Source organism: Hyalella azteca, unplaced genomic scaffold (assembly GCF_000764305.2).
Source record: "Hyalella azteca isolate HAZT.00-mixed unplaced genomic scaffold, Hazt_2.0.2 contig16409, whole genome shotgun sequence".
NCBI classification, from domain to species: domain Eukaryota; kingdom Metazoa; phylum Arthropoda; class Malacostraca; order Amphipoda; family Hyalellidae; genus Hyalella; species Hyalella azteca.
This window is the reverse complement of record NW_025946233.1, coordinates 155,226-299,404: the sequence shown is the minus strand read 5'-3', so window position 1 is coordinate 299,404 and position 144,179 is coordinate 155,226. Positions and strand designations below refer to the sequence as shown.

General features: G+C 39.8%; 6 protein-coding genes across 8 annotated transcripts; 3 read left to right on the top strand and 3 right to left on the bottom strand.

Moving 5' to 3' along the window:
- The first annotated feature begins 5,572 nt into the window (after positions 1-5,572).
- LOC108668597 lies at positions 5,573-21,046 on the top strand. Of its 2 annotated transcripts, none has more exons than XM_018155839.2 (15): positions 5,573-6,659; positions 7,053-7,760; positions 7,997-8,136; positions 8,752-8,927; positions 9,514-9,724; positions 11,806-11,960; positions 12,286-12,354; positions 12,613-12,761; positions 13,047-13,246; positions 14,178-14,329; positions 14,575-14,805; positions 15,145-15,588; positions 15,761-16,234; positions 16,564-16,726; positions 16,968-21,046. In XM_018155839.2, exons 1-13 carry the CDS (start codon positions 5,695-5,697, stop codon positions 16,010-16,012), a joined length of 3,852 nt encoding a protein of 1,283 aa, XP_018011328.1. In that variant the 5' UTR covers positions 5,573-5,694; the 3' UTR covers positions 16,013-16,234; positions 16,564-16,726; positions 16,968-21,046. The 2 variants fall into 2 exon arrangements, with proteins under 2 accessions (XP_018011328.1, XP_018011327.1); XM_018155838.2 differs by having other exon boundaries at positions 12,271-12,354.
- A 922-nt stretch (positions 21,047-21,968) lies between these two features.
- On the top strand, positions 21,969-33,340 carry LOC108668602 (protein Star-like). Its single transcript, XM_018155844.2, has 7 exons — positions 21,969-22,692; positions 25,143-25,246; positions 25,351-25,508; positions 26,373-26,486; positions 29,304-29,498; positions 32,406-32,621; positions 33,047-33,340. Exons 1-7 carry the CDS (start codon positions 22,679-22,681, stop codon positions 33,245-33,247), a joined length of 1,002 nt encoding a protein of 333 aa, XP_018011333.1. The 5' UTR covers positions 21,969-22,678; the 3' UTR covers positions 33,248-33,340.
- Positions 33,341-36,392: 3,052 nt separating this feature from the next.
- LOC108668591 (checkpoint protein HUS1) lies at positions 36,393-44,150 on the top strand. Of its 2 annotated transcripts, none has more exons than XM_047884884.1 (7): positions 36,393-36,655; positions 38,844-39,047; positions 39,650-39,759; positions 40,072-40,281; positions 40,691-40,808; positions 41,619-41,726; positions 42,027-44,150. In XM_047884884.1, the coding sequence occupies exons 1-7, from the start codon at positions 36,604-36,606 to the stop codon at positions 42,113-42,115; spliced, it is 891 nt and encodes a 296-aa protein (XP_047740840.1). In that variant the 5' UTR covers positions 36,393-36,603; the 3' UTR covers positions 42,116-44,150. The 2 variants fall into 2 exon arrangements, with proteins under 2 accessions (XP_047740840.1, XP_018011321.1); XM_018155832.2 differs by having other exon boundaries at positions 40,072-40,239; positions 42,027-44,148.
- LOC108668590 lies at positions 42,771-78,502 on the bottom strand. Its single transcript, XM_018155831.2, has 10 exons — positions 78,354-78,502; positions 53,109-53,218; positions 48,776-49,010; positions 48,312-48,451; positions 46,833-47,916; positions 46,276-46,661; positions 45,931-46,077; positions 45,546-45,662; positions 44,811-45,081; positions 42,771-44,415 (listed from the first exon to the last, which is right to left on the bottom strand). Exons 2-10 carry the CDS (start codon positions 53,216-53,218, stop codon positions 44,068-44,070), a joined length of 2,838 nt encoding a protein of 945 aa, XP_018011320.1. The 5' UTR covers positions 78,354-78,502; the 3' UTR covers positions 42,771-44,067.
- A 20,844-nt stretch (positions 78,503-99,346) lies between these two features.
- Positions 99,347-110,645, bottom strand: LOC108668600 (RNA polymerase-associated protein RTF1 homolog). Its single transcript, XM_018155842.1, has 11 exons — positions 110,406-110,645; positions 109,247-109,471; positions 108,260-108,323; positions 107,107-107,770; positions 105,215-105,407; positions 104,440-104,718; positions 103,663-103,770; positions 103,099-103,254; positions 102,455-102,622; positions 102,078-102,210; positions 99,347-101,382 (listed from the first exon to the last, which is right to left on the bottom strand). The coding sequence occupies exons 1-11, from the start codon at positions 110,469-110,471 to the stop codon at positions 101,252-101,254; spliced, it is 2,187 nt and encodes a 728-aa protein (XP_018011331.1). The 5' UTR covers positions 110,472-110,645; the 3' UTR covers positions 99,347-101,251.
- A 4,484-nt stretch (positions 110,646-115,129) lies between these two features.
- Positions 115,130-125,175, bottom strand: LOC108668585. Its single transcript, XM_018155825.2, has 4 exons — positions 125,009-125,175; positions 116,666-116,980; positions 115,443-115,453; positions 115,130-115,210 (listed from the first exon to the last, which is right to left on the bottom strand). The coding sequence occupies exons 1-4, from the start codon at positions 125,019-125,021 to the stop codon at positions 115,130-115,132; spliced, it is 420 nt and encodes a 139-aa protein (XP_018011314.1). The 5' UTR covers positions 125,022-125,175.
- Positions 125,176-144,179: the final 19,004 nt, after the last annotated feature.

The following is a 144,179-nucleotide window of genomic DNA, read 5'->3' as shown; positions in this document are numbered from 1 at the left end:
CTTCGTATCTTCGTAAGGGCTCTCCGTATCCTCGTGAGGGCTCTTCGTATCTTCGTGAGGGCTCTCCGTATCTCCATGAGGGCTCTTCTTATAAACATGCGGGGAATTCGCATCAGCAGGATTCTTAAGGGGACTGACGCACGATAGCGTTGCAAGCAGCCTGCAGCTGACAGAAATAAGAGGCTGCTTTTGTTGTTGTGAATATTGCGGTAGGCAGTTTAAATGCAAACTAACACTCTATATGAACTAAGGTACAAAATATATGCTTCAATACTTCCGAGTCTCATTGAACGTGCATCTGTTCACGGAAAAATAACGAATAATAAAATTTTCTAGTAAACGATGCAAGCAAATCGCCTTATCTCAGGCACTGCTTACGCCAATTTGACTTGTAAAATAACTGCCGTAATTTTCGTCGCGTATCAGCAGGATGTAATCGATCTATAATGGCTACATCAAATACTTCACTCAGACTTGAATATGAATTGCATGCCCTCTGCTGCGTGCATGCGTGATGCGTGTACATGTGATAAGTGTACACGTGCTTCGTGTACATATGATAAGTGTACACGTGCTGCGTGTACGCGTGCTGCGTGTACACGTTCTGCGTGTACGTGTGATGCGTGTACACATGCTGCCTGTACACGTGCTGCGTGTACACGTGCTGCGGCTCGTTCACATGTACACTAACCCTGCTATTATCGTCACTAATATTTGCATCACCAGACTTATTATAGTAGTAAGCACCAGAAGAAAAAATACTGAGTCAAGCTGCTAACCATAAACCCAGTTCTTAATTTTATGGTCCAGTTGCCCATGTATATATTTCAGCTGTTTAACTAACAACGGAGCATACTTTTTCCAAGTATCCGAACCCTGGACTACACGAGGCTGCTCTTGGTTGAAATAATACTATTAATAGTTTTAATATTAAAAATTAAATAATAGTAATATTGAATAATGTTATATGTACAATAATGTTAAATGGTTAAATTAATAATAATAGTATTAATTCAACCATGAGGATGCTCACTTGGACCCAAGTGCCATTCTGTGCCCAGCTCTGCCACGCAGCGGTCCATGCAGGCACGTCGTTCCTGGGGGACTCGAGAATAGAATAGAAGTGTCGGCACTGAAGAAATAGGCCCATGGCCTGTTGCCGATTCTTGAATTTTTCGTGACTTGATTCACAGGGGATCCGGCCTTTGGAACCCGATCTTTCCATAACTGACGATTGATTGAGATAGCTGCTGGACTTATTGCCTGGTCCGTAAGTTGCTAGGCATTTTAAGACTGAACATATGCTCCTGCATAACTTCGTCTAGTCTGTTATTGAAGGGGTTCATACTAGGAGCGTCAACGATGCTATCAGGGAGGCTGTTCCACATGTCGGTGACTCGAAGCGAAAAGAAATATTGTCGCATTGATGCGTTACAACGCAGTTTTTTTAGTTTATAGCCGTGGCCCCTGGTGTTGGTTCTTGTTTCAAATTCTAGTAATACTTCTGTGACCTTGTATAAGCCATGAGTATACTGGTATGCTTCAATGAGTTCCCCCTTCGTAATCTCTCCTGCCGAACCAGCCTGTCAAGATCACCTTGCAACTGTACTTTTTGCGACGTATTCTTCACTGTATTATAAATTGTTGTGTCGTCGGTGTACATCGTGCAAACGCTAGACATAGCTTCGGACATATCGTTTATAAACGCAACGAATAAAATAGGCCCGAGAACGCTTCCTTGTGGCACTCCGCTTCGCACTGAAGCCCAGTCTGATACGGACCCATTAATACTGACCCGTTCTCGCCTCCCTGCTAGAAAATCTCTGATCTATTTGAGTACATTACTCTAAATTCCTAAAGACTTCAATTTACGCAACAGCCGCTCATGTGGGAGACTGTTAAATGCCTTGGCAAAATCGAGGTACACTGCATCTACTGGCTCCCTTTCGTCCAGCAGGCGGGTCCATTCGTTCAGAGTAGGCAAGAGATTAGTGGTGCAGGATCTCCCGGCAATAAAGCCATGTTGTCTGTCTGATAGGAGATTATTAGTAGTCAAATGATCTATCAATCGATCCCTCACAACAGATTCCATTACCTTGCAAACGACACTTGTCAAACTGACGGGGCGAAAGTTGCCAGGGCAGCATTTGTCACCTTTTTTGAATAACGGTGTCACTTGAGCTTCTTTCCAGTCAGCCGGCAAGATCCCTTCGTTCAAAGTTTTTCGAAAAAATGACGCCAAAGGGCTGGCTAGGGCAGTTGCTAACTCTTTGAGTAATCTGGGGTGGAAGCCGTCCGGTCCACATGCATGACTTGTTTGGATTTGCAGCGATAAGGCGCTTGAGAACCTCTTCTTCTTGTACCTCAAAACTTGTTAATTTGGAGCCGACTGGGCGCTCCTCAAAAGCTGGAATACTGTTCAAGTCCTCTTCATTGAATACGCTACTGAAAAAATGATTAAGTACGTTAGCCTTGCCCTCATCAGAGGATATCTTTCGTTGATCTACTGTCAAATCCGAAATACCGTCCTTCATCTTGCACTTCGAGCTAGCGTACAAAAAGAAGGCTTTCGGATTCTTTTTTGCATTTTTAGCAATACTTTTTTCGAGTGTTTTTACTGCGGTGCGACAGCTTTCTTTAGCTTGATTTCGAGATCTTGCGTATAGGTTCTAGTCAACATCGTCAGAACTGTAATCACTGGGCCACCCTGCCATGATAACAAATATTACCGGGAAGATTTTTCTACTGACCACACGGAGAAGTTTGACGAGTTAGAACAATGGCCTCTAGACTTACGCACCCTCCAACGATTCATAAACTGTAGCATCGGGCAGTGACTATAATGATCCTCAGTGATGTTTCTCAAACTGTCGGACTTATGGCTCTACTACATATGGTAGTACGCAAGAATTTTCCAGACAGAACGCGAGCATTTCCATGGTTTTAAAAATTTTTTAGTCGATGAGGTTTTCACTGCTGAGAAGTGTTTGCTGCCTACGGTCCATCTTTGAATTCAATCGCAGAATTGCGTGTATTTAGGAGCATAATACGGGATTTCCACGTGTACCCGATCGCAAAAAGTTGGAAACCACTTGTCACCCAAATCGTCTCCAACACAATATGAAAAGAAAGAATTACGTGGCTTTTTGATTGAAAATAATTTTTTAGCGATGTTTCATTTGAATCTAAAACGTTCAATCTTATGTCACTGCAGCGCAGAGGTTAGCTCCACTGTATGCGCAGTGATGACGGCGCCGATACGAGAGGAACTAACCGTGGGTTCGAGCCTTGCAAAGCTCAGCTATAATTTCTCGGTGTCGCTGATGGGTGGAGCTTGGTCGCCGTCAAAGGTGGTGCTTTCAGCATGGCCTTGGTTTGACGTCCCTAAACAAACTCTGTGTACTTGTTACCCGGGGGGGGGGTATTGAAGTCTGATATATTTCCCGTAAAGCTGAATCTCATGCATCGCAGTTCTTCTACAACATAGAAATATCAATTCAGAATCAACGGAGTTTAATATATTTTACCAATTGGTTTTCTTCATCAATAATTCCAACATTACATGCACATAAAAATCAACAATTCATAAAAATTTTCACCTCATGGACCCGAAAAATATTTTTTAGTATAAACTATTATGATGATATGTATTGTGTAGCGTCCGACTGTATGGCGTGTATGGCCCGCTTATCATCTTGAGTATACATATATAGGCTCCCGGTTCACTTCAGCTCTTGAACACGTTGTTTTAAATCATGTCTTGTGCTGCCCATGTCATAAACCGTGTCATTCTGTAAGACTTGAACGTATTTAGTAATGCAAGAAATTGTTGTCACTGCAATGACCAGATCTTAATCAACAAATTGTATTTGCATGAAATGCCTAATGTTCGTATGAATCCAGATAATATCAATCATTTTATTATTCAGGAAATAAATCGAAAAGAGAACAACAAATATCGTAAGGTAAAGAAATTGAGAATGAGGCCGCCTAAAGATTTAAACAAAAATACTTATAGACTGTAAAAAAAATCTGTAATACATTTAGATGTTCTGTGTCAGAGACTCGAATGATTGGGCTGCTGAGCAGTATAATTTTAATCAGAATGTATTTTGCCTTCGAACCGTTAGCTCCTGATGAGAATTGTTCATATTTCTTTCAATTCTTCCCTCCCTCAATTCAATTTCGATTTCCAGCCCTGCGATGTCGTCATATTTACCTCCTTCAATTGATTATATTTATCGCAAGTGTCATGGTATTTTTTCCTTAATGAGTTATTATAACTTAAAATACAGTTAAACTTCGCTACAATATGAGTGACATGAACTTTACCGACGCTCACAACTGTAGTGACATGAACGTTACCGACGCTCACAACTGTAGTGACATGAACGTTACCGACGCTCACAACTGTAGTGACATGTTCACGAGCTAAGCATCACCGTTAGGCTCTAATGATTATGTGTACCAAGTTTCATCAAGCTACGTTCAGTATTTTGCGAGATATTCCACGCTCACTGAATTTGGAATCACGGCCGCGAGACCGGCCGTGACAACTGTAGTGACATGAACGTTACCGACACTCACAACTGTAGTGACATGATCGTTACCGACGCTCACAACTGTAGTGACATGATCGTTACCGACACTCACAACTGTAGTGTCATGAACGTTACTGACGTTCACAACTGTAGTGACATGAACGTTACTGACACTCACAACTGTTGTGACATGAATGTTACTGACGCTCACAACTAGTGAAATCGACGGGAATGGTGCGCCAGTTTCTGGTCTGGGCGAGGACTCCGGGCGGTTAATAAGCAAAGCAGAATTGTAGCAGCGAATTGTGAGTTCGAGGCCACAACAAGCTGTGAATGTTGTGAATGTGAATCGGCGACAGGCCCACGGCCTAATAAACGCTGAAACCGCTGTTTATGCTATGTTCAAAAAACACGATAGGGTACGGTTAACGCATGAAATCGGAATCGATGAATTCTCATCACTTGCAATTTGCTCAGCAAGGGACTCAATTACGCAAATATATTCCAGTTGGGTTATAAACGCGCGTTTGTATTGGTTTTATGAGATTTCTATGTCAAGTGAGCATTATGCCGTGGCGATTTTTTAATGATTTCTTACAAATGGGAAATGAAATTCATGAAAGAGAGAGAGTAATTTTTGTGCTCGAAGAAGGGACTTTATTTGGGGACTCAAAAGGTTGGTATAATTTCCTCAAGTGAGCGTTTAATCTTGGGGGCATTCAAAGTAGGTGGTCAGTCTCTACTTTTTTTTAAGAAATACGTGGGAGGATTTTTACTATCAAGAACGTATGTTCACGTTAGCAGCATTTAACAATAAGAATATTTTTTATATACTCATATCATTCACATGCTATCATCACTTCATCTATAATTCAATATTTTGTATTTAAATATAATAAAGATTGGTTTATGAAAAAGGTTGACTCTATAGGGATATTTTAATCATATTGTTATGAAAATTGTTCAAAATTTAGGCAACAACAACCAATTGCGTTGATTGTGTCGCCATCTAGCGGCCCCATTTAGCAGAAACTTTAGTGTCTCTCGTGTGCAAAATCTGTGGTGTGTGCATCGATACTGGAAGTTATTAATACGGTTTTGGTGTTTGATTTAAAACAGAAACTGGTGTCAAACGATACTGCAATTCATTATCATGACGACTCGTGAAGATAGTGAGGTTGATCAATCCAATGAAAACCCTGTTGACACTCAGGGTAAGAACGCACGCATTGCCGCTCGTGAAGTTTGTGTTGAAGAGAGTGCTTCTGACGGTATTGCGTTGAAGTGTAAACATTGTGCATTGTGTAACGATGCCTCTCATAACGGCAACCAACCCAATGGAGTTTCTTCTTCTGGCTTGGAGTCTAAAAGCAAATGTGGGCATTGTTGTTCTGTTGAAGCAATTCCTGCATTACCTTGTTCTACCGATTCGTCTCATGATTTAAACCACTCGCTGGAAATTCATAAGGCAAATGGAGAAAAAGCAATGCAAAATGGATCAGGCTACTTGGTTCAAGACGAAGAGCTATCAGATGTGCACAATGGAATTGGAGTAGACCATTCACCCAGTCCTGTATACCTGACTAGCCCTTGCTCAGAAAATGTAAAACCCATAGTAGCCGATGTTTCAAGTGCATCATTTTTCTCATGTCCTGATGATCGTCTGGCTTCTCCTGGCTCGGATTCCATGGTCACTGCATGTGATGGAACTTCTTCAAGATCATGTTCTTCTCTGAGCTGCCCATCTTCAGGATCGTCAGCATCTTCTCTTATCTGCGCACTCTCACCAGACAGGGATTCTGTTGCTCCTACCTGTAGTTCACCTTCTGCAAACTCATTTGTGGAAGATCAACTCCTGGAATCTCTGGCTAATCAAATGAGTCTGACTGGAAATGGAATGGAAAATTCTTTGTTGAATTCAACCTTAGTTTCCCAACATGAAACTCCTGAAGCATTATGCCTGGACTCCCAACCAAACATCTCAATGCCTGCTTCATCTGATGTTTCTTCCTACTCACTTGATGACTCAATGGTTCAAGACATGAATGATCTTTCTTTGGCAGCATCCACTGTCCAACTTCAATCTGAATGCACTCAAGATTGTTCTGCATTTGACAGGTTAGTTTTACCATTCATTTAATTCTCTTATTTTTACTTCACTACTTTGATTTTGGATGTGACAACAATTATTAAAAAACATTAAATCATATTTTTTTCATGTTTAGTTGTTTGTCAATAACTTGAAACAAATTGCACCTATTGCTATTGGATGAGTTTGATTACTGATTTACATTGCAATCGTGTATATAAGTTTAAAATGAAAGCCAATATTTGTTGCAAAACTAAAAAGGTTTCAGCAATTTAGTTTTTATTCCAGTTATTTTAAATTCAGTTTTGTATATATATGCATTGTATAATATCATATGTTTTCAATATGTACAATTAATAACTATTGTAACATTATCAAATTTGCATATTTCCATCCATGTATTATGATTATCTGATTTTCAGCTTGTGTGACAATGTTGGAGTGCCTTCTCAATGGAAAGAGCTAAGCGCATCGATACGGCAACTCCATCAGACTGTGATCAACAGCACTGTAGTGGAAGCAGGAGGTTCCAGCTGCTCTGTTGCAGTTGGTGCTGAATGCTCATCAGGCTGCAGGAATTCTGACTCAGCTGCTCATCCTTTGCCTACTGTTCTATGTGACTCTGCTTGCCATGATTGCTTGACTGCAACTTCTTCTGAATGCACTCCTTGTAGCAAGTCAAATGGCTCTCTTACCAGGGAAGGTCAATTGGAGGACTCGGTATCTACATCATCCACTTCTGGCTCCACTTATACTTGTAAAGCATCATCTCTTGCTGTGGAGGGTGAATTGACAAGTTCTTCTGATGCTAATGCAGCCAACTCATTAACCACCCCTGATGAAGGTAGCAGTTCTAATGGGCAATCTAGTGATGCTCTGCTCAACTCTTCTGGTTCAACACTAGTTGGAGATAATTCAAGTGATGGAACTTTGGACCAATTGATGGCCATTAAAGATGGTGCAGCTCAAGTGGATGCTAGTTCTGCCAGTTCTGCTCCTCCCAGTGGTGATGGAAAATTCAAGACTCCTAACATCATTGATCTTGCAAACTTGCGTACCCATACAGTCAAGATTTCCAGTCCTGTTTTCCAAAGGCCTTCAATTGACAGAATTAAAAGCTTGGTGGAAGAGTAAGTAAAGCTCTCAATATTACCTTGTTTGATTGAATGAGTGGAAATTTTTTATCTACTGCAAAATGGCACAATTCGAGCAATTCTGTTTTAATTAATCTAAAACATAATGTTTAAAGTTTTAGTAAATTAACTCTAAGCCATGTATCTCTGCTGGTTTTCTTCTCTTATTAGAGTAGATTTTTGCACAAACCCGTGTTTTTTGTTGTGAATGAGGATTATGTACTGTTTCACAGTTTGATGGTGACTGACCCACATCAGCTGGTGCTGCGACTCTCTCAGCTGCTTCAAGAAATGTGTGAACTGCTCAAAGTCCGCCTTCTTGCTGAGGTGCTCAGTTCCCCAACTGTTGCTCAATCCCATAACTTTGCTAAGAGTAAGTACAAAAATCACCATGTGTTTTCTTCCTTTTCTATTATCAAGTTGGTTAAAATTTTACTGTTTTTTTGCTGCATTTATCCATTTTGTCCTTTGATAATTAATTTACACAGACCAACACTGTCTTGCGGCAATGAAATAGGTACCCATCAGAGTCTTCAGGATTATTGCAACTTGTGCACTAGTTTAATAAATGATGAATTGAACGGATATTCGAGGTGATGCCTACCTTCTGGGTCTAGGCTCCCCATGAGAACATTTTCTCTGACAGTTAAGAAGTAAGATATTTTCTCCTTTAAAAGTTATTATGCCACTATGACGAATAAAATTGGTCTCTCACTTTTGTCCATAGGTCTGTTTAAAATATTGCAAGGTTATCAGGTTTAGTGCAAATCAGTGGGAAGTGTAAGTTTTGTGTCCATTGAAATGTTGATGTTTCCCATCATTCTTGGTCACAGTTGAGCCCAAGATGTCTTAAGACAAAAAAAAGGCTTATTTTGCAGCATTTCTGTTTATTTGTGTATCAAGTTCTAGAATTGGTCTACTCTAATAACAATTGCCTCATTTTAATGGATAAGCAAGTATTATTATACAAGTGCAATGCCATGACCAGGCGTGTGCCAAGCATATCAACAAGTGGTCTGTGTGGTGGATGCTGTCCGCCCTGCTCTTCATGCTCTGGAGACACGTTTCTCTCTGAACTGGTTCTCCTTTGCGCTCCATGTCTTCAACATTACCATCCTCGAGGATAAAGATGTCACTGGTTACATCAATGTCTGCAAAGTGAAGGTCAGTTTCTTCAGCAATCTAGAAAGTCACAGATCTTAAGTTAGTTTAATTACAAAGTAAATCTACGGCAAATGTAGTGACAAAATTGAAGTGTATTGAGTGACCTCAATGATGATGAAATTAATGCAAATTTTGTATAGTATATGTTAATGGAATCTTCTTACATTTTAATACTAAATTAAGGACATTACCAGAACTTCCCATCAGTTAGTATGCATGTAGTTTCATTTTACCCCTTACATTTATCATTGCACATTTCAGTTCATATCTGCACTTTATATGTGTAGACTTCTAATTTATTGTGAAAAACTCACATTAAACCCTATTTATGACAAGATATTTTGAAAAAATTATAACCTTTCATTCAACTCTATTTCTTACTTTCGACCTGACATCCATGTTGAGATGTAGGTTCTAATTCAACATTTGTTTATTATTTCTAATTCAGACATGAGATTATGTTCTACTTCTAACATAAGACCACATTTATGCTTGCATGCAATTGCCATCCAGGAATTACACTCTGACTCTATGTAGAGTCAACAATACTACCCGTGAATTTGTTGCTAAAAGAGTAACCTTGCAGGTGTTGTCCTGCTCAAACGCGGCCACAGAAGATGGTGCTGGGGGCGAGGGCGACGTATCAGGCCTCGTGTGGTGGTCTTGGCTGGCCCGTGTTTGCCAGGAGGCAGGAGCTGCTGCCCGAGAAGGCCATGCAACGCGCGTCACGCCGCACAACAGACATAAGTTCAGACTCAAGGATGCTGCTGTTGGCGAGCTGCCTCTTCCTACTGATGGTAGGATCTTCGTCCTTATTAAGATTGCGTTTCAACCTCGTATTGTACATACTTTCATGTTTCATGTGTGTCCCTTTCAGGTTGTAGGCCTTTTGCTCTTGTTTACATTTGGATTCATACCCTGCTATTAGTAGGCCTCTTCTAACTGATCTACCGTAGGTACTTCCTTCTAATGTATATAAGTTTCCTGAATTGGATGTGTTTGAAATTCTTTAATAAATAAGTGGTATGGCTGCAAAGTTTTAGACTGATTAATCCTTTGACAAAGTTATAATTTTTCCAATTTTATTCCTTCCATGATAGTTGTAATTAAGCAGTTACCCTACTAAGTAATCAAGGCTTTGAAACTTTTGGTAGCAGTGCTACTAGCCTCCGCCTGGTGTGGTCTTCAGCACAGTGCTGTTGAGTGTCATTATATTTTATTAAAAGCTCCGAAATGTCAAAATGTCAAGAATTTTCTTGCAATTGAGGATAAAAGAAAATGAAAGAATTGGTTAAAGCTTTATGAATATGTCAGCTAGGTGCCTACAGGATTGACTTTTGAGGCAATAAATTCTATGTACAGTGCAACGTAAAGCATAGTCTCGATAGAGCATCTTTTTATTTGTCTGCAATAAGTAGTATCGTGCGGCCGTGCGGGTAGACAGTTTTCTGAGCTTCTCAAGGCCGTTTTCATATTCAAACTGTTTGTCTTTGTGTATTAAATTTTCTGTGGACCATTCCCCAATGTCAAATATAAAATTTATTATATCTTCATACTTAGATGGGTTTGCTGTTGAAGAAAGAACTCTTTTATTGTTATGTATCTTCAAAAATTTTCTTTTGTTGAAATATGTTTGAGCAAAATTTCTAGTTTGAGTTGAAGTAGGCAGTAGGCTGATCAAACGTCTGTTGAAGTTTTGAAACATTGAGACAATTATTGTTGCTAGAAGTCTCGCACCAATTGGCAGCGTTTCATTTGATGCACAACCAAACAAAACGGCACTAATGTCGCGAGTCTTGTTACACTTCTGCCTCACCTCATGTTTTGTAACTAATACGTAATGTATTAATTAATATATTTATCCAGAGATAAAATTATCAGGGAATTCTAGAATATATATATATATGTATATATAATGTTATAAACTGCAATGCAAAGAATTTGAATCTTGGAGAAGTTAGGAAAATTTGTAACAATTGTTTTCTTCAAGTTCCAAAATATTTATTCATAGACAAGGATCTATGCTACAGTGTTATTTTTGGCAAGATATTCACAACGACTTGTCAGCATTGATTTTTGTGCCCTCTGCCTTCATTCCAATCTGCTGCTTACTGATTAAGGGGACCGGCTAACCTAAAATTTTCAATCTTGGCGTTTTCCACTTTTTGGGCTCATCTTAAAGCTCACTTTTCAACGCATTCAACGGTACCAGAATCATCCCTGTGCGTCGAAAAATGATTTCGTAAAGTGATGATAGAGTCGATAGATATGGTCTTTACGAATCGAATGATACGTGTCTCGATGTTGTAGGATGATATTTGTGGGAGGAGATAGATTTTCTGAAGTACCCCTTTTTAGCCGTTTTCTATGAATTTCACGTTTTCTATCAATTTTTTCGAAAAATTCATAGAAGTAAAATGGTTTTATTTTTACATTTTACGTATGTATGTGAAGTTTCATGATAATCGGATAATAACTGAAGAAGTTTTTCCGGAGCTTAGCCGGTCCCCTTAATGGGGCTACATTTGATTTGAAAGAAGAAGTTGGATGAAATCTTCCAATCAAATTCATTTGAAAAAGCAGGAAGATAAAGTTTCCAAATCTGATTTATTTGATAAGGGCGATGGGATGAATGTAAAGGCGATGGGATAAAAGTACTCACTACTTGTATTCTTCAAAGATCCTCTTGTTCATCAACTTGTTGCTATGTAACGGAACCTGAGCAGAATTTTGATTTTTTATATTTGTCACAGATAATAGTTTTTTCAAGTGCCAAATAATCCAAAATTATGTTGTTGTGTCAAAATTATCATCAGTCAATGGTGATTGATGTAAAATATTTGTATCCTTTATTTGTATTTACCTTACCATGGCACAGGCGTGGTGGCTCCTCAGCCTGTGCAACATCCTGATGGAGGGTCTCAGTCGTTTGCATGCGAGTGTGAACACTGCAGCTCCTCCAAGCGCACTGCTGTTGTCACTCAGCCTTACTCGTCCCCCACAGCTGCACTGTCTGATGCTGCTAACAATGGAGTAAGATTTCCTGATGTGCAGCTAGTTTATGATCATGCTTTTAGTGTATAATACTTCTAGTATTTTGTGCCTGCTCTCTAGCATCCTATTTTCATATATCCTGAATTTTGTTAGGATCGGTATTTTGATGACACTTGACAAGTAAGGCATATAATTTATTAAGCGTTTTTGATGATGTATAATTACCGTAGCGTGTTTTTCCTTAATTTGAAAATTTTATGCAGCTGGTTTACAAGAAAGATAACGATTCCTTATGTACTAAGGTTTTGTGACAGGCGCTCGTCAGCTCTTCCTATTTTCATTAATGCAGGTTTCTCTCTCTCAGCTGTACCCGCACATTCATGGCCCCTCTGCATCTTCACCAAAGCGCCCACTTTTTGATAATCCATACGTTGTGAGTTGATTAATTTTTATCTAGGAATAAGGTGCAATATATTCATGAAGGCCAATTAATTACTCCATTTTTTATCTTTTAATTGCATAATATACTTAGGTTTGATCGAATATGAAGATTCTCTCCATGTTCCATATGTTTAACTGAATAATTTTCTATTAATTTTCAATGCTCAATCACAGCACATATTCAAATCTACTCATATTGCAGCATCACGAGCTCTTGTAGCATTACATTGTAATTTGTGGATTGTCACAGGGTAGCGATATGCTGAGCGAGCAGCTGATGAAGGAGTGGGAGCAGGCTTATGGTGACACGATCGCGCCCCCTGGTCCTGCCCCCTTCCCTCAGGCGTGTGTGGACAGTATGCACTGCTGCACGCCTGCTGCTAATGTCACTCATGTCAGGTAACTTTTTGAACATCAAGAATCTATTGAGCGAAACTTCTCCTCTATCAAGACTTCACCAATTTAGCCTTTTCAAATTTGATGCCTTGCGCTCGTGGCAAACACAGTTGCAATTTCCAGCTACTCCTATTCTATTGCAGAATAATGTACATTAAATATTGTTTAAGTGTATGGTATATAATTAGTAAAGTTTTTGTAAATAGCATATCGGGATCAAACTATCAGTGTATGTAATTTTCGTGAATGTATTTCAGTAAAATTACGCAATTTAATCTCGCTGCACAGTGAAGGAAGCACTCCCGCGGCGCCTGTCACGTCAAGTTGCAGCCCTGCGGCTGTGACGACCACAACCGCCCCACACGAGGCTCCCCCTGTTAAGCACGACAACAACTACTGCTGTGACCGCCACCACCCCACCTCTGCCTCGTCCTCAGCTCCTCCTGCTGCCAGGGCGCGCACCAAGGCCATGACTTGTAAACATGAAGGTCTGACTTGCCTTCATACTGTACCTTTATTGCTTTGTATGACGTGCATTAAGTTTGATCGAGGTAAAGCATATTAAGCATTAAACTGTATCATATTTTTGTGCATCAGTTCGTGTGTTGAAGTATAAACTTAACTGGTACTACTATCGTTGAATTTTGAACCGAGTGTCATGCCAATTTTTTTCTATATTACATTTTATAGGCAGTTTGAATTTGTGAATTTTTTTTTTATAATGAAGGCAAATTTTTTTTTTTTGCCCGGTGGTTGCAGTGAGACCCCAATTTCTTAATTTTTTTTTCCAAACAGCATCTTGTCATGCACGGATGCACAATCTCCAAGAAATCTTAAATTTTTAACCCAGAACCGTATCAGAATCTGATTGAAAATCATACAATGTACATATTATATTGAATTTTTGAGTAGTTGGAAATTATCTATCCTATGCAAAGCCATTTACACATGCTCTGCCTTCACACTTATTACTATGGTTTTCTCAAAGAAATTCAATTGCTGAGAAACCATTCTGGGTGTTTGTGTTTATTTAATCTAATTTTGTTGGTTTCGTCGCTAAAAAAATATCAAGTGCATTACTTTTTGGAGGTATTAACTCTACTCCAATGAATTTTAACCCTTTGGATGCTCTTTTTATCATAAGAGCTTTTTATTCGTTAACCAATCAGTTTGTTCATTTTATTTAGAGATTTTTTATTAACTCTAATTTTTTAGTACAACTGATTTTTGTGTTTCAACTTATGATTATAAGTAACAAAGGATATAACACATGCATAAAACATTTGTAGGACGCTAGAAATTCTCTTCGTTTTGTTGTTGAGGACATGTTTATCAATTAACGCTGAGCGTTCAGATTTATCAGCTCCTATGGTTCAAAAGATATCAACAGACTCTTGTAACGATTTATATGTGTTCTAGACGACTGCACTGGAGAGTCTCAGAGCGGCACGGCCGACGAGTGGAGCAGTGGTTGTAACAGCAGCAGTGGTGATGAGAGCGACGCCTCGTCCAGCGGTCACGTCGATAATCATTGCGATTGTTGTTACTACCACGGCGTGCATCACAAGCAGGTCAGATATTGTCCTAACGAAGAAGGTAATGTGTCTTATATGATCTAATGATATATCAAATGTCGTCTGGGTGACTGCTGCTGTCATTCAAATGAAATTCGTCAATAAAGTGAAAACAAAATGCTGCGGACAAAATCTGTTTTACAGTTTGAAGTTGAGTATTAGTTTGTGAAAATTTTTTGTTCTGAGAAATGCTGTATGGTGTTCATTTGTGGTAACGATAATATTGATCTATTTCTGGGCAGTCGGGAGGACGTCAAAAATACTCTGATCGACGTGACAGACTTCTTCGCATCCTAAATGAGAAGAAGATTGCTGGACAGAGCGTTGCAAAGCAACCCGAAGAATCTCAGCCTGCACGCCAGCCGCAGCAGCCCTATGTAGGGGACAAGGACATTGACACAATACTCAGCTACATTGATGGCAGCACTGCTCAAAAGAATAATAAGAAAAAACAGAAGCAACGAGTCAAAAAGGTATGTAAATAGTCATAGGTACCGTGTCTGCACTCAGTTTATGGTGGTTTGAGGCTCATCCCTCATATTATAACAACATTCAAATTATATTTAGTGAAAAGTTGTTATATTATGTGTATGGCGTTGGGTAACCTGGTGAAGTAAGTATTTTGATGTCCAAATTCACGTTGAGGCTATTTTGATTTCTGAAAAATGGTTACCAATGATAAGTTTGTTGTGACGTGTTTGGACCCACAAAACTGAGAATTGTTTTAAATATCTGAAGAATTTTATTTGTATATATATTAGTTAATATATTTGAATTATACAATATTGGTAACTGAAATAATATCATACCAGGTGGCCAGCAAATCCAAGAACGTTGCTCAGGCAAGAGCTGCAGATGATATGAGTGATTCCAATGATTGCACAACAACCGTGAGTGGAGGACGCCGCGCAGCTAACAGCAAGAGTGCCTCATCCAGCAAGAGTAATTATAGTAGCAGTTCAGGAGCTATGGTCAAGCTGCCTGCTAAAGTAGAAGTTAGGAACACTACTGATGCTGACCAGAAACAGCGAGTTGGCTCGGCGAGCAGAGCAAAAGCACCGCTTGAGGCGACTAGCTCATCTGATGGATGGCGAGATGGCATGTCTGAAGAAGAAGACAAGCAGGAGAGAAACAGGGTGGTTGTTCAGCCTGCTGCAAGTCTTGATGAGCTTGAAGACAAGGATGGTGCCATTGCTGAACTGAGACGCCGTGCCCACGAAGTTACCGTCACACTCATCAAACAAGACGATCAGCTGGTGAAGATACCCCACATTCTTAGAGAGCATTTTTTTTCATGTTAAGTGACTCAAATATCATAGAATAAATTCTTTTTCATCTTTGTCAAGATAATTTTGGGTTCATAGTTTCGATATTTACTTGTTTTTGATGCGTAAATTTGTTTTCTTACAGTTAAAAATTTTGTTGCAGATGAAGCATCAGGTTCTCCAGTCTAGAGGCTGCTCTACCTTAACCAAGTCACAGGAGATGCAGCAACAGTTTCAGCAACTACAACAGCAGCAGCAGCCACATCAGCAGCGATTCAACAGCGGGTCATCACACCCTTTACACGCAGCTGCAGCACCACCCGCTTTCTCTGCATTTGCAGCGCCTCAGCCAACCCTGGGAGGTTTTGGTTTTCCAGGCCTGAGGCATTCCAGGCCTTCATTCCTGGTGGCATAAGCTCCTTCTCTAGTGGTGAGGTGGCTACTGGTGGTGGAGGCCTAAGCAAACTCATCCAAGGCCTGGAAAAAGACGATTCCAACAAAGACAACAAGGATTTGCAGATGGTGACAATAAGGCGTGTCATGGACCCAGCAAGCTCTGAGCCCACAGTCACCATCACGCTTAAGGGAGAGCAGGCAAACCAGGAAAAGGTTTGATACAAGCTCGTTAACGGCCAAGGTGAGCCATCTTGAATAACCTGTGTCTACGCTAAGCCAAAAAAGCTGTAAATTTGTATTTGTTACTATCATACCATTCAAGCCTCCAACGCTTTTGAAAATTTATCATTCATTTTTCACTTTATTGAATTGCATTGTTTTTTTTTATTGAGCTTTTGTAATGATTTCTCTGTAGATTGTTTGTATTATGATCTTTTGTAGATTGTTTGTATTATGATCTACAATTTTGTTATATCGATTAATATTAATATTAGGATTTTGCTTCTGTTGTTAATGCCTAGCATTGTTCGATTGTCACTATGCATGTTCTAATCGCTGCATTTTTGTCAGCAATTGCTGGAAACAACAGCGCAGGTGGTGCAGGCTACACTGCTGTAGCAAAGAAGGAACCGCTCCGTCCTCCCCTAACTTGAGTCAGAAGGAGCTCAAGAAATGGAAGAAAACGCAGAAAAAGGAACGGCAGAGGCAGCAACAGAATAGCGCCCGAGTTGCGGTAAGATAAAATTCATCTTCATTTCTTTACTGATGCAAGTACTGTTGTGCAGGACACTAACTAACTTTGTTCTTGCTGCCCATTTAACGAAAATTTTTCGTTTCATGCCCTTTGAGTTTGTTTAAAAGACCAGATTACTCATAGCCATTAAATTTATCGTCAAGTTAATAGTATGACTTTTCTCCTGAACAAATCTTGTAACACAGCATTCACGGTCTCACTGTTGACTTCTAATTTCTAGGCTGATCGAGAACACGACATTCACCTGCAGCAGTACGAACAGCAGAGAGAGATCTTGAAGCAGCAAGAGGAACAACTTCGTCTGCAGACTTTGCAGATACAGCGGCAACAAGAAGAGCTGCTCAGACTGCAACAATTGCATGCCGCTCGAGCCCTGCAACAGCAACAACCGCATCATCAACAAACGCTCAAGCAAAATAATTCAGCTGGCAAAAGGAAGAATGCTAACCAATCTAATGTTGGTAAAGCAGGCAAGAAAAAGGGGAAGGAAAATGAACAGAACGTGAACAGAACTGGTTCTGGAAAAAGTGGGGATCTGGACGACCTTACTGATGGGCTTCAGTTACCACCTGGTGTGAGCATCAGCCGAGTTGCTGGTCAGCCTGGAATGCTTAATATTTCGTCAAATCCATCTTTTATTGGCGGTATGACACCACCAATGATGGGTGGACTGCCCTCTGCTGCATCTGTAACCGGTATGTACAATATGAATTCGATGGCTGGCATGCCTCACCTGAACTCTGGGCTTTCTACTGGTGGAAATCTTGGCGGTTCTGATCTACTCCTGAAGTCGCCGTCGTTCGATCCCTGGAGGTATACTGACCAAACCATTGTTGACGACTTGGCCGGAAAGCGATACCCGGAAACAAGAAACCTAACGAACCACCAGCAAAGGAAGAATCTTCTAAGAAACCGCAAAAGAAAAAGAAGCAGAACGAAGCGCGTGAACCCAGTCCTCCAGTCGCTAATATCCCAGTCAAAGGTAAGAATAAAACAAAGGTGCAATCGAAAGTGGTAGCTGAGAAAAACACTAATAAAAAATCTGACAGGCCTGAACCATAAAATAGTAAGGCTCCAGTAGCGCCGAGACTTTTGATAGTGAGTCAGAGAAAGATTGCATCCTGGACAAACGGATGACAGCCGACGAGCGTATCCATGCAGCTCTTAATGGCTTGTTGGATCCTGAACGCTTGAGCAGAAGCCAGAGAATGAAATACAACAAGCAAGTCATTGCTAGAGGAGATGGCACTCTTTTGTTGCCCACTGCTTGCAAGAAAAAGACGAACCAAAAGCACAGGCTTCTAAAACTAAAACTGTTGCAGTCGAAGATAAAAAGGACGTTGTTGTGGAAGAGCTGGCAACGCCGGTTTTGCGCGACAGTGATGATGAACCTGGAGACGATGAGGATCTGATGGACCAAATCTACAATTTATCTGTGGACAAAAAAGGTAAAAATAATTTGCGCGTTACTGGGTTCTCAATCTGTTACTCTCGTGACGATAAGGCCGTTGAGGAAGTTAATTCCTAACCTACTGCAGATTCAGCAGTCGCAGAAGCATTAAGTCATCAACCCGTTGCTCCTGAAACCGTCATTGCCAAGGCTACTGCGACAAGGAACTCAAAGGCATCTGAAATGCCAGTAAAAAGCAATCTGTTGTTGACCCAAAGAAAATAAAAAATAATGAGGTTAAAATTCTCAAAGCTGGAACTGTGGAATTGACGAAACCCAATCTAATGCTCCCATCAAAACAGCCGAGCCGAAGAAAACGGAGAAAAGATTCCAAAAAGCCAGTTGATGTAGGTCAGTCCAAGTCCTCAACTAAACCTGCACCTGCTAAGCCTGTGATCCCCAAAACTAACTCCACGGCAAAGTATAAAAGTAAACATCAGATTAGATCTTCCGCTACCGCGAACGGAGAAGTATCATCGGTAGAGCCTGTGAATGTGAGCAAGACGAAAAATTATGATGAAGCTCTTGCAACGGGCAAACAAGAGCGGTCCAGCGAAAACATCTTGGGTGGCTGATCGGCAGCCTCCCAAGAATGTAAGTTCCCAAAAGTAGCAAAAGCTGCCCGCAAAAAGCGATCAGAGCGACAAGAGTATCGCTGTTCAAAACAGACATCCAGGGAATCAACAAAAACTTGCCAAACAGCAGGTACAGATGCAAGGTTCTGATAACCATGTTGCTCAGGCTTCTCTTCTTCAAACTCGTCAACATCATCAACCACAGCCAGTTCAAGAACAGAAAATGCAGCCTCAGCAGCATCATCAGCAGCAGCCACTGCCACTTCAGCAAACGATGCAGTTGAATTCTGGTGCTAGTCGACAGAGTGCTGGTCATTCCGTCCCAAGCGCCAAAAATGCCGTAAACAGTACCGCACCGTTGCCTCAGACGCAGCAGTTCCAACCTATGCCCCAGCAGAACCTTCAAGCTTATGGCCTTCCGCAATCGCAGCCTGACCCGAAAAATGTCAATTTATTACAACAGCAGCAATTCCCACGCCATCCGACATCTGTGCCACAGCTTCCTCAACTGTCTCAGCTGCAGGGTCTTCAGGCAAACAGCCATTCTAGGAATGTCTCTCAAGTACAGGCCTCTCAGCATCACCAGCTCCCCGTTACTTCCCATCAGCAGCTCATGCCTGCACTGCATTCTGTGTTCAATGACGCAGTATCTCAGAGTTCTTATAATCCGCTCATTAGCTCGTCTGCTTTCTCCAATCCTGCTGGCTTCGGTCCTTTCTCAAACTCGTCAAATACATTTGGTTTTTCTAACGGCAGCGCTTTTGGGAATTCTTCAGCGTTTCCTGCGGTTACTAACCATGGTCTCGGTAGTCTGGGGAACACTGCGGGATATTCAAGCTCAGGCCAAAGCTACCTCGGTAGCGCTTCAATGAGTGGCTCAATGTGTGCAGCATCATCTCCCAATTACTGCTTGTCAAATGGAAACGGTGGATGCGCGGATACCTCCGGTGGAGGCTTCAGCACCTCTCCTCTGAGCTTTTCGAGCGGATGTGGCGATGGCCATGAGGCACGCTATGCTCAGTATCTTGCTGCAAACGCAAACGCCCTCTCGTCGTACGGATCTTTTGGATCAGGGAGTCTTGGAGGCATTGGTGCTGGCAATGGCGTAGGAGGTTTTGGCGCCGGAGGTTTGGGGGTCATCGGAGGACCCGTGAATTCTAGCCTTAACTCCGCGCTGGTGAATCGTCCGTACGTGTCGTCTGTTATGGATGACTCGAGCAGAATGTACCAACCTAACCCCAATGCCGGAGTCATCGGTAAGAAGCCGAAGAAAGGGCGTAAGGGTCTGGAAGACATGTCGAACCTCGATTCTGTTTTCACGCCTCAAGATATGTTGGGTGACATGGATGCGTCAGATCGTGACGTCGAAGCCTTCAAACGCTTTTGTCTGTACGATGTGCCGAGGCCTGATGGCGAGAAACCCAAGATCAACTTCAACGTCAAGGACATCCTCATCAAGAAGAAGACTGAGGGCGACATGTAACAGACTTTTTCCCGCTCTGGCACTAGCTCATTTATAACTTTTTCGAATAAAGGATGTTCCCTTCTGAAATTAGGTTGCGCGACGCCTCTTATTTTGTGTTATGCAGCTGTAGTTTCGTTTTTAGTTTTCTCTGAGCTTCGTTACATCTGGCCTTTGAGACAGGCAGTTGAATTGTAACTGTCTGAGATATAATCATTCCGTATGTATTTCTAACTGATAAAAAATTATAAGGGATTAAGTCTTATTGAATGAAGCGCTTCAATTGAATGTCTGTTTTGTCTCTGACTGTTAGAGGGTATTTTTAGTGGCATTTCCGCTACCAATATTGGATATGTGATGCATTGGACCGGTATTTTGCACTTCAAGGCAGCACTTCACAGCTTTTGTTTATTATCATGATTTAGGTAAGCACATTTATTTACAGACAGAAATGTCTTTTATTTTGCATAACGGACAGTTTTGAAGTTGAAGGCTGAGGCAGCAGTTGTCTCTGCCGGATCCGTTACCAACCTTGAAATTGCGATGACTTGAAATTCAGAATCAAAGCTTGAGTCAATTTGATGGCCACACCTGGCCTTAAGGCCGCACGTAATTCAGTTTTAAGTTTATTCTTACGTAATAGCTGCGTGGCTGCTGCTAGGCATAAATCACTTCGTAGCCTAGAGGCTTCATTAAACATCGGCTGGGTTGAGCATGTCAAAGCCCACATAAACGTAACTTTTCCTTGTTAACTTCTAAGCCGCGAGTGATTCAATTTATGGTTCTTGTCTCCAATTACATTATGTACGGAGTCTTTACGTTTTATTTAACCCTTAAGTATTCTGGCAGGTCGAACCAGAAGTATTTACAGTAGTATTTGGGCAATACACAAACGAATCTTTTGCATAAATTGATTCATAGTAAGAATATAAGGAATCGCAGATTAATAGCTCATATTCTGTACTACGTTGGCAGTTGCACTCCATGGACTGACGAAAATACGTGTGAAATTACAAAGCATCCTGGGAAATCATCCTATCGTTCGTTATCATCCTATCTGCTGAGTTGTTTACCACTGCAAGTCATTTTGCTACGCACAGGCATGTTTCTGATAAACTCCGATTTTGAGAACACAGTGAGCAAAAGCTACCTGTTTGTCATTAATACTAGAAATCATTAAAAGTTAGATCGAGAAAGAGCATAGAGTGTAAGAGTACCACCAATACAAAGATTAAGTGATAAGTTTGATTTAAGTGATTAAGTTTGAAATATGCATCACTTAGCATTTTGAGCGTCGCTATTTGCTCACTATTATTTTAAATTCAATTCGAACCCTAGCTCACTGCTCATATCTTTGTCATCCTATCCTATCTGCCATATCACTGTCATCCTGCCCGTCTGTCATTTAATCGCTGAAGAAATGAATGAGAATCTACGTAGATTGATTAAACAATTTGTCGGTCACTTAGTAGAATTTTCAATCATAAATGAAGTACCTGCGAAGACTCGCAAAAGATTAATTGCAACTCATCGGTTAATCGAAATGAATGGAATCGTATTAGATGAACAACCCGTATACTAGTCGTATTGCTTAAATTATCAGTCATGTTCTACCGTTGGTTCTGTTGGGGTGCAGCATCAAGTAGATAGAGTTATGGAGTTGGCTGTCCACTGCACTGTGCTCGCCTGTAGTGTAGAGTCTGTACGCTCTCCGCTCAGTAGTTGTACCCGCGCTGCCTTAGTAGTAGGATGCTGGGTTTGTTGCGGTGTTCCCTCTATCGTCTGTCTTGATCCCGACAATGTTAAAGTTTATAGAATTTAATTGAAGCTTGACCAATATGTGAGGTTAGGGTATAGGATACAGATATTTTTGCTGGCTGCTATGTCTACTGTCAACAATCGTAGGTGCATCATACATATTGCAAAGTCGGCTTTAAGATGATATGTCTCAATGTCAGATAAAAAATCATACATTTTAAAAATCAATGCTGAAAAGATGGTTACAAGTTTTAATTCGCATTTAGTTCCAATTTATGCAGTTTTATCTGCTGCTTAGTCTTCCTTAATCATAGTTAGATTTCAGTTTTGCAAAATTGTTAGAATGCATGAATGACTCAAGTCTAAACTAGAGGCTCGTCACGGCAAGCTGGATACGTAGTGGTTGCTCTCAGGATCGTTATAACGTCCAATGCTTTTTTTTAGTTCTCGTAGCAAGTTTGCCATTGGTGGATTAAACTTGAACGAAAATTGTGATTGGCTCAGGAAATTACCCAGATATTCTTTGATGCTGGCGTGAACGCAGTCAGTTGATCGTTAAAAACAGAACCCCCCACAGCCTCGTTGCCGTTTCTACACCATCGCATTTTTCAAGTGCTTAGTGCTCCTTGAACCATTCAGATTTAAAACTTCGCCGCTCCGCATTTCGTAAACAAAAAAAATCCTCAATGGAGCTAAAACGGTGAGTAGGTATTTCTCTTTGAAAAACACGCTTCATTGAATTAATTATATACCTATATATCTATGGTGAAGTACTATATATATCAGAAGTAAAAAAATATATCTGTCAATACCTCTACTGACTGATTTGATGTTTTGTATTATTTTTCATATGCGGCTGCTTTCAAAGTCGTGCGTGCCTGTAGTGTACTCAAATGTAGGCGTGTTTAGGTGGCACGACATGAGGCACCAGTGACGGAACTCCTCAGATCGACTAGCCTATATATATGCTAACACGCAACTAACTCACTCGCTATTTTAGGATGAAGCCGAATAATTGAAGCATTTGTGAAATTACATAATTAAATTCGTTTGCGGCGACAACGGTGTTGCCTTGCAGCCTAGGAGCCTAGCTTGTAAGTTGAACAGAGTTAGGCTAACTGAGATTGTCTTACATAATGTCTGCTAAAGCTGTCTATCTACGAAAGGAATATAAATGCGTTGCGTGTTGTTGGGTGTAGAAATTACCTTACGAGCGCCAGCATTGATACGGTTTTGTCTACATTATCTAGCAAAATGTTGATATTTCGGGGTATTTTAATCATTCAAAAGTGTTTTCTGTCTCTTTTTATAATTCCCATACATGGTGTTAGGGGAACCTTATTGAGTGTAAATTCAGCGTTCAGCATGGATTCAAATTCAATAATTTAAAGCGTTCTATCTATCAGTGCATTTCCTCATTCATTCGATGCTACTATATTCTAAGCATGATAGCGTTGGTGAATTTCAACGACAAAGTATAAACGGTATGGAATTCATTTAATAAAGAACGTTTATGAATATTCTGACGGTTGAGTACCACCAGACGTGACTGACATGCGCGGGATGTTTGGAATTTCTGATCGCTATGAGCCATGGTTTACCGTTTGCATATGCGCATATGATTTTCCGGTGTATTATTTAAAGTATACATTAGTTCTTGTATTTGAGCTCATGAACATTTTCTAGTAGGTATCGATGTATCTCAGTCTCTTAGTATGTTAAAGCTTAATAGCTAACTGTAGTACCGGTAAGCTTTTAAGATGCCCAAAGAAAAACTTATCTAAATTAGATCGATTAATTTAATGCTTCTGGAAGGTGCTCAGGCTACTTTTAAATACATTATCAAAAGTTATGCGGCTGCTCCATATCTAAGCTTTTTTCTATTCTTGAAGCTTGTAGCTCCGTTTTGAATCGAATACTATTGTCTTGAGTGAAAATTAACCAATTTAAATAACACTTTTGATGATGATAAGCCGCAGAGCAACTCGTTTCTCTATGAAGGTGTATGCAGTTTACTAGAAGCGCCTATGCTACATGCTGCCCATTCTACTGTTTCCGGCTTGTATAAATGTTTTTAGTTATTGAAACATGATCACTAATTGGTAAGCAATTCAAATTGTTGTATTATTTTCAATAAACGCTTCGTTATCGGTAATTTTAGTCGATGAATTTCTTTAAACATGTCAATACTCCAAATAGGCATTCACGGTGTCATGACTTATTGCACGCCTTTTGAGAACAAAATCGTACATAGTTTGAATCCGAATTTAATCCAAGATTGCACACCTGTCTTGCACACCTGTTAACTTGCACACTTGGCTATCACTATAGGTTTATCAGCACCTTTACGTACAACAACTTTTATGTAAGTTGAAACTGGAAACTTCGCAGAAATGAGATACACGGCTGAATTGTTTTATACCAGCTATTTATTTTTAATCAATAAAAGTTTCCATCCTAATTGTAGACTTAGTATAATAAGTTATTACGAGGGATATGTTGCATCTTGCTGTTCATAGTTAGAAATTCATTGTGAACGTAAATCCTCAAGTTAATATCTCGGTTATTGGCTTACAAAACTTGTCAGAGTACAAACTTTACTGCCATGGAGACTGGGCGGGGAACATGGACTTCTTACAGCTTTGCCTTGCAAACAGTCATATATATGTCGTGCCGAAATCGCGGAATTGCTGAATCTATTGAATCGGGAATCAGTTTGCCGATTCTGTAGAACCAACATTTTGTTGCTAATTCAGAAAATCGGACGTTAAGGTTAGAGCTAGAACATACATCGACAGTTAGAGCCAGAATAGGTTATGTCAAGTCGATCACGCTCCTTATATTTGAATATTAAAAAAACAAAGAACATGGCTGACATACCTAACCCCAGATTCCTATAGTATAGAAATGCTGATTATACAGAATCGGCAAACTGACTGCCACAGAATCGGCAACTCCGCGATTTGGGCACGACATATATACCTCATGCTTTGCTGCGTTAGATCCTTTAACGTCGCAATAGATGAGAACACGTGGCTCAGCGCGGTAACTTGAAATGAAGCCCTCTTATATCTGATGGTCTTGTAGACTTGAGTGAGCGTGTAGTTGGGGTGAAGCTTGTCTCACGGGACATCCATTTGAATCTTCCAGCTTCAGCAACCGCTGCCCATGCAGACTATTGCTCTGGCTGTGCCTGCTCTGTGTTGTCTCCACCATCGTGGTCGTGACGCTAGTGAAATCACCTACAGACACTAGTGAGTAACCATTTAATTTCCTCTTGAAATTGTTCATATATAATTAAATAAGCTCGTCGGGCGCAAAAACATTGTGTAACATTATAATTCCCCGGTCTCTTTAGTGGTGTCGGTTCAAGCATTGCTGCCTGCACTTCAAGCTAATGCCTTGCGCTCACTCGACTGCCCCCCGCCCCTGACGAGCGATCAGATCGCGTTCGACATCACAGACGTGATGAGCGGAAGGGCCACACTCAAGCAAGACGACCCAAAGCTCATTGAGGTCAGTTTATAATTCTTGGATTTGCAATTTTTTACATAACAACGAGTTCTGTAAGGGTTAGTTTATGATACATGAATATGGCTTTTTTCAAACAACCCTAAGCTCATTAAAAATAGTTTGTGATCAATATAATTTTTAATGTCTTTGATTCTTACAACTTTGCTGTACTCTTCCACTCGCGCACGCTTATTTTTGTTTCCGATAGCCGCGTAATTTTTGACATCTGAATTCGTTTTTTACATCACTTCTCTTTAACTTCATTTCTTGCTGTTTGTCTGCTACAAATCTTATAATCGATTTTTAACTCACTTTTAACTGTTCAATTGATCTGAAATTTCGCATACTTGCGTAAAGTTGGAGACAATGCATGAATCAATTTACAAAATAAAAAATTTAAAAATGGAAATTTTCTGTTTTATTAAAAAAATTAAACAAATAATTTTTTTCAAATATTAAAAAATAAAGTAAAAAGTTCATTGTTCATGTGTAACATCAGAGACAATAGCCTCTTTAGAAGTGCTGTCTATAAAAAGTAATTTTTAAACGCATATTATTTACAATTTTTGACAACGTTTTCGAGATTTTTATTCCTTTTGAATTAATTATATTAATTACAGGCTCTTTCAAATTATACGACACATTTTGAAGAAAAAATTCCAAGATTACGCGAAATTCTTGAAAATTGTATGTGAGTAACGAATAATTTCGAGCATCGGTAATCTACAAGTAGCTTATGTATATACATTTTATAATGGACCAATGAAGGCAAATAAATGATCAGTTGCCTTTCAAACTTAATGTTTAATGAAGGCAATAATGTACCAACGAAGGCAAATAAATGATCAGTTGTCCTTCATGCATCAGAGGATACGTTCCCAGTACCTGGACCCTCCGTCGCTGCATCCCTACAGGCTCACGGTCGGGGACGATCCTTCGCAAGGGCAGTCTGCTGCCGTCAGGGAGATCATGGGCAACTTCGTGAGTAATCAAATATCATCATCATTAATAAATGACAAATATGTAGAAGAATTAATATCGTAATAATTAACTACTGAATATCCGTCCATCAAACATGGAGCGATGGTGGACAGGACGAATCAAACTTGGTTCGATTATTCAGCTCAGTACTGCCATCGCTTTACTAAGCAAATATGATAATGACTGTTATGAATTTCAAGTGAATGACCACCCAGCAAGTTGTTATACACACTCGTAATTCATTTATTTTATCTTCTAATTGATTTTTTTATGTTTTTCTACGTTAAAAATGTATTTTTTTTTCTTGCGCCTCTCTAGTTTTTCAAATATGTATACATATTCTTTTTAATTATTTTTAATTCTCATTTTTTAAATTCAATTTCTCTAATTCTGCTGCTCTTTCTTCATTGAGCTTTGTTTCATACTTTAATATTGTAAAATCAATATACTTGAAGTACCGGCTCACTTGGAGGTGCGGGGATAAGTGCAAGGAGTGAAAGAAATGTGAAGTCTCAGCCGAGTAAATTTGTTGTTTGCAATCTTAATGCTGTTATTTCGAAAATTCCGGCATGAATACGCGTTAAATTTTTGACTTCAAATTATTTTGAAATAATTTCCGGTTGATGACTATTATCTCACAAATGCCCGCTAAGAGGATTAAGCTTCTTAATGGTTACACAATGTAGGGAGAATTAGACGACATTTCCAAGTATTTATTTTTCTTATCGATATCATTATAAGTCAGGCGTTCGAGATCTACTTTTTCCAGCCCAGCGTTGCCAGCAGTAGAGAAGTGCAAATAACGGAAAGGTTTTTTTATCCTCATAAATTCATTATGTTAGAAGCCGTTAGTTGAATTCACATTTTCCTGTACATGAATTACTGGAAGTCTAGGATTACTGGATTTTATTTGAATTTACATTTTCCAGCTCATGAATTACTAGAATTCACGTTTCATTAACTTAATTAATTTCTGATCGCATCTGTGGGCTAGATTGTATCTGTGTGTCATTAATTATTCTCCGAAACGTTTTCAGTGGTGATACGGTGAATTTTTTGGGGAGTTTATTGCCTGTTAAGTTTTTACATGATCATTTTTCTGATGTTCAATTAACTCTGCTCATCAGCTTTTAAATACTACTAATTAGGTGGTTAATGAGAAGATCAGTCATTAGCAAAATGATTGCTGAACTTTTCTTTAGTCTAATCTGATACATTAATGTCTGATTTGAGTGATTTCAAATTAGATTGAATTTTAAATATTCAGTCATTTATAATTTTTAGCAGGATTGCACAGTTTGTTCATTTATACCAATTTGAATGGAGAATAGTGTTGATTTTTTGTAAATTTCTTCGTTATTTTTTTCTTTTCATTTAATCAAGTCTATACGTTCTTTCGCTTCATGAAAGAATGTACCGTAATGAATGAAATTTGCCCACAGTTTTCAGTAACGTTATTTCTAGCTTTCAATAACTTGGCGAATTTGAAATATCCTTAGTGTTAACTGGAACAATTGCCCGAATTTTTTTCTGCGTAAATTGTTGGAGTAATTCGTATATGAGGACATATTATACAGCGAAATTACCGCTAACAATTTTGCCAATAGTGAAATCGGGATTGTAACTATAATCGATGTAAAATACCGTACTGTTAGATTTAAAGCTACCAAATATGCACTTAATGGCTAATTTTAATTGAAAACTATCATTATATGTGGCATTAATCTTAGTTTGACCACGGATTACGTTATCTCGGACTGCTTACCCTTCTACATCAACCGCTTTGTAGTCTCGAATGAAAGAAACGCTGCCTCTTAGTTGATATTAATCTCTGCAAACACGACCAGACCCCATCTATAATAGCTTCTCAATCATTAATAATACGACACTCACAACTGTGTAATAAGAATGCTTTTTCCCTCATGTAGTGGAAACCACTAAATTCTGTACTAGAGAAGATGTTATGTAAAGAGGTGCCTTGACTCGAGTAGATGTTTCGTAAGTTTTGTCCCTGTTGCAGGGGTACTTATCTATTGCCACTCTATAGATTATTGTTATCTGATTGTTATTGGACTTTTGTTCACTGCCATCCATCATTGGAGCCTGTGAAGCTATTAGCGGGGCTGCTCCTCTGAACCTCTTTATGTATGAACACATATCTCTTCACCACATGCTTCTACATCCCACTTGCACACAAAAAACGATTTAATTAGTTTCTAACAGCTAAAGGTGATTAGTTTCAGCCAATCACTTATTTTCAGTACCTAGCTAAGAGAGAACTAGTTTACAGCTATGCAGCAGTCTTCAACATGAATTTGTAATCTCGAATAAGTTGCCTGCGACACATGTAGGCTTACAAATTAATTAAAATTGTCGTTCTTTTCAGGCGAATCTGCCATAAATTTATGTTCAATTCACGTTACCCCTGGAATTGTGTGAAACATAACGGTTGCTAAGCTGTTAGAAACAAGACTATGAATGCGTCAGGCGTGCTCTGGGTCACTGAAGCATCGATCGCTTCATCGACCCGCACGTGTCTGCGTCCAGTACAACATCGATGGCATATCACGCTGATGCGTTCTGGTTCTGACTAGTTTTTGCCTTTGTTGATGATTGTGTTAGGCTTGTATTAAATTAAGAAATTATGAAGTGCGTTCTTTCTCTGCCAGACGGCCAACATGCTAGTCTCATAACTCTTGTTCTGCTGAAGGTAACCAAAGTCACTATGTCTTTTGAAACGAAATGAATTACTGCTGCTTAGTGTATATTTCAAAAAAGCTTCAAGCCATGTACAGTTATGTTCAACTGTTTCAACAGCGTGACGGTTTCTTCGTCGAGTGCGGAGCTCTGGACGGCGAGACGCGCTCCAACTCGCTTGTCTTCGAGAAGACCCTGGGCTGGCGAGGCCTCCTGGTCGAAGGCGACCCTAAGAATTATGATTTGATTCTCAAGAAGAACAGGAAGGCCTGGACGACTAATGCTTGTCTCAGTACAAAGCCTTATCCGCATTCCGTGAGTTTGATGAGTTACATCTGACGACCTCGAATCTGATGTTCTGCATTCATTTGACAAAGACAGTTCAATAATGACCAAAATGTTTTCGAAAAAGTTGGCCCTCATCTTTTTCAAAAATAAATAAGGTTACTGACATTTATCTCGAGCTTATTTTTTCGCTTCTGTCTACTACGTAACATTAAATAACAACTAAACGCAATTATTCGCTATAACAAGATGCGATATTTTTTCAAGTAATTTATGCGTTAAAGTTTTCATTATACTTTGATTTTTTTCACACGTAAGAGAGTAAGTTCTGAAGTGAAGTTCGTATCCGACTTGAAGTTAATAAATTTTTTAAAGCTTTTTCTCCACCGTTGTTATCACTTGTTTTCTTCAAGTTGTTCAACAATGCCTGGAGCAGCTGCTGTGTCCGAGACTTGTTCAAGGAATGTCAGCTCAAGGCGTCTGAGTGATATGTTGATGTGCCATTGCTTTGATGGAAAATTGAGTGGACGATTCTTGCATCGAGTTACAGCTGTGAAATGTACAGGTGTGCCCTCGTGTGTGTTGGAACACAGATTATACTTACAGCGGCCGCCAAATCTCAATACAGAATGTTTGACTGCCGACAGATGTGACGAGAGATTGGATGTGGAAATTTATGGTTCGAATACAGAAGTACTGACAAAATGTTGTTTAGTTATATTCGTGGGATCTATAATGGTTCGTGCAGTAGGTCTTCGGAATCGGGAACCGGACGTAGCACAAACATAACGATTCCATGAAACTGATCTATGCATTCAATATATATATGGACGAATTAAAGTTTACAGTTAGGAGTGATAAGTTTTGTTGTCGGCCACGGCTAATTGTGGATAAAGGCTCGTATAATGGTGTTGGCCATCATAATGAGCCTTGGTCCGCTGTAAAATGAGATATTTTAAAAGTAGATTATCTCACTTGAAAAATGAGCGAGGATGGAAAGTAACTATGAAATGTACGCAATAAACATGAAAATACGAATAATAATTACTGGTTAAATTTCGGATTTATTTCAAATGAGATTACCCTCGGTTCTGTACCAATTTTTGACACGCAAATTCATCTAATCCAGTGGTTCCCAAACTTTTTCAGCCTGGAGCCCCCTTTGGCTCCCCAGTGAATCTCTAGCGCCCCCCTCCCTGACAGACACATATAAGAACAAACGCCTCTTTCTTGATATTTAGTATGCTGCAATTTTAAAAGAGAAAAGTTAAACACAAATGTGTATTTCTCGAATCGAACCCCATTTAGTAAACCACTATATTTTTTACAGTTTTAACTGTTTCAGCACTAGAAATTCAAGACGGCTCGGACAAATTTACAGCCGGACTCGTGGCCGGTCTCGCAGCCGGTCTCACGGCCAGTCTCCAAATTCAGTGACCAAGGAATGTATCCCAAACTAATGAACGCAGCTCGATAAAATTTGGAACACGTATTCATTAGGACCTAACTGTGATGTTTAGCTCGTGAAAAAATTGTAAATTTCACCTTCATTCGGGATTTATATGGCGATACGGGCCGAAATTCGCAGTGATCAAAGAATCTCTTTCAAACTACCGAACAGATTCTAACGAAATTTTGAATATAAATTCCTAACTGCCAAACAGTGATTTTTAGCTCGTGAAAATTTATTCGATTCGGAGTCATGTTCTGCATGTGTTGTGTACAAATCTTCAAACAAACGTACGAACTTCTGACTTCGACTTCGCGGACTGCCGCCCCCCTACTGCCCATTTCTTCCTCCCCCCCTCCCCCAGATCTTTCCATATCGCCCACTTTGGGAACCACTGATCTAATCAATGAGTTCAACACTATTTATTGGCCGCTAGACATCGATCACGCTGGTATGATGAATTCAAGTGAAAGATGAGGATTTGTTTCGTGCTCGACTAAGTACCTTAAACAGAAATTTTAATCTGTTCATGCAGCCATAGGGTGGTAAATTTAATGCTTAGTTGTTACTGATGCAAAAAAGTATAGGTTCCGCATTTCGTAAGATTTAAAATTGATATATTTACGTAATAACGGCCGATGGAGGCAAATACGTAAAGATGGAACCATAAAACCTTATTTGGCGGCTGCGTTTGAAACCAGCGTTCGAAGTAGAAGGCGTTTGAAAGCATCGTTAGGAATAGCCTCAAACCATCGTGAAGGGGATTTGAAATGTAATCCCATAATCAAGCAAAGAAATCTGATTCAGAATCAAATGCATAATTCAGAAAGGCTCTAAAGAACCGGCATACTATTCTTTCATAATGAATGTTTTCTCCTTTTGTCATGTGCTGATGTTGGCCTTGCTACTTTTGCCTCATGGGAGTCACTAAATAGGATAAACTTGGAATTTCGGGACATCAAATCGAATGCGCGAAGAAAGATGTGGCTGGTATCCATCTCAACAGAAATTTTTTCCAGCGAAGGAAAATTATTATTAGCATGTGTTCTGTCTCTTGATTCTTTAGATACTGTATGATCGAAGTTATCCGGGGTTGCTACCGGTATTTGTATCTAACCATTTAGCATCCAGCTGTACATATGTTTCGCCTTCCGAATGGTGGCTTTTGTTTATGTATGAAGCTTTGAAGCAGATAAACATGTCGTATTTCATCTCAGACTGCGCTATGACCAGGTGGACATATATATCGCATTTCTCTAATGAATACAATCCAGCAATGTGATATGGATGCAATTTGGTGTATTGCACTCGCAAAATAATTAATCGCTAAAGGTTTGAACATCGTTTGTACTTTGATTAAAAAACGTAACAAACCGAGTTATTATCTATGGTAGAAAAGTTCAAGGGAATTATCTCTTTCATAGTTAAAATACAGATAACACAACTGGAAACATTTTATTAACAATGAAATATTGAAATTTTTCCAGGTAATGTTTCAGCAGCAATTCAACCTCGGCAAGATAAGCAGCGATGACGTGGACTCGCCATCAAAAAAGGCTGGTGAGACTGAAGTTCAATGCCTGCCCATCTACTCCCTGCTGGTGGCGCTGAACGTGACCACCGTGCACTACTTCAGCTTGGACGTCGAGGGCGTCGAGCTGGAGGTCCTCAAGACCATCCCCTGGGACAAAGTTGATATCAAGGTAGGTTATGACTTGATTATATGTATTTCCCCTTAACTCTAGTATGGTACTGTAAAGTTACGTGCAAGTCTTTACTAGCAATTGACAATTTTGAGATTTATTCGAATCTTCGTGTCTGTATTCTACCTCTCACTACATTTGTGAACGCTAAGAGGATTGACACTATTCAATTCATATGGATTGTTTTATGTATGCAGAGGTATATGTTGAAATGCCTAGCACCCAATGGATCTGGTAAGAAGTCAGTAGCTATTTCGTATCAACGTCAGTTTTTGAAAAGATCTGTTCAAAGGTCCAGTTTTTAGATCTCCAATGAAAAATTCACGAGAAGTACATGAATCAGTGACAGGCCACACCGCCTTGTACTTCAGCGCCGATAAACCATGTTATGTTCTTTTGTATTAACGTTGATATTATTCTTTCAGACACTCTCTGTGGAGTTCGTACATGGCGTCTGGTCCAAACCTGATCTGAAGCGCTATATGGAACAACAAGGATATTGGACGTACAAAGAAGTCTCGCAATCTAATGGCTGGGCTAACGATTTTATTTTTGTGAAAAACGACTTCAAAAAGCGAGAAGACGTACTTAGGGATGCTCTTACCCAAACCAAGTCTTTGCATTGACCTCCCTGGAATGACTGAGTCTTGCGGAAGCTGGGACGCAGCATCTAGTTTTACCAAAGACCTGTTAAAACCTGAATCATTTCAGTATTTAGTGCGAAATAAGTTGTTTTCAATATTATTCACTGCGGAATGAGTTTGTTTCAAATTGAAAGATTTTTAGACATTGATTTGTCAGTGTCAATTGTGGGTTCCGACGGACACAAGCTCTGCCTCCTCCGGTATAGATCTCTTTTAAATAAGCATTATGTATGCATTAATTTATTTTTATCTTTTTTAAATGGGTTAATTCAGAACGTGCGGATTAGAATTAATATTTTTGTATCAAAATATCGATGATGAAAACACATTTCAATAAAATAAAAAACATCACATCTTTATGCGATTTTATGAATTTAAAGAATCTTGATTCATGATAAATGTAGAGGTACCTCTTAGTCAGTTACGTTGTTGATATGAAAGTAATTACAGAGCGTTATTTGCACAGTTATCTTAAGTAGTTACCTGTGCCTCGTCAGCTGGCAATCTAATTTTTCAAGTATGTAGGGAGCGAGTTTAGGATTTAAATATTGTTTTTCAACGCTTGCGCAGATTAATTGTTTAGTTATTTGCCATTTTGATATCATCATGATGGATTCGTGTAGAGAAGGTGCTCTATTTCCTGTGCTGTTGTGAAATCGGTGCGACTTGTTGTAACTTAGGAAGTCGCTCTGAATGTTGATCGCAATACTCATATATTTCTGGGAAATCAACGTCTAACCTCATTCTTTGTTTTCATTTAATCAAGATTTTGATTGTACAACCAAATACATTCGTTAAAATCGTCTGTCACGATGCAAGATCTATGCCAAACAAATTTAATATTAGGCTTACTCTGAAAATGATAACGTTTAATTTTTTGTTCTAGGGTTCTTGTCAAAAAAGGTTTATGTATGGTCAATTCTCAATAGTATAAATATTTCTGTTTCATGCCACAGCTGGATGAAGTCCTCATGAAGCTCGATCGTTTCAAGAATAGTTCATTGTTCTGATTATCGTCAAAGGTCAATAGTTCAATTGTGATCAATTTTTGTATCACTTTATTGATTACGTTTGCTCTATGGATCACTGTACACTTTTGCCCTTATTTGAGTGCTAATAAGTTATTTTCACCGTTGAAATCGCGTATGTGTTTTCAGTCTAGAAATAATGAATACATTACTGCGTCCGTTCGACAATGTGTGTACATGCGTGGAGCATTATTTTTCCCCAGACACGTTTTGACTGATGAGTTAGGTTCATATATATTGCACGTTGTTGTTAAAGATTGTTTGTGCGATCATTTATATACATATATACCACCATGGTTCAATCGGGAGCGTCTCCCGCACAACTGTTGCGGGACCGCTGATCTAAAATAAAATTCGCTAAAATTATTTGTCTCTTGCCTCCCCCAAACAGAAGCAGAAACGATGAAGCAGTTGTTTGTTGCCGTCGTACGCCCGAGTCTAGAGTTTGGAAACGTGTGGTCACCGAGATTCGAAAAGTACAGAAATTTAATAGAGAATGTTCAAAGACGTGCAACAAGGATAATTCCAGGCTTGAAGGGCAAGTCCTATGAAGAAAGATTGAAGATTATGAAGCTTCCAAGCCTCAGTTATCGACGTCTGCGTGGGGACCTCATTGAAGTATACAAGTATAGTCATGGTCTATACAAGGTCCCTGAAGGGTTACTAGAATTTGAAACAAGAACCAACACCAGGGGCCACGGCTATAAGCTAAAAAAATTGCGCTGCAACTTCTCCACGCGACAAAATTTCTTCTCGCTTCGAATCACCGACATGTGGAACAGCCTCCCCGATGACATCGTTGGCGCTCCAAGTATGAACGCGTTCAAGAACAGACTAGATAAAGCTATGGAAAAATATATGTTCAGATTTGAAATGCCTAGCTCCTTATCGAACCCGGTGGAAGTCTAGTAGCTTCTTCAAACTATCGCCAGTCATGAAAAGATCCGGTCAAATGACACGAGTTTAGATCTATGAACAAGGCACGAAATGGAAAAGAATCGGCGACAGGCCACATCAGGCCTACACTTCAGAGCCGACATCACTATGTTATGTTAAACCATTTTTTGGTATATTCATGTAACCGCTGTGTATTTTCAGAAATTTACCGTCAAGTAAATTCTTTAATCTTCCTGTATATAATCATATTTGTAACCACATTTTACTAACCTTTCTGATGCTGGCCAGTATCGGCCACACATGGAACGCTGCACGTTTGAGTTTAAAGCTGCTGCACTCTTCTAAAAGTGACAAAGATTTTAACGTAGACACGCCTTTATTTAGAAAAACTTCAATCCGGCGATGGTAAATGTTAAGGTGCTAAAATGTAATATGCCATTCTGTTGTTCTCCAGTGTTCTCGCTTCGAGTCACCGACATGTGGAACGGCCTCCCTGATAGTATCGTTGACGCTCCTAGTATGAACGCCTTCAAGAATCTATCTAAGATCTATCTATCTAAGATCTATCCCTTCCATTTTGTTTTATTTAAACGAGAGCTATATATTTGTTGCAAGTTCTTGTAGATGAAACATGAAAACGGTATTTACCTGAAAATTGTAATTTCGCTGAATTCTTGTTTAGTACAGATTATGATTCGAGTTATTCTACAAGGGTTGTTGTTACTTCTGCATAAATCATTTAGCACATGAAAATTCGATAAAAATATGATTTATCCAGCGTCAAATAATGTGATCTGCACCAGACTCTGTGATTGAACACTACAGTTGCTTCCATTTGGTCCTGTTAGGTTTATTGATAGCGGGCTCCCAAATATAATTTGGGATATTCATAATTTTTATTGTGAGTGGTAACACAATTTGGCTCATTTTCATAACAAGGTTATTATATACAAGTATATTTAAATATATTATTTTTTCATTCATGCGTAATTCAGGCGGTACAAGGTTACCTTGATAGTTATTGCTTGGCAATTTGCGCGCATTAAAAAAAAACAACTTTGTAGTGAGACGGTTATGACTAAAGAAAAAAATTTCTAATTACTTTTATAATTAATATAATTTATTCATTTTTCGAATTTGTAGATGTACAATATTTGCATTGTTGCGACTGCATAACTGTCCAAATCGACACTTCTCAGAGACTCAGACAGTCGCAACTCGTCGCTCGTCAGCTGCAGTTAGCGCGAGCTTTGAAAAGTTAGATAGACATTATTAGACATTGGATGGACATTCTAACCCTCCAGACAGGCAAGAGCGCAAGACTCAAGTCAGTGAACAAGTTCTTTTTAATTTCAAGATAAATCTGATGAGTGGATTATATCATCGACCTTACTACATCAATTGCTTCAAAAAATGAAGTTTCGTGGCAAAATTATCGAAATTGGCTGTATTCGACAATTTACACGTAAGTTAAAAGCAAAAGCGACGTGGAAACGAATCAAACGATAGGAGTGTTTCAAACTGTTGATTTAAGCTCTGGAGCTTGAGCTGGTCCTACTTGAACAAGCTATGGTGAACTCAGTGAAGGAGTCAGAAAGACTAGATAACTTTCCCAGCTCTTCTATTATATTTCTCATTTCCATGTATGATGCAGTAGATGTAATCATGTATACTAGCTAGGCAGTAGGCTAGCAATTATCTGGCATTTCATTATTTATGCATAAAATTTCAAACCAGAATAGTGAAATCCTTTATACCTAATTAAATCATTTTACTTTTTTACAGTTTGTTGTAGGGTATTAGTATTATCAATCACTTTCCTTCATTAAATTCAATGACACTTATTTGTTTGTGGTAAACAAGACATTTTTTAGACTAAATTAATTTTTAATTTTCAAATCTAGGTAGGCCTACCTACCTACTAGTGCTACTACCTAGTAACTACAGTAGTTTAAAAAAAAATAGTAGGTAGCCTATTCACTAACTGACTATCAATGTATGACTAGGTATGAGTATTGAGTAGACCGTAGGGCTATGACTATGATTCTATGAGACTATGAATCTATGATGATGTTTTGTTCTGCAACTGCCTAAGTGTTGATTGGGCTATTGCAAAATGATCAGTTCATTGACAGTCTGTGACAATGACAGATTTATTTTATACATATGGCAATGGCAGGACCAGGACCTGCAGGAGTGCAAAATTTGTATTTGATAATTTGATTGCATAATTATAATTTAATACATTAATGGCAGGTGCAAATTTTTTAAAGTTTTTATAATTTGGTTGGCAAATGACAATTGTGAATTGACATTCATGCCTGACAAAGGGTCAGATCAGATTGTTTGTTTTTAACCACCATTCTATTATCTAACCCTTTTTAAACAAACAACCATTAATATATTTATAATTCATCAATTGCATCAATATTGAAGTTTTTTTCCTTTCATAGGCTAGCTTAAAATTTTTGGGTAAAATATAAATTGTTTAAATATATAAATATGGTGAAAGAAATAATTTTTTATAATTGATCCATCCTATACAGGCTATAGAAGCCTAAGAAGGAAATTCATGTCTCTAGACAATTCTTGTCTACTTGTCATGGCATTCCAAATTGAAAACACTCAAAACACATGCAAAAGTAACTACTTTCAATGACTGCCAATTTAGTGAATAGTGACAAACAGTAAATTTGTGGGACAAGACATGAATATGTCATCACATGGCAAAGTTCCTATTTATGAAAAGAAAGAAAAAATTTATTTAGAAGCAATTCAAGGATTCAGTACAATACATCATCTTTTTGTTTAGACATATATATTGGCTGAAAGCCTGGAGGCTGAACAAGGCATGGTTAAAACTTGAAAGCACTTTTTTCTATTGAAATTATGTAGATTATTGATAAGTTTCAAATTTCTTTATTTTTCTTTGAAGTATTTGAACAAATACTTCAATTTTTGTATTTGAACAAATATTATATATTATACAAATAAATTGAATACCAAACAAAAAAATTCAAGGCCATATTATTGTTTACTGTTTTATGCAATCAATAATAGCACAGAATCATGCTAAAATATTTAATGTTGACTTGACAATCCATGCACAAAAAATATATATATAGGTACCTTTGCAGCAGTTAAGTATTACATATATTCTAATTTGAATGTATTTAGGACATAATAAACATCTCAACATTGGACAATGAAACTCAAAAAGAGCTACCTACCATTTGACAACAGCTCAATAAAGAACAAACATTGAAATTTGAAACATAATTCACCAATATCTTACAGAGCTACAGGATTTCAGATTTAACCAGATACCTCACTTTTGAGCCATATGATTACAAATTTAACCAAATACCAAGGACTACTACACACAGGACATGCATAGCCTATGTCCAGCCTCTGCTAGCAGAGGCGATCGCCTACACTATGAAAATGCTGTTGTTTTAGTGGTCTAAAACAACAGCATTTTCATAGTGTAGGCGATCGCCTCTGCTAGCAGAGGCTGGACATAGGCTATGCATGTCCTGTGTGTAGTAGTCCTTGTTGATTGCATAAAACAGTAAACAATAATATGGCCTTGAATTTTTTTGTTTGGTATTCAATTTATTTGTATAATATATAATATTTGTTTTGATGTGCAGAGCTCATCACTGATGTCTCAAGACTGGCCAAGTCTTGCATCCTGAGGCTGAACAGCAACCACGTCTGCCTTGTTGTGAGTGATGGCGGTGCTCTAGGAGGCACTCCTGGGCTCTGGGCAGAACTGGAACAGCAACATTATTTCTCTGAATATTCTATGGAAGGAGTTTCTGAAGAGAACCAAATATTCCTTGAGTTGCAGACAGGTAACCATTGCAGCAATAAATTTCAAAGCTTGCTACTTGCATGCATATACAATGTTGTCAGTTAGTTTTTGCTACTATTGTACATTAATATATACATGTTATCTGGTAAGAGCTAGCATATTGAATAGAACTCAGCAGCATTCTTTAATTGAAGAAGCTGGAAGGATATTAGTCAGGATGAATTAGGTTTTTGATGTTTGCTTGTCACAGGAACATGTAGGATGAGTCTCCATAATTTAAATTTAATTTAAAATTTGTCAACAATGGGTCTCATTTAAAAAAAAATCTGAATTGAGCAAAAATTCAGGCTGTGATCTGCTGAAATTTGTCCCCCAGTGTTAGAGATTAAGTAATATTGCTTATGACTCAGGCTTGAAACTTATCACTTAGTTGCACCACTAGGTTAGGTTAGGCGCTACCGAATGTCACTAACAACTGTTCAAAATCAGTTTTACTTGATTTGATTATTTATAAATTTTCGTTTCATTTACATAGAATTGTTTTTTTTTTCAAATGTAGTTCTGCATTATTTCTATCATTTGATTTGTGAGGTTATTACTAACTTATTTAGCAAAGCTATTAAAATGTACCTTTTGCTGCAGATAAACTGGCCAAGACACTAAGCTCCCTGCGGTCATCCCAGTCTACTCGAAGCCTTAAGATAAAACTGACAAAGAAATTGTCTCCCTGTCTCACATTTGAGATAGAACTTGTGAGTGCTACGTATCGTTATTTGTTCAAAGAACCACCATGTTTTCATTTGTTCACTTGTCAATAAAGTTTCTCAGTTTCTTTTGACAAATTCGCAAATAAGGCATTTGCTATTATAAAGTTCTTTGAGTGTTTCAGTTGAACTCCTAAAATGTGCTGATAGAGAGAACTCATAATTTAAAACATCGTCTATAGAAACTCAATGGATTTTTGTGTAATTTTTTTGTCATCAATGTATGCCCTACTAATGCATTCAATCATTGATCTGATATGCCTCAACAAATATCTGAATAACATTAATATTCATGATCAGCCATCTGCGTCTGGGAGGTCACGCTTGGTGCTGCATGATGTGCCGGTATCACTGATACCGCGACGTCTGTGGGCAGCCCACCAGGAGCCGCGCATGAGTCACCAGTTCGATGTGTCTATATACCTGCCGCCCATCAAGACACTCAGACACGTCGTGGATCGCATGAAAGTGTGTCACATTCGTGCGAATCTTGCAAATTTTCCCCCAAAAGTTAAAGTTAATAACACATTTATTTGGAGTGGGTGAATGTCTCTGAGCAAGTTTGGTTAGAAGTGATAAAAAAGTGTTCTCTGTTAAAATTGTTACAGTTTGCAATTTAGATATAAAATTGTGTGCTTTTAGAGTCGTTTGCATGACATGACAGAGAGTCGTTTGCTTTAAGAGTCGTTTGCATGACAATGTTCTTTCCAATGCTTTGAATATCCTAACCGCTTCTCAAAAAATTAATCGCAATTATTCGATTTCTGATGGCAGTGCTTCTGTCAAATTTTGAGTCTTAAACCACTCCCTCTCTAAAACTGCGCACAAATCTTTTCCTCGTTGTTCAGAGATGAATAAGAATTTTTAAATTAGTGCAAAATTAAATGAAAGTCTCTGAATTGGCCCGCTTTGTGTACAGACATTCTCGTCCCGTGCGACGTTGTCAGGCAGCAGGAGCGGAACGCTGGTCGTGTCCGTCTCGAACTCCGAGGTCGCCGCATCCACGCACTTCAGGAACCTCACTGTGCCAGCCTGGGGTAATTTCTTCCCGTCTTAGGGTAATTTCTTCCCGTCTTAGGGTAATTTCTTTCTAGACATGCCTAATTTTGGTAACCTTTTCACGATCAGTGACAGCCATTTCTTTTGTAATTGATATTTGTGGGAACTAATCGATCGTGATTTATGTAATGTGGGCACTGGATGTCAGTGAAAAGTTTAAACTGTATCTCGCTATTGGAAGTTTTCTCACATTCAAAATTCCACATTTTCAACCTTGTGCTATAAATTAAAGACAACAATGGAATTTAACAACGCTCGTAATGTCACGGAAGCCTGGATACAGTATTAGGAAGTGCCATGGCTGTGGTCAGTCGCCGTCATTTGAAAATATTTTTTTGGGACCTTAGCTACGTTATTTTACCGCAGAAGATGGTTTTTACATTCGGGGATAGTGTTGTTGATTGTTTCAGCCAGATTGATTTAAATTTTTTACAGGAAGTTAAAGGGTAAAATAATTCTAGGATGATTGATTCACTGATCTGTTTCAATTTAATTTTTTATTATTTAAACTTTATTTCAGGACGAAACTAGAGTAGATGTAAAGCTTGTCTGTAAACTATAGAATTGAGTGATTTTTCTTGCTTTGCCGACGCAGTTTACTTCAAGTATCTGCAATCAAGTTTTAATTTATTTATTGGTAACCGAGAAACAACATTTTAAGTATTCACATTTTCTGCAGTAAAAAAAAGACGAAAGCTGCAGGATTAATATTAATAAAGTACTGTATAATTTCTTCTTGCGCTAGTTTATTGACGACTTGGTTTGATTGTTGTCGACCACACATGCAGATGCTGACCGGAATGATGACCCTGAGACCGCTTACGGCACATCCGTTGACATCAAGAAGCTGTCATCCTTCCTGCAGGGTGACCACAACACCGCCAAAGTTATTTGCAGTAAGTAACCAATCATGTATTCCTTCGTAACTTCATTTTTTCGCGCTATCTCTATAGCATGGTGCGCAGCAAATTTTCTATGATTTCATTTTCCAGAAACACCCTGACTCGGTGTTTCTTTTAAATCTTTTTTGAGTGTTACGTGTTGTCAAGATCGATAAATAATGACTCGGCTGATGTTTGCTGAGTAAATTAGAATGCAATATATGTAAAACTCTACAATGCTTGTCTTGCAATTTGATTTCGTTGATCTTGGTGCTGATGTTCTAGTAATGGTGGCAACCGTGTTGCGATGTGCAGACATTGTGTCGGGACGGCTGGTGCATCTGTTCCTCATGCAGGAGGGCATCACGCTGCAGTACTTCCTACCCGCCGTCTCTGCACCTTGACTGTCATCTGCCCCGTTATGTGTGCCCGAGTCCTAATATTAAAGTTAGGGCCCCATGACACTACAAAAATTAGGTTCAAGAACAAAACACGTAAACTTCTTGCGACTACACATTTTGAATAAAATTGCCTCTGACAGCCCGAGCGGGAGTTTACTCGATGAAATTTGCTTTATGGAACGTTTAGCTCACTTTAGTTATCCAAATATGATTCATGCTTGTTGACTTAAGCATCTGGAAGCATCTGACTTCGAGTTGCGATGGTATTTTGTACCCTCGAGTCGGCATGACCACCGCATGCCGAGTCTTGCCCACGATTGTCCACTTATTGATTTCTTCCTTCTCTGTAAAATTTTTTCTTGCCTTTTTTCGTCCTTGTTTATTTTACTGTAAAATTTTCGATGTTTATTTATGGATATTATCTTCATAGAATATGCTAAAAATGGATTGTTAACGAGATTATATGTAATTTCTTATGGCTTAGCAAAAGAGTATTTTTTAAAGAAATGTTTTTAATCCTTTTACTTGATATAAGAAACATTAGTTTAGGTTGTGCAATTTCGGGATGTATCATGCACAATATTCTATCAATCGCTGATGCTATTTATATCTGTTAAGTTTTATAAAGTCGTTGGAATAAGGGAATTGAAAGTCGATAAGTACTTAGCAGTCTATTATGGCCAACTGTAAGACATTAGATGCACTCATATGCGAGATTCTGAAGGCAGCCAAACAGCGTGTACGTTTCTAGCAGTTCTCAGTCAACATGCTAATTCTTTGATAAAATCCTTGGCGACATTACTCAGCAATGCCGTTATCTATAACTGATCCCTTGTACAAGGCCTGTTCGTTTGTATTTTGTGGTGTGCTTAGAAAATATCTATTTTACCAATTCTTGCAGTAATGCACCAGTTATTCTTGTAAAGCAAGCGTTAACTTAAATTCACATTCATGGATTTCAATGATATTTTTGCCAAGATCTAGAGCTACAGAGAGCACATTTTACAACAAGCGAAACAATTTAACTTCGCAAACGAGCTGCGCATTGACATTAGTTATGAGTCGCGGCAAAGGACTTTCACGTAAGTGTACTGACTTTCATACAAGTACTCTAAGCACAAAGCCTTATTGAATCGCCTTGTACCATATAGCACACATAATATAAATATATTTAGCAACGTTAGTAAAATTATTAAAATATATAGTACATCTTTTCGCGCGCAATTGAAAGGAACCATCTTGGGGTTTCGGTCGTCCGACTGGCTGCGTCTTATTTTTTTCCTTATTCACTAAGGTTAAACACAATATTAAGATTGAGAGCAATCCAACAAAGCCTGGTTCACGCAGAGATTTGTAGTTGAATTTGGTGGCGGCTTACAGTGAGCGTTCAATTAAGAAGACATTCGTGTTCACGTCAACACATCTCAAGTCGTCCACGAAACCTGTCGAATTTTAGTTTTTCCCAACAGTAATGACAAAAATATGTATTAATTTTTAGAAACGTTAAAGGAAGTAAATACTTGAATCGATTTTCTGAGTGAACCCTGCCTATTATTCTTAGTTTCTCTAGAGTTAGTGACATGACTTCCATAAGAAGCTTTGCAACGTTTAAAAAAAACTACAGAACATCAAAGCAAGCAAAAATTAAACAACCCGACGTAAAACTTAGCTCTTCTCTTAGGAAGGCTGAGACACGGTAAGTCATATGGAGCACGAACCACGCACAGGTTATAGCGTGGTCAGTGCGTGTATTCGTGATGCATCTTTCCAGGATGCCTGACATGATTAATTACTCAGTACTGTAATTTGCGTAATATTGTAAGCGTTCATCAACTTGGCATTGTGTTAATAGCGCATATGTTGCACTCAATTAAGAACAAACGCTCTGAACTATACGATTTTGATTGAAGTTCTACTACAAGCTAGGCACGCAGAACAAAGTCGATGTTTATAATTTAGGGAAGTAGTCGAGATTGAGACGACGGTAATTTCGACCGCTCAGCGTGTTCTTTGCTGGTAACTGCACGGTCAGTTCTGTACTGAGTCCTGCCTTGTTGAGTCTGCACAACCCGCACGACGTTTTGCTGGACTCGAGATCCCTGGGGCCCCTGGTATTGCTCTGAGCTTTGATGGTAGCGATGCTCCTGCGTGTAGTAGCGTCGCCCTGATTGCGGTGACGCGTCTGGTGAGGTGGCCACGTCACTGAAGTGAGGCGCCTCCTCCATGTACTCCGACACGGACCGCTCTGCCTGCCGGTGTCGGCCGCTGGCGCCGGACGACTCCGAGTATCGGTCTGACGGCTCCTGCGATCACGTCAAATAATTAGCATATTTTAATTAGCATATTTGAATTATATTAGTTCATGGAAAAATATAAAAAACGTATAAGTTTGCCACAGGAAAAGTTCGGGATGTTACACGTTTGTGATAGTGGCTGTCCAGCTGAGCGCAATGAAAGAATTAGGCGACAATGCGGGTTTTAAACATTAGCTTCAAAAACGAACATTTTCGGTAAAAAAAAATAAACGGAATAATGAAAATAGGTCGCATATTTGTAACTTGAATAAAAAAAAAAGTTTTCCTAGAAATCAAATATTGCATGCAGAATAGAACCCGAGCAATGTTGATATGTTACTAAGTCAAGTAAACCGAAAGTAAAACTAAACGGACATCTCGAAAAGTAGGCAAGACAAACAGACCTCGTGGTGGCGCCAGTCTTCAGTGAATTCCGATGTAGATCTTGCCAAGGAGCGCGCTGTTTTAGCGGACAGCCTGTCGTCATAATCGGTGTCCGGATAATCTCTGTCCCCGGGCATGAGGCCGGGGGCGTAGGTGATCTCGCTGTGAGATCGGTCTGCTGTAGACCGAGCCCCGCTCGGACCACTGGCTTCGCTCGACGTCTCGGCCCGCGCAAAATTCACTTCAGTCTCAGTGATCGATCGCACGTCGGCGCCGGAAACAAGGCTTGACCTGCCGAGCACCCAGACAAATGATTTGGTTTTCAGATTTTTATACATTCAACACAGCAAGTGTGAAGCTCCTCCACCTAATTTATGGCAGTCTCAGTCAGATTGTCAACATTGTTAGCCGAAGTACGGTAGATGTTTATGAAGGTTAATTGTCCATTTAACGGCTCAAACTTTCAGATATTCAAATAAATACGAATATCAGTCACTTCAAAACACAGAACATGCACATTGAAAAAAAGTTCAATTGGAACAAAGTAGTTCAAGTTCACATCGAAGTTCAATGCAAATAAATTAGTCTAATTAAGTGATTATTTGATACATAAATGAGCCATTTAACCCATTCATTTTATTGCTATTCGCACCAAAATTCTATGTTAGCACGGAGGGACAGAGTTCAGAATGTAAAGAAGTCCAATTGAACAATAGTGACGGTAAAGATTTTAGTGACAGGAGCTCGCCACTCACTTGGATGATCGCCGGGAGCGGCTGGGGGCTGGTCTAGTGTGGCTGTCGGGTGAGTACTCGTGCACCGGAGGTAGCGAGGTCTTCTTGATGGCACCTGCGAGGTCGTGTTTGCGGTACCTGCGGGTGTTTTGATATTACTCATTTGAATTCTTATATTACACCTAAACAATATATTCACTCGTTTAATTTCAAACGCTAGTTGCAACTGTGGTTGCCCAGGTGTTATCATGTCATAACTTATATCGTCAGCTCCGTCTCAAGATAGTTGACTACGGATTGATTCTTGAGTAATCAAAATTACAGCAAAAACTTTCATAGTATATAATTTATTTTCTATAACATACTTTCACAGTTGCTAGAGTAAGAATGAAATTACACGACTTACTTTCTGCCGTCCCTGGAAGGGAGACTCTCAGTGTCAGAGGCAGAGGGCGCTTCAGATGAGGTGTCGCCTCGCGGCCCCACGTGCATAGGAGGCGTCAGGATGCGGATGATCACGTCCCACTTCTGGGGCTCGAACAGCTTTTCATATCTGGACAACAAAAATTTCATATCTGAATTTTACTCCATAATGATCACGCAAGCAAATCCATTTAAATTAACAAAAATCAGACTTTTCACTGCCAAGAGCACATTTTTGGAATGTTAGGCAAACGATCCCTTATTATCTAAAATTCATTTCCTGCCAGCTTCGTTGTTGCATATCACAAGAGTTACCCACACTCCTTACCTCTGATCATATCGAATTCGCTCATAATCCTCCCTGACTGTGGCTCGTGTAAGCATAGTTCTGAGGGTAGACTCGGTGTGCAGGATCTGGTACCATTTGTCCCTGTCTTCGTCGGTGAGGACGCATCGCTCTGCCGTCTGTGTCTCCGGGGGCTGCAGCACACGCAGAAGAACGTTCCAGTTAGGAGGAGGTGGATGTTCCAGCATCTCTGGTCTCTCCGTGTCACTATCAGCGCCCTGGTATAGCTGCCGGCGGAACACGTCGGAGCCAGGCTCGCTGTAAGCTTCCCATTCAGGGCCCGACGACTCCATTTCGTCGGCGTATTTCGGGGCTTGGTAATGACGGATGGCAACGTTCCACTTGGGTGGCTTAGGACGTACGTGGTACTGAAAAATGAACGTGAATATAGCATCGACTCTAGTAAATTGGAGTGAAAAACGTAAATTAGGGAGAAAATATATTTCACCAGCAGCCACGATTCTAAACAAAAATAAGTGGAATAACTTCTTCAGGAGCAAAACTGTCAAATAACAGATTTAAAGTAAAAATTAACTCACCTGTTTGACATATCGCTTATGCCGTTCCACATCCTCAACGACGTGCGTTTCAGTTATAGTGGACAAGTGTCTGTCGTCCACCGTATGCATCGTACGGACAGGCTGGCGAGGCATCACGGCTGTCGCTTCGACCACGTCGGTGACGCTACGAACTTCGGAGGCATAGTCTAACTCTGGTTCAGAGATCGGTCTAGGGGCGTGTAGACGTCTGGCGGTGCGTTGTTCCATTTCCACTACATCAGTGGTCTCCTTGACGATCGTTTCAACATTTTCGATGCGTTGAATGTTGTAATCGGACGGAGGAGGTGGTGGAGGCTGAGGGATGTGTTGACTTCTCTTTGACACTTGAGAGTACTTGACAGGAGGATGCAGCAATGCCGGTGGTTCGAGATCGCCAGCTTCTGAAAGCATAAGCGCGTGCTCTGATCCAGGCAAGCTTTCGGCTCGGAAGCTCTCATCTCGTTCAAAGATTGTCGTGAGGCTCTGAGAATTGGCCAACTGTATTGGGTAGTCGGGCTCAGGAGTCTTAGGAGGTGTAGCTGGACGTTTCACCCTCACCATGAACGTCGGCTGCGGAGGCCTAACCATTTGATGAGCAGCAACCATTTCGGCATCACTCTGTATCATGCCATCAGAGTAGACAGACGACAGGCGGTCTTCAATTTCAAATGCCGTGTTTTCAAAGGCTTGGATTTCTTCGCGCACGCTGACGCGCTCCAAGGAATGAACATCACCTTCTTCTACTTCTGAGCCACTGGATGGAGACTCTGAAGGATAATCGGAAGGTAGCGTTTCCGACTGAGACACAAGGGCTGTGTCGGAACCTGACGTGGAAGTAACGGTCGCTCGAGGAATTTTGAGGCCTTCTATTAATATAGATCCAGACATTTTTGATAATGTAGATGGAGGCCCCAAAGACAAAGGACGTCGCCTGACAAGACGGATATTCCTCTTCTTGAGGCACGTGTAGGAACAAGCCATACCCACAAGGAGCAGCGCCAGGAACAAGATACCACAGATGATGAGGAGAATCTCAATTTCTCCCACATGTTTAGGGGCCGGCGATATGGTAGCTTCCGGAAGTCTAAAAAGTGGAAAAGACAATAAAAATTCAAAAAGTTCGGGTGTAAAATTGAAAGCGATAAAGAGGAATGTCATTCCAACTCCGTCACTAACAAATGTAAAATTTTCAAATTTCTAATCTGGCGTAAACACGAGTTCTTACTAAATGCAACTTTTGGCTACCTTCCAGGTGCAGCAGTCGACATTATCGAGTTGTACACGTCGAAAATGTTATGACAACTATCAACTCACTGCGCACTTTACTCATTGCATGTGAGATCGGAACACACATCACACCACACGAGTGTGATATATAGTTCCTTGTCGGAACAATTACCATGTAATTAAAATAGGAATAATTACAGTCTCGCATGAAAATGTTTCAAAGCGACCATCACAACAGTAACCTGAACTCACATTATGGGAGCTGGAATTGGAGGCAGGAGTACTTCGGGGCTTGGGTAGCGGCAAATGATGGTTTTGACTTCATCACCCTTCAGTTCAAACTCTTTGTGGAACCTCACTATGATATTATTGAGGAACACACGGCGCTCGATCTGCCACAAATATAAAAAAAACATCAGTAAGAAGACGCGATAAAAATAAAAAATGGATTACATGTAAACTTCAAAGGTCTTGAATGGGTTCGCCCCTATGAGAGCTCGAATTGGTAGCATGCATATCTCAAAAATTGAAATAAACTAAATCTGAATAAATTATATGCATTACGTCATAATAATCATGGGTACAGAATTTACCTATTGCTCTTGTCATAATTTAAAAATATAAATCGAAATAATTTGGAAGAAAAGACAACTCAAGTTTTGCACAAATCAAGTTAACGAATTTTGGACAGTCACCAAAGGCGAGGCGTTTCTCACCCTGGTTGTGCCACAGCCCTTCAAGGGAAGCTCCAGATGGTATTTCTTCTCCCCGCTGCCGTGGGTGAAGCAGGCCGACTGCCGGGACCCGTTAGGGTAAATAATGCCGAAGAAAGGGTCCTTGAACTCGATGTCCACGAACATGGAGCCCGCGGCACAGTTCAGGTACGTCGTCGTCTTGTTAGTGTAAATCGCAGGACCGATCTCGTCCAAATTTCGATTTAAGCCGTCCACGCTGCAGAAGGAAATAAATAAATTGTGTTGATGATTGTCATAAATTGTTAAGTAAAACACAGATGATATGGACAAATAAAATCGCAGATAGCATGAATGAGGCACATATCAGATGGTGTGCATATACGAACCTTATCACAGATGGTATGGATGGAACGATAAAGTACATCACAAATGGTAGGTACGTCGTACAAGCCTCTTCACAAAGTGAGTGGATAGAACATACACAGAAGGCGCGAACAAGCCACAACGCAGTTGGCATGAATGGAGTTTATACAGATGGCATGAATGGAGTGTATAGAGATGGCATGAAGGCAGCACATCACAGATGGAATGCATGCGGGAGTCCCGTTGCTAGAGGTTCACGAGGCGGAGAAGCCGAGGGGGGGAACAAGAAAAGCTATCCGGGCCAAGGGTAGCGACTGCCAGCATCTCGAGGGCGGGACTAATGTCAACCAAATGATGAAGTCTGTGATTCTGAGGTCACGCATACCTTTCTTAATGAACTTTCTAGTCCCGTTTTCAACTTGGAGAAACGATGTGGCCTGCAATGTTAATATAGCAATTCTCCATCGAAAGAACATCCATTCCCGCAACTGGGATTGCATACCAAATTCTCTCAGTGAATAAAGTACACGAGTCGTTCTTGAGTCAGTGCTCGTTGAAAGAGATCTTTATTACCGAGAATTCATACATTCATGTAATATAAACTATATTACAGAATAATTTGTTTTCTTTTTTTAGTACTACCTATTGGAGCCTGAATTTTGATAGGGTATGAGCTGGCAAGTGCTGCGCTCACCGCTGCTGGGGAGCTGGCAAGTGCTGCGCTCACAGCTGCTGGGGAGCTGGTAAGTGCTGCGCTCACCGCTGCTGAGGAGCTGCGAAGTGCTGCGCTCACCGCTGCTGGGGAACTGGCAAGTGCTGCGCTCACCGCTGCTGGGGAGCTGTGTGCTGCGCTCACGGCTGCTGAGGAGCTGCGAAGTGCTGCGCTCACCGCTGCTGGGGAGCTGGCAAGTGCTGCGCTCACCGCTGCTGGGGAGCTGCGAAGTGCTGCGCTCATCGCTGCTGGGGAGCTGCCAAGTGCTGCGCTCACCGCTGCTGGGGAGCTGCCAAGTGCTGCGCTCACCGCTGCTGGGGAGCTCTAGGAGTCACACGCTCGTAGGCAAGTGGGAAGAACGGCGACCTGCATATCACGTACACAGGATGCCCCTATCACGCCGCCGCTACTCAAATGGCATGAACCCCCCAGGGGCATGAAGACTACAGGGGGATGAAGGCCCCAAGGGCATAAAGGCTACAAAGGGATGAGGGCCCTAGGGCATGATCGAAGGCCCCAGGGGCATGAAGGGGAATGAACCCCACAGAGGCCTGAAAATAGCTTCATAGAATATTCCAAGGGCATGAAAAGGCATGAACGAAGCCTCTATGAGCATGAAAATGTATGAAGGGTCCTTGGATCATGAATAGGGCATGGAGACCCCAGGATCATGTCTCGTGTCATTTCGAGTGAATGATCAAAGACTCCAGGGGCATGAAGATCATTCCTAAGCTCCATCAAGACGTTAAGTGGTAGACTCCTGACTAATACAAAAAATTTGCGCACGAATAACGCAGATGTAGAAATATTTATATACCGAGAAACGTCTTGGTTCGCTTTGCGGTGTAGATCAAATGTCCTTACAACCTTAAAGACTTATTAAAAAACCGCGGTGCGCATCGATAGTCAACACTAGGACCGTATCAGAATCTTTACTAAACCTAAAAATTGCATTAGTGATTGACTTATTTTCCGAAAATCGATGCCTATAAACTCTAGAACCAAAATGCTTGTACGAACGTAATCTCTTTCGAGACAAAGACATTATTCATCCATCACTGCATCCTAGGGCAATTAAGTTGGTACTTTTTATTTAGTAATGTGCATAGTTTGATCGCAATTCCACTGAAAAACACCTAGAGATATTCTTCTACAGAGTCTCACATTGATCTGAGTTTTGTCAGTCTTTTAAGAAGAGACCAATTGAATCGACTTAGATTGAACTAAAGGAGTTCCGGTACATGCGGTTTATTAATCGCACCGAGGGAGCGTGCATTCAAACGAATAGCGACGAGTGTGTCTTAAAAGAATAGCGACAAGTGAGTCATGAAATAAATTGTGACAAATGGGGTCATGAAACAAATAACGACAAGTGGGTCATCAAACGAATAGCCATGAGTGGGTCATAAAAGAATAGCGACAAGTGGGGCATCAAACGAATAGCGACAAGTGGGTCATGAAACAAATTGTGGCAAGTGGGTCATGAACACAAAGATCTGAATTTCACACCACCAGGAATTGGGTGACCTCAAACAGGCGTGAAATTGAAGTGTTCTTTGGAGCCTCCCAGAGACATGAAGCAGTGGGTAATGTTTCTTTTGAGCGCAAATAAACTCCATCAGAAACTGGACCACCCAACTCAATTATGTGGTGGCGCGGGATCAGCGTGAAAAAATTTAGTGTATGACGAGGTCATCTAAGAGAAAATGACTGCCCATTGAAAGAGCGCTCAAATACAAAGTTTACATGAGAGACTAGCTGAACAAAGCAACACTCGGTTTGTTCAATTGAAAAATTGCACGCACCATACACTATACGACGGTAGTATGTGGCCGATTTCAAAAGATACCTCCATTAAAATAAGGAGAAGATAAATAAAAAAACAACAAATACGAAACGATATGAAATAAGGGAAAATGAGCCAATTTATTGCCAATCAGGAACCATGCGCATACGGCGATCCTAATTCTGAGATGTGAACATAAGACGAAAATCGAGGAAATCATATCAAGAAGCTAATGTCCATTCATATTGCAAAATAAATTATTTATTTAATACATTTATTGGGCTATAACCAAAAAATAATAACTAATTTAACTGATAGTCTTTACAAGACAAGGTAGCCGAGTTGCTAAAGTTCAGAGCACCCGGAATGATGTCGCGAGTTTCGGGTTCGGAACCCAAGCAAGCTGTAAGAATTATGCGATGTCTAGAATCGGGGACACTGACTATAAGGCAAAATCTTAGATTTGGCCCAATCAACGCTGACGCTACTATTACAAGCTGTGTGCTCGTGACCATATTCGAGTCACTGAAGAATTAATAATGAAGCTGATCAGTAAACTGCTGTCCGGAATGTTAGGTAGTTACTTTGCCGTTCCACTAAATCGCTGCTTAGGATATGTCACTTTTGATGATGATGTTTCACTAGCTTTGAAAAAAAAAATTGGAAGCACCAACCAGGGCTTCATTTGCAAAGAAAAAAAAACTTCTTGAGGTTAGAACAGCGAGCACATGTGTTGGTGAACTCGTGGCGTAGCGTAAGGGCGCTCACCAAGATAGCGCCACTCGTCATGCACGCTCACTTTCACTGATGTTGAGGTCACGAGCGCAGCAGCGAGGGCGGCAGCGGTCACCATCAGGAAGTGAATTGTCCATACGAGAACCCTTAGCCTGCATGCACCAACACCTGAGCTATTGCATGCCACGCCCTACAACTCCTCGCCTGCATGCACCAACACCTGGGCTATTGCATGCCACGCACTACAACCCTCGCCTGCATGCACCAACACCAGGGCTATTGCATGCCACGCACTACAACCCCTTGCTTGCATGCACCAACACCTGAGCTATTGCATGCCACGCACTACAACCCCTCGCCTGCATGCACAAACACCCAACGCCTAATATTTCAATGAGGCGCCTCCATTTCCTGAATTATGTACGAGAAGAAACTGTGTCTTTGAGAGGAATTCAATTATTTATTATACTCGTACTTCAATTCTTCAACTCCTGCTATAGAGTGATTCCTGCACTAGCACTGAAAACTCTGGGAGGTGTCGTATAGCGAGTTACTCAACGATTCTAAATTATTCCGTAGATAAACATGGAAGTCATCAAGCAGTTTTAATGAATGAGACTTGCTCATAGTAGTCGCCGATCAACGTCTTATATTAATAATTAGTTGGGATGAAAATTTTGTGCAATAATCATAAAAAGGACCTTAATTTAAAGAAAATTATTATTATTATTAATTAGAATACATGGCGTTTGACTCACTGAGCGGTTCTCTGCATGACATCCTGCTCCTCCTCGCCGATGTACTGCCCCTGCACGGCCGCGAGCAGCAGCAGCACCGCTGCCCCCTGCAGCAGCAGTGCTCTAGTCATCTGCACGTGCAAGAAGAAAGAATTTGAAAGAAAAACACAATAAAATATCTTTGCACAATTAAAGTAAAATAAAAAGTAAAAATTCACAACTGAATAAATACTGCAATTGCGTCAGACGAATTCCGTTTTATGGCCATGTTGAATTTAAAAATTAACGGTAATTAAATTTCCATTCTAAAGCATAAATGCTCCCATGAAGATCAAGAATATGAAAATAATTACTTCTCAGCAGAATCCGCATGATATCGTGACATCCATTCAAAAGTACAAGAATTGTTTTGGAAATTGTGTCAACTTGATTCACGAATTGCTTGAGATAAAAAAATAGACCAAATCTCTAACAGAATTAGGCTCACAAAAAGAGATCATGAGACATTGTAGCAGCATCGCGAGTGTCGGCATTGTTGGCCGCTTTTGTACCGGCCAATAATGGCATGAAATGGCATCCGTTAACCCAAAGCATCCGAACCTCCACATGCAGAAAACGAGGTCACGTAGACCTGGTGTTGAACAAACGGCTAATTAGCTGCTGGGCCATTTAGAAGACTCGTGAGAGACACGCCTCTGGCAAGCAGGCCTCTAATTAGAATTAATTAGTAGAAAAAGGTTAGATACGTTTAACCATGACAGCCGATCGTAAATCCTAGATTCATTTTAGAGCAGATTGCCCTCCACTGCATCTGTGTTTCATTTAGCATATCAATGCAGTTATTCTATTACTGTACTTAATTGTGTTTGGTCACATGTCCGAAAAATGTGAAGGTAAAAGTTTCGGGCAGAATGAGCGAGGTTTTTAATTTTAATTCCGTCGCTGGAGATGTAACTGGACAAATAGAAGAAACCCATATATAAAAATTGTAAAAAACATCGACAATTGTGAAAAAATTACATCTAATTTTTATGATAATGCAACTAAAACAAATAAGATACTAGGTAATTCGATACCAAACCCATTACACTCGCACACCGAAAACATAAATTCAGCGAATTATTTTGAGGAAGATATTATAAAAACTTTCGTTACGAGATGGCGCTCAGCTTCCCTCACGACACAACAGCCGCACGCACATCACACGCCGCCACGTCTGCACAAGACATCAATGATGGCCTCAGCGTCGTGGAGCTTCCCACCGCCACCTCCTCTGAACATCTCCTCCCACCACCACCCCCACAACCACCACTCATGACTGTAATAATCTGCAGCGCCACAACCATGACTGTAATAATCTGCAGCGCGCCACAACCACGACTGTGATGCTGTCGCAGAAAGATAAAAAAAAATCAGGCAAGTTCTGAAATGTGAAAATTTTCAAGATAAAAAAAATCAAATTTAATGTTTGGATTCAGGATACCAAGAAGAAGTAATCCGGACTGTGCGGAAAATAGGAAAATTGCAAGAGTTTGGTCGATGCGGCGCCGGAAAGCCATCGTCTCGCAGAGCTTCAGTAACTCGATTGTTTCACTCGAGCGGCCATGAATGGCTCTGTAACGGGACCCCGAGACGGAGATGTCAGGCCTCTGAACCACAAGCCTCTTCGTCATCGCGCCATCTCATCGTCATACTCAGACGGTTCTCATAACAAGAATGTTGGAACCAAACAACGGGTCATACGCACATCGGCTGCGAATTTTATACTACACTCTTCGAATGATAACAAGTGTGAAAACACTTACCGTACTCACATTGATGTGGCAACGGAAAATGACATAAATTAACTTATTAAGAATTTCTCAGATAAATCATTGATATAAATTGCACTTCCAAAAAGGACGGATAAGTTGACAAAAAAAGAAGATGTTACATGTATTATATAAACCCCTAAGAACAAAAATTGACGCAACACCTGATCGATTAAATTCTGAGATCCACTTTCATATGCCTCGTAATTACATGCGGAATGATCGAATACGTGGTACCTGAAGATCTGTCGTCCACGCGAATATTTCGCCACCTTATGCCACTTAGACGTGAACATGAGTGTTCGTCTCAAGACAGTTTCTCATTGCCGTAGTGTCAATTAGAATTTACTGTGATCGCCGATACCATCGAGTGAAGTCCTATCATAGAATACTGTAAGCTCATTTTTAATGTGCATTAAAAACAACGTCTATCATCTCACACAAGACTATCATAAACAGATTAAAAAACACATATGATCAGCGAAGAAAATAATAACTCTGACGCCTTACAAAGTGCCAAGAATGGTGTCAGCGTAGGGTGTGGGAGTCGCCCACACGCAGCAGCAAGAAGTGCCATTAAAAGACCGAGGTGTCGAGTGTCACGCTGCAAAGGTGAAGGCCGCCGTGCAGCAACTTCAACTTCCCTTCTAAGCGGCCCTGTCACGCTGGAGTTTCGCGTGTTCATTCCCCGAACACAACATCAAAAAATATGTATTATAAGAATTTTTTTTACAAATATCTCACTTCGGCTTTAAAGAATATTGTTACAAACCTTCAAGACGAAATCTACTAAGTGATTTGGCATACTATTAATTAAACTCATCAGATTGTTCATGAAAACGGTGCCAGGTTTCACCTTACAGCTTTTTGGCGCATTTTCTCATTTATGGAAAAATGCACTATTGTTCTTGCCATGTCCGTCCTTCCGTCTGTCTGTCCGTCCGTCTGTCCGTGACCTCAAGTTTTCGTCGACGAGAAAATGCGCTCTGTCACTCACTGCAGTGAGTACTGAGTTAAATTTTTTTAATTTAATGCTTCCAGCAAATTCTCTCAGCTTAAATTATGGTCAGCTCAGCTTAAATTATCAGAAATTAGAGCAACACATCACGACGATAAAAATTTAATATTCCATCACGAATAATAGCTATCAGTGGATAAAACTTTCATTTAATGAGAGACACCCTATTTTTCAGGTAAACCAAGCATGCGATCACCAAATCCGAACAACTTTTCATTGTCATGCGTTTTCAGGTGCACTCTTCTCGATTTCAGGGATTTCCAAAAATTAGTTGGGAACATTGCAGCCACTGAAACAATGTGGGATTGCAAGACAGTCATACAAAATAAAGATAACCAATTCAACTTTTTGTAGGGGAATTCTTGCATTATCATTGACGGTTGGCAAGCGTTGTTGCAACACGACACGTTGTCTCCAGGAACGGACCTTGCAAGCATCGGGGGGCTAGTGTCGTATTCAGGCCCACACCACGACTAACTTCTTCGGTACACGCGGTTTCCATCATCCTATCTTCACTGGCTCTTGAATAATGAAAGAACTAATCAGTGCTACTACTAGGGGGCCAATAAAGGTTGCCTTTGAGATTTGTATTCATGATTGTAGTCTCGAATAATGATATATTTCAAGTAAATAAGTAATCGAGTAAATAAGTAAAAGTTTTCTGTTTTGTGTGTTTGAAGCCTGGCGCTGTAAACATGGAGATTTTTCGAGCTCGTATACTTAGTACCTAGGTACCTATTTGAACAAACCTATATATCGTGTCGGGATATTACCTGGATTTGAAATTGTATAAATTTCATCCATAGAAATGCGAACATTACAATGGAAAGGCATTGGAATAAAATTATCCAGTTTTTTATTTAATTCAGTTTGATTACCGAAAAGTATCATTAAAACATCGAAACGTGACTAATTTAAATTTTATGTTAAATGTGGGTTAGAATGGGTCCCTTGTGAACATTCTCATTAAACGCTTCATTAGTTCGAGAATTAAAACGGAATTCCGGAGAATGCGATTCGATAAAACGAGATTCAGGATTTTGGGATTCTTTAATCTTACGCGTTGTTATTTGTGGACAAACCCATAATAAGCTGCTAGTGATTTTATGCGCGAAAAATAATTTTATTATCGTACCATCCCAACTTTGAAAATACCGCGAAAATGTGCCCTGGTAAACTGAAGGTCGATCTTGAATTAGTTGGATTTACGAAAGCCATTCTGAACGCTGCATCAGTTTCAAGGGAAAATCACGCAACGGAATATCAGTAATCACATAATATAAGCAATACCAAGCATGAACTGCAATAGAAGATACGAGCAGAAACCTGTTGGTAAATTTATTGATGATGCATTTCATGACTCAGGTCTTAAAAAACTTCCTTCTTATTCCTGCATGAATTGGCTTCATCTCGAGCGCCTGCGAGAGGCAAGGCCCTCGAGAACACGACTGCCTCTTAATGTATATAATGATACCCAAATGTAAGAATTAACATCACTTGATTGCTTAAATAGCAAGTTTATCAAAAATTTAAAGCAAAGAAAACATAAAAAAATTCACAATTTATTTCTTATGCGAGAAAACGTCCAGCTCCATCGTCAGTTCAGAAATAACAGCTCAGAAATAACATCGTTAGTTCAGAAACCTTCAGAAACCTTAAGTACAAACAATTTGCAAACTAAAATTTACATTGAAGATATCAAAACATAAATGGTCAAATTAAAACAAATAAGAATGAGGTAAACATGAGCAGAAAACCCTAACGCATTTAGACTATAGGCTTTTGTTTAAAAATATACAGGGACTCTAAAATTCGCAGAATTTTAGAGATCAGGGCCTATACTTTCAAAAAATGTTAAGAGATCGTAAGTTCATCCGCCAATCATTGACGGGCTTTCAAGCCAAATCCACCAATCATATAGACAAGAAAATAGAGCGTAAGTTCTTACGTTCACTTAGCGAGTTTTGAAAGTATGGCCCCGACCTGCGCGGACACAACCGACCTGCGCAGGTCGGAACCTGATGAAAATAACAGATAAGAATATTAATTCAAGGCTTTCAGAAATCAATAGTTACTGATGTAAATTTCGACATGTTGTCCTTTGAGCGAATTAAAAGAAATTTGTTCCCAACAATTGACTCCCTTCACGTGTTAGAAAATGTTCATAGGTGTAATTGATTGCGTTAAACATTTCACCGCTGCAAATACAAAAATAACTTGTCATTTTAGTTGTTCTATATTCACAAAAAGTGAAATACACTGTATAAAAAAATAGAACTCAGTACTCACTGCAGTGAGTGACAGAGAGCGCATTTTCTCGTCGACGAAAACTTGAGGTCACGGACGGACGGACAGACAGACAGACAGACGGACATGGCGAGCACAATAGTGCATGCATTTTTTATATAAATGAGAAAATGCTCTAAAAATGAGCTAATCTCAGCGCTATGCAGGGCACAGGCGTCCCAGAGAAACGGCGCTCACAATATTAAGTGCCGTTCACTTGTGAGCATAGCCAGCGTTCCCGACGCTCCTGTACCGTGGCACCGAATGTGTCCTCCTTGTAGCAGGACAAGATCTCTTCTATTAGCGGCTGACCACCTCCTTTCTTTTCTTATTAAAGATCCCAGCCATCACACGGAATCTCCACAGTGAAGGTGCGGCATTTCATTACTGACTCGCAATACCTCAATTAAAAGATGTAACGATAAAATAAAGATGATGGAACATGGTTCTGAAGGACAGTCAAAAAGATACATAGTTCTGAAGAATTTTTAGTATCAGATCATTTTCTGTGTGGTTTATTTTTTGTTGTTGCGTTTGTTGTTGTCACTGCAGCTGGTTCACGGAACACGTAAGGTGGCGCGAGTGCGTGCTCGCAACAGCTTTCAGGGAACGTAAGCACGAACGTTCCGTGTAATAGAACAACTTACCCATCACGCACGTATTGGGTAATGGCAGTGCTCAAATTGACAAATAATAGAAACGCGAGAAGAGGTCAGTTTAATTTGTAACAGTCACATGCAAATACGAAACATGGAAAGAAAATTCTTCATCAAATCACGCACTGACTTGTTATTTTTGGCGCTAAGAAATTACAAGCCGCGTTGGGACATAGAATGTGGCGCCCAGGCACTGCATGTCGTGATCTGATATACACGTCGAGAAGCAATATTCTTTGTGGCGCAGCACGGAGCGCTTGAACGCCTGGATGAGGTTGGTCAGCGGGTGGAAATGTCTCACTCGTCGGCAGCGGCGCGTGTCGGGCATTTCTGTGACCCCGAAGCCGTCGAATTGATGGGCACAGTCCAGGGCACAGCAATGTAGGGCTGCATGCCGGCATACCCCGCCATCAACTGTATCAAATGCCCTCATCAAGAGCCGAGAGTTAATGAACTTTAGAACAGGTTAACTGGCGTACCAAATTACACTGACGACGGATGTACACTTCAAACGTCTTTGCGAGGTTGCGCGACGAAATTAAAGCGTCTTGAGAGCTCATCAAATGTCGCATAAATTTTCTTCCCGAATGAAAAATGGCCGTTCAAAACTATGAGGCATAGGTACTTTCAGAGACGTTGAGGGGTTATTTTTCTCTCCACAGGAAGACTCAAATGGCGATGAGGAAACTAATCACCGAAGACAATCCGCCAGGAAAGTTAAGGACAATGTAAGAGGAGGCTTGAAATTGTACAGGGTGACACAAAAAAAACAGAGCTCATAAAAAGTTGAATAATTTCCACAATACTCAAGTAATCCTGTTATTTCTTTCAGATTCATTAAGAAGACGGATTGATCTAAGAGTCTACCACGTGTGAGCTTCGAGATGCCTTGGACTACAGAGCAAAAGACATTTGCAGTTGAGACATATTTTCGTAGTCTGCCTGCAGCGCCGGGGCGCGCATCTGGAACATATCTTTGAGCGGCTGTAGAACAAAGAGTTTTTGTGGTATAGAATTGAGATTTTGCAGATGTTGGCTACATAGGTTGTACATAATTCCATAGAATTTTTGTTTCAAACTGAATAAAATTTCAGGAGTTATAAGACTTTTAGTGAGCTCTGTTTTTTTTGTGTCACCCTATATTCTATTCTTGGAATGAATTTTAACTCGTGCGCTTTTTCACGAACAGTTGAAACTTTTTAATTTCAAGTATCTTTCAAATAAACATACGAATACATGCAAGCGCACAAAATCGGGGTTCAGATATTTCTTGTTAGTAACGATGAAGTCAGACTCTAAAACGCTGAGAGTGATAGGTCATAGAGCTGGACTCAATAAATGAGTCAGCCTCCATTACGAGCCTGGTAACATCGTGAAGAACGTCAGTTTTTTGGATGGAACTAATTAGTTCATCGCCGAGATATTTTTCCTTTGGAATTTTAAATTAAAAATGAAGGTATTGGGAGGAGCCTGGAAAAATCTTTTTCGGTTCGAAATAGGGAGTATTATTCATCAGTATTTTGTAGCGTTGACCGACGCTTTATTCTCAATGTTAGAATGACCATCATACTAAAAATCATACAAAGTAACATCACAACAAACAAAACCATACGAAAAGTTTGCTCAGAGAAGTGGTCAGGGCGCAATAACCAAGCGAAACGAGGAAGGTGGCTCCAACATGACCCAGTTCAAGCCAAAGCTCGAGACATTCAACGATCAAAACGATCCCTCGTGACATTCAACGATCAAATAAATCAAATATAAACTGGAATTAGACTTTATTGGTTCTCACAACACACAGGTTGTTGTAGACTTGTAATGAAGCTCGTTTGCAGAGAACAGATTAGCAACTCATGAATCAATGATGAAAACACACACCTTAGATTTTAATTCGAAATTCTTCATGCGAAGGGTTTCTGAAGTGCAACGTGCAGAAGAATGATGAGTTTAATGTAACGATTAACCTCACTTCCTAATGTCCGACCTCGACAGTTTCGGGTCCGAGTCGTGATGTGCACGAGGCTGACTCTTACTCTCAAAAGTCATTCACAGAAGAGAAAAAAATCATTTTACATCTGACCATTCACCCAAAAAATTTCAAATTCAAAATAAAAAATGTACTGATCATTAAATTTAAGTTGCCTGCAATTTCTTGCTTAACGTGCGGTTGAGTCAACGCATCAAAATGGGTTTGAGACACTTATGCAGCCCACGTGATAAATAACACAGATGAGTTCCGTGTTAAGCCGTCGTTCCGTATTTCGGCAGTTTCTTATTTTATTCTGTAGCTTTTAAAAGAAAGGTAAATCGACCGTCACGCCGAGCGACCGACGTCGTAAAGCTCTTGAAACTATCATGAAACGGTGCTTAAATTCACAGCCTCATCGTCATCGCACTCAAACTACGGAAACGAATTCAGTGATGACAGTAGCTCAGCAGTTGAATCTTGAGCCGCTCATTTTCTAATTACGTTCATGGTAGGTGGAGAATTCCATGAGCTCGGGATCTTAAAAACATTGAGAGAGTGAGTGCCTTTGTACAGCGCTTCAGAAATGTGCTTCAGTGACTGCCTTACCACCACACAAAGACAATATTCAACATAGCAAAAATGTATTAAAAAGGAGTACGGTTTCATGCGTCAAGCGAGAACCAATCAATCAATTAGAAGTACATGCAAGTTCGAGAATACACGCACTCAATAACAGCTAGTGACTCATGAGAATTAAACGACCAAACCAAGAGTTTCCCGAAGCACTCACTGTCCATGCAAGGCCAACTGACGTGGACTAGAGGAAGCGGTGTGATTAATGTTTTATCGCGCAAGCTTGTTGCTTATGCGCTAAAACTCCCATCGATTACAGCAGCAGAAAAGTTTACAGGAAGATTCATTAATATCGCTGCATGAACAACAACTACTCAAAGATGCTAACTATTCATCACAATGATGCCGTCAAGGCGCTCTGCTTTTAAACATATGGATGGCAATCAGTTGTTTATTAGATGCCGATTAATTGGCTTTGCTTTTAAAGTTGGATGGTCGTCAGTTCCTTACTGGATGCCGATGAGAAGCCCCTGCTTTTGAACATGAATGGTCGTCAGTTGCTTACTGGATGCCGATGAGAAGCCCCTGCTTTTGAACATGAATGGTCGTCAGTTGCTTACTGGATGCCGATAAAAAGCCCCTGCTTTTTTTAAACATGGATGCCGGTCTGGCGGCTCAGCATTTCAGTAAGGGTGCCCGCGCTCGAGGATAGCGAGGCGCCCACACAGAGGCGTTGCCAAGGCATTTCCTGGACGCCTCCGCAACTCTTGCCGCAGGGCAAATTATTTCTGAATTAGATTGGTTGCAGCGGAGAGTTTACCCCCGCCTGCAAAATTCCAAACCAAAGCTGAGCATAAGCTCAGCTAAATCATCTCTATCGCTAACAATTTGTAACTGATACAAAATATGTCTCACCTCCATGAACATCACTAATACTGAAGAAACGGTTGAAGTATTGGAAGTTCTTCATTGAAGTTCGTTAAACCGTCCGGAGGATTAAAAACGCAGTCATCGACAATAACTAGGAAATCATGCGGAATTGGATAATTCAAATCCAAAAATTTAAATTCGAAGATCGCGAATTACGAAATAATGAACACAGTGAAAAGCGACAAGGCTGATTTTTACTTTCCTTGTGTGACTCGAGTCAAAGTTTCTTGGTAGTAACAACCGATCGATGAAGCTGTGCAAGAAAGGCACGACGAGGTTGCTAATGCGCGTGAAATGCGAACCAGCGGTCGGTCGTGGCGAGATCAAATGAGAGCCGGAGGACCTCGACATTCCCACGATCAAGCAATTGATTCCAGGATGGAATCTAATAAGATTTGGCAGGGTTCAATACAGTCGATCTGGCCATTTTTTAACGGCCGAGAATTATAGCTTAGCTTGTACGTGTCTTTCTGCAAGAAGTTCGTTCATCAAAGAACACCCGAGCATTTGTTCAGCCAGCATTCAAGGTGTTAATTGGCCGTAAATATTGAAAATAACGGCAGTGAAGCATTGACGTTCCTCGTGCAGCATTCTATAAAATCAGGTTATGGGACATACGTACGTACGGTACTGGCTAGTAGGAATGAGCGCGAGAGGTGCTGGGATTAAAATCATCCCTTGCCGTGCTTGTAGACGCTTATTTCGTTCATCATTTATCATTACTCTCTAAAACTTCACTGCTGTAACATAGTTACGTATAGTAATCCTAAATCCTAAAGCTAAACTGCATAAAGTGACTAAATTTGATGGCATGGGGACGTGAGCGACTGCACCTCAGATAAAATGTGCATTGGCGCTTGATGGATTTGATGCACGCAATCATACGGCCGGAGCAGGACACAAAGCCAGCTCGACTTCAGCTGCTGCACGGGAAGAAAAACAGCAAGTTCTTCCAGACCTGTTCATTCAATGCCACGAAGTCTGGCGCTGATCGCGGATAACCTTCAGTCGCTGATTGCAGTTGTTCAGACCTCCACAATTCCAGTTCTCCGCTAGTCGACCGTAACTATGACTTATCTGGACGGCGAGGCAATTATCGGGCGTGTAGAGCACGCCCACGGTTAAATCTGCGTCCAGAAATTGGTTCTTTAATTATTATATCTCTGTAATTTAATCGATTTTTCAAATCATGCAAAGATAATTGCCAATGTTTCGTGTTACCTCGATTAGTTGCCGAGAATTCCTGCAGGTGAAAAGGTATTCCGGAGCATAATTTATTGTTATAGAAACCTCGAGCATCAAAAATAAAGTAAGATTGAGTTTACAGCCAACAACTTCAGCCATATTGATTTGCAAGAGACTCAATACAAGTAATCATGTGGGTTCACACAGTACATAAAATTTAGCGCATATTTTTATTTATATTTTAGCATGAAGACACCTGAGCAACGTCAACTTTTCGTTGACCTGTGATTAGTATACTGATTACTGAGAATCTATCATCTTTCAAAGAGCTCGTCCCAAGGATGTTGATCATCCGAGTGCACTGTTCCCAACCTCGACTTAATTATCATGAATGATGAACGTGATGTGAATGAATAATCGTTATGAACCCCTATATACGTCTCGGCCCTGCACATTAGCAGCATGAAATATACTGCAATGTTCCCGATCAATAATATGAAAAAAGATCAAGATTACAAAATGTACTCCATACTTTAATAAAAACTACTTTAATAGAAAAGTGGGATTGATTGGTCAACAAACACAAGGGAATTGCACACTCTTCACCATAAAAGAAAACAACATAAAATTCTGTTTAATTCCGTCAAATTCTGTTAAATGACTTTAAATTCTGTTGTTAAAGTCCTTTGTCATTCTCCCCAATTACCCGAACATAAGTTCATTTAGTTCAAGCAATTGAAATATTCATCAAGGTGACGCGATTTTATTCGAGTGACACGGCTACTTGTTATAACTTTAGGTCGCTCGTGACGTAACTTCATGTCGCAAGCGTCGCATATCAAAACGTGTGAACCACGGGACGATGTAAAGGGACTTCAATGCATTACGCAACGCTATTGCTACCGACCAAGTAACCAGAACGATGTGCGCTGCATTAGGTTCACAGAGAGGTCAAGGTAGCACACAGTCTTGCCTATTACGGAGACATTACGTTATGAAGATACATTATTAGCGTCCGTGTGACAGTAGCCAACCTTCATTTCAAACTAATTACGCTACCGTAGCTACTGGAAAATTATGTATTACTATCTATTTCGTAATATAGCTTTCTTTGATTTCTTCTCGAAAACATTGATTCTTATATATTCATTTATTATGAAATAATATTAAATAAATTGATCTGTACACACATGATTTTGTTATGACTGCGATACGTCAAAGCTACATGTATATTCAACATGTTTACAATCGATCAACGAAGCTACGGTTCAAAAAGCGCTCTGCTTTCAACCTCATCTTGTAATTAAAAAAAATGAAGTTTGGGTCAAAATTCTAACTAAAATAATGACTAAAAAATAAAAAGTTGTAAACATTTCTCTCCGATAGCACGCTTTAAAGATTTTACTATTAAGATCTTTATTAAAATTAAAGCCGGGTTGTCGAAGGCTTGTTTCGAAGAATAAAATTTGCTTAATCGGGATTGAGAAAATTTTTTACGATAACAATTAGCATATTAACGGACGGTACGCGTAATAAACTCAACTCAGCAACGTAAAATAAAATACTTTCATCTGACATTTTAAGATACAATTCAGATAATCTGATAAAGATAGATGAACTTCATATTATTTAATGAGCTTCGAACTTCGATGTTGTGGGCGTAACATGAAGCCCGCCTCACAGCCGGGCGACTGGCATGAGACGTGCGTGGGCGCGATGGCCTTAAACGCTCCAGCGGCCGCTGCAGCAGCAACAGCAGCAGCAGCAGCAGCATGAACAGCAGCAGCAGCAGCATGAACAGCAGCAGCAGCATCAAGGGCATGAACAGCATCATCAGATACATGAGCAGCAGCATCAGCATCAAGGGGAACAGCAGCAGCAGAAACAAGGGCCTGAACAGCAGCAGCATCAAGGGCATGAACAGCAGCAGCATCAGGGGCATGAACAGCATCATCAGATTCATGAGCAGCAGCATCAGTAGAATGGACATCAGCAGCCACAACATCAAGAGTAATATGGCAAAATTACGAGCCGAAGAAATCGGAACAGGCGAAGATGCAGCAAGTGCAAAATGAGTAACAACAACTCAGGCCCCGTTTACACGGGAGAAAAGTCAGACGCGGAGAACGGCGAAAACAGCAATTCGCATCGGCAGCTTCCAGAAGGCAACTACATGTGGGGGCAGCACCAATTCAACAAAAGCAGCAATCTACCGACGCGCCATGCAATGGGTCAAGACTCAAGAGGCAATTAGTTGTTATTGAGCATAAAGTGCGACCTGCTCTCTAGTGTCGAGGTCAGTCAGCACCTCCAGCAACGCGGGCTGTAAGTAACGCAGGTGTATTTGAGACCGGGCAAACTACACAAAAATTACTAGCATTACACAAATACACAATAAATGTAATACGGAGCAGAAGCAGGTTCGTGTAGCCTAGATTAGGTGGAAGATGTGACGAGCGCATGGCAAATCTTGGCCGTAATTAAGGGCCCAGCAGATCGAATACTATTATTCAATTTGGTGATTATGAGGGTACGTATTTAATTCATACCCTACACTTATTTGCTTGCAGTTATCAATGATTTTTCAAAGAATTATTCAAAGGATATTCACGTGGATTGAGGAACAGTGCGGCGTGCGCTGGCACTGCCAGGCTCTGCATTCAAGTCACGACTATATACAACAAGCTCTTGTGCCATTCGCATCAAGGCAAACGACATTCTTCTGCTTGCAATCATCACTTATATACGTTAAGCTGCTTTAGAATGATTTCAATGTTAATCATGATTATGAAAGACACTCTTCAAAATGTTTTTTAAAGCTGCTACGGTTTTTATAATTGTTAAATTCTCGATACAGAATGGACCTTAAAATTATGAAGTTACTGATAACTAATCCGAGCAAAACAAACGAATTATTCCCAATAGCTCATATCTCCACGTAAGATTTCATACAGTAAAGGCCCCAGATAAATCATCAATTTTTGAAGTGCGTGGAGTCTGCAGCAGCACAACCTTGCCGGCCCCTACAAGGAGTGTTTGGACGCTCCGGTGCAATACACGCGGTTCTCCTGACGCATAACTCGGAGCCCCATGACTACAAGAACCTCGATTCCACTCCTCCTCCACCTGCAGGTTTACACAAGAACCTGTTCCGGTACACACAGCCAGTTGGTATAGCACCGGCTCGGTCCAGCCAATAATGGAGGAAAGAGCAGCAAATTATAAGCGGCCCCACGCTATATTGAGACGACTGGCGTAATGATAAGAAACGCTAAGCAGCAAGCTGGGAGATTTTTCACTATATTGAAACGACTGGACGATAACAAGATGATGAACTTGAATCAAGTTTCAAAAATAGTAATGAGCCAAGGACGGGCTTTAGATTGTTTTGGTATCAATTGCTGGTCGTGTTTAAAGCAATGCGAGCTGCACACAGACCGCGAACATGGTGGAAAATGTACCCCATAAATATGCATCCATCACAAAATATCTAGTTTGAAATTAAATTTACAATCAAAAGTAGAATAAGTTTTTATTTTTTTCTTCAATAAGTTGAGGGCAAGTTGAAATCGTTCCGCGTTAAGCTATTGCGCGACTTACCAAGAAGTCGCCTCGGTTCCGACTCCGTATAATAATGATCCGCGTCTCAGCAGCGCATAGTTGATTCGTTGCGAAATGTTTTCGTAATCCATCCGCTTTCTTGCCTTCGTGTTTGTTGTTGTCACTGCAGCTGGTTCACGGAACACGAAGATGGGGCGAGTGCGTGCTCGCAACAGCTTTCAGGGAGCGTATAAGCACGAACGTTCCGTGTAATAAAACAACTACGGTATTACCCATCACGCACGTATTGCGTGGCTCGGTCCACGGACCTAGTCTAAACTGCATGCAGCTTCTGTCATCAAATTGTAATAACAATTAGTTCAGCATTGTAACACGGATACAATTGTACTACCTCACGGAGGTGGTACAATTATATTCTGACTGAGTGGTACATCCTCACTGAGTGGTACTAGTAGAAGTATGGTTATTTATATAGAATAGAATAGAAGTGTCGGCACTGAAGAAATAGGCCCATGGCCTGTTGCCGATTCTTGTTCATAGAATATAATAGAAGTGTCGGCACTGAAGAAATAGGCCCATGGCCTGTTGCCGATTCTTGAAATTTTCGTGACTTGATTCACAAGGGATCCGGCCTTCGGAACCCGATCTCTCCATAGCTGACGATTGATTGAGATAGCTGCTGGACTTATTGCCTGGTCATATATAATAGATTTTCTAAATTCACACGAACTAACTTTTCTTGGAAAGTTGTAAGGTCTCTCATTACAAAGGTTGGAGACAAAATCTGATAAATATGAATAAAATTTAAGTTTTAATGTTCATAGTGTACAGCTGGAAGTAAATAAGTGCACTGAAAACGAATAATTGAACGAAAGTAATCCCTTTAATTCTCGCGAGAGTTTATTCCCAACATTTAAAAACATGAATGCTAACTTTTTCTCTCATATATCAGGCGTCATTCAAATCGTTTAGTTTTATTCAAAGTTCCTGCGTTAAAAAGGAAATGCTTCATTATCAGTTCTTTAGTGATAACTAATGATCAAATACATAATGTTTGCTTGATTTATCATACCATTATATTATTGATTCATCACACCATTATATTTTATAATTTTCGCTCAAAAGCCATCAATGATAAACTTCAGTGAATCTCGGAAAAGCCTATCGTGCGTTGAACTTGAACCATTTGAAATGGTTAAAAAAATTAATAAAAAATCTAAGAAAGACGCCGTACACGCAGAACCATGACAGTGACACCGCAGCTTCCTGTGCTGTCATCTACGGACTGCTCAGTATAAAAGTTTAGGCAACAGAAAACCCAAGTCAACAAGAACTAACAAACCAGCCGACAATAACAAGGACTTGTGCTTCCTGTCAACGAAGCCACAAACTGCAGCCACTTCTCGCCGACAATCGCAAGCAGAGATCCTATATATGCACTTCATAAACACGACACATATGCGTATATGTTCTCCATTAACAAATCCACATTTTAACTCCAACAAATAAAAACTATGGGTAATTTTTAGATTATCACTACGCATTGCAAGCTTGGTATTCTCGATACAATTACCCGGGAGGCAGCACAGAATTATGTTTATGCAGCGAAAATAAGCTGTTCAAGCTATGAATATTGCCACGAAGGAATACGAGACTAACGGAAGTTCGGCATACTTAAAGAAGGACTTTGAACTTTGTAATTACGACGCAATTACCTGTACGAGCGCACATGAATATGTTAATGCGTTCAAATAAGTGTACACAAGATCATCAAGCAGCTTTCAAGTGGAGGAAACTGCGGGATGGCTTCCAGCCGCCAACGAATGCACTCATTTCCTGGCACGAGCGCGACGGAATCACGAATCATCGCAGAAAACCATCATTGTTTTCCGTCTAGTTCATCCCAGGGGAATCATGATCTCGGATTTCATGTGACAGTAATTATGTCCTCACATTTTTTCCTTGTAAATTATTGCATTATATTAAGAAAATTGAGGATGCGATTTCCTTTACGTCTTGTTATTCAGTCATGGACAGAATTCAGCGCTCACTCATTCAGAACTGATTGCAGCTTCTTGGAATCGCAGAGATTTTTCTCGAGGTTACGTGCCGCGTCGCCCTGTTGGGTCAAAAACCACTGAAATGTTGCCTCTCGAGTCCCGAAATATCATTAAATGATAGAAGCAGATACGCAATCTATGGAACATACCAAAAGCGGTATAATTGATCAGTCTGGGTTAAACTGCATCTCTGACTCCATGCAATAATACGGGGCGGTCGGGATCAGTTAAGGTCAAGCTCCAGCAACAGGCGGCTGAGCAGGCGAGATGGTGAGCCTGCAGTCAAGACCCAGCAACAGACGGCTGAGCAGGCGAGATGGTGCGCCTGCAGTCATGAGCAGCGTCCGCACATCCGGCGAGCAGCGCACGTGTTCACATCACTCGCCTGAGAACTGAGACTTCCTGCCTTCTCGGTTCTCTTTTTATGCACGTCTGTTGGCGGTGGTTCTTAGTACAAGCAGCGGTTCTTAGTACTGACAGCGGTTCTTGTCTGATTTTGTTTTTTCGAGCAAAGTCACACATAATTGCTCGCACAAGGGACGTTCAAGGCATATGTACCCTATAAATTTGACAATTTTTGATTGAGGATTTATTAAATATAAAATGAATTTCTTTTTCCATTGCACAATGTTTTCTCCCGTACTCTGCTTCCTGCCTACGGCACTTAGGTTTTCACTTAACACAACTTATTTCCAGCTGGCAGAGCTCTCTGGCTTCACGTTTTCCATCCGCAACAACATGTGGTATTTGTTTCATGACGGAACAGCAGCAATATATTATGGCTCTCAGGCATCCGTGTGAGATGAGCAAAATTGAGCCGTAAGATGTCTCCAGAAATACATGATGTCTTAAGGAAAGATAAATAATAATATAAGTTATCGAAACAAAATCTGGGTTTTTTTATCACCTTAAGTTTATGATCGTTTTTGCATCGAGTGTCGTCATCAGCTTTATCTGTCTTGTCACTCTTTCTTTAGGATGTCCGGCTCAAGGTGTACTTTCAACGAAATTTTCCTTGAAAATGCGGCTCTGAGGTAAATTTTCCAAAAAAATTTCGTTAAAAGAAAATCTGGTGCAATGTGACTTCTTAAACAAAGTTTTTGTTTTCTTTATCTGTCTCGAAGTTATCTGTCTAATTTTCATTACCCGGAATACGCGGACAGAGGCGGCGATCCATCGTGGCCTGGGACTGCTACGTCCCAAACAAGTACCGTACCAAGATTACTAGAGTCCGAACACAGCTACCGTAGGTCTAAAGCCGGACAGAAAATTGATTTGTTCACAATTCAAATATAAAATGGTTGATAACAATTTTATGCGCTTAATTTATCATCAATTGCATAGTAGCAATAAGATCTGTACAGATACAATAACTATATCACTGCGGTGCAGCACCTCGTATCTTTCACACAAACGTTGCCAGCTCCGTGTCACGCTCCCCATAACATCCTCTACGAGCTGACGCTTCAGAGCATGGACCAGAAAAAACTTATCCGGTTTCGTGAGGAGAAACAGGTTCTGCGTGTCAGGTGTTGCAATCATCTTAAGTGTCTTTAGTGATCTTCCCGCAGTCGACTAGGACACACTGGCTGTTGTTCTAGCATTAACACACCAGCACTAGCTTGCTGGAGTGCTGGACTAGCCTCAAAGCACCAGGACTAGCATGCAGAACTTGCCTAAACGCATCAGGACCAGCATGCAGAACTAGCCAAAACGCACCAGGACTAGCCTTAATTAACGCACCAGAACTAGCATGCTGGGCTAGCCTCAACGCACCAGGACCAGCATGCAGAACGGGCTTTCAACACAGTACTACTACTAGCAGCTAATTCTATCCAAATTTGTCTTCTGCGTCGCTACTCTAACTGTGGTTTAAATCGTTAATTTCGATGCATGCTTGATAACTCATAGGAGTTCGGAGCAAAACCCTTGACTCTCCGATGCCAATCCGTTATCTCTCAAATTATACCATTTGGATAAACTCCACCTCCACCTTATTTAGTTTTTCTAATGTAAAAAAGGTCCACCATGTCATTGTACTTCTTATCTTAGTGAGGCGAATTTTTTCTTCTGTCCAATAAGTAATTACCGAAATTGATCTAACTTGAGTTTCAATTTTGTCGCCACATAACACCGAGTTTCAAGCAAAAAACGCTGATGCATTAAAAAACCTAAATGTGGGGAGTAGATAAAACTGCTGCGTCTTCCATACAAAATAAGGCAAAGAATGGAAGCTGGAGAAATGCACACCAGTTCAGTCACCCCTAACGTGCACTGGACGGAGTCGCTGCACCATGACTCGTGGCAGGAGCATTCAAAAGCAGACGTGGGAAGATCGAAAAGCTTCAGTGGAGATGGAGCGTAGGAGGCAACCCGCATATGCTGCAGCTTTGCCTAAACAGGAAGTCGGCGTCTCAACGGCGTCTCAGTCATGCAGGTAACCAAACCTACTTGCTTCCACTTATGCGATGCGTGACACTAAGCCTTTCCGACGAGGGAGTAATCCACAGGAGGGATCCAACGCATGAAAATTATACATTTTGCGAATGGGAACTTAGAAATGAAGTTAATTTTGCTGTGGCAGTATGTCATTCCATTCACCTTGCGTAGAAATCGTTTCAAATTCTAGAGCAGAGTTTGTTACTTCCTCATAGCCAGAAAAGCGAAAGTTTCCGATATACGTAGTACGATGCATCATTAGGGAATTCAATAAGTGGTATTTACCAAAAGGAGAACTTGCCTAGCGTCATTTTCATTTTCCTGAGAGTCATTACGGAGATAAGAGGGAAATTTGCAGCACAGCCTTATCACCCACTGATCTCGACACTCATTTTCACTTCACACATCAGATTGTCGTAAAAATGTTGGGAGTGAGAGTTATGGAAGTGAAAATTAGATACTATTAGAGCAATAGAATAGAGCAGTCCTGAACTGCGGTGGAAAATAACTGTATTGTGCGGATATGACAGTGGAAGTACGGAGGTAACTATATGTAGCTTAAAAAGACGAGCGCTAGGTAGCCATGATGAAGATGGAAGATACTAGGAAATTTTTGGAACCAGTCCAGGAGTTTGGGTGGTTAATAAACGAAATGCGATGTCAGTTTATTGAAACACAAATTGTTTGCATTATGGAAACGGACTCGAGCGGCAAGAGCGTTAAAGAGACAGCTGGTCATAGGAGTAGCTGTGAGATATCTAATGGACATAAGAAATTCGAACGAATCATTAGGCAGCATGGATGAGAGTAACGGCTGGAGGTGTGCGCACACACGTCACTCTCTCCCGAGGCGGCGTCCCACGGAGGACCCGTTGCGCCGGGGAGCGGAAATGCACAGTTCGCTGAGCACCGTCAGCGCTGAGGAAGTGAGTGGTCCGCAACCACTTAAACCAGCGCAACTCGGACTACATTGTCGATAATTGCTGCATTGATCATAAGTTTATGCAAGCTTGGTTTAAGACAAAAGCTTGCTTTCTATTGCTGGCCAGCATGAGACTTCGACTTTTATTGCTGGCTTTAGTCGAAGTCTCATGCTGGCGTTGGAGCGTCAAAAATCGTGAATGGTCGCAAGTTATATGATGGTTATAACACAGAGTTTTGCGTTTAAAATTGGCAGGGCCATTTCACAAAAGGCAACTGAATCTTGTTAGATTTTTTTACATTACAGTAATTGTTCTGTGAATCTAATTCGGCGTTAAGCCCAAGACAGTTTGTCCTTGATAGCCCTGAGGATTTTTAAGAATCTCACGAGAAAAATTGTTCTTAAGTTGCCACAAAACGCTATCGAAAACCACACGTTTTCTAAGGCGTCACCCAAGCGAAGTTACACAAGCTTCTGAGGAATTGCGAGCTTTTTTAGATGTTCAAGAAATGCAGTTCGAGAACGCAACGTGATAAAATTCTTTTTTTGATGAACTTATTCTTTTCCCAGACTGATATATTAAATAAATCTTTAACCGAGGAACGGGTTTTAGATCGAGGCAGAGAACTTAACTGAATCCTGAAAAATTGCATGAAGCGTAGACACAATTAAGGGACTTGCAGAGACGGTCATAATAATTGAGAAACGTGGAACATATTGGAAGCAAAAAATTTTGTGACATGAAGAATATGATAGCTGCTATCTATACAGTAAATTAAACTAATATGTTCATCATGCGACGTGGAACAGCACTATGGCAATTCAACGGGTGAGGTCAGCGCTCAGCACGGCACCTCTACATTTCTCTGCCAATCAGCCTCCACGCACTCCCTCTGCCATCCACGCACAAAAAGACCTTGTGTGCGACCTCCACAAAGACCTTTCACGCACTCCCCTCTGCCCTCCACGCACTCCCCTTGCCTTTCATACATTCCCCTCTGGCCTCCACGCACTCCTTACTGCCTGAAAGGCACTCCCCTCTGCCCTTCATGATTGTTCCAGGAGTGTCTACGTGACGTCAGCCGCTGCCTCTCAAACGCGTAGCTTGCTGGTGCAGGTTAGCATATCACTAAACATAGGTACACAAAGAGACAGAAGTAAGTAATCCAAGAAGCGCAGGTGATACATTGCTGCGACCTGAAATCTTAGAGATGCTACCGAGTTACACTCGCTTATATTAGAAGGCGTCCCGATATAAGAATACTGTTTTAATTTAGTTTATGACCCAACCTATTAGATGTCAGTACTCTTTCAGAACCTTTATCTCACGCACGTGACCACCGTTCCATAGGCGCACATTCCACGCAAACGGGCAAACTGCTGACAGACAATAACCTAACACAATTGAGTGGAGAGCACTGTCGCAGGCAAATGATTTCTAATTCGCTCTATTTTAGGTTCTTATCTAGTAAAAACAAAGACTTGCAAAGAAATATGTAAAGACTTGCACTAGTGTATGTGCTAGGCTACGTCTAATAGCTCACTAGCGTGCCAGTGACGTCACGCTTCCTCTATTATTCACTACGCTTGCAACACTAATGTTTCCCAGAAGAAGTGACGAGGCTGCTTCGGCCTAACATTCTTGCAACAACAAGGTGCGCACTCAGCCCAGGTGCAGGGCTTTGCCGCCTCACTCATGTTAGTGCTTAATTAAGAGGATCGTTTGCAACGATCTACAGCGAGCCTGCAGCCATTACGTGGAATCAAGTGAGTTAACTAATGGCCTAGGCGCTTGAAGACCAAAATATGAAGTGTAACATGAAAATAAATTTTTGCAATTTTCAAGTTGCGGAAATATCGGGCTGCGTAATTTAATCTAGAATTTGAAAAAATTGGATTATGGTTCATTTTAAAATTTCGTATGCTACTGGCGCAGGAAATTGAATGGCCTTCAATCGGTTGGTATGCAGATAACGGCCATCTGATCTGCATTCGTTCGCTTCAACTCAAATATGTCAAGAATTCATCGGTTTAGACACACAGAGCAAGATTGGGCCCGATAGGATCGACTGTCATGCCCGTAACTTTACAATAATTTTTAACTATTTATTAGTTGATTACAAAATGAACCAGAACAGGTTCATCGTCGTTTAAACTTTAAACTTAAATAAGTGCATACCTGGTAAAAATACGAAATCGAATTGATCTTCAAACTGCTTCTAAATTTATGAGAATGCAAGCGTCATCGCTGTCAATGTCAACGAGTTTATAAGGAGAAAAATCTCCCCGCTGAAGGTCTGAAGTCATGGCTAAGAGAACAAAGAGGGAGTACGAGGTCATGTATAAGTATGAAAACACCGTTTTAATATGATCTCAAAACTGCTTAACAAAATACAGTAAAATGTGCACTAATGGTAAATCAGCGAAAATACACAATTCAACTGGCAGCAATCGAACAAAAACTGACCCTCTTGCTGAGTAATCTTTTCAAAGAAGGTTAATGTCCTTTCAACAAAAATTATCGAATAACATTGCCAGCTAAAGCCAGCACTCGATGCAACAAACATGCGGCCGCGCGGGTGCCGATAAAGCACAGCGTTGGTGCAGACACATGAAGCCCAAGGCCAAATGATTGTGCAATCCTTAAAAGGAGAAGCGACAGCTACATTCTAGCGATCCTGCATGGAACCTTCCCAGTAGCCCACTCATCTTTGCTGTGTGCATGAGGCATGAAGTTCAACTAAACAAAATATACGGTTATTATAATACGGGTTATTATAATATTTTTTCTTACAATTCAAAAGTTATTGCGCATTATGAATTTATCAGTGCGATTTAAATCGGTCAGTTATTGAAAAACCAATTCGTTAACGAGTTAAACTCCCGTGACACTCATTTCATTTTCATTCCATTTCCCTTAGTATCCCGAAAAATAGAAAATCTCTAACCAAACGGATGATAAAAATCCATTGTCCAGAGTTGGACGCGAGACAAGTGTAATGTCGAGCAGGTGACCTGACCAGCCAACAAGCCCTCCTCTTTGCTCGCCGTCCCTTACATGGCAGAGTAGTGACCTTTGTAGCCCACAAAAACTCCTCCAATCCCTTCTCCCAGCGAGCCTTTCTTTTTGATCTGGCCAGTAATTAACGAACGTTAAAACGGGATGTCTCTTTGTTTAGCGATGAAACACTTCGACCAATTTCAGTGATGGCCGTCAGGCGGACCCAGATACCGTCAAAGTCCATCATAAACGTTAGAATGCATGACAAACTATTTTTGTAAGTAAATAATGGACAATATTTTAAATTTTTGAGAGTGGATCGGCCCCAAGTAGTGCTAAAGAGCCGCGAAAAAGATGCTTGCCGGCCAAAGTATAAACTCACTCAGTACATGGCTTAACTCATTCAACTCGGGCGATTGTTTACATGATTTGCGGCCATATATTGGAACAAATCGCGCCGAGTCATTTCCTCCTTGAATTAGGAATGCGCTAGCAATGACCATTCCTCCCAAGTAAGTTTCCGGTGAATGTAAAACGAATTTCGACACACTAGTCCTCCGATCAATGCAAATTCCCCATTACCTTAAGGACAATTTTTCAGTCGCGGTATACTAACTTTGAGTGAGAATGAATTATCAGATTTCGATAAGGACTTAATAGTTCAATATGATGTTACGATGTAAAAGAAACTGATCGTGAGTCCATGAAGATAACCACGACTCACTCTGTCAACGCACTTTACAAAGTGTATCCATCAAAATGAAATGAAGATATGACGCATTTATGAAGAGCGGCGTAAGTATCAATCTATGTTCATTTGAGGGAACCTTATAGTTCTAGGGCCACGGCAGCGGCAGCAGCAGTTCATCTCAGGGGCTTGGTGCGCGTCGGCTGAGGACCATCAGGTGCTCAACAGTCTCATTATCTCGAATAAGTCTTTGTGCAGCGTAATGATCACTGTAATGACCGTGCTGATAATTGTGTCGTCGTCACGTGACGTCTCCTGTCACCGTCGCTCACAATCTCCCATCATCCCAAACCTGTGAGAACGACGTACCGAAGACTATATACTTGCGACCACCACAGGAGATCAAAGGTCGCTGCAACACACAATGTGGATCTTCTCAGGATCTTGCTACATGTACATGCACCAAATGAATCTTATGATTGATGTTTGATATACGTAGCCAGACATCACCTTGATTTTTTCTCGTCCTAGTATAAATTTTTATCTAATGAAAGTACATTAAACTTTGACATTCATTCAGAAGGTTCACTCATGAAAACACTTTGCTTGAATATGAAACTTAAAGCAAAGGTGGACGTTTCAAGTCCACATTCATGACTTCAAAAGAGACCATTTCGCTATGATATTTGACTGTTGTAAACACCAACCGTAGGTAATGCTATTATTATCTTCCAACTATTATGCTATTATTTTCTTATATCCATTATCTGGCTGCGTCATTTCACGAGTAGGCTCATGATGAAAAATGAATAAGGTTTCATAAACGCATTCACGCTAAGGAGTGCGTTGGCTATTTTAGGGTGGGCATTAACTATTTTAATTTTTAATTATAACCAACAATACATTTACAACCGATAAACTTCATCAAACATAATTGATCATCTTGATAGGTAACACAAACGTGAGTGGTGTTAGACCATAAGGCATGAGAAATTCGACATACATTGCAATGCATGACACTTGACGGGCATGTAGATTTGTACCTCGACTCTTTCGAAGCAAAAGCCCTTCTCTGACACCTGAAAATCTTTTTTAGGGGCAAAACTGCCCCTAATAACACAAGCAGAACTGCCGAAGTCACAAGAACAGATGACCGGTGAAAGCCCTCACAAATTTCCGAGTTATCAATGACGTTATGAAAACATGCTAAGAGGTACCTACACGCGACAGAAAAAACTTGGAAGGACCGACAATAGACATTGAAAGTTGGCACGCGTTTTCGGATAATAGTTATCAACATTGAACAGTCAGAACTGAATGTTGTTCGTCAGTGACGAACTGGCGTTATCGTCACATGTGCATGGGTGACGATGAGATTGAGACCGTCGTTCGGTCACGCAACGCATTCAGAATTTACGCACTTGTACAATGATAGCGCTTTCTAATATTTAACAACTAAGTTTAAATACTAGTAATTAAATTTATTATACAATAACAATTATTAGCATAATCAACGCATATATGTACTTTTGGTTGTCCAGAAACATTCTTTCATATCAAGGCCGAAAATAAGGGTAAATTGTTATCATAGATGCAATATTCTAAATTATTTTCTTATTTACAAGTTTACGTTGTTGAAGTTTACAATTAACTGGACTTTACTTTTATAGGATCGGTAGCTATAGCAGCCGCTGAATATTTTCACATTAGTCTATCATCGCGGTGAAGTTCTTGCAACATATCATCGAAATATCGTCTTTGCTGTACATGTGTAAGCAGTCAAAGCAGAGATCACGGCTCGCAGTCAACTGAATCTATTCAGAGGTTTGTCATATCTGAAACCAAGTACTGCAAGTAGGCTTACTCTACCAAGCAAGTTCTGTCAAGTGATCTAAAAGACTAAACTAAGCGTCCGATCAATCACTAACGAAGTTTAGGCTAGCAGCATAGCAGAATGCAGATCATAATATTACCGCAAAAAATAAACAAAAACTGTAATTGATAAGTTCCGTGACGACTAAAAAAATTTTGCCTGAACGGTTTGCGTTTTATTAGTTTCTATCCAGCAACATGTACGTATCTGAGCAATAAAACTCACTTGAGGTTGAGGCCTGAGGGAAACTAAGATTATTTGAAACTTGAAAGCGCGCTCGATGACAAAACTTACCTTCAGCCACGTTTCCACCGATGACAAAAACTCATTCACTGACTAAAGCACTAAGGAATTTTCCTGAAACACAAACGAAAAAATTAATCATCTCACTACAGCACACCACTTTCACTGCCAAGCTTTGCAACATCCTAATGTAATAATTTGTTTCACTCGCAACGACTTCTATGTTATGTACAGAGTTAGCACTCAAAGTTGTAAATTTATGCTTGCATTACACAGGAAATTTGGCCACAACGTCTTCAGGAGTTAATCATATCAGCTCTAAGCTACGTGCAACATCAGCCTGAAGCACTGTAGTCCACTCAAAAGGTCACCACACAGTTCCTTTATGCGAGCGACAAGCGCGACACACAAACCCTCTGACACCTGAACCTCTTCTGACGGCGCTGGAGACTGGAAGCTGGAAACGGTGTAGCGTAAACACTCCTCTACCTCCGTCTTCGCGTCACCACCTGCACTTCGCTCGATTCTGGGCAAGAGCCGCGCTGTTGTAAAGCAATTTCTTAACTGTAATTTTCTATAGTCTGTTCAAACGAATTTGAAACCTCAGACAAACATAAATGTACACAATACAAGCTGGTGAGCCCGGCGGTGCGCGGGATCGATTATTCCAGTAATTAAAATATCCCGTTTTCCCGAATGTCTTTAAAACTGTTTAAGTTACTCAATGACGATTCAAGAGAAGCTCGTTCGAACCCAGTGGCTCGTTCGGATATCATATGATACTTGTGTAAAAATATTAACATGCAATTTTATGTCTTCTGAGTTAAATTGTTATAAACTAATAAATTTTATATATATTTTTTTTTTTGTCCAAGCCTTCCCTCCCATTTCGACAATGTCTTACTATTCATTCACTTAGATCGGTCCAGCGAATAATTAAAGCACGATAATTATAGTGGATGTCATGCTTCAAATGCACAATCCTTGTTTTTGGATTGTGCTCGAATACATCTATTTTAAATGAACCACAATCAATGGGCAATTTATGACTGCTTCTTTACTTAACCTTAGGTTGTGCTGCTATGCAGCATCTCTGATGAACCCTATTTGTGCTGCACGGGCTACAGGGTTATATATATTAGACGTGTTGCTGATGAACTCGGCTAGTCTGGAGACGAGGCTCGCGGAACTCTGGCTGCGTCTGAAGTTGTGTGCCGCGGGCGCTGCTGCGATAAATTGCCTCGATAAGAAGCCCTGGAGCGGATACCCCTAAATCCCCGTACGTATGCCGGCATTCATGGCAAAAAAATAGAAAAATAATCTTGTAACTGTATGAGGTTCCTGAATAACGGGCAGCATACTTGAGGCATTGAGATAATAATGTTGTATGTTCTTCCTCAGTTAATGCAGCAAATCAAAATATCTGCTAATATTACACTTTTCTCATTTCTTGAAAAGACTCTAGCGCCTAAATTTTGTGGCGGAGTTGTCAGATAATCAAAATTATTATTCAACAAGTTTCAGGTCGGTGACAGTGTCAATGTGCACTCGGAAATTTCAACGCGCATCAAATACAGATCCTTGTCTGAGACGTAATATTTTCGGAAAAAAACACTGTAATTCCGAAACATATAAAGCTCGAGACTAAAGCGCAAGGAATTGTAAGTTTTGGTACACAAGACTTAATTACATTATCTTCTAAAAATCACTTCGAATTAAGTCGCAGCAAAAATTACTGGAACGCTGCGATGAAATGGTGTTCAAGATCTTGCAGCTGCGAACTCTGTCAGTGTTGTTGATTCTTTTAATCAGCTTTCATTGTAATTTATCAAATGAAATATACTGATGGATACAACGACCATTTTCATGTTCGGAAATAGCTTGGCGATCAAAAAATTAGATCCGTATTACGGTTTTAGTGATGAAAGCACTGTGAATTTTGAATTTAAATCTGACGTTTTCCCAAAACAGAAAAACCGAAATGAGATAATGGAGTTCTAACATCAATCCTTAACAGCACAAAAAATAGAAATGGAGTTTTAACGAACGTTGTAAATAATTTTTTAGCACAATCTAATGTTATGTATCACCATGTTTCAAAGGATCATCAATTTACAATCCTTACTTCCTAAAAGTTTCGGCAGGGCCAAGGAGCCTTTAGAAAAGGCTCCGAGCTCAACTAAGTATGATGGCGTCTCATATCAGTGTCACTTATTTTCTGAGTAAAACCTGGGGGATTTTCGAATAATAGTTTCATAAATGACGTCGACCATTAGATGCTGAGTCAACATATTTTAAAGTATAGGTCATGAGAGACTCGGTGGGAGAAAGTGTCGATTTTCTTGTCACGATTCTAATCGATGACTGCAATTCCGGAGACATCTTAACCAAACTCTTGCGATTTCTGACGATGACGTTGCCGATTTTGGGGTTTATCAACTTCATCAAAGCTTTGTAGCTATCTCTGTGATGATATTAAAATCATACAAGTTCCTGGAATTATCAAATAAGAAGATGCATACTTGTATATATAACCTATTCAAAATTGGTCTAAAGAAAGACAACACAAACGTTGCATTTCGTTTTTACATACTTTCAAAGTTATGTACATACTGTTAAAGTTGCGCACAATTCGGTCACAAAAAAATACGTTCTCTTTTTCCCATTCATTAAGCACAATAATTCACTGGACGTAGATATGGATGAGCAGTTTCGTAATGCGGTCCACTCAGAATCATTTAGAAGTGATCACAATCAGATTAGTGGTTAATGTCCGCTAATTACTCTTAGCACATAAATAGTTACCCATAAGAGCCCTTTATCCAAGTTCTAAACTTAAATTTAAGGAAAATTCACAGTCCTGCTTATATACTTGGAAACCAAAACATAAAGTTATATACATATATATAGGAACTGATTTAGCGTTGGTTGATTCAGGTCTAATGATAAGCGAATGAAAATGATGCTCAAGTCAGTCAAGTGAATGAAAATTGGGGCTACGACGCGTAGAATTTCTGTCCTGCATGCCAGTGAGGCAGGCTCCGAGCGAGCGACCCGTCCGCGAGCCCGGACCCGGAGTGAATGCCCTCCGTGATGCGTGGGTGGGCGCAGGGTGGACTGCCGCCTCAGTCTGACTAAGGTATACGTGGACTGTCATCTCAGCTCTGTCTTGGTTATATGTGGACTGCCATCTCAGCTCTGTCTTGGTTATATGTGGACTGCCATCTCAGCTCTGTCTTGGTTATATGTGGACTGCCACTTGCGCTCTGTCTTGGTTATATGTGGACTGCCATCTCAGCTCTGTCTTAGTTGTATGTGGACTGTCATCTCAGTACTGCATCCCGTGTGCGTGTACCGACGGTGCCACGCGGCAGTGTGTAAGAAGGATTGTGGACTGCCACCTCAACCCAGAGTAAGAAACAAGTCTATGGACTACCTCCTCAGCTTTGTGTTTCGTATGGGTAGACTATCCCTCAGCCGTGTGAATATAAACAGCTACCTCATCCCTGAGTGAGGTACATATGTAAGAGTGAGGTCCACTTCAGTCGTGCGCTTTGTAAATGCAGATGGAATTTATCTTAGGAATGAGTGAAAAATATATACCTCAAAGCTCTGTCGGAGGTACATGTATGTACGTGGACTGTTACCTAATCCTTATGTGTGGACTGAAATTCTGGGAAAATTTCCTCCCCTCTATGTACTCAAGTTCACTACCACTATGAGGACTCAGTGCTAACAGCTAGATGGCAGATAAGCTCTGGTGTAGAGATTTGCAACAAGACTAAGATTATTACACCGCATGACTCGTTCGATCAGCATTTAGCTTCAAACATCGCGGGGCACGGAGGTAGAGTTGCTCAAGCCCTCAAGTCACATCGGAAACTGAGTTTTGCAAGTCAGCCACGAAGCCATTAAACTCATGCATGACTGAGCCTAAAGTCGACCATTCACTGGCGCTCGCTTCATCATCCTTGAGCAGAGTGTGCTTGCCAGCAGCAGACAAGGCATCACAAACATGGCTTCACAGACATCATGTTTGGATCCTCATCTTAAGTTAGCTCGGTTCAAGGCTAGCACGAGACAAAGTTCGCAATATGGCTTGAGGCTGAGTGGAAAATTAGCTTTTCAAGATTGTCGAGACGAGCCACCATTACCAAAGGGGATAATTAGAACGGGGATTCAAATACAGAATTTACAAATTTGAGACAATTTTTTAAACTTGAATTTTCAAGAGCACGTTTTGTGTTTTGCAAACTGTGCGCGTTGAACGAGCGCATTCTGCTGATCAAAACGAAAACGTAAGTAAGGCACATGAAGAATTTAATTTTACTCAATATTAGATCAACTATTGTTTATTATACAATAATACTCAAGGAAAATGTACCTGACAAGTACATAAATTGTTCCTCAAATTAAAATGAATAATACAAAAATGAAACTGGTCGCTAGGGATTCGACAGAGCAGGATAGGAGCAAAGGAGTTCTTCGAAAACCAGGCAACCGGCGATACGAAGTGTCGTTATCAGAACCCGTTCCTCCGGACCAAATATACCGAGAACAGCCCATGCTCTGCCGCGTCCTCGGCTCTTCGACCCACCAGCTAATTCTGGAAAACTTGCTATAAAATGGACGCATTCAAGCATAGATAATATCAAATTGTGTTAACGAGCTACGCTCACACAATATGAGCTAAGCTTAATCAGCAATATATAAAGACTTTTAATTTATTATGAATTTGTACATATTAAGAAATTGCGATCCGAATGTATTTAAATGGACAATGGCAGGCAAATTAGAAGTCAAGTCTTATCGAAGCACCAGCTTCTTTAAGGTTCACCAACAAACGGAACACTCGAACAATGTTCTGAGGCTGAACATCGTTACTTGTTTTTAATTAAAATTACTTGTGATGCTTTTATCAAAATCTTGAGGCTGGGAGACAATCTCAACTGAAATACAAAGTAGGCTTTAGTATCTGCCAAGCCTTTTGAACTAGAACTCGGTTTGGTCTAGTTATTCCTTTCAGTATTCGGATGAAAAGGGCCAGAAGTAGTCAGCAAATAATAACTGATTCATGATTTCATTATATGTAATGAACGAATAATTTTAACACCCGTGAGTTTACTGTGGCACTCATTTGAAAAGATGCAGTGTTTCCAGCTGATGTTGGTACATCTTATTTTATTCGAAGTCGTCGTTGTCAGCGACAAAACTTGCATAAAGGTTAATTTCACAAGCAGTGGTTAGTAATTCAAGAATCTAACCCACACCAGCACTTGCTGGCATGAGGTATGTTAACTCACACCACTGACCACTGGCATGAGGTATGTTAATACAGGCGAGTGACCTCTGGCATGAGGTATGTTAGCACACACCACTGACCACTGGCATGAGGTATGTTAGCACAGGCGAGTGACCTCTGCATGGCATGAGGTATGTTAGCACACACCACTGACCACTGGCATGAGGTATGTTAGCACAGGCGAGTGACCTCTGACATGAGGTATGTTAACGCATGCCACACTATTTCGAAAACTTGTTCAAATTCATATTTTGGTGCAATTGTAAGCAAACTAAACTGCTCTGCGTTCCAGGGTAATTCTTATATCTATTGGCCCTATATAGTTTGCCCCGCGACAACGGGACCATTGACAGTTTTTTTGTGCAAATATCCTGATCGAGAAGCACTATGAGCTTTATTGTAGTATTAAGTGCATGGGTATTCCACCACATAGAATCAAGCTGAAAGGATTCGTTGACGTCACTAGACATGTGAGCGCCAATATATAATTACAGGTCATCCACGTACGGTTTGGGGAACAAGGAGGGTAGATCAGTGGGCACTGGGCATCTAATGGCCTGATGCCCAGAGTTGCACGCTCCATAGCTTCCTGCTTCTCATGCAGAACATGAGTCGGAATGTCAAGGACGAGTCAACGAACTGTTAGCGAACAGGTTCGTACTTTCACCGAGCTAGCTTATTCGGCTCAATAGTGTAGGCCCGAAACTTTCAAGGTCTGCACACGTTCTCTCTGCCTAGCTGGTGTCAAGTTTACGTTCAAACCGTGGATACTTTCATTCCGGAAGCCGAATTTTTTTTCAGTTTGTCTGCTTGTAAAATGTATGACACAGTCGCAAGAATATCATTGGTCTTTTAATATTATTTTTGACAGATTTCTACCCGGTTCTTTTAATGTTGTTTGAACAGAAATGCATAGTGGAATTACAATTGGGTCAATTTTCTTTTTCATGCTCTACTTGAAAATGTTAAGCAGTAAAGATCGTATTTTAGGTCGATTCTGAGGTGCACTTGATAAGCTTTGCAAAGAAGTCCTTTTAGCTTCTTCCAAACGAGTATAATTGGCTGGCATTATCTATAAAATCTAACCTTTTTCGAAAAATCGGGGCTCTAAAATTTGTAGCATTTTGTCTAAAATTTACAGCATATAAAATGAGAGAATATTTCTTGCTGCTGAGTTGCAATCTAATCTAATTGCACGCCTGCCATTGTTTCAATGCTTATTCTTTTTGTTTGCAAAAATTTCATGTATTCAAGTCTCCCCAAGAAGCACCTGGAAATAAATCATCGATGGAAGTAAGATGCAGCATATCAATCGAAGGAAGTAAAATACGAATATTTATATTCCCTCGTTAAGGCGGCCAAGTGAACATTAATATTTTTACCTCCTGAATAAATATCCTGTTTCTTGTGTCGTATGTATGCAGCACTAAGAACGTTTCGTTCGTCCCGCCCAGTCGCCGCCAAGGCCGCACTTCTTAGGGCGCTCCGAGCGCCCCTCCGACGCGTTAATTGCAAAGCTTTTTGCAGCCGCGGGACACCCACGCCATTGATCGAGGCTTCTTGCCTCGCTTCACTCCGGCCGCCGTTTGTAATTTACTCGCTGTTTGTTAAAAGCAACTTATGATGCTTGAAAACGCACAAATAAATTCACTGTTGAATCACTAAGATGCAGTTTATGGCTGTTCTATTCTTTATAGGAATCAATCGGAGTATTAGTGTACTGTAAACTGTAAAGAATCTTCTAAATGGTTTTTAATTCGTACAGAAACTATAATGAAAACGTGGTTTCAGTATGGTTATTGACCAGCTTCTGGAATTGATACAAAAGCGTGGCATCAGAAATTAACAAAGGAAATCCGAATTATTATTATCGAAAAAATATTTATAAACAAATAAGTGATCCACCTAGTCCTACCAAAATACTGGAGGTTCCGCATGTAAAATGAGCTCTGCCGACAGATTAATCACTGCTGGTCGGGCTCGAACATGTAAACTCTATTCTTCAAAAGTCAGCTCAGTAGAACGTCGCTCATCATTAATTAGTGTGGTGCATACAACACGTGACACAGTAAAAGAAGGAGCCTGAGTTCAGATATATGGTGCAGTAAAAACCCTATGCAGTAAAACAATATTGTGCAGAATATCAGTATAGTGGTGCAGCCGCGGTGCAGTACAAAAACGTAGTACAGCATATTAAAAAAAAGGTGCAGTACAACGCGGTCTAATACAGAGGCGTTGAACAGCACAATAATGTTTTTGGCGCAGTACAGCAAGGTGCAGAACAACGAAGTTATGCAGTACAATAACAAAATGCAGTCCGATAACGTGACATTGCTAAAAAATGTGACAACGTAGAACAGTATGGTGCTGCACGTCTACGTACGTATTGCAGTACAATTTTCTGGTGCAGTACACCAAGGTGGTTATAAGTACGACAATACGATAAAGGTACAATACCATGATGTACTGCGATAATGTCACGAACTGCAGCTGGTTTGCTCCCTGTTCCTACAAGCGAGCAGACAACTCCTGCAACTCCTGCAACTCCTGCGAACTCCTGCAACTCCTGCAACTCCTGCAACTCCTTCAACTCCTGCAACTCCTGCAAGTCCTGCAACTCCTGCAACTCCTGCAACTCCTGCAACTCCTGCAACTCCTGCAACTCCTGCAACTCCTGCAACTCCTGCAACTCCTTCAACTCCTGCAACTCCTGCAAGTCCTGCAAACTCCTGCAACTCTTGCAACATTTCTGCCAAATAACAATCTTTCCACAGCCTGCACATCCACGCTGTTACCTTAAATTAAACTACGCTCTGCTGAAAAAATACCAGTGAGTCGTACTTGTTTATTTCTTATTTACTTATGTTGTCGGAAGAATATCGATTAACACACAACTTTGACTTCCAGCCAAATGAATGTGTTGTAATTTCTTCAAGTGAAAATAGCACGACCGCTTCACCAGGGCAGGCAGAAATATAATCCTGATGCAAGTCATCCATTGCCCGTCTTAATTGATTCACATTTGCCAAAAAGGAATGAAAACACTATAAGTTTCTTCAAATTTTTTTTTTTTCGGTGTCATTCCTGCGTATTTTCGTTTGAGAGCGACGCTGTGTATTCTGTTTGAGCTTAATTAGTGTTCTGTGTTTGTGTTGTGTGTGTGCTAGTGCTGTAGCAATGTGTGCACTTGGAAGTTGTGGATGTACATTGCACAGACAAACAAGTTGCGTGTGTGCGTGTCGAGGTGGACTATTTGATCTTCGAGGCTTGCTGCGTGGCAGGAAATACGACAATATTGTGTTACTAAATTCGTGGACTGTACGAATTACTTGTGTATAGTTTAACATAATGAAAAAATAAAAGGAACAACAATGTTATTTATAGAGACGGCAATTGAAACTTTTTTTCAAATACATTATTTGTGACTCTTATTTCTTATCATCAAAAATTTGTCTATTTAAATTTATACCCAGTGAAAATTTACAGACGCGGCAGCTTCTAATTTGGATTACCAGAAGCTGGGGCGACTCTAAATTTTGTTAGGGTACGGCTCACAAGTCTTCCGCTACTGAACTTTAGAATCCTAAGCTGCTCCCCCACGTGAGCTACGACGGCCTCAGCAGCTTACACCCACAGCGCTGGTGCCCTTGGAGGGACGCTGGCAAAGGCCAAACCTGAGCACGACACACCGTGCCAGGCTTTCGTGACACCTGCTCACAGTGTGGGATTTTTACCCCAAACAATACTCCAAGAAAGATTTTACCCCCAACATGGTTTAAAAAAATTTTAACCCGAAACAATGTTCAAAAATCTTTTATCTGAAACTAAATTTTAGGAATATTTTGCCGCAATCACTGTCTCAACAGTTCTAATCGCATAGCAGTTGAATGGAGAAGAAGGACTTCGGAATTCTTACACTGATAATTTTTGAAGCATTTTTCCCATGGTTTTTCAGCTTCATTTTCCATGACTTTTCTTTTTACCTGTTAAGCGTACGGTCTGTTAATCGGATTGATCAAACTACACTCATTTTAACGATAAAAAATAAATGATATTTCTTTGTGACTTTGCCACCCCGTGTAAAAGATGATTCTCGATGACAAGCCGGGAGAAATGCCGCAGAAAACCTCGCTAATTTTATTACTGTAACGTCAGTTGCTGCGTCGCGGCCGCGTGATACGTTACTGACCTGACGTTGCGATGCGTTACTCTCATCACATCCTACAATGAGATACCTCGTAACGGAGAGAGGAGGGGGGTTGTGGCCAGAAGGCGGTCCTTTACAGTTTACATGAAATTTAGGATAGGAGAAAAAACGGATTTTATCGCTCCGGAACGCAGTCAACTTTTCAATGATGAGTAAACCAGAATGCAATCCATCAGAACATTAATAAGAACTCGTTATTGCTATTGACATATAATAATAAAGACACACTAATAGCAAGCCAAAACAAATAGTCGATTTGAATTCAAAGCATATAGAATAGAATAGAATAGAATAGAATAGAATAGAATAGAATAGAATAGAATAGAATAGAATAGAATAGAATAGAATAGAATAGAATAGAATAGAATAGAAGTGTCGGCGTTGAAGAAAATAGGCCCATGGCCTGTTGCCGATTCTTGAACTTTTCGTGACTTGATTCACAAGGGATACGGCCTTTGGAACCTGATCTTTCCATAGCTGACGATTGATTGAGATAGCTGCTGGACTTATTGCCTGGTCCGTAATTTGCTAGGCATTTTAAGACTGAACATATGCTCCAGCATAGCTTCGTCTGGACTTATTGCCTGGTCCGTAATTTGCTAGGCATTTTAAGACTGAACATATGCTCCTGCATAGCTTCGTCTAGTCTGTTTTTGAAGGCGTTCATACTCGGAGCGTCAACGATGCTATCAGGGAGGCTGTTCCACATGTCGGTGACTCGAAGCGAGAAGAAATGTTGTCGCATGGATGTGTTACAACGCAGTTTTTTTTAGTTGATGGTACATTGTCGTTGTTGGTTGCTGCATATTGTTAAAGACGTTAAAAACATCCACACACATGAAAAGCATCATACAGTGCGTCTAAAGGAATACATAGCAACCAAAAACCTACACAAGTCTACATGAATCATCCTCCACAGTAAGCAATATCCCACTGCTGTACAGGAATCAGTATACGCCATCAGAAAGTAACTCTGAGATGGAGGCGTGAGTTTTGCCATATTTTACAAATGCATCGACCGTAAAGCTGGAGAGAATAATACAGACGTACGATCTAAATAATGAGTCCGTAAATCATAAAATATCATCACGACTACAGAAGCGGATCGTGTAAATTGCTCTCATGGCGTCCAACATTGCCATTGAAACCGCGATTGTGAAAATGATCATATCATGAACGAAACGTACGAAAGATGGCGGTAAGAAGACACAAGTTCTGCTATAAAGAACCATAAGCGAACATTTTTCACCATAAAAAGAGTACGTTAAATAATTTTCAGTTATGTAGCTCTCAATATGACAATAGCAACGCATCTTGGTGAAGTATGGCTTACACATGATAGAATACGATCAATTTATTATTATTTTTTATTGATCTCGTACATCCACAAGTTGCACAGGAGGTTATCATGGCGTAAAGTATATAGAGGCGGTTACGCCGGTACATTGTTATTTCGATGACCTGTCTTCATAATTACGTTTGTTATTATGTGTGTGAGAATAATAACATGATTAAACAAATAGTAATGACAGACTCTTGTATTGTTGTATTAATTGTCTCATTAAAATTTAACTGCCGTTACAGATAGAGTTACCATTATCGTTTGTCTCGTGACAATTTAGAGCTTCATTATATGATGCAAGGGATTTACCATGAGTTTTATTAATCTTATAATATGAAATTTTAATTTAATATTCTATTTTAATTTAACTTTAAAATATGAGCGAATCAATCAATCATCCAAGTACGAAACTTTAGTTGTGTGTACATTTTATTGCAACCAAAAATAGCGCCCTTCAATTTTCGATTCTTTATTCTGCAGAATTTTTAACCGCGTCCAAATTATCCAAATATCTAAAATTTTATTTGAAGTAGGATTTTATGGGTAATGAAATTCATTTTAGAGTAAATTTATTATTGCAAATATTATGTTAGCTTAGGTTACAGAATAGATTAAACTACGCGACGGTCGTTTGGGATACAGCGTTGCGGCGTGCGTTTTGGGCCAAAGTTTCATCAGCAATAAGTACCGAAGTTATAAATTATGATTTCGACAATTTTTCACTTCTGTCTGAGGCACACAGCTACTTTTGATAGATATTTTACTTTTATAAGTTGTGTTTTTCCAAAATACCCTCCCAATGAGTGACAGCTCGAACTCATGCGTGTATAAATTTAAAATTGGCGATTTACTTAATTTCACATCATAGCTTCAACTGTATTACTTGCTGTTTTTCACCAGATTCGTACCGCACGCTGACATTTTTTTCGTACGAACTAAGCCTGACGTAGATGATAGCGCCCGTAGTCAATTTCAGGCTCACTGCAGACGCGTGTCGGTCTGACGGAAAATCATCGTGGCGCCATAAATTTTATAATTAACCCTTTAAATTTTCAACCTAGGGTTTATATAAAGTGTAACTAAAGCTTTTTAAAGATCTGATCTTTCCACACGACCTCAATACCGATTGTAAGATATTTCTCCAAAATCACTTGTCATTTCTTTGTAATACAGGGCATTGACATTCATCATTCAGTATACACTCTTTATGTAGGACTCCCGCGGCTGAATACGTGCTTTTAGCCTACTTTCAGGGATTGTCCTGCCAATCAATGGATAGATCTACGACCAATGGTTTATTTTCGCAGGTCGCCAGGCCAAATAACCGGGCGAGGAACATATTAACTGCCGTCATTAACAACACTGAGCCGATATTGCAAGGCATTCCTGATTTAATCGCACTTTCGTAACCCTGCTTTGTGCGTCAAAACTGAGCTCTCTCTGTGATGACGCGTCCGTGAGAAATTATCCCTGAATATTTACATACACATATTAGAAAGGGTTATGTGCCGGTATAATGGCAATTGAAGCCAGGTAATTTAAGTTAAAATCTGCAAGTTTTTTCGTTTATTTGATAACTTAGATTTGCGTTTGACAAGAAATGTGTTTAACGTTTTTTTTCGCTGACTTTCACGAGATTCGGATAAGCCTTCGCAAAGTTCCGTCATCAGCGCCGGAACAATGCAACGCTTTCAGTGTGCAACAATAGGCTTTGGGGGATTGTGGCTCAATTATGAGCGTATAGTAAGCAAGTTACGCAAGACACGAAAGCGGAAATCACCTTCGTTAATGCCTTTCGCTATACAAGAGACGTACGGTATGCAGGAGAAGGCAGTAATTAGTACAATAAATGTTTTTAAAAAATATAACTCAGGACTCACTGTAGTGAGTGATAGAGAGCACATTTTCTCGTCGATGAAAATGCGAAGTCACGGACGGACAGACAGACGGACGGACAGACGGACATGGCGAGCACAATAGTGCATTTTTTCCATTAATGAGAAAATGCGCTAAACAGATGAATTCAAGCAACTGATTTAATCTGTGTAGTTGGACTTGAATGCCTGGAAATTACATGCTCGTATTTGTTTTATGAGAACTCTTTTTAATATCGTAAAACTTTTCATCGATTTTAGTTCGGAAATCACTCAATAATACTATATAAAAAATTATTTCTGAATAATTCTCAGTGAAGATCATAGGATCTAATCACAGTTATTGGAATTCTTGGCGTCAAAAGGGAATTTCAACTGATATCCCGTCCAATTGCCAATAACTACAATAATATTCAAATATTTCACCGTCAAGTAACTAGAATAAACAAATAATAGCTTTAAGGTGATATTGACCAACCACAACAACGTTTTGTTCTATAAAAAAAGTTCTAACGTTTTGTATATCAACAAAACGATTGTAAACTGAGAGAGCCAAACAGTTTCTGAGCGCCATTCAAAGACATGACTTGAAACAATTCTAGAGAATTCCGCCGTCAGCACCGCTAGTTCCGTGTTTTCTTCATCGTCCTCTCAGTCGGAATACGTTACATCATCGCTCGTCTCGACCAAAACAATCCAGCGCCACTTCCCCTCTGGAAGGAAATATGGGCTTTCTCTACGGCAAAACAAAGAGGATCGTCAGTACAGTAGGCAAGAGAGAGGTGCAGTCCTTTTCAGTTCTTCTGAGCAGCTGAAGTGTCGGAACGTCTCTTCGTGGGAACTCCTTTGCGGCACAAGGCGCAAGTTTTCAGCGGGCTGCAGCCGGCGCAATGGTGGCTGTGAACGCGCGTTGAACGCATATGTCTATATATTATATTGTATATATATTTATTGTTTTGTAGGTACGCTAACTGGCAGGCATTGACTTTCTAATTATATTTGTCATTTATATTTCAGTTATACATTAATTTAAAAACAAAACTTAGGAACAATAAAGATTTAAGTACCTGTTAACCTGAATGACATACTGTGCAGTGTGCATTCGCTGTGGCTGTGACGAGAGATTCAACCAATCTATTCGATAGATATTATGCGAATAGACGCCCACGTTTGGATTGACTTGCCGTACGTGCAGAGTAGAAAAATCATACAAATAATATTCTAGTGCAGCAAACAGCACAGTAAACCAATCTGCAGGTCTCATGCGAACACAATCTAACAACTCAGCTCTGCTGTCCATCATTGGAACCATTACCGAGTTAATTACTTAACAAGAGCGTGTTACTTCACCAGATGCTTTAAGATGTTATAAATCTGAACACTTAACGGGTGTACAGCCGCATTAACCGGCTGTGCGGTGTGGTGCCGACCGTTCCCCGCAGAAGTTACGTCTTGTACAAGACCTCCTCCGCTGCGCCAAGTGCAGAATTCTTGCAGCCTCTTCTGAATTAAACGTTTAAGTCTAGCTTTGATTTACGTTTGGTTTGTTCGATCGTTTTAATGACCTGCGTTGATAAACCTCGACCGCAAACAGTTACAACTTCGAGTCTCTTTGTATTAAAATCATACCGTTATGAGAATGAGAGGATGCTGTTCTTATATAAGCCCGTTATTCGATTGTATCTCTCGAGTGCTTATATCTTGGCTTGAATGTGTGCTATATACTAACGCTATGTGCATTTAACTCATAAATTAACTCGAACTTTGAAAGTTTACTTGCAAGTTATTAATTACAATGGAGAAATCTTAGAGTCGAATGGCTACAGTAAATATAATAGATAAATTTATTTGAATCCAGATTTAAATTTTTTTGCCAAACCGTAGTAAAAATTTTACTGAAAAATGAAAGACTCCTGAAATATTGTCGATCACTACGTGTTTTATCTAAGAAGCTATGTTTTTATTTACGCTAAACATAAAAGTCAAAATATTAAACACGATAAGCTCTTAATGGTCTCTTAAACGACAAGTTTGGACAATGAAAAATTGCGGCTCTTTCGACTTTTTATTTCGTGGTAATAAGTTTCCCCCATCACCAACACTGGGAATTTTATACGACGCCTCTCGGAAGTTTTGATCATCTGCGGTAGCGTAGCCTTGTTATCCTTGAGGCAAAATTGTGGTTTCTTGCTAATGTTGAGCGGCGGCAACGGCCCAACTCAGCCTCCATGTTAATCAGTCGCTAACCTTTTGAGGCGACGCTCTGCGATTAAACTCCCCCGGCGGGCAATAGAATGAGTCTATACATAAGCCACTGACATCCCAATACTGTGCTCATCACAATATCTTTTCGATCAACTGTCGTACTGATAGTAGAATAACTGCATAAATAACTTGTATCCTAAGACTGTTCAGTGTAAACTAAAATTTGAATAAGGCCAAACATTAAAATATCATAGTTAACGTTTTTTACTTTAGAATCTTCTGACAACAACTTTTGGTAAGATGCAATAAGATTTTCCATTTAATTCCCATTAACAATAAGACCCGAACAAAATGATCAAAGTAGATCCTAAATATAGTCTTTTGGTTGACAATGTAGGAAACGAAATGTCCTCCTGTTCCAGCAATATCTCCCATCACTTCTTCTTCTACCGTTACTGGCACTTTGCCTCAGCATCGATAACACTCAGGCCAGCAGCGCAATAATACTAGTGACCTCGCACTCAAGTCACTAGTCCGCACTAGTCCTGGGAACTCTCTGGTACTTGTTGTCATGCGACAAATCTTTGTGGATTTCCACTACATATTCATATGGGAAAATACAATGATACTACAACTTGCAAATGTGGTGATGCACGAGAAATAAATTAAATAATTGATTGGGTGTGAGTTTTGTTCAAGCAAGAGCATTGATAATATTTCCATATTCTGTCCTTAGTAGTGTTTTGCATCAAGAGAATTCATCGAACATAAGAGGTATTGATTATAGTTATACGAACAAAGCAGGATGATGAAACAGAGATGACTGCATTGGTTGGTAAAAATTTATCGGGTCATGTGATGGGTTCGTGGGAGCGACGGACGTTTTTTACTTGTAGAGAATGTGAAGGGAAGCCAAATGCGCCAAGTGAATGAGACGCGAAACATTGCTCAACCTCGCCGATTTATTTTTCTTGTTTCCGTAATCTCAGCCTCAACGTTCAGTAACTTGGCATTGATGTAACAGCGGCGGAAATTTAAAAACATCCGTTGATGAATAAAGATTTAAGTCCAGAATCAAGCGAAGACTTACTTACATTATGAATCGTGCATCATAAAATCATTTATCAAACGGCCAGCTTCATATTTGCCTCCGAGAAAAATCAAATTAAGAGCTCTCAGTATTGGACTAGAGGAAGATTACTTCTAAGAAGATCATACTTTTATAAACCAAGGGGCTGGGCGGACAGGAAGACCATTTACTACCTGTTGGGGCTTTTATGGTTCAACGGCCAAGATGATACGCGAGAGCCTGAGTTATTTTCTTGACGGAAATTATCCGCTCAGTCAGAGCGTATATATAATTGCCAATTATTGGCATTCGCGTCTACGGTATATATTCATCCACTGGAACGCTGAATGAAGCAATTATTTGAAGCTTCTATTGAATGAATTTGAATACATCTTTGAGAAATATAAGACCGCATTATGGACGAATTTTTTCTGAAAAACAAAAGTCAGCATGGAAAAATGGCCTGGAACCAGAATAATAAATTTCAGTTAGGTATATTCAAAGAAAGTCGACTAAGTAAATAAGAGTCTTCCGTGGAAGTGATTTATTTGTGACGCGCTATCAACGGATCAGGTTGATAATCAATGATCATTCCAAAGGGTTGGGCAGAAAGCGCCCGGGATTAACGGACAAAGTATAACTGTGCTTCGGAGCGTTGAGCTGCTCACCCCGCTGCGAGCATCCCGCTTTGTGGGCAGAATGTAATAAATGATTCTCTCAGATAAGGAATGATAATGATTTTATTTCGTAAATTTTTCTTTAAACAACTCGAAAAAGATGTTTCGGTATTAGTACCCAGTCAGGCAATCACTCTAAAGGAAATAAACTATTCTGAAACTAACGGTGGACGCGAGGCGTCGATCGGGCGTAGCTCCGCCATAAAAGCGATGCCCCGAGACGACGCTGAGCCCGCGCGACCGTTAAGCTTACACGGCGCAGCGAACCTGGCGAGTCATCAGCACGAGGCTCGGACGTCAACACCCTTCTTGCAGGTCTGTTGAGTCTTCAGAACAAATGATACTTTAGCAGACTTGAAAAATATGTTTGGTATGAGTTCCCAATCATCACAATTACGGATTGTCGAAATATCAGAGATTTAAGTACGACTATTTGGCCCTTTAAGGAACAAAACTACACGGACAATCTTGATTTACAATTATACATTAAAAAACCATTGATCGAATGTGTGACAGAGAATGGTAGTTAAAACTGACCGATATTTGTAAGTTTTTTTCTTTCACCATCTCAGGACTGGATGATAAAATTTCTTACGTATAAAGAAATAATAGAAAAGTGGCCAAAAATTCAGCTAGCGCTCCAAGACAAGCAATTCGCACTTAATTAATGTCCCAGTACTGCTAATTCAGTTATGGCATTTTTTTTTAAATTCCTAACTCCCCCTAAAATTTTTTATTGCCTGTTCGTGTGCAGTGGAGGGTTCACAGGAGCAACTGAGATTGTGGGTCAGAGCAACGGGCCGCTGTCGCTGCCCTGCCCCCGACAGCCGCTGACGGGCACGCAGCCTCAGCGCTCGACTTATCTCTCGTACTATTGGACAAGAACCGTGGAAAGTATTTTCTTGTCCTGCCTAAAGTTTGCTGCAATGGTCCAGTGACAACGCTGTGTTTATCCTGTAATTATGTAATATCATTCGAGTTGTTATTTTCTGCTGGCCGATTTCGACATTTAATTCTCTTCAGGCTGCATAATCATACCTAGCGTACATTTGTACCTCTATTCTGTTCGATAAAGGAAAGTTAAATAAATAACCTTGAATCAACACCCGCGATCGAGGCAATGTTAAACACGAAGCCGTTTATGAATTTACCCAAAAAGATTTCAACCAAAAACAAAAGAAATGCGTAGGAAGATAAAGTAACTTGAGATTATAGAAATAATTTGGATAGTTACAAGTAGTTCTGTAGTTGGATGCTGGAACATTAGATTGGCAGCGACCAAAGTTACTGACAGCTTCTCACTAAGAAACTTGTAGCCTTCACGCTGACCCAGGCCGACATCTTTGACCCAGAGAGAGCGTGGCATGCAGTGATGCTTGCAAAATCCGCAGACCCCGAACACATGGTCTCTGATAGTGCGAGTCGATGCTGGATCTGTCTTGACCTCTTGCTTATCCAAACAGCTGTAGTTAAAGAAGTAGAATGATATAGATGGTATTCCGGTCATTGGTAATTATATTACTATGAAAAATGCTGGTTCCATCGCGAAGAAATTGCTAATTTTGAGTTGACATAAGCAACGGATACAACACTAAACGATATCTTACAACAGATGGTGCAACTTAAAAGCATTTTCTTCGCCAACATAAAAGCATTTTCTTTTTGTTACCGCTTAGCTCGCGTGGCGGCTATCATCATCACATCATGCAATAAGTTCCATACATTCAATAAAGAATTTTTCCTGTGACGTAAAATTGGAGCCGTGCAACAAGGGAAGATCCATTCATGTGAAGACATTTTTTCGTTTTTTTCCCTGAAGACAGCGACGAGCCGCAGCCGTCGTGTCCAGCTAGCAAACGCGATCTTAGATCGCCAGCTCTTTATACATATACATATATCTACCAAAAACCCGTCAGTTTCGTGTTATATTCTGGATATACGAGCAGAGGAGAACTGTAGGTACGCTGCAGAGACAGGGGCGATCGAAGAACGTCAGTTCATTCTAGCCTTTCTAGGAAAGTTCAGTATAATCTGACAAACAGGTAAAAACCATACCTATGTTTAAATTTAATAGAAAACGATTAACATTTGTGAATGTTCAAGGATATACTAATATACAACTGTTTGACTGAGTCGCGTTAACTGTCGGTGAGGAGACATTGACCTTCACCGTATCGTTGGTCTTGTTCATGAAAACTGGTCGAGGAAGCTTGAAAACAAATCCTTCTCTTCGTGGTTCTTGATATTCAGAAGAAAATTACTCCTAAAATTCATGTCACCAAACCGCTTAGCACGACACAGCCGTAGAAGAAAACGCAAATGTCATCTGATATTTATAGGTGTTTAACTGCAATTTATACTAATTTTAGTGATCTTCTAGTAAACATCAACCGCGATATTTTCCCACTTACGTAGAAATCAGCAAAGGGAGTTACATCACTCGATCAAAGTCGGCAATTTCTGTGAGAAGCGAAAGTGTCGAGAGCGACGAGCTCAGGGAAAGTTAAACAAAACCAAGAACATCTTCAGTGACAGTCACGGACTCAGTTTTATCAGGAGTACCGAGAGAAATGGGATAGCGACGACTACTGGACACTTTTTTTCTTGCCACAACGAGCTGCGCTTCACGCTCAGTGCTCTACGAAGCCTTTCTTTGGAGTGCCGCGGCTTGCTCAGCCTTGATAGTTTTCTGCACGAATTGCTGCTGTAGCGCAGCATTCATTCTCGAGCGTGCTCATAACGTGAGATTTAGCTCAGTTTTCTTAAAACCTAGTCACAAACATCACGTTTAAGAATTGATGTACAAGTTTAAGTATTGATGTATACGTTAATGCAAGTGACATCTTTTTCATACGACTACATTTCCTAGATACAACCACAAGAACAAATTTAGTGATAACTGATCTTACTATGAGAGCTGTATCTGCAGAGGTGGGCAGTAGCGCGCTACGTGTAGCGGCCGCTACTAGCGACCGCTACGTTTTCAGTAGCGGCGCTACATTTAAGCAATTGTAGCGGTAGCGGTAGCGCCCGCTACATATTTAAGCAGCGATACGGGGTTTTGCCGTTACAGCGCTACCGCTACATTTATAGATAAAGCCTTTAGATTTTACTTAATAGTATTAAATATTATTTAAAAACCAGCATGATACATACATAATATAAATTACAATATAAATAATATAATTAATAACTGTACGAAAGATTTCGGTGTAATGTTGTCAACCTCAGCCTGTTACTAGTGTCAACATGTTAGTTGTTACTTGTTAAGTTGTTACCAGTTACCACTTACAGGTATTTTTTCTTGTTCCAGTTTGCTTAGTTATTTTTACACAGTTATTTTAAGGTTCCATCTTCCCTATATGGTTGTCTACTTTAATCTACCAATCTAAAAATTAATCCACATATATATACAAATACGACTGATTTTTTATATGTATATGTGGATAATTTTTGAGATTGGTGGATTAAAGTAGACATCCATGTAGGGAAGGTAAAACATAGAAATAACTGTAACTTTTATTTACTGTATCTAACCCGTACTAGTTCGGTTAGGTTAATTGCAATAAAATTGCATTAATATGTTTGAAAATGTTTTATTAGCATTAAATGTTTATCAGTAAATCCCAATAGCAGAACAATAAATATTTAGAGATTTCCAATAATTTTGGCCATTATAGCGGCTAATGTAGCGGCGCTACATTTTACTGTAGCGGTAGCGCCCGCTACAATCTGGTGAGTGTAGCCGTAGCGCCCGCTACATTTCGAGCATGTAGCGGTAGCGGCGCTACATTTAAGCAATTGTAGCGGTAGTGCCCACTACATTTAGAGCATGTAGCGGTAGCGGCCGCTACATTTCAAAGTAGCGCTGCCCAGCTCTGGCTACACGATACACTGTATGTATATACGACATGCACTTTTACTTTTGCCCACACCACTAAGTTCTTCCTCACACTAAGAACTGAGACTTCGTCCAAAAATTTCATGCACTTTTTGCCCCTATGTGGGTCATCCTGACCCAGTATAAGGGCGTATCAGTGATAATGTTCCCTCGTTGCTCGTACTGTGGGTATGAAAGCGTTCCCGTATCTCGGCAACATGACCCATTTATTTGTCTGAGTGCAATCTAAGGCATTCCAGGGAGCCAAGACTCGTTAGTAGAGGCGAGTCCTAAACTGACGCGGGCTTCTAGGTTAGAAACTGCAACAACCGTTGCTCTGTTTAGTAGACATGTATTTAATATAAATAATTTAGTAGACATGTATCAGCAAACGCTTTAGCAAATCGACGCAGAACAGATCACTGTAATATTCAAACACCACTGCAATGAGCGACCTAGAAATCAAATAAAAGGTAATGAAAGAATAGTTGACGATTTGTTCATTTACTGTTTTCTCTCAACTCGCGAACGTTGAACCGGAATTCGTCAACACAGGAATACGATCAAGCCAGCAGCAGTGAGACAAGACAAGGAATTCGATTGACCAACAACAATTAATTTTTCTATCTTTAAAAATAAAATTGTGGCAGAAGTTCCATTGAAAATTTTCAGTAATTACAGCTACGTTCTGCTGGAATGGAACCAACAAAGCTAATAAAACAAAAAAATTTGTGAATTAAATCGATCGTACACAAGCCGTTTCACAATAAATTCAGCTGATTCTAAATTAGAGGCAAGAAGAAATCTCAACCGATTATCACGTTGCAGGAGAATGAGAACATCTGAACAGTTGCGGAAGACTAAAATTCATAAATAACTTAAAGATACTTGCTTATGAGCTATTTAGCGTCGAGCTCAACGATCGTAATTCATTGGGACTCGTAACACAAAATCTGAAAATTAATTACAAATATCCGGGTATTCAAGCCGTAGGAACAACAAAGCTGTTCTCTTGGCTAGACGCACGAATATTCCGCACCTAATCCAGTCGAAGTCTTCAACAACAAGAATATATAGAGATGACGCACCCAGACCCGAGTGTTGCCTGATAAATTCATTATATCCCGCCACCCAAGAAGCTCTGATGAAAAGACGAAATTAACGGCCCGTACCACCCAGTTGTAATTTACGGTCAACTATGCGAGTTCCTATAAACTTTTACATAATTCTTAACCAAGGAAAATTTGTTAACATGATATTCATCTCAACAGAAATTGTTACCCATGGTTGAACGAACCCAATTGTGGGAGCATCTTGTCAAATTGACTAGTAACAAACCGTCACTCGGAGCCTTAGTGCGGTAGTTACTCTCAAATTGTAACTAAAATCCATTAGCATTTGAGATCATTCCCGGAGCGCGGAGTAGTTTCGAAGTTACCTCGACACCTCAGATTAGGGAAGCTCCAAACGCATGAAAGAATGAAACGATGCCAGCCAGCACTGCAGCGAACGTCCAACTTGACATAGAATCAAGTTGAAGATTTTACGTGCGCTTTAAATTTAATAAATAATAATTTTCATCCCTAAATTAATTGAATTATGCATACAAAGATATATTCAAATTTGTACATAAAAACCAATCTTAGCACAACGCTAAAGGATCTGTAAGAGTTAGGTGAACCAAAATGGTCTCGTAAGGGGAAAAATGTCCACCTAGTAGAGCGCTATTCCTACGAAGTACGCTAACACCAGAGTATATTGGGGCAAACGCTTGCAGTCCGCCAGGTGGTGATCGTGTTTACGTATGTGGATTAGTGGGATCATTTTATTCCGTAATTGAAACAAAAGTGCGGGGACCAAAAATTATTGAAATATAATAAAACTATTCAGGAGACGGACTGAAATGATCGTGCAAAATCACCTGGATCTTTAATTGAAATTTCGCAGCCAGCGCGGGGTTTCTAAATTAATTTATGAGTTAAATCATCTGTTTAGAAAGTACAAAGGTTCTCAAGGATTTGTAACAAAAGCAAAATTTCAAAAGCATTTCTACCGCAGCAAAAACAGGAATTATCACTCGATAATTGTCATGCAGGAAGCTGGAACTGGGTCGTGTTCAAGATAAAGGGTATGCAGAGTTACGGTCTACTTATTAAATATTAGTTTGCAGTCAAATCACTTCGTTCGTAGAAGCTGCCTCAAACGCAGAAACTCGCGTTTTAGACAAGTTCTCCTAGCGATGTTTTATGTACATAACTAAGCTTCACGCTCGAAATTGATCAGTTTTATGTCACGACGAGCTGGGCCAAGTAAACAACTCTCGTAATGAAACGCGACAAATTCAAACGACTGCTAACCCTCTAGAAGCTAATGGCCTAAGGGAGCTGAACAGCTCAAAGTAGGCCTTTTTTCTTCTTGTATTCCTCGAGGTTTAAGGAACGCTTGGGGGTCGGAGCTGCTGAGCCATTTAGGGCGGCCGCTGCGCCGTTGCTGCGACCAGGCGCTGCCGGCGTTGAGGAAACCACTGCACACAACGAGCAGTTATTAAAACAAGGGTCTATATGAAGAATATTTTACAGTGGTTCCCTGCGCTCAAGTACAAATCTTTGATCTTCAGTGAATTTGCTCAGTATATTAAAGCAAATTATCATTAGCCGCAGTAATTTTTTATACTAGTTTTGCATCTCAATCCGCAATCTTCTTTCGTAATGGATGTCTAAACTCTGCTTTGGAAAGGAAGTTTTGAAGCACAGAACGATGATGATCAACAGAGGAATCTATAATTGCATTCCTGCCACTAAATTGACAGCTTGATTTAAGTTAATCGATGAAATGCATGGGCACAGGCGGGATACTTTTCGAAAAACTCTGCAGCAGTTTTGCTTTCACGAAAGCTGTTAAGTCTGGAGCTTTGGCAGAGCTTTGAGGTTAGCTTAATAATTACAAATTGACGAGACAGAGAAGGTCAGAGAAGCTTCTCCCGGAACATTTTGAACTTGTAAACAATTGAAGGTGGCGGTAGCCAATTTTATGATAAGGTTTCCATTAAACAAAATAGAATAGGTCGGCACTAGGATATGAATGAATTAATGCTCCATTACATTATCGTAAATAGAGGCCTGTAAGTCTACTAAATAATTTACAATAAAAATAAAAACTTCACACAAGAAGAGATGTCCAACGTAGAATAAAAATACAAAGCATTAGATTATGACGCACCAGGCATATCAGGTCCCAGGTCGATGTTCAGGTCGAAGTCGTGCGCTGCGTACAGGTCCTCTTCTTGTATCCGCTTCCTTTCAGCTTCTTTGGCCTTTTCTTCCTCAATCCTCTTACGCTGAGCTTCTTCCTCCTAGAAATTATGAAAATTTGAAAATTTATAACTACTCAACTTACTATAGAAAGATCATGTCAACTTTCACCCGCAAGACAGCGAGTTACGGCGTTTGTCATAGTTCGTCGTTCACTGCCAACTGTTTCAGCCTCTTTTAACTTACCTCAAAGTCAATACCTACATAGTTACGTGTACAGCTTCATACAAACTTCCACATTTATAATCGTTATTATTATCTCAACTTCACGTCCATAGGACTCACTTTTTTCTTCAACTCGCGCTCGGCTTTAAGCCGGCGCTCATCCTCGGCGGCTTTGGAGCGCTCGTCGGACGTCATGTCTGGAGCCCGAATGTCTTTGGTGACGATCGTTGGGCGCGTCTGGCGGCGAGTGAATGGATCCGAAACGCGCACTCCTTTCCGTAAATCGGACTGAAAAGTCAGATTGATATTAACTGGAATCGTGCATGAAATGAAAACGTCTTATATTAGAAAATTTTTAAAATTTTTAACTGGCGTAGTTTAGGAGCATATAAAAAAGTTTAAAATTCCCCTAATAAGAATTGCAACAACCGGCTCGGCAATAATCAGTGGGGTGGAAAAAATAATTTTCAGAGTAGCTCGCTACCTACATCCCAGAGACAGAGTGCATCTCAGCACTCAGCAGACTCCGCTGTGGTCACTATGCACCCAATGTAATGCACTCCCCCACACCGTCAAGCATCTTCTGCTTGAGTGCCCCCAGCTGGCAGCACCCAGACTCCGGGCGGTCATAACATCCGTCGCACAGCTTTGATCCGAGCCGGCTCGGGTGGCGGCTTTCCTGCTCAGCGCGGGTTTCCTGGCGAGCCCAAGACTAGGGGAACATCAAAATTAACAACACAAGAAAAATACAAAGAGTTGTTCACCTCTGCCTTGATGGCTTTTTCAGCCTTGATGACATTCTCCTTCCTGTTACGTTCGTTGATGTAGAGGATAGAAGATATGGTTGCCGTGCGCCGCTTGTCCAGCCGTGTCGACGTGTTGTCTAACTCCGCCAACTCGTCAATAACCTTCATTATCGACTGTGCAAACGAGGAGACATCATTAACCATACAAACAGGAATGCATATCATTTGCACATCAGATAATTTAGGGAATAAAAATAGATATATTTAATATTCTGATCACAAACGCACCATGATGTCCACTGTTTAAATGAAGTATACAACCAACAATAAAAGCACGTGTCTGCAAATTTAAAGAACCTCGAGTCTTCAAGTCTCATGTTGAAACAGTACTAGCATCTCGTGAGTAAAGATGGGAACAAAAAAGATTGTATTATATGCACTCAAAATAATTTTATGAACTATATTTGAACAAGGAACTAATTTAAACAAAATGCATAGTTCCAGTAAAAAAAATTTGAGCCTCCAACAGTAATGGCCATGGCGAGAATATTTTAAATCTTGCTTGGCAAGGACTGTGCTGACCTCCTGATCTCCAGACTGTTGTGCGATGTCCCTCTTCTTAAGCAGCTCGGTCTTAGCCACAGCAAAGTTCGTAGGACGTTTGTTGAACCGCAGCCGCTCGTTTACCATCTATACAAGATCACTTTACATTAATGGATGCATCTCACATTCTACCACAACAACTACATAACATAGATAAAGCCAAAATTTGACGGGAGAGGGAAGTCATCTGAGAATGAAGTCTCAAACTTTTGATATCTCAATAGCAATCATTAGGATGAACTAAGTCGAAGTAACTGTATACAAAAGCAATAATTACCTGTATTGCACTTAACGTGAAACTAGTGAGATGGAAAAAAAGCATAACTCTCATTAGAAACTACATTACTAAATAACGACACAACAACGGTATGATCGTAAAAACAATCATTGGGTAATAAACTGACCTACAGTTTATAAAAAATATAACTCAGTACTCACTGCAGTGAGTGATAGATAGCGCATTTTCTCGTCGACGAAAACTTCAGGTCACCGACGGACGGACGGACAGACAGACAGACAGACAGACAGACAGACAGACAGACAGACATGGCGAGCACAATAGTGCATTTTTTCCATAAATGAGAGAATGCGCTAAAAAGTAGCCTATTGATAAGTTAATCAATATGCAAGTACACCAATTTCAAGCCAAATTGCTCGAGATGCACTGATCCGTGTCCTACTTACAGTGGTGATGTCTTCATTCATGTACTGTTAGATCGAAATTAATTAATATGCAATTATTTATGTTCTACTTACAGTGTCAATGTCTTCATTTGTGTACTGGTAGCTCAAGAGATCCTTGATATCCTTCTCCTTCTTCGAGAGGGTCTCCAGCGTCGGCAAGGGCACCTCATATGTTGCGCAGGCTTCCACCCACTTATTGTACTCGGAGTCGGTGAAGGGTCTGTTGCTGATGAACTCAAGCCTAAACACGCGCTCCTGCTTGCCATGACGCAGTCGTAGGCCTTTGTTGGTTTTGGTTTTCTCGAGGTTGTAAATCTTTGCCGTCTCGCACACTTCAGTGATCTCCGCCACCTGAAGCACAAGGTTATACTCAAGCAAAACCTCAATGCATGCAGCGTTAAAAGGGGATACAAGCTAAATGGTTCATATATAATGAGTTGAATAATGGTTCATATAAGCTACATAATAGATAAGAGCAGTAATGTAATAATTGCAACTACTAAGATATCAACTAAATGTCAACCTCAACTCCAAAGCAACCAGAGAAACTCTTAAGCAGCTATGGAAAAATTTGCATTGCCTGAACTTAGGTCGATGAGTGCATTAAATTTTAACTAATGTTCACTTGAATTATTGAAAAATTAAAGCACAAAAGAAGCAACTTTTTTGCTCCAGAAAGTGTCGGCAATCTCTAGGAACAAATATTAAGCCATACGCAGAAATAAATGTGAATTATTCTTAAGCTAAAAAAAGATAAATGAATTTTATGAAAGGCGTAGAATTTCACAAGAAGCTGAACAACTGCTTAGTGTATATCTACAAGCATGCAATGCTGTAAAGTACGTACCCTGTAAACAGGCACACTGCCGTTGGTGCCAATGCCAATCCTGACAAAGCAGCCGATGATGGCTTTGGAGAAGATGGGCAAGTGCACGTAGCGCGACATCTTGTAGCGGGACAGGCGGATGCGTTCGAGCTGCTCTTTGCTGGTGACGGTAGTGACGCGGTTAGACCGACGTCCGGGGTCACTCACGTCAGACCTGTAGTCAAGGCTATACGTTAAGCAAACACTCTAGAACAGAATGAGAACATTGATTGAAACTTCATACGATCGAATTATAATTAGAAACTCATTGCTTAACGAATATATTTGTTACCTGCTGTGCAGTGCCTTTAACGCCTAAAATTCACTGCATTTAATAGGATTTAGAGTAATAGGCATCCATTTTTGAGCCAAGGTAATGCCAACAATATCTGGGTCATGTTAGAGAACAGACTAGATAAAGTTGTGGAGAAATATACCTACGTTCAAAGTCTAGTAGCTATTTCAAACATATCGTCAGTTTGGAAAGATCCGGTGGAAGGACCTACTTTAGATTTCCTGTGAACAAGTCACGAAAAGTACAGGAATCGGCCACAGGCTACATCAGGCCTATTCTTCAGAGCCGACATTACAATGTTATGTTATGTCTGGACCCAAACATGACCCAGTGTATGGGAAAGGTCGAGTATGACTGGATAATGCCAATACTAAACAATTATTAGCTAATGGTTGAATTTGAGGTAAAAATAAAACACAAGGTGCGCGGCAAGCAATGACACACCAAAACGAAGGCGGTGGCAATGCTGGGAGGAAAAATTCCTCTAATGGGAAAAAATGCACACTGAGGCAAAGTCCCACACTGAGCTACTAATTCAGGAATGAAGATGGTAGGTGCTTTATTTAGCTTGATCATACTATCAATCACGTGAGAATCATTGCAGTTAAGTCATAAGTGAGAAATCGAGATCAATGCATCCAGGGGTGATCACACCAAGAAGTTAGCAGAACATCTCGTTTCACAGGCGTTAAGACAACACGTGGAGTTTGGACGAGAAGAAAATCTGGGTGTTCTTGAAGTGTCACAGGCGACAGAAGTTGACGTCACAACCACACGGAGTTGAACCATTTTGAGGGAAATGAACGCAATCACCACAAGTGAAGTCACCTAGAGGGACCTGCATGGACCGAGGATGAGCGACGAGCTGTTTTCTTGTAGTGAATTCCTTCCTCCTCACAAGAGGAGGCTGGGGAAGAACCAGAGCAAGAAGAGGAGGATGAGAACTGCAACACAGCAGGACGGAGATGTCCGCTCTCAAGAGGAATGCGAGAGGTGTTTCCTGGTGCAGTGGCCGCACTGATGACGTATTCGCGTTCAACAAAAATGCAGTTCGTAAAAGAGAGCGTCATGCGATCAAAAACTACGTACGATTGTGGGCCTTGCTATAAGAGCTGCTGAGTAACTGTGTATCGGTCTTTTGTGGGAAAATGCCAATTGAAAAATCTCCAAGATGAAATGCAGGCAGCTCGAAGGAAGTAAAAGCTTAATTTGTTGTAAAGTGGAAATCCACTATCAACACGAAGACAACAGCGAGCTGACTTAGTAAAGAAGTAACATAGACCTGTCATTGGAACAAATTACCACTACGGAAGAAATGATCATTCATTATTCGTGGAGATAGCACTCTATAATGATTTCGAAATTTACGCATTGGGTTTACGTTTCAAGAAATTTGAAACCCACTGTGTGGTCGTTATCCGAGTTTAAAGGAGTAGTAGCGCTGTAAAATGAAGAAAATAAAGCAAATAACAACGAAATGTTTACCAATATTGAACCAAATATGGTGATTGTTAGCACGCAAGTAGCAGGCTCGAGAATAGCTTAATTTACCGGCCATAATATGAGCACGACCACTGACTTGTTGGAGTCGGAGTCGCTGCTGGAGGAGGAAGAGGACGAAGACCGCGACCGTCGTCCAGGCTTGTTGGAGGACCGGCCGCTGCTGTGATCGCTCTCGTCGTCGCTGCTGAACACCTGACTTGGGTTCAGCTTCTGCTTGCTTCTCTTCTCGCTGCCTTCGCTCTCTGAGCCAACATATTCTTCTTCCTTCTTCTGCTCTTCAGCCTTCTTCTTCTCTTGCTCTTTTTCCTCGGCCATCTTCTTGTACTCGCGTTTAGCCTTCAACGCAGCAAACTTCTCAGTCCGACCAGCCTTGTTCTCCTCCAGAGTTTTCTTCCTGTCAGAAGGTATCACAGCAAGAGCTTCGTTAATTTTATCTTTATCCTTATCTTTCTCCTTTTCTTTCTCTTTAGGTCGTGTATCAGGTTCTTTCTTCTTCCTTTGCTCTTTCTTCTTAGCAAGTCGTAATTTTTTCTCGATATCAAATCGCGTTTTTAGAGCTTCTCTTTTTTCGATTCTGTTGAAGAGCTCTTGCTCTCGCTCCTTCTCCGTCATCTGCTCGAGACGCACTCGGTCAGCTTCGTCGCCGATGAGGTTCTCGTCGAGCCCGTCGTCGAACTCCTTCTCATCGTCACTGACGCCGTCGATGCTGCCTTCACCACTCCCGCTGTCACTCACTTCTCCTGCGAAGCAGCAGATAATTATTGGGCTTCTTTTCTTTACTTGAAAACCCTTAAATTTTAAATAAACCAAGACATAGAAGAGACATAGAATGGGAAAAGACATATAGTTTTGCAAACTTTCAGCAAAAAATAAATGGTTTAAAAGCCAGTCAAAAAAGACAATTGACAGAAAATCTCAAGTAATTCGTAATTAGCAAGACAAAATATGCTGTCATCTTTGTACGAGTCTTGCTTCACAACATTCAGCTCTTGGTCGGAGTTAGTTTGTGAAACATAAAAAAATCACGTGGATATTTACGATATATTTTGCATACATGTTTCATTAATTGCAAAAAGGAACCTAACAATTTATGATAATTATAAAATCCTGACAGGACAATTTATAATATCTCCGGTTTGGGCATATATGCAATTTTGCAGTGATAGTATTGGACACTGCCAAAAAGTCCAGAATATTTAAAATATACACTACTTCATGCAACAACTCACCTTCTTCTGGTTCCGATTCAGATTCTGCTCGCGTGATGCGAGTCTTCCTCGATTTTGATAGAGGCTGTAAATGATGAAATAATGAATAAAATCAAACTAAAAGTTTTAGACTTTGCAGAGGATTCGAAATTTAGAGTACAAGGATCGAAACTTGATTTTCACCAATAAATAAGTGATGGTCAAATGGGATTGATATAGCTTACAAAATCATGTATATTCGAAAAATGAAAAGAGATCACGTACGAATGAGTAGGAGGGTTAATATCAAGATCCCAATATACTATGCATTTGTCATCCCTACTTAGCACGTTTGTGTGCATGTTTGAAGCATAGCATCGAAAATATATTGAAGCTGTTTAAGCACGTACCGGTATCCTGGATACTTATCTTGTCGGGACCTGAAATTCATACAATTCTTGCTGGGAGAATAGGAAAGTATTGGAACAAAGGGATGAAAAGATTGGATCAAAAATTGAAATACAGGTAATTTTTAAATCCATACTTTCACAGTCAACTTCAAAGACGCTGAGTAGTTTTTAAGAATTTTTTTCTTGAACTGCATGCATGATGACTGGATTCGAAATGGTGGGGAATTGGGGATGACTGGGGGATCGGGAGTGGCGGTGGGATCGAGGATGGCGTTGGAATTAGGGATGGCGGTGGGATCAGGGATTGCAATGGCGGGATCGGAGATGGCGGGATTGGGGATGGCGGGATTGGGGATGGCGGGATTGGGGATGGCGGTGGGATGGCGGGATTGCAATGGCGGGATCGGAGATGGCGGGATTGGGGATGGCGGGATTGGGGATGGCGGGATTGGGGATGGCAGGATTACAGATAGATTCAAGAGGTGAGAACCTAAAAATATAAATACAATGATCCATAATGCCAGTAAGTTTACTATGAATAGAGCATACTACTAAAACCACCTGTCATGATTTGATTTTTCTCAGAAGAAACAGAAGTCATTTCAGAATAGTGCCTTACTTTCTTTTTCTTCTTGTTTGAGGCTCTGGTATCCCAGTCTGAGTCAGAGCCATCACTGGTATCTGAGTCAGAGCCAGGAGGTCTCTGTGGCACTGCAGCGGCAGGCACAGCAGCAGTGTTGGCAGCGGCCGTCCTCTTCTTAGATAAAGATGGGCTGCTGGAAGGACTTCTACTTGCACTTTTGCTGCCAGTCCTTGGTCTTTTCTTCCCAATATTTAGAAGTTCCTGTATGAGGTATTATTGAGGTATTAACCCAAATTTCTTACACTAGTAAAAAAAATTAAGTCAAATTAAAAAAATAACTATTAAGATTAAGCCGAGAAATTTCAAGAGCTTGATAAGTGAGCCTTGAACTCAAGAGCCTTTCGGCAGTGCACAAGTAAGAAATGATCTAAATATCTGGTAAAAAAATACTATAGCTGCAGGAAGTGGGGGCTTCAATAAAATCTGGAAGCAATTGTGTTATGAAAATTGAAACATCAAGAGCTTCTTAACACTCAGGGTAATACTGCCATCCTGTTGAAAAAATGTATGTTTCACCATGGAAACTGGAAGACAGATTAAAACTGGTGAATACATCTAAAAAATTATAACATTTAAAGATGATGAGCATAAAGGCAGATGGTAATTTCAAGTAGGGCACTCTTACTCATGCCTATTATACTGCAATTGATAAACATGTTAAATCAGTACGGATTAGTTATGAAAAAAGCGGTTTAAAATCAAGTTTAAATGAAAATCTATCTGCAAAATTAGTCCCTAGTAAACAACCTAAATAAAATAATTTATTTACATTTGGTTTTGAAGAGTCTCCTAGTAGGATCTGGGTAGAAGATTTATAGTCAAAATTTAGTGTGACATACAATATCACAGTCCGGCTCTACGGTACAGCTTGTAGATAATTCAAGCTTTGTAACAAATAAAACCTCCAGTTGATAATAACACCACATTAATGATCTGTGAAATTTGAATTGTGAACAAAACACATGAATTCAGAGCCACAGATTGGAGTTGAAGTTACTTTAGTATAACAGCACAGCTCTCAGATAATTCACAAGAGCTCAAAAACAGAACATATTTAAATTCATTTTTATTTTAAAATTATATCAGCTAAATTATCCTACACCTAGGAGTATTAAGGCAATAAATTATTACTTACAGAATCTGAAGCTGAATCCAAACTGTCTGAGTCACTGAATGTGAGCGCTTTCCGTTTGTTGCTCATTTTGGATTTTTTATCACTATAGAATGTAAGAAATTAGAAGGAAAGAATGTTCAGGAGTTATATGCAGAGATAAATTTAAAATTACAAGCTGTTGAATTCCTAGTTTCAAACATTATATACAGTAGGCATATATATTGTAACTTACAACATGTATACTGCCAATAAAATCCAGTCTGTAAAGCAAGGCACAATAATTGCTCCCATGTCTCATGGTGATATATAAATATGCATACAATAGGCTTATGAATTTCTTCTAATCACACATTCCATAAAAATCAGACCATAGTGATTACTCAAAGCAAAATATTTGTTTTAATAAAATCTAACATATACTATTTGATTCAATCTATATATTTTCCACACTTAGAATCACTATTTGTCACATGATGCATGGCATATTGTAGAACTTTGTTTGAACCCCATTTCTGCCTTGAATAAGCTTTCATGCTTTTTCTTTGAGCCACAAGATTCCCGCCAGATAAACTATGTCTTATCTAATTGCTGACTAAAATCCAGCCGCAAGATTCTCAAGTAATCAAAAATTGTTATCACTTTGGACCCACAAAAGTTGTTAAGTAGAAAATTTGTAATCTTGCAAGATTATTATCAAAAGTGGATAATTGGGCAGAAGCCACCTGTTAATGAAACAAAAATGCCCATGCTTACCAAGTTACCATCAATCTTACTTGTTTGGCCCTTGATTAATTTCCTCAGTAAAAAGATTTTTAAATGGCACATTTTTGTCTGCAATATTTCTGAAATAGCTGCCTGATATTCATGAATTAAATAATTATTATACAAATCATTAGTACCATGAAATTGACTATTCAGCAAGATTTGAAAATTTCTACTTAGAACTCAAACCTTATGGCTCCAAATGACCTATTTTCATGCCTTTGAAATCTCATGGCTTGATTGTAAAAATTTTGTTAATAATTAGCATGTAAATAATTCATCTAGCAGAAATCTCAAGCCACAGGATTTGCAGCTTCAAAAAATAGGAGAAAACTTACATAAATGCTAGCTCAGAAAGTAGATACAGTATATGGCATGCATGATTGCAGTCAATTTGAAAAGATTGTTTCATAGGAATTTTCAAAAATTGCAGGCAAGAATGTTCTCTGTTTCTTAATTTTTTTCTGGATAAATTAGTCAAATGACATGGATCTTTTACTGGGTCAAATTGAAAGCAAGCTCACAAGCATGGGTACTATGGTCTGGTTCATTCATTCTTATTCACAATTTCTTCCTTCAAGAAGAGCCATAAAAATGGATGAAATTATTGGGTCACAAGCCTAAGTGAAAATTGGGAATAAGCCATCAGTGAACTGGAAAACAATGGCCATGAATCAAGCAAAGTTCGCCCGTTACTGCGATGTTTCCCTAATTTCATCAAATAAAAATAAGGAAAATGACTTACTTACACCTGAAATTCTTCAAAAATCACATGTGAAACAATAATTTTTATTCGCAATTTTATGTTACTTCTACCACCAAGTATTCCAGAGTGACTCACAAAACACCGGCCTACGCGTCAGCAACAATGAAACGTCACAAAATGTTGCCATATTTATTAAAAAGCCTTTAGAATGGAAACCTACCAAATCCCTATATTCCGTCACTGTGTGTGGCAATATTCGAAACGTGAGTCGTATTGCGTCAGCTACAATAAAAAGGAACCTATTAGAGCTTAAACTAACCTGCAGCGGGGATCAGCCGAACAATAATGACTAACGAGAAAATTCTGTGCGCGACGTTAACTTCCTACCGGTGTTGCCAAGGTAAAGGTACCTAAATCATAATTTTATTACAAAATGAAAGTCGCAAAATGTCTTAACACTACACCCCTACTTCCATAAAAATTTAGCTAGTAGCCTAAGTACGAAACCCAGACATATTTTCAAACATTGATAATGATTCAAAGCAGAATGTTTTTGCAAGGGTTATATAAAATGACAATGAATGATCAATGATGCCGATGATGGCTCAGAAAGTCAGAATAGCACACATGGCAAGTTGGCAACCAGCAATGGGAGGAAAATGGGACATTTCAAGCAATTAGAAAATAATCGGATAATGCCTCACAATCACTTTTCTGCCTTAATGCACCCTTGTATCTGAAAGGTCGACCAATTATAGACCGCCGACAGCTCACACATAATTCAAGCAACTAATTTGATATATACTGAACAGCTCTCTAGCATCATATGAATTGCCATATCGTTGTGGTCATGTCAGACGGGTTCCACTATTGCTGGATATGACATTCAATAATTACTTTGAAATCTTCATATATAAACTTCTTATTTAAAAGTATGAAAAACCAGTTATCCTGAGGAATACGAATTTAATTGCTCGAATTCTCCGAATGATACATAATTTTTCACATCGATGATCATCCCTGTTACGGAAACATTAAAAATTTTTCTTCTCTTAATTAATAAACGGTACGAAGGAACTTTTTAAAAATAAAATTCACCCACTGCCCTAAAAATAACACATATTTATTAATTAAAAGGACTACTTCATGAATGAATAATAGAGTTGACTCCGAATTCTGCCGCTTTTTCGCTGTGGGAGTATCCCAGCCGTGCTGCCGGTTGTCTCTAGTGGGCTTCGCAGCTGCCCAAACAGCAGAGGTTCCCCGTCGACACCTCTTTCGATGAACGTCGTGCGTTTTTGCTTGCCTGAAGTCGGAAGACATTGGCTTACTTTGGCCCTCGATCTTTCTCTTTAGCCGATGTTCTATTTCAGTGAGAAAACTTTCGCTCGCTCGAATTCCCAAAGCCTTCTTCTCTTCTAACTGCTTCCCGTCGCTATAAGGGATTCATCCTAACTCTGGCACTCAACCCTTGTACGGTCTGCGATTCACCTCGGTCCTTGCATTTGCGTTCCCTGAAACCCAGCCTCCTTCGCCCCCCCCAACTTCTCCCTCGTTAGCGTTACCCCATGCATCTCACAATTTAACTAAAAAAGAATAGAAGTGCCGGTGTCCAAATAGGGGCGATGCAGCCCCCATTTGAAGATGGCAACCATTGATCACCTGCACACTAAAACAAGGTTCCTCCCCCTTGGCCTACCGCCTGAATCTCATTGGCTAGCAATTCCAGACTAGCGCCCCGCCGCCCTCCAGACGCATCATCCACTTTTCCCACATGTCTCCACTTCTCCTGGAGAAAAATGTTTGAATGTGATCTAGCGGTCTTGCTTCTGTCTTTTCGTGACCTTGTCTTGGTAGACGGCCGCCTTCGCGGGGTGATACCATCCCACTCTGCGGAGACCACCATCAACAACAAGGTCATGGTCGTCACACCCCCCAATCGGTTCTCTTGGCGTGCTCATGTCACAATGCAGCGAATAACGATGGCAACAACAATGGTAGGAGTTTATTTAGATATCTGTACAAAATCTATAACATTAAATAAATAAATGCAAATAATTTAACTGAGCGTGTAAGGCTAGCTGCAAGCTGCAGCTAACATTAATCAAGCGCATCATGGTAATCCGGGGTCAATATTGTATCATACCATAGATACACAAGAAAAATCCAAACGACAAAATTACCCTAAACTTGTCAACGATTATGACGAGGGACACGATAATTACTAAATAAATTAGTTTATTGGAAGACTGTGTCACCACCCTGGACTCACTGGATTACGGCGATTCCCATGCGGCGGTATGCGTTATCCCGAATCCTGTCATTCATATGCCAAATAATATTACTAATAATAAAAAATAACAGGATAATTAAATAACTACCTATTACACATAATTCTACATGGAAGATGAAACTTTGGTTTGACTCTCGTTGTAAACCATTAAAAAGATTTGCACCGCTTAAATAAAATGAATGAACCAATTAAATTTCATATTCTGGTCCAATCCATTGGCCCCCGTTCTGAAATGCCTTACAATAATTCTTTCACTAGTAATATATTTTCTGGTCCTGGTAATATCCCGACATGATAAGTATCCTGGATACGCGCCTAAATTTCTTCTATACATTAGCGGCGGTAGGCTTGACAAAAACAAACATTTCCAAATATTTATACGATTAATTAATAAATGTAGTTTGAATTTTGTTCGCTCGTATGCATTTGAACAACAGCATAGTAAATTTCATTCTGTTATTTCTTAAATGAAGGAGGAATATATTGAACCTCCGAAGGTGAACTGAGAACGATTCTCGATTGCATATGACGACGACTGCAGCTACATTCGAGACTGTCTTCATGGTTTGGTCATCCTGGCAGTGAGGTGACGCAGCACTGTCGGGATGTCTTCCCTGTACGAGGGAAATGATGATTTAAAACAATATTGTGGATAACTCCAATAAAAGAATAGCACATTGTCTCAGGATGAAAAAAATATCTGTGGAGGAGCGGAATTTAGACTTATATGAGCGATCTACTGATGTCATGGCTGTGCACTGTGCAGTGAGTTACTTTTAGAAATGTGGAGGAGAATTTTCGTAGGAAAAATACCAATAGCTTCTTCATATACCGGTCTTCACAATATATGTTCGTGATAAAACTACAGAAGAAATCAGTAGAACATACAAAGAAGAGATCACAGAGAAAAAAATCTTCTAAACAGAGATGCAAAGATGTTCTTCAGAATAAACAAACATGATTCCTTCAAATTCTAGGCACTACTCAGAATTTTTGAGAGCAAGCCTTGACAGCAATTGCGTTTTGAGAGGCAAAAATAATCGTGAGCAGGACCTGCTGCTCTGCCTGCGAAAAAATAATACCTCAGACTGAAAATGAAACACTTTTTGGAAGCCGCGAGTAACTCGTTTCTTTCACAGCTACACTGACCCCGCAAACGAATACTTGCATCAAACCAAGCTGTTGAGACGGCGAGTGCGAGCGACGCTCTGTACGTTGAATAGATGTGGACCGCGTAATTGCAATGCAAATTTTGCGTTGTGAATAAAATTTGTGCAAGACGCTGTGAATAATTTACCTTTGACGGCCCTGAGCAATCATAGAGTTGGTACAAGTGCAATATGTATAGTATTTAGGGATTATTTGTTTTAACGATGGCGTACATGTGCATACACATGTTAGATGTGTTTGTTGCACCAATGTGGCGTCAGCACACCCACCTCGTACTGCAGCAACGGAGACAGCAGAACACCTACCTCGTACTGCAGCAGCGGTGGCTAGGGTGGGGGTCAAATTTTTTCCGAAAAATTCTCACCCCACCCACAAAAATTAGAACTTCGAAAAACAGAAAGGACCAATTGATAAATATGGTCCTTACGCATCGAATGGTAAGCGTCTCGATGTTGTTGCTTGAAAGCCCTAGAAGGAGATAGATTTATACAGTACCCCCTTTTTGGCTGTTTTCTAAGAATTTCACGTTTTCTTTCATTTTTTAGAAAAATTCACACGAACAAAAAGTCTTAAATTTATTTTTTACATATGTGTACCAAGTTTCAAAGTGATCCGTCTGCAAGTAACCGAAATAAAATTTCCACAAGAAATTGGAAATTTCAATTGGAAATTGAAAATTTTATTTCGGTTATTTACAGACAAATAACTTTGAAACTTGGTATCAAATGTAAAAATTAAATCTAAGATTTTTTTGTTTGTGTGAATTTTTCGAAAAAAAATGAAAGAAAACGAGAAATTCTTAGAAAACCGGTGTTTTTTTTAAGGGCGACTTGAAAGTCAGATTTTGCGGTAAAGGGATAATGGTTGAAATTTTAGGGGAACATTGCATGCAAAAGCGTCTAATGAAATTATAGAGCAAAATATAGGTAGAGGAATAGTTTAAATATCTTTGCTGAAAAACTGCGTTTATAAGAAAGTTTGTTCTATATAAAGAAAGTTAATTTATTTACAGGTTAGAAATAACATAATCGATCCAATACGAATAAAATTTGCAAATAAGATGCATGTACATCAGACCATTGAGCGCTTTAAAAAACTGCATTGTTTTAATGTATAGCTGAAACAGCGTCAATTTTAAAATAATTAAAATATTCTAGTAGTAGAAATCAATTGTAAGAAGAACATTAAGATAAAATAGATATCTGTCTTGATTGCGACTTACGCCTGAAATAGATTAATGAAATGTAGCCTAACTATTTGTAATAAGATATATGGTGCTGCGCGTGAGGCAGCGCCAGGAGTGTGTGAGGCAGGGTATGCAGTAGGCATGGTGGCAGTGAGGCAGGGTACCTGGTGTGAGGCGTGAGGCAGCGCCAGGAGTGTGTGAGGCAGGGTATGCAGTAGGCATGGTGGCAGTGAGGCAGGGTACCTGGTGTGAGGCGTGAGGCAGCGCCAGGAGTGGGTGAGGCAGGGTATGCAGTAGGCATGGTGGCAGTGAGGCAGGGTACCTGGTGTGAGGCGTGAGGCAGCGCCAGGAGTGTGTGAGGCAGGGTATGCAGTAGGCATGGTGGCAGTGAGGCAGGATGGCGTACACGCCGGGCACGCGGAGGCAGCGGCAGCACTCAGGCCGCCTCGTCGCCTTGTGCTTCATTACGAGCTCCGTCACTGCACAACATTAATAAGTCGTGATAGAAAATTAATAGACATAAAAGAAAAATTTCTAAAAATGAAGTAATAAAGTGCGACAATAATTGTGTCCTGGAATTCAAAAACTGTTTTCCAGATATTATAAAACATTTCAAAACAGAAAAAACAAAACTGGGCGTATCCAAACGGTAGAAGATATCCTGTAGCGATACGAGACGAAGTGAATGGAATAAAGACTTGAATATTTTGAGAGATTAGCAAATTTGAAGACGTATGGCTACAAACAAAATTTGACTTATGAGCTTTTCTCTCACAATTAATATTCGATTAGCTTGAAACAATCTCGAATTACGCGGACCGTACTGATGGTCACAGCGGGCCGCTCTTAACTCTAACGGCAGTAAGCTTATACAGGATGTTATTATTGGCATCCATTGTTGTCTTAACATCGCCAGTATGGTTATCTGGTTTGATGACAATTTCAGTCTCTGTTGATGTTAAGTCAAATACAGGCCACCAAAATTTCTCGATTAATTATTGAAGATCATCATTAATCATTCGTTAATGGATTACAAGACTACTCGAACACAATATTTACTAGATATTTGTTATCATTGTGGAAGCGTTATGAAAAAGGTTATTGAGTGTTATATCTGAAACCGAATAAATATTCTTTTCAAGGGGCGCTAAGAACGTCATTATATAAACGTCTTTACAATAAACGGAAAATAAGATCGCATCATTTGTCGGCTACTCCCAGAAGGCTTTGTGAACCTAAACCTATTTGTTCTGGGTTGCACCCAGCGTTTCTCAGTAATGTTCTGTCCTTTGAACTTCTAATGAAGACGAATTGAGAGCAATCGTTTCTAGATAACCTGATATCGAATTCGAATGCGTGCCGGTGACGCGAGGAAGTTTCTCGAGAACCTTTGTCGATAGCAACATTTATCCGCTGAATGCAATGGATGTTTTCCCTTGCTCTATGTTGTGTCAATAATGATATTTGTAGGCCTTGTTAAGCAATAAAAGGCCGATTGTTTGAATTAAACTATTACATTGAAATTGTTGTTAAAGGAGGATGATATCCCAGCAAATAGTAAATTAACGAATTGAAAGAATTTCCGCTGATGAAAATTAAGGATTACCTAGAACTATTTTGTAAGGCCGGTGATTGAAGTTTTACGACATGGGCGTCCTGGTCTCCAGAGAGATTAGAATCGAATTAATTCCTCTCAAAGCGTTCGAAGCACAATTTAACATATTGAAAAACCATTGCTTTTTATGCGCCCGGAATTTGGTAAGATCGCTCATCTAATTAATATGACGACACCTTCTTATACGACTGGAATTTAATAAGACCGAGCATCAAATGAGAAGTAGGCCGCCACAGCTTTCCGCTCCAGTTCTTTCCGGGAAAAACATTGTACTGTACAATATTGTTCTCACATATTAAATGGGCTCAGTTGTTTTTAAAACCAGAAGATTGTTTAATAAGAACTAAAATGATACAATTGCACATGTACATGTAACTAAAAGAACGATATAAGCGAGTACTCACGTTTGAGTGTCATCGTGATGGTATAATTGACGAGACTCACGTCACACCACACGTCTTGTTCTGCTAAAACTAATTTAATCTAACACTTTTATCAGACGCAGCAGAAGTGATTGATCGCTCGACACGCGTATTGTCGGCACCAACACTTCGTGCTTAATTATACCGACACTGTTTGATCGATTAATGGTTCGGGTAGGAATAGCCTTACAGCACATCAACCGATTCTAACTTTAGTAGGTGAATTGTTGGTTTATGCAATTTAACAGGGAGATTTTACCTCAAAATTACGAAAGGTTATTTATTGAATAAAAATATAATTAATACTTCAAACCTTGACAAAACAAAGCTATATGGTCTAAAGCAGGAGCGAGTACATGGTTGTCGGCGTCAATAAACTGATGCGTAAAAAATGAAGGTCGGAAAATATTTTCAATTTTTAAGTGAACAAATTTTGAGAGAAGTGTTGCTTCTGCCGTATAGGCCCTTGTCGCGCAGTCTGTATACTAGTCCTGAAAAGTTTACAGTGACACTATAATTACAGTCAGGCAAAAATGGGCCTATTGCTGCTTTTTATGATAACAACTCGATAATATTTATCATCGCTGATAGTAAACAAAAATAAACGAGAGATCTAACATCCGGAGTGACACGATAGATAGGAAACTTGTACTTGTTGGCTGAGGTCTTGTTTTGTGCGTTGCATTCCATTTCTTACGTAACATATACAACCTATCATAGTGACTGGACACATAAATTATCGAGAAACACAGTTAAGACATTAATAAAGGAACCTTAGGTTCATTATCAATTAATGCTTTGTTTATAAAAAGAGAAGATAAAAGGGTTGAGTGATGCAGTGTACGTCAAGCTTCCTTGACACGCACAAACACGCACGTTCGTGTCTCACACGCACGAGAACCTGACTTAAAAATTCAAAGTTCATGTCGATTAAAATATTAGATTTCATGCACGCTTATTCTTGCAATACAAATTTAATCCAAATAATTTGGCTAAAAGTGGTTTTATGGAAAATCTATGTGTAAGTTAACGTGAAATTAAGCTAAAACGAATAGTTATTATAAATTCAAAAGCACCTCATACCGGAAACGATTTAAAATTCAAATTTCCAGTGTAAAGAAGTAACACAGCGAAATATATGACCACAGTTGCGGATGAGAAATAGAAAGTAGAGAACAATTAATGAAACAACCAGTTATTTTTGTGCGGAACTCGGAGCAAAGACAGTATACGAGTACCTAGAACAATCGCCGTCTGAACTTATAACGATACGGAGGCGACGCGAAGTGTCCGGCACGAGGACACAGGAAAAAGTGACCACCACAGCAAGTGGAAGGAAACTAACTAAGAGCTAATTGCGTATGACACGGTAGCTCTGGTCTTTGTGATTAATAAGTCGTTTCCTGGGCAACATATGGATATATCCTGGACAACATCTGGATATTCTCTGGACAACATCTGGATGTTCCCTGGACAACATCTGCATATTTCCTGGACAACATCTGGATATTTTGTGGTTTTAATTAGTCTCTAAAACTCAGACTTATGTACTTACTATTCACAAGATAAAACCAATTCTGTCGAGTCTCAATGTTGCTCGCACTAATAATAGGATTTGATAATAGATTTCACAGAATTGGATGCAGTGACAAAGATCAAAATGTCCCAAAGAACCTTCGTACTCTGCATTTAAGTTGCCTCAATAAGCGGAAGCTAATATTTTTTCAGGAGCTAAATGCGACGCCTCCGAGGCTGATAACAATTCTAATTTCAATGCATTTAAGCTCACGTTCAAACCACTGCAATTGACTGGCTGCTACCAACAGATACGTTTGAAACACCGGCAGCTCTTTCTGTCACCGTCGCGTTGGAATTGAAGAGCTTAGTTCCGAATGACGTCTTTATGCCAGAGACGTAGTCATTAAAACCCTCTAGTGATTAAACTGTTTGTTAATTATTATTACACTTACACCGGATCAAATACATTGACACCGATATAACCTTTATATTATAGTTGTAGATGGTCACGATGCTATACTTTTAAGCACTTGTTTAAGTTTCAAGTCACCACGGACGTCACGGGACATGACTTCGTTCACGATGTTTTACTTATAAAACTTCAATTTTCAATCACCCTTGAATATGACTTCGACTGGTAGTGCGGAATAACCATCATTGGTTGGTTTCAGGTGGTCTTTCCGCGGAGGTGCGTTTCTAGAGTAATTCGTGATAATATTTGTGACGTTTATTGATAGTTTATCTTGTTGTGTATATTTGATTATTTTTGGGGTGTTGATTCCGTACGTTCACTTTAGGCTAGTTAAATTTTAGCCTTATTTTATTCATTTCAGGAAGGCATCGATTCTCGTATCTGAAACTTTTTTCTCTACAACTTGAACTAAAATTTTAAAAATAAAAGCACAAATGAAACATAAATTTTGATAAGTTAGGCAAGCATGCTCAACTTACGTATTTTATAATTTATTTAGGCATTTATGTTTTTTTTTGCATATTCATGAAAATCCTTGGTCCAGTAAAGTTTTAGGTGTGGATATGAAGACGATCATGCGGTTTCATGGAGAGGAGCAGCTGGGATCGGGAAATTCACGCTTGTTATAGTGATATCAAATAATAATAAAAAATTATTGCGAGCAAGAACGTTTTAGCAACTTCAATTATCCTGCTATGAAATGGGTTGAACTATAATGAATGAATTTAGAGTTATCATGAATTTGCAACGCTTACAATATTCAATTAAAGTATTGTGCTGTTTTATGGTTGTATTGAGAGATGCGAATGATGTCTTTAAATAAATTAGCGTGCAAATTGTTGTGCTTGAAGCTGAAGCATAGATGAAATCTTGACCGTGGCTGATTTATGGTCAATTGTGAATCGTAAAGCCGTGTCGTTCCAAGGTAGTCGCTGCATGTCGAGATAACAAAAAAAAAAAACACAGATACACACACACACTCAGAATGAAAATTATATCGACCGGGAGGTCGATATAATTTTCCACTCTAGTATATTCATTCCCTGACTCAGCAGTTTTTTTACACAAGTCTCGTGACACTGAGTCAACCTTGTGTCTCATTGGCACCGCAAGTCTCGTGACGTCGTGAGGTTGAGTCAACCTAGTGTGTCATTGGCACCGCAAGTCTCGTGACATTGAGTCAACCTAGTGTGTCATTGGCACCGCAAGTCTCGTGACGCTGAGTGGACCAAGTGTGTCATTGGCACCGCAAGTCTCGTGACGCTGAGTGGATCTAGTGTGTCATTGGCACCGCAAGTCTCGTGACGCTGAGTGGACCTAGTGTGTCATTGGCACCGCAAGTCTCGTGACGCTGAGTGGACCTAGTGTGTCATTGGCACCGCAAGTCTCGTGACGCTCAGTAAACGTAAACCTATGTATAAAGTCAATTGCTATGCAAGTCTCGCCCAAATGTTTGCCGCTGATTTCCGTTGATGGAGATACCGGAATCGTGACGCGCATCCCAACCGGATATCGATGGCGGGATCAGCATTGGCTTGTTGCAACGTTGCGTTCCATTTTTAAATATGAAAGCGAGTTGTGTAACAACCTGAAGAGCTGCTTTCAGCAATGGCACATTACCTGCAAGCGTCATTTAATGTAGCTAAATAATTAACATGTGATAATATTACGTGAATTTATAGTGTGCGGGGGTAATTTTAAATTTGAGTATGAACGTCTGTAACGATGGAATCCTGAAATTTGTAATACATGATTGACGTTACGACTGCGACAATTTAGCATTGTATAGCATTTTTAAAACTAATATAGACCAGAGTATTTCCCCGCCAGAAGACAGCGAGACAAATTATTACTTCTTGATTGTAATAGCTAACAAAAATAAGAATCATTTACGAGCTCACGTTGTGAGGGATCATTTGTGGTTCACACGGTCAGACGATGGGCACTGTATACGGCGAGGACATCGTGCCGTCGTAAACGTTTACGGCTTCCAAATGAAGGCTTTTAAGGAACACTCCCCGGGGAGGTGACACTTATTCCTGAGACCCGCCGTGTTTCTGGCCATTTTATCAAGGTTATTTTCCTGGGACCCGTGCAGAGTTGAATTACGTGTCGGCCTAGCAAATTCTCTTCTGTCCGCCCGGGTAATGAGAGTCGCCTGCGTAAAGTATTATTTATTTTGTCTTCATGAACAGAGCCTGCAGAGGAAATTTATTCGTGAGAAGTGCAGGAATATAAATGTGAAATAATAACTCGCTTGGAAAGAATAATATACTAATTTAGATTTTATACAATGTTTTTCTTTTGCTACCAGCGTTGCTACATCCATTAATATGCTGGCTCGAAGAACGCGAGCGCATTATTTGAAAAGTTTCAAGAAGAGAATTTTCTCCGAGAACTCACCTAATTTTCTCTGAGAACACACAGAATTTTCTTTGAGAACTCACAGAATTTTCTCTGAGAACACACAGAATTTTCTTTGAGAACACATAGAATTTTCTTTGAGAACACAACATGGCAACGTAAACATGCTACCGAGTAACACGAGCCGTGGCCTCAGGGCAGCGAAATCCGACCTGCAAGAGCCTCTTGAGACGCTCGCCATCGTCAGCGCTTCTTCTGCGCCGCTGCTACGCGCGTGTGCAAAGAAAGGAAAAAGCTGAATAATCTCCTGCGTTAAATAAAGGCTCAAAAGTTTCTTGGACACTTTGTATGATTGACATAATACCTCACCGAAAGTTCTTGTAAACTTTCTACATAGCTAGCCTTCGCGTAAATGAAAAGAAAAATCAAAGTTTGATTTCCAGCGGCAGTCTTACAACAGAACTCTTATTGGAAAGTTCGTGTGTTAACATTTCTATTTGACTCAAGCGTTTAGTGATACGATGTTGGAACTCCCTACGGCGTCGGTCAAATATTTGCTTTGCAGATTACTTGCCCTCAGCAGACCGCAGTTTTACTTCTTCTCACATCCTTTATTTGCCAAACAAAAGCCTTTGTATTCATGGATGGGGAATTTCAAAATTTAAGTTCAGGTCGCTGAGCTTATTTTGTTGAGATTTGAATCGATAAAAGAAAGATGAATTTTTTAGGATTAAAATTACGGTAACTTGTTGATACTACATAACACCACGCAAATTTTTTCGCAGAATGATCCCGAAGAACTAAGGTTGAAGAAGGTGACATTCATTTGTAGGTAAAATCATGTCCAGAAATTCTAGTAGCTGATTTACTACTACTGTTTCTCCAAAAGTGAAGTCATTGGGCATATTTTTGAAATTAAAATATTCTCAAGCCCCTTAAATAATTATTTGTTCAGTAATTAACAATATCATTTTTATTTGCGGAAAATTCAGTATAATGTGGTCTGGGTCTAAGTTTAAATGAATTATCACAAAACCAGTCAATATTAACTTGAATTTAAAAAAATTTATTGGGCTTAGTCCAACTTGCCCATAAACCGATTGACGCTCATGTTCTCCACGGTTCTTTCACAGGAGTTTCTATTCTAATGTCTTTATTACCTATTATTAAAGAAAATTATTCCGTTTTTAACATTTACTCGACATAATGCAACCGTATCCGTAATGCAACCGTATTCTAAATTCCGCCTGGGGGTTCGCGCGTGTTCCATTAGGACTGCACGTGATGCAATACGAATAGCTACGTGATCGATCGCTGTATAGGTATTTTGCCTGAGACGCAGAAGGCACACATGGGAATTTCAAACTAGATAATTTATAGATCCATTTCCAGCCCGAGAACTTTTCTTATGTCCAGAACGTAACAAATTATGACAGATTTTTAGCGTGAACTTTGGAATTCAGAGTCAAAACGACGCACAAGTTGTGCATGATGGCCAGTTTATGATGCGTGGGCGATGACAGACGATAAAGTCTGAATTCGAGAATTTGTGACGCGCATATATATTTTTCTCGCATAATTTAGCTTTAAAATTAATGGAACTTATGTGTGACGATCGTTCTTTTTTTTTGCTTTTTGCTTTTTCTGCTACTTCTACCTGGTATTCATTAAAGTTTGTGAACAGTTCTAACATTACTGTATATTATTGTAGTTTATAAGGCAATCGCGCATTCATTGGAACTCATCACAAACATCATCGGTTGGTATTACAGGGCTGCTAATCCCCACATACATTTTATGCGTGAGAAATTAGTTTTTCTTATAATTGCATTAATACTTTTATAATGATCAGATTATCAAGCACCCGATAATCGAAATCGGCAGGCGGCGCTTTATGAATGACCGAACAGTGGACTTGGCGTAGAAGAGAAAAAAAAAGTGACAAAAAAGATGCTAAATCAATGGCACTCCTTTAAATTTGTAACAATTGATGGGCGAATCTTTTTAATGGTGGAATGGTAGGGAGTGAATGATTGTTCAGCGATTAGTAGATGTGCACGAGTCGCTTGTTAGTTGTAACTGTTGTACTCACCAAAAGTTTGTTTAGCCCACTGACCTTGAGGCTTCATCCTGTTATATTTATACTGCAATTTGAATATTTTTTTGAATTATCTGCCTTCTACAAGTCCACTACACGACATGCAAACGCTACATAACCTGCCATTGTTCTTGTCTTGAAGCTCATCACAATAAGGCTCAGAACAAACACTGTGTCGGGTCACAAGCCTACACATGCACTGCTTCGCCTCTACTCATCTCGCTGACCCGCATCCAAGCTTGCGCAATGAGTACAATTTACGCACCAGCTGGCCTTGTCATCGATGCCTGAGTGAACTGACAACATGAGAGCTATACAGTGAAATGTTCGGGCGCGTATATCTGATAGTTACTCTCTGTTTCGCTACATTATATGATGCGCTGACTTGAGAAGAACGGAAGACCGAACATATCATAATGATACGTGGCACTTTGCACACTCTCATGTTACCTACACTAAGTAAATTCGTGAAATTTTGTCTAAATTAATTAATGAACTCTTTGACATTGTTTGGGTAATCATGATCAAAAAATGGTGTAACTATCAGTGATCCGGATAGTGAGTACGTGTGAATACAGCGTTGGTAGTTCTAGCTTTAGTTTACATTTTAATAGTAAGCATAACTTTTGTAAAGTTGCGAAGAAACGCGCCGAACGATGTTAGGCAATTACAGGTTGGATGTGGCTTGGCTGCAAAGTTGGGGTGGAAAACCGTGAGCGCGAGTTTGTATATAGTTCGGAATGGCCGAGGGTATTGAAAGGGCTGACCCTCGTGGAACTGGAAACTGGAGCGGTGACCCTAAAATTCGCGCCAAAAAGTTGTTATATTAATTTTGGTAACCGTCACGCCAGTACGGTCTGCAACAATCTCCGCTGATGTGTGTGACGGCCCCAGCCGTCAGCAGACGGGTCGAGAAATAACGGTCGGGTGAAACTTTACGACTCCGATATAACCTCGCCAATAATCTACGCGTAACGGCCATGATTTCGCCACATTCGTACGGTTGATATCATTGCTACGGTTGTGACTTAGCCGTGAGACACGAGAGACAACAAGGCGTCCAACGATTATAACTTAAGCGATCAGAAGATTAAAGTTTTCGAGCACTGCGCAACAATTATCATCGGTACGATCATCAACACGATACGGTCACAGTCATCGTTAGAGGCGGTACGGTCACGATCACGATGGTGTCACGATGGAGTGACACCATCGACGATGAAGACAACGCCACTATTCAGCAGTACGGTCGCTATAAAACAACTTACGGCCAAACTGACCGTGAGACATCTATATCAGCGAGACACGATTGCTATGGAGAAAGAACAACTGCGGAAGGCGAACGCGCCAATAGCGCGACTACGGCTGCGGTACGGCTGCTGGAAATACGGCCGCGAACGTGCGCGTGAAGTACGGTCGTTTACGACAGCTGTATTACCCAACGGATATGCAACGAGTCATGTTTTCTAGTAAAAGTAGGATATTTGAATGATGCAAACTGAGATACTCTCAACTCTGATTGTGTTCGGATTAGTCCTTTTCCTGTGCTAGAAATTTTAGTCAACGTAGGATATGAACTTGAATATGTTAATATTCAAGTTTAATAATAAACTATAGTAATATTACATAGTATATAGTTTAAATACTATATATATAGTATAGTATAGTAAACTATAGTTTAATGTTAAACATTTCAGTGTTCCATTGCAACCCTCTCTCTGTACGATTTTTGCCGTAACCTATTTCATACGAGAACTTATATACGCGAAAACTCCTAGTAAAGCCTAAGACGCTGCTGTCACAACCTGACTAAATTAAAGCAATTGCCAATCAGTAATAAAACTATAACAATGAAGCTGAAACAATCTTTAAATTTACATAACTTAAGCATGTCGCTATTTGTATAACATAGCTCATTCATTATTCTGAGTCGTGTTATTTTTCCAAGTAAAGACTGGACATGTTCACCTCACCACATATGTATTGATGCAACGCTTCACGAGCCCATTGAAGCCACGTACAACGCTAGATGCAAAAAAATGAATGAGGGATAATCTCCAAATAGTGACAAACTTTCTCATTGAAAGTATTAGCAAACAAGAATTCATTCTATTTTCTGTGCATAATGATTTGCTTAAAATTGAAAAATTGAAGAAGAATTATAAGAGTTGACATGAATTTATATTGTGTAGAAAAATAGGATGCAATTATTTGAGTTTTGCCTCAGTAAAACAGAGTCCAAGCTTCAAAGGAGTTCTTTGGAACAAAAATGCAAGTAATTAGATAGGCGGAATTGTTTGTAAGACGCTAAAGGGAATTAATTAGTTAGAGAGTTTGAACTTCTCCACTAGAACAATATAACAAATTTATTCCGATCTGATGGTTGAATGTTGCAGGTCGCTTAACATTGATTACTATCATATATACGAATTCCAAGCTGTGCTATTAATTCCTAATCATACAATCATGGCTATGTAGCTGAAAAGTTATGTTGCATTTCCGTACCTTTATGCACGTCTCATACATTAATATTCATGTTTAACACTTGGCGAAATATCAGGCTATCCATTCATGTACTGTATGTGCGTGTCAGATATGGCGCCTTTAAACGTTCAGCATCATATTTCAGAGCAGAAATTTATTTTAAGCATTTATTGTGATTTCTGGGTACAAAGAAACATTTATGCTTCATTTACACTATATATTTGTTTAATTATCAAATTAACTGATAAAAATTGCTTCTCAAAATCTTAAAAAAGGCTCTTCTCATGATCCGTCGATCAGTGAGAGTTCCGCTCTCTCGGACAGCCTGCAAAACAAATCTCCGACCTCGTCGAAGATCGACGCAAAATGTCAATCTCCTGAGGCTGAATATTAAAATTTTTTTCAGCCTCAAAAAAAAAAAAGGTCAAACTTTTAACGAATGCTGGACCAGAGCGCCTCGAAGGCAAAGCAAAAAAGCTTAAGAGAATAAACTAATTAAAACAATTATAAATTTAATAGAATAAAGCTGAGTCTTCTTTAGGAGTCTTTATAGACATTAATAACGGATGGCATTCCCGACAGACTTTCATAATAATAAGAGGATATTAATGCCGTATATACGCAAGCATAACGAGGACTAGAAGCCAAAAAAATTACCGCTCGCCATCTTGTCGAACTTTGGAACAAAATCCGCGTACAAATCAAAGCTGCAGGACGACGGGCAAGATTTGATCCGAGTTTCAATTTGAACTTCTTCAGGAGCGCAAAAGTTTGCTCAGAAAGCGAACAAATAAAGCGCTGCTCAGCCGCCCAACTAAATTATGAAAGATTGAAATTATTATAGAGCTTAGGTTTGTCATCAAGTGCAGAGGAAAATGAAATCATCACCATCAAAGTATCAACGAACATAAATCCCTATTTATTACTGAAAATTCACTTTTATGTTTTATCTTATATTAATGAGACCATCACGAACTTATTTTGGACTCATTTATAGTGAAGCCGTTCATTTATAGTGAAGATTTCCAGAGCCGGAATTATTATTTCGTTCGTTCTAACTACGGAATAGAATTTATTACGCGTGTTTCAGCTCAGTGAAATAGCATTGAAATGGCAATTTTTAAATAGCCTTTATTGACGCAGTGAAGTGAAACTACCGTAAAACGGTACTTATGAAACAGCAGTTTCTTATACAGTGAGGTGAAACTGCCTATTTTTAGACAGCCAATTACTGATAGAGTTCAGATAAACTGCGTGGAAAAGAAGTACGTTGTGAGACAGCCGTTACAGATAAAGTGAAGTAAAATGGTGGTTCACCATGAATTGAGCACAAGGCCCAGGCCACACGAGGCCGCAGAGGCCAAAAAAGAGCCTCTAATGAAGAAAATTTCTGTTAAAGAGGCCTGCATGAGGTCTCTACAAGGCGACGCGTATTGCACGAACTTTTCAACACTTATTGCGTACTGCAATTGCGTATTAATTTTCATTTACGCAAGGGCAAAGAAATTTGTCCAAAGAAATGTCTAAAAAGAATCTCGTTCGAATTCCTCATTCCTCATATAGTGTGGCGTCTTCCCCTCGCAAATATTCATTATCGCAACGACCTTTACATATACTGCCCCCCAACTGTAATAAAAAATTTTCAAGTTTCCATCTTTTAAACTACCTTATGTTTGAGTGATGTTCTACCTGTAGGTGCATTTTTGCCCGATACACAATGCTGTATATATTGGCCATGTCTATGGTAGACCGTTCCATATTCTTTCCGTTTTTGTCTGATATAATTCGATAAATTTTGTATTGCCATCCGATAGGCCGTTCTTGTTGTTCTATTTTACACGTTGAATGTAAAATGCAGAAGAATCATTGATCTCTTTACCACCAATACTGCCGTTTACAGCCGGAAAGGTCGTGCACTTTGAACAATTCGCTGAAAACATCGCAGTTTCTGCCATTATGAGCTCAGAGATGCACAATTTAAAATTACTTTTCATGATGACATTTGAATGCGAAAATTGCGACAACATCTGGCTACGACTTCCAATTAAAATCTTAATCCCAAAAACTGATTTATTTTTAAATTGTGCAAGTACTCAAAGTTGATTAATTTTTTTGCACAAAAGAGCAAATAAATGATCGTATTTTCAAGAGCAGCAGTAAATGCAGCATTCGAGTAACCTGTCCGTTCGCACGCATTTTCTGCAGAACGGGTCGAAGCAAACCGTCCACTTGACGCTAGATTAGTTCCTGATGAAGCAATGGCGGTTCCAATTACTCCAGGTCCCCGTAGATCTTTAGAAAGTCCCATTGAATATTCTATTAAAAACTCATCAGGTCAGAATTGCCAGTCTGCCGTCCCTGCATCCCAGACCCGCCTCATTTAGACGAGCGACGCAATGCTGCCTCAGCGGCTAATGCGTGCGCTGCACATTAGGCACTTGGCAATCGCAAAGCTAATGCTACCGCAAGCCATTTTCTTCTGTCGCATTGGCAGCAACGAAATGTAACATTTGAAATTCGTTAAAATTTGTCGCTGCATAAATGTTTATCAAAGTTTGAAAATGATTCTACCATTATTCTGAATTTTGCGTTACATCGTTGACGTCTGGAAATTACTTTGTATCTGCATTTGCATTGCAATTCAAGCGGTGCATCGTAAATTTTGCGAGTGTGTTTGTTCTCTGAAATTATTTAAAATATTCTACATGAATAATCTATCGAATAATCAATTTACATCTTAATATTCTAAGTATGCATACCTTATAGAATACTTTCTATCTGTGAAGGGAACCTGAAATTGTAAAAATTAAACGTTTTTATTTCTGTGGTGATATAAAAAATATGTTAAATAATCCGAATAATTTTACGAACGGAAGCGCAAGTAAACCTTAAAAAATGTACTCGTTTGAGATAAGTATAGTCAAGCCTGTTGGTCAGAAAAGTCTAAAAGTAACTACGGTCGAGCGAGCCTCAACTTGGGATTGAACTGTGCTGCATCGGCAGAGAAATGGCCCTCTTCGCACCAGTGAGGATAACTGATCTGACGCATGTACACTTTTATTATTGTGCAGAACTCAGTAAGCTGATTGCAATGAGAGACTAATATTATTTCAATTTAAATGGTTGAAATTTTAGGGTTCTAGGTTTGATCCATCCATTTATTTGCGGGATGTGTGTTGTTGTATTTTGTGATGCAAATTTATTCATCGATTTGTCACTACGGATTATTTGTCAGGCGTTATTTTTTCAGAGGTAGCTGAACCGTCAGTGTGCACTGCCCCCATGGCAAAATTTAAAAGATATGTGGTCTGCTGTCTCTTATTCCACCCTGCTTATGAAACCTCGTGAGAGATCTATTATATTTCTTACCTTGAAGCTCGTGAACGCTGGAAGTCGAAAGCTACAAAACCTGAGTCGTTTTGTAGCTTTCCTATTGTTTGGTCTCGACGAGAACATCTCCTGTAGCTCGAAAGTTTGCCCGATAGCGCTATTTGTGAGAGGCTTGGCAGCCATTTGCTCAACAAATCAAAGCAAGAAGGCTTAACGAACTCGGCCTCTCAACAAATACCCGACGCAGCCGATCCCGGCAACTCTACACTTTGTGGAACGCCTGCTCCAGCACTCGTTTACGAAATGGCGGGCATCTTTTTCAGCTTCATCTAATGCCGATGTAAAATATCAACAAATGGAAGGTTTTTGCCCAGAAAACTAACCCGTGTTAAATTTTTTCGTTTGTTTAGAATTGGTGGAATCATGGTTTGCTCATAAGCGAAAATATTTCCTGTCTGACAACACAATATTTCCAGTCTGTCCACAGCAGCCATGTGGCAGGTGTGGAAAAGTGCTCCCAATATCAGCCTTTTGCAACATGTCGGGCGCTGTCAAGTTCAAGAAATACCACGTTGTATGAGCAACACAACTTTATTTTAGACGACGATGTGCATTATCCATCACTAATAAGGTTATATTGGAAAAATAAAGACTATCCCTTTTGAATGATTCCTTTATATTGTCATTCAATCATATGGGATTTGACTTGTCGGAAATGGTATATGATTTGGTGAACATTAGCAGAAGAGTAAAAAAACTGCCAAAAAAGACTTAAGCTTCCAGAATATCCATAAAAACCATTTAGTTGACAGGAGTTACTCCGCCAAGAAAATGAATTTAAGCAGCGAATTCCCAAAATTAGTGATTCCGTATTCCGAACCATGATTCCGTATTCGATGTATTGCAGAAGTATTGAGGCGAAACGCACAAATTTATTGGCCAATTTTAAGTAGCAGCTAGGAACTGCAGAGCGACAAGACAGCGGAAATGCTCGCGTTACTCGCAGCCGAACACCGCACGCCCTTTGTCACTCTGACTAAACGTGCCTGTCACGCTCTGCTGAACATGCGCCTCAAGCATTTGTTTATATCGGAAATGCACATGTCACGCTCAGCTGAACATGCGCCTCAAGCATTTTTTGACATCGGAAATGCACGTTTCACGCGCTACTGAACCCAAACTTCTTTTGTAGTCATCAGAGATACGCATGTCACGAACAGCCAAACCCCGCACGCTGATTGACGATGGCAGAAATTGATGACAACTGAGTTAATAAGAACAACGCAAAAGGCTCATAAACTCGAATCTGCTGTCAAGGCTTCAGCAGTCAAGAGTAGGCGTAAACAATGCGATTGTAGAAAATCGTTGACACAATTCGTATTGCCATGAAGCATTTATTTGACTCGACTAAGAAACATATAAAATTCATTTATCGCTGTTGAGCTCAATTAGAGCCTAACAGTCGGTTTATATATGATAGGGAGGAAATTTTTTGTTGCCTCATGTCTCGAAGCTGTTGATCTGAACTTATTCCTTAAGCGTGGAAAACAATGGAAAACAATAATACGTATTTTTTTTAATTGTACAAAAGTAGAATTGCATTTTGAAACTTTTCTCTTTTGGAAAGGCAAAGCGCGGCGTTGTCCTCAATTTATTGTTGGCTTTGTTTACGCTGAAGAAGCGACCACTGCATGCTGACCTGACTACATGCTGAAGAAGCGACCGCTGCATGCTGACCTGACTACATGCTGAAGAAGCGACCACTGCATGCTGACCTGACTATCATCTTGGACGGGCATTTGTCTTTCAACAGGATAACGACCCTAAGCACACAAGCAAATCAACACAGAAATATTTTGCTACACAGAAATTGAGAGTTTTGGAATGGCCTTCCTAAAGCCCAGATTTAAATCCAATTGAAAATTTATGGAGGGAACTCAACAGGCGTGTTCATAAAAGAAGACCAAGCAACATCGAAGAATTGAAGACTTTTGCCATGGAAGAGTGACGCAAGATTCCTACTAAAACATGCCAACACTTCGTAGAAACATACAAGAAGCGTCTGTCTGCTATCATTGCTGCCAAGGGAGGTAAAACAAAGTATTTATTTAGAGTTGCCAACAATTTATATGTTTTTTTTTTTCAAAATGTTGCCATTACTTTTTCTTTTGGTGTTTTTCTAATAAATATAAATACAACAAAGATCTAACGTTTTACTATCCGTTATGCACAGTAATTAGATGTTCTTTGATCAATTTAACTGATAATAAATGCAGAAATTGCAATAGATGCTTCACATAATATTATTTCTCAAATTAAATATTTTTGAGTGTGTTGCCAATAGACTACATGCTGAGGTAGCGACCACTACATGCTGCCCTGACTACATGCTACTGACCACTACACTACCTTTTCCATAACATTATACACTGAAATCGATTCGGAAGCATATTAATTCCTTCACATTATCACTGATTCTATTATACATTGTTAATGGTTTTATGGCATCATCAGTTTGGGCAAATAAATCTTTGCAAGCTTCGAGGCCTAAGCAATATAAGTTGGTATTAAACTTGTTCATCGAATAATCTAATCTCGGCAATGTTAACATTTAATCTGTTATCCATAAACATATGACACATTTGGGACTTTCAGCACCACCAAGTAATATTTGCCATTCATATTATAATATTAAAATATTCCATTCATGTAATAATTATAATGTATATTTTGTCGTCAGTATCCCATATTGGCACAAGGCAGAGGCAAGGCCAGCCAGTAATTGTCACCTCGCTGCCTGAGCTCGCGTTACTCAGCGGGGCGTAAACAAGGCGATAAGCTCTGCCGTATGGGACGAGCCTCTACAGGCGGCTTAAATACGTTTACTGCATTCACTGTACCTAGTTTAATCCATTTACTGCATTCACTGTACATACTTTAATTCATTTGCTGCATTTACTGTACTTACTTTAATTCATTTTCTGCATTCACTGTACCTACTCTATACATTTACTGCATTTACTGTACCTACTCTAATACATATACTGCATTTAATGTACCTAAACTAATCCATATACTGCATTCACTGTACTTACCCTAATGCATTTACTGTATTTACTGTATACACTCTAATCTTTTTACTGCATTTACTGTACTTACTCTAATCCATTTACTGCATTCACTGTACTTACCCCAATTCATCTACTGCATTAACTGTACTTACGCTACTCCATTTACTGCATTTACTGCACTTACTCTAATTCATTTACTGCATTTACTGTACTTACTCTAGTCCATTTACTGCATTCACTGTACTCACTCTAATTCCTTTAATGCTTTTACTGTACTCAGTCTAATCAATTTACTGCATTCACTGTACTTACTCTAATTAATTTACTGCATTCACTTCAATTACTATAATCCTTTTACTGCATTTACTGTACCTTCTCTAATCCATTTACTGCATCTGTTGGTATTAGATCATCCTTGATCTTCCTTCTGTTGCTCCTAGATCACACATTGACATGTAATGAAAATAGTTGACTTCGACAGATAGTAGGAGTCCTACATCATAAAATTTAACTAAATTTTCTTCGCATTTTTTGGACTCGTGACTCGAGATCCGCGTTTGGAAGTTGTTTGCTATCGCGTTCCTCGAGGGCAGCCATGCAAAAGGACAAAGTGTGTTTAAAATAACAGGACGCCGTCGCGTTGAATCTCCTGAAGGTCCTTAGATGTCGCGTTGAATATCCTGCAGGTCCTTAGATGTCGCGTTGAATATCCTGCAGGTCCTTAAATCTAATCACGTTGCCCAATTACGTCCCCTGGACTTAGGGAGCCATGGGACGGGGCCGGGTAGGGACCTGTTTTGCGATACAGATTAAGACTTGAATGGTTAATTCAGGAGACGACGGGGCGATGTTTGTTCTTTGCTGAATGAAAAGAAATTATCGATAATATAATGATTGACGGGAAGGCAATCCTATTCGGAATTAATCAAGAAAAAGCGAAGTTGTTTGCTTCAAATGAATGTTGTGCTGGGGATTATGTAGTTTGTGGCCAGTTACGGTAAAATTAGAGGTGAACTTATACGTTCGGTTATCAAACTGTTCCAGTACATGGAAAAAAATTCTGTTGTTAACATCATTTTCATCATTTGTTATTCAGAACAATTTCATGTTAATTGGAATTTTCTGTGCATGGAATACGACTTCCAACCATATTAGGCAATTAGTTAATTTATTTGCAAGTTTCCGAGCGCATTTTTCCTTCGCCGATCCTAGCAAGAAGGATGGATGGAAATGTATAAATCTTCTTGGCGGACCTAAAAAGCCTGAGCTGAGCCACAGGGCGCTTGTCCTTCCAATTTGGCAGAGAAGAAGCTCGAGAAAAATTACTCACAGTGCCTGCGAATTGTTCCTTTAGCTTCCTTGAAACAGTCCTGCAAAGCAAGTCAATTCTATTTCAGTGAACGGTCTGTGGAGATTGTCTTCATTCAACACGGTTTGTTTTATACCGAGGCATTAATATCATTCTTTATGATTGTGGGGACTTTTGTGGGTAGATTCGTTCAAAGTAAATTACTTTATAAAATGCCATGTCATGTTAATTGTAGATTAAAGTTATTTACTATATATAGCGTCAGTTTTTCGTTTGCTTTAGACAGTATTCTGTAGGCGAGACTAAAAGTCTTGAGACAACCCGAGCGCAGTAAAATGGGACAAAATCGACTGTACTCCTACGCTGTCTCGTGGGATTGCCGAAAGATTACCTTGTAATGGAGATACTTGATACATCATCATGGATGATGCACTCATAGTACTCTGCTGCGTATCATCAATCGTGCTTGCGGAGGTTATCAGTGTTGACTGAACATTAGATGCTATTAGAGGAATCCCACGTAGACGTTTATGTCCGTACGAATCCTCGGTAAGCCTTGATATTGCACCTGTTCTCACAGGAATGCTTAAGCAATTTTGCATCATCTAAAGTTATGGAAGAGTTCTTCTTGGAATAAGAAGAGTCTGAACCAGTGTAAGAGTTCTTCTTGGAATAATAGGAGTCTGAAGTAGGACGGTTAAACGACCTTGCCATACAGCGGGGACGGAATGCATGCAACTCTCGCTAATATCAGCCTGGCGCACAGTAAAGCGTTGCCAAATAAGCGCGGCACCAATCCCGCCAAATGCCACGAACTGCCAGTTTTATGGTCCCTGCAGTTCCGAGGCACTTAAATTGACTGCTTTGCCGAGAAATTAGCACCAAAATAATTTAAAATTTTAGATTTATTAATTATTTACTCAGGAATTGTTTTTAAATTTGTTCACAAGTTTTATGAGCAAATTTGAAAAGTGTTTCCAAATTTAAAAATAACAGATTTAAAAATGTAAGTGATGCCTAATGTTTATCGAAGCGATAAAAAAACTTCATCAAGTTACGGTCTGCGACTATATATATATATAGCTGTTGAGGTGCACTAGCCATACAACGTTAGTTTTTATGCGAGTCTAGCATAAATTATTTCGAAAGGCGAATACCAAATAGTGTAGAATAGGCACCGTTATAACTTCTGCTGTTTGCAGTACGCTTGAAGTGAAGTGACTTTTAGGACCCCTTAACTGTAATGAGCCCTTCTTGAGTGCAGCCACGGCTCATTTGCATGCTTACTGACTTCAGTTTACTTTAAGGCACATCGAGAAATCTTGGTCTGATGATTAGTCCGCGTTACGGATGGCAATCAAAATGACCATTCTGAGATTACATAAAGTGCGCTTGTGTAATACAGAGCAACAGGAGTTTGACCACTCGATCGCATTCCATTATGTGCGCTGCAAATATAACTGCTCTAGAATTATTATACACATATATTTATTTTTTTAATCTTAGTGAACGTCTACCAATGCGAAACAAAAATCTGCTGCAACATTTCATCATCGTTTGAAGGATTAGATGAGGTCTCCATACCATGTCACCAACGAGCTTCAGCAGCGCAAAGCACATGGCCCCAGGTTTGTTTTGATTCTAATTAGCGCGCCTTTGAGTCCTGAGTAACGGAGGTTTTTCGTCCAGCTCTGTGCTCTATGATGTCGCAAGTCTGGAGGAAATGACATGCCTGATCAGTTGGGAGTTTGCTTGGTATCAGTTTGCCTTTTTCAGTCCTCCTTGTGGGGAAAAATAATTTTTTTAACGGAAACTTCGTAATGGTTTCACATTAGACCGAATTTTGAACATGAATAAACGAGTTTAAAGTGTTGTCAATTATTTGCATATATACTGAAAATAAATATCTATAGTAAGGTAATACGATACTGTAATTTACAGTTTATTTATAACGTTATCATAGGTTTTCCTATATCAATTTTTTTTGCCACATATTACAGTTTTTTCTTTCGATGACACTAAACCACCGCATCACTCGCTTCTTCTTTTGAAAACCTAAATCAAATTATTAAACAGTCGTAAGAAAATACTCTAGTAAAGTCGGACTACCCCAAATACTTGGATTAATAAAACTGCAATTTTGTTATAAAAACTATGATTTATTGCCAAGGCGCGCCACCAAAGTTTCCCTGTATTGCCGCAGCTAACCTTACGAGGGCAAACTTCCCTTAACTGCCTCCAGGTCCCATGCCAGCTGCCGCCACTTCATCGAGCGACAGTTGAACCCTCGGGCAGTGGGACCAAACACATACCCATGCCATGGCTTCTCTGAAGCTTACGCTGATAATGCAAGAGTGTATTAAATTCTCTATGTTATTTTACCGTTATTTCTTTCGTTGACTACGATTAATTGAAGTGATGTGAACAGTGTACTTCACAAACAGACAATTATAATTCTGGAACCCTAGCTAGAAGACAAATTATAGATTGCAATTAATGTTTAGCCGCTTAAATTAAACGCATATGAATCCATCAATTTGTGAGTAGCTCCGGGAAGAAGAACTATGTAGACTCTAGACGTGGCCACCTGAGACGCCATATATGTAATAATGAAGATAATATAATATAATAATGATATATTATATTATAATGAATGAATATTTTGTAATAATGTCACTGGTTTGCTTGAATCGCAAATTCACTAAAAACTTAAAAGCAAAGAAAACTCCACAAAAATTCATAGTATCTTTAAAGAAAACGTTTCGGAGTCCAGCTCCATCGTCAGTTCGAAAATTCTAGAACACAGATAAATCAGTAATTAGTACAGTCAAGATTACAACAAAAAACCTAAGCTGTAAAACCTACCTATTTACAATTTCAAGCGGGTAAGAGCTAAAAGCTAAAGACAAACAAGGCCAATTTAGCTTTTAGCACTTACCCGCTTGAAATTGTAAATAGGTAGGTTTTACAGCTTAGGTTTTTTGTTGTAATCTTGACTGTACTAATTACTGATTTATCTGTGTTCTAGAATTTTCGAACTGACGATGGAGCTGGACTCCGAAACGTTTTCTTTAAATATACTATGAATTTTTGTGGAGTTTTCTTTACTTTTATGTTTTTAATGAATATTTTGTTATAATGAATGAATATTCTCTCCTGCATAGGAAAGCATGACGACTCATTGATACGCAGCGACAGAATCGACTAAAATATTAACTATTCATTTCTTCCTGTCGCAAATTCGTTTGAATTCATTTGATCTAATTTTTGTTTCTAACTCCTTATCGTTCATGCTTCGAAGCAAGAAACTTAATTTATACTTCAAACCAGAGGGAAAATTTTTGAATTTAGTATGTTGCACTTACGATTGAAGGAATATTCATTCCACGTCCCACAAAATTTCAGGAAAGAGCAGATCCATTCGAGGTCGAGCTCATCTCTCATTATGGCGACTTTTGAGCGGGGCGAGGGATGCGTGAAATTGCTGTCAACGCCCAAGCCAGACCCTATGGCGACACGAGGCTCTAGCGACGTGCTATGTTGGGGAAACCTTCTTCTGCCAAGTAAAACTTAGTTTAAAACTTCCCTTATTGTGTACTTTTGAAGAAATACAATCGATAAGTACCATGTAAAATAAAGCTACATTGCAGTTAAATTCAATCCTTTAGCTGCCATCAATCAACTAGCCGACTGTATTAATTCTATCCGAGTAAACTGTAATCTGGGTAAGAATCGCTTCACATGCTTGTACTGTGCGTCCATATATGTTTATGTCAACATCCCAGTAAGCCTAACTGGAAAAATGCCGACCGCACTTGCAGGCTCTGAGCGTCAATGTTGGTTTCATAGCTGATGCACCACCATAGCATAGAGGCTTCCTCACTTGCACGGCTGCGTTCCCCTTGCGTTCACGATTATGTTGCGTCAATTACGCTTATTGGAGGCGAAGGCATCCTGCAACAGAATAGAACTTCGGAGATCTGGATAGGTGATGGGCTGAAGATCTCCTGGTATTGTTTGCAATAATTAATTCTGTCTTTCGTATCTCGATGCGGTCGCATTTATTACAAAATAAATTGAAATTTGTCGGGCGAAGAGTGTTAGCTGCAGACCTTTCGGGACAGGCAGGATGCAGAGACGATCCACATTTAGATAAGATAATTGAAAATTTTATTTCGTAAATAAACTTGCAGAATTCCGTATAGTACTTTAAGGTGAGTTAAAAATGTAAAAAGTGGTTGATTAACCAGTATGCCTTAAATAGACACTATTAACTCTGTATCGAAAGGTATTCAGTAGAATGGGAATTACACAAATTTACGTTAATTTACGCCCACGCACAAACTTGGTTCATTTGAAAAACTCAGGAGAAATAAATCGTTTAAAATTCAAATAGCAAAGTTAGCGAGTTGCTGTTATCTTGGCTTCAAGTTTAGAGTTTGAAGAAACATTAGAAGTGGAAATCATCAAAGTTAGGCAACTAAAAACGTCATGAGAATGGGCGCTGTTCGATTTCGGTCCTTAATTACAACTTTGGGTTCTTTTTTCTATACCCGAACTAAGATTTGAATATGAATCTTGGCCAGCCATTGTAATTTTTCCACAATTAATTGGCATAGTTGGTTCATTTTTTCCGTTGCGATCTTGAGTTAGTTTCTATCGTCTTTCAGGAATTCGGATTGCATTTGGTGAATACCTATGATTTTAATGAATGAATTATATTAATGAATTATAGCTTTAATTACACGAAAGTTTCGATATATAAATCTAAGTCTATTATTTTCTTTACGATTAACGATCAGGCTAATTAACCCTTGAATATGTGATAATACATTACCCTCTGTCACCATCTATAATAATGAAGCACGACATAAAAGAAATAAAATATGAGCTCAAATATCAACAACATAAATTGGTCATCATGCCAACACTAGCAGCACGTGTTGAACTAAACATGACGTCGCAGCTCGTTAGCTTCCCAGCCTGACGATCTAATCGAGCGCGAAGCCAATAATTGCGGCAAAAAATCTCAACGCAATGAATAAATTTGAATAGAACACAGCAGATAACAATGAAGGCATGCCTGTCTCCTAAAATATAGTCTCGTGCTTGAAAACGATTATAGTCTCTAAAATATAGTCTTTAGAAAAACGGCTCCTCTTCTCAACGAAATGGAACGGCGGAGCGCTTGAGTTGGCCATAGTTTATCTGGCAACGATATTTCTTTTGTTAAAAATAGTAAGGGAAGCCTCAAGAGAAGATAGATTTAAGCGATTGGACATATTGATGAAAAAATCAGAACGCCTCTCGGAACCGATGACTCAGCTTGAACTCATTCCACTGCAAAGCTGAACTATTTATTGTGTGACACAAACGTAATATTCTTTAGACTGTTGAACTGCAGAGATGACACTTCAATATTCTTCGTACCTCAAAATAGAACTTTATTATATTTCTCGAACTTTCAAAATATGTAAGGATTGAGTCTCAGCTGACACAGTTTATTTGGGTTAGTTAGTTTTGAAGCAAATGAAAAAATGAGTTACTTGAAATGACACAGAATTTATCTTAGTCTCATGACTCGTATTTTTTGATGCCCAATCTTGTTGCATGTCACTCCATTAAAATAACGAATATAAAGAAGATCACAATACTGAAGTATTAAATGAAGTATTAAATTGTTCAAAATTTTTGATATGGGCGAAATAGATAGGTAATGAAATTAAATAATGCTAATAATAATATTGATGATAATAATAATTACAATAATAATAATAATATTTACAATAATAATAATAATAGTTCCAATGGCATCACCGGTATCACGGCCGCTGTTCCGATTAAGACCAGAATTTTCACAACTTGCTGCTGGTATCAAATCCCCAACTTACTTCTCTAAATTTCGTGGTCTTTATCACTCGGCCATCACAAACTCATAACATGCGGAAAATGGTGTCAAAATTGTAGGTGGATACCATCAACATTTTTTAGCAGACCACATTGGTGAGGTAATACAAGGCCGTCGAAATACCTTCTAAGATTTTCAATAAGGAAATGCAGCAAAAAAAAAGTTTGTTGATCGTCGTAACGCGCTGAAGTGTTTGACGGCCTGCATATGGCGCTTGAGCATGGGAGTCTCACAGTTGTGCACAAAGCATACATGGTCAGCGCCGCTATCCGGGACGAATAATTAAACTAAATAAATAAATAATCTGTGTGAAATAATTCAGCGGAAACAAAAGCTTTGCATGATAGGGAAACGATTTTCATTCCATATGAAGCTCTGTGCATGGCAGGGTCTCGCTTTTCTCTAAAGCATCTATTAGATATAGAGAGCCCTTAGACGAGAGAAGGACCCTTGCCTGGCTCAGCTTTCCCGTCCAGTTTTCAGATCGAGCTTAGCTTGTCAGTTTAAATTAAATAAAAATTCAAAGAGACGAGATAGGCAATCTAGAGAGAAATGAGTAGAGGGCAATCACTTTAGGAATTATTATGTGTATTGGTTTTATAGGCGAAGTGGTGCGACGATGTTAACCCGGATTCGGGACATCAATTTCGGCAATTGCACTATTTTGTTTTTGTAATTTAAGTATGAGTTCGTATATTTTTGTAATTTCAACATTTCAGTGTTCTGGAGCCGGCCTCCTTTGAACTATTGTTGTTGAATTGTTCGATGGTGTTAGCTTTATTAGCGAACAATTATATTAGCTAAGACATATTTGTTAGCTTTAAAAGTATGGCTTCCATTCAATTACACCAACAGCTATCACAGTTTGTTAAAGAACAGAACGCAGTCCACAACGTTAAAATTTTGTTGTTGTTACACAATTGCGAGACTCTGCAGGAACTGAATCCCGTGAATTTTTTTAAACCGATAAGAATAATAATAAACACTTAATGTATTAGTATTTGATGACAGAATTAGCATGTTTAAACAGGGGCGATTAATGATCCGAGAATGTATTGCTTTAAATTTTCACGGTTGGGCAGTTCTTCGGATGACGTTGGTTGATCAAAATGCAAGTTATAGGATGTAATTTTAATTTATTAACAACGTTTCAAATGTGACAACATTTATTTTCAAGTTATAGGAATCATTGAATATTTAAATTTTTGTGGAAATAAGTACATGATACAAATAATTATTATACAACATGAAAATAAGGAATCGTGAAAATAATTCGGAAGCAAGTTCAAAGTTCGGGAAATCCAGTAGTTATGAAATAGACAGCTGGAGTCCAATCAGAAGAGACGAGTTGCTCCAGCTATAGTCGGTCGGAGTATGTCGGGCCACTCCATGAGACGATGCTGTTGGGTTCCTCCAGCACAGTGCGAGTGATGGTCTCGTTGAGTTCGACGTTGTCAACGGTGTCACGAAGTCAGCTGAATTCATCGCGGATCTTGAGATGAAGCTGCTCGATTGTAATACTTTAATACCTAGCTGGTCTGGTTGCGAGCTTGTCTCATGTCCTAATAATGATTTGCGTGATAAGAAGTTATTTTCATCCCGCATGAAGCTCTGTGCATGGACTGGTATCCTAGTTTATAGGAAAGGAAATCTTTACAGTATTGATGACCACTAAATAAGTGATCAACCGTGGTTTAACTTGGCGTATACAAATAATATGTTAATCATTCAATTTATTATTACCGATTACCGAAGGCACAGAGCAAAGTTTGAAAACTAGAGAATTTAAGAACACATCTAGAATAAATTTTTTTTTTGTGATTCTTAGCATCACTCCAGGGGCATTCATCATCTCTTTTATCATATGTTGCAGTGACTTAAGAGACATCAAACTATAAAAAATTTAGAGACTCTGACACTTACTGTTGAAATCTTGACTTTCAAAGGTGGCAAATATTATAGCTCTTCGTTTGTAAAAACGTCACGTTTAGAGCCACTCCTAAGCAGCATCGCGTTTTTGATCCCTGCTCCACTTGTTACCGCGAGGTGCCTCACTAGTGCGGCACCTCTTTGACATGTGAGCAGAGTGTGCCGGTTGCTGAAGGAGACGAACAAGGACTTGGAACGCAGCCTCATGAGAACGAGTCTACCCAGCGCCGTGATAGACAAGGAGGCGGAGGCAGCCGTCGTCCTGACGATAGAAAGAAGTGTGTAGTGCCTTTTCGAAGCGAAGAGCAATGGGCCACAACTGATTTTCTGAACGACAACAGGACCTTTGAAGATTAATTTAATTAGTTTACCAAACTTTTCCTGTCAAAAGCTTGTTTCAATGGTCTTCTTCGGTGTTACCGGCAACAAATAATTTTCCAAGATATGTATTACTTGCAATCGATGGTTTTATGAGTGATTGCTGGCTATAGTTGGTTTTCGAAGAATTGCTGCTTTCCAATGTATAATACTGGCACCATTACGTTTTTTTGATATGGCATGATTTTTAGGGCTAACGCACGATATATTTTCTGAACATTAAAATGTTTTCAAATATTCTAGAACAACCACGTTTCAGCCACGAAAGACTTCCACGGTAGCGCGGTATCGTTTACTTGAACGTAAAACCAAGTTTTAATTTTTTAACAGTAGACGAAAGTGTTCGGTGCAAGGAAGTAAATAAATCAAATATCTCTTTCGGTTTGTACACCAGTCTTTATTTTGTAAAGTAAGCTAACAATGTGTGTTTCAAGGACGTTATGCACTAAAAATCTCAAGATAGACTTGAATTTGACAGCGAAAAGTAACGTAAGGGAGTTAGGGTCCCATTTCTGCAGCATTTACCAACCATGGATGGCTGGCGAGACAGCGCGTCCTCGTAAACACAAAAGTTCTATGGGCTAAGCCGGCGCGCTGCTCAGGGATCTCCACAAGCTAATGAGATAAACGATACATTAGTTTAATGAGATTACATTGAGGTGTTTCGTTCCAGACACCCGCTGCCTAACAGTGCATGTAATTGGGAGTAGGCTTCATGTGAAGCTAGCATATCCCACCCTAGCTAGGCACTAGTAAGCGGTGAAGTAATCTCTGTACTCG

What these genes read in the sequence shown, in the direction of transcription:
- LOC108668590 (XM_018155831.2), bottom strand. Translation starts at nt 53,218, where the DNA reads ATGACTAGAGCACTGCTGCTGCAGGGGGCAGCGGTGCTGCTGCTGCTC. An exon ending in CCAATTCCAGCTCCCATAAT is followed by an intron (nt 47,917 to 48,311) that starts GTGAGTTCAGGT and finishes TCCACTTTTTAG; the next exon opens with ACTTCCGGAAGCTACCATAT. An exon ending in CCTTCCAGGGACGGCAGAAA is followed by an intron (nt 45,663 to 45,930) that starts GTAAGTCGTGTA and finishes AAACACCCGCAG; the next exon opens with GTACCGCAAACACGACCTCG.
- LOC108668602 (XM_018155844.2), top strand. An exon ending in ACGACCCAAAGCTCATTGAG is followed by an intron (nt 25,509 to 26,372) that starts GTCAGTTTATAA and finishes TTCATGCATCAG; the next exon opens with AGGATACGTTCCCAGTACCT. An exon ending in CAAAGCCTTATCCGCATTCC is followed by an intron (nt 29,499 to 32,405) that starts GTGAGTTTGATG and finishes AAATTTTTCCAG; the next exon opens with GTAATGTTTCAGCAGCAATT.
- LOC108668591 (XM_047884884.1), top strand. Translation starts at nt 36,604, where the DNA reads ATGAAGTTTCGTGGCAAAATTATCGAAATTGGCTGTATTCGACAATTT. An exon ending in CTGTATTCGACAATTTACAC is followed by an intron (nt 36,656 to 38,843) that starts GTAAGTTAAAAG and finishes TTTGATGTGCAG; the next exon opens with AGCTCATCACTGATGTCTCA. An exon ending in TCACATTTGAGATAGAACTT is followed by an intron (nt 39,760 to 40,071) that starts GTGAGTGCTACG and finishes ATTCATGATCAG; the next exon opens with CCATCTGCGTCTGGGAGGTC.
- LOC108668600 (XM_018155842.1), bottom strand. Translation starts at nt 110,471, where the DNA reads ATGAGCAACAAACGGAAAGCGCTCACATTCAGTGACTCAGACAGTTTG. An exon ending in GCAGTGTGCCTGTTTACAGG is followed by an intron (nt 104,719 to 105,214) that starts GTACGTACTTTA and finishes CTTGTGCTTCAG; the next exon opens with GTGGCGGAGATCACTGAAGT. An exon ending in AACAGTCTGGAGATCAGGAG is followed by an intron (nt 103,255 to 103,662) that starts GTCAGCACAGTC and finishes TCGTTTGCACAG; the next exon opens with TCGATAATGAAGGTTATTGA.
- LOC108668597 (XM_018155838.2), top strand. Translation starts at nt 5,695, where the DNA reads ATGACGACTCGTGAAGATAGTGAGGTTGATCAATCCAATGAAAACCCT. An exon ending in ATTAAAAGCTTGGTGGAAGA is followed by an intron (nt 7,761 to 7,996) that starts GTAAGTAAAGCT and finishes ACTGTTTCACAG; the next exon opens with TTTGATGGTGACTGACCCAC. An exon ending in TTTTTGATAATCCATACGTT is followed by an intron (nt 12,355 to 12,612) that starts GTGAGTTGATTA and finishes GGATTGTCACAG; the next exon opens with GGTAGCGATATGCTGAGCGA.